The sequence below is a fragment of the Protopterus annectens genome, chromosome 8.part1 (assembly GCF_019279795.1).
Source record: "Protopterus annectens isolate FY-2018-M chromosome 8.part1, PAN1.0, whole genome shotgun sequence".
Classification (NCBI taxonomy): Eukaryota; Metazoa; Chordata; order Ceratodontiformes; family Protopteridae; genus Protopterus; species Protopterus annectens.
The window spans coordinates 406,088,421-406,232,599 of record NC_056742.1 but is presented as its reverse complement, the minus strand read 5'-3'; positions in this window follow the sequence as shown (position 1 = coordinate 406,232,599).

Sequence of the window (144,179 nt, the reverse complement as noted above, 5' to 3'; positions counted from 1 at the left end):
CAGAAAATGAAGCCTTGTTAACAAAGTAGGTAACATGTTGAACTGGCAGTCTAAATGTTGTGAGTTCAGTCCTCACACAGGGCAATTAAATTTTCACTTTTGCAGCTTACTCTTGCACTAAATTTCAGATGTGAAGTTGTTCAATCTCGCCTTTCATTCATCAGTGATGGGTTTGGAGCTGATCCTCGGCAACAACACGGCTGACTAGCAAGCTCAAAGTTCTCCAGTAGCTCAAGACCCCACCCCTTATCCCATGATGCACTGTTGGAATTACCTCAGATCTAGTTTGCCACGGCATGGATCTCTTGGTTTCCAGCTTGGCTCCAGACTTTACTGGGAGTGTTTCAACTTTCAGCATTATGTTTTCACTTTTTTATATACTTTTGTTCTATTCATAGTAGCAGATATACTAGTTAGTAAATACTCTTTTCTTTGTTTTTACCCCTTTCTTCAGTATTTCTATCTTGCCTTCGGCCTTTTGGCCTTAGATTAGTGATTAGTCAGTGATCCCCTTTGGGACTATCGTTTTGGATCTCTAATTACTGTTTGTAGTTATTACTTGTTAATGCACCTTTTTGGGCTGTGTGTATGTTTGTGTGAGTTAATTAGTTTAAAACAGCTCTTAGTTAATCAGTGTGCTTGAGTTGTGTAATGTCTGAAGATAAGGACAAGCATCCAAAGTCTAGGTTTAAAAAGTGCCCAGACTGCGGACAGAAAATGTCAGTCATAGATACCCATGTGCAGTGAGTTTACTGCTTGGGTGAGGTACATCTGCAAGAGTCTTGCAGCATATGTCATTCCTTTTCCACAAGAGTGTTAGCTGAAAGGAAAAAGAAATTGATTGATAGGGGTATCATTAAACACCCCTTTTCTGAGGCATTGTCTGACCAGGATGAAGCCATTAAATCATCCAAATCTTCTAAGTCTTCCACTGATTCTAGATCCAAAAAAGGAAAGAGGTCAGAAATTGTGATGACTTCGGCTCCACTGCCCTTGGAACCAACAGTCTGCTCTTTTTCAGAACCAGGACACAGTCTTGGAACCGGTTACTGAAATAAATACTTCCATATTGCTCCAATTGGCTCCATCTGTCCACTCTTCCAGGTACTCTGTCAGCTTATCTGATCTGGATATGGACCGGCTGGTTCAGAAACTCTTGAAGGCACCAGGACTACTTAAATTGCTGTTGGCTCAGACACAACCATCGGAGCCAAAGACCACTACCCTTGAAGTGTTTGCTCCACCTCTGAGCCATATCGGACCTTTGGAGCCAGAGGAGGGTGGCCTGATGATCATGGATCCCTTGGAGCTGACACCTGCTCCAGTGTCATCGGCTCCATCTGCTCAAACTTTCTTGGTGCCGACCGGGGATTCTAGGAGCCGATACTCTCCATTCCGGGGAGGATAGCTGCACCGACTTGGTGCCGACTTTTCCTCTCGGGGCCTTGGCTGGGGTGAGCTCTGCTCCTACCTTGGGCTCGGCGCTCATGGCTTCGGTGCGGGAGGAGATCACGGCTCTATCGGAGCCATTGACTCCTTCTCATCAGAGCCGAGGTGCTTTCGATGCCATGAGACGAATGTTGTCTCCCAAGACTTCCTCATCTTAAGGTCTGGCTTCTTCTTCCCCTAAAGTGCCTGTGTCTGTTTCTGTTTCCTCCGGTCCTCCCAAGCGTTGAGACCCAGAGCCTCAGTAGCCCCACAGGGCGCTCCCTGCTCTTCTGAGACCTCTCCAGAAGTTCCCCCTGAAGAGGTTCCCAGGAAGAGATTATGCAAGAGGAGGCATTTGGACTCCCCCCAGGAGCCTATCACATCGGACACCGACCTGGATGAATCAGAAGGGTCCCCCAGATCCCCCTCTGAGGACATCTCCTTTGCAGAGATTCTTGAAATCCTTAGGCAGAGGGGTGATTGGCAGTCCAAGAGCCCTACTGAGGATGAGTTGGTTCTCCTGAAGGCGTTTGGGTCTCAACCTTCCACTTCTTGGGTATCTCTGCCCTACGATGAGCTTATGGATCTGGTCTCTTGTAGGGCATGGGAGTCTCCAAAATCTATGGGACATGTTCCTCGGAGGCCTGATAAGTTTATTTCAGCTCCTGTGGGTAAGTCCTTTTTGACCAAGGGAGTCCCTGTTGATGCCATGGTGGTGGCGGCAGCCACCAAAAAGGAAATATCTGAGACTTCCTCATCTATCCATCCTCCTAATAGAGAATCTAGGATCATGGATAGATATGGGAAATACATGTTCAGTTCAGCGACCTTCTCACTCAGATCACTAAACTACTTGACACATTTTACCAGACTGCAGAGAGATCTCCTTAAGGAGTTGGGAGATGCTCTTCAGGGTGCTGTAGCTTCGAGTATATCCGATAAGATTGCCACTCAGCTCTCTACCCTCAATTTGAAAGTCAATCCATCCATGCGTCTCGTATCATACGCAGCTGATGGTTTGAGTAGAGGCGCAGGTACAGGAATCGCTCTCTGTAGGCATGCCTGGATGCGACTGTGTTCCTTTGCAAAACCCTTCAAGTCTTCTTTTACTAATACCCCATTTGATGGCTCATCCTTGTTTGGGCCAAAGGTGAAGGAGACTTTAACCAGGTGTGAGCAAGAAGGAAAGACTCTGTCTGCCATCGGAGTCCACTTTTCCACCCCCACAAGACCCTTTCCCAAAGGTCAGAGGGGAGGAAAGATGTGGTTCCAGAAAGCCCGAGGAGCCTTTCAAGACACACATGGAGAGCCCCCCTCCAGAGACAGAGGAGGGGGTTTCAATGGAAGACGCCGCCCTCATGGCAGAGAGGGTGTGCAACACCAGGGTGACAGAGATCACTTCTCTGGTCAATCCTACCAGCGCTCCTGAAGGGAGGCCCGGCTGTCCTACTCTGGAGGCAGTCAAGAGTCGCTTATCTTTGTACCCCAAAGCCTGGCTAAATATAACAAATGACAGTTGGGCACGAAGTATCATTTCCAGAGGGTATTTCATGCCATTCTCCACCGAGCCTCTTCCCGCCAAAAAAATCCCAGACGTTCCGCCGAGTCATTTGGGACAAGCAGCAATAGAGGTATGCCGATTGCTAGAAATAAAGAGTCATCCAGCCAGTCCCAGCAGACCAGACAGGATTCAGAACTTATTCAAGGTTCTTTTTGGTTCCAAAGAAAACAGGGGACTGGGGACCCATTTTGGATCTCAGCAGACTCAACCAATTTGTGAAAAAATAGAAGTTCCGAATGGTCACGCTACAGTCCATACTCCCCTTGTTGGGGAAGGACAATTGGATGTGCTCGATCTCAAGGATGCGTACTACCACATAAAGATGGCCAGACCATCCAGAGATCACCTGCATTTCTGGCTGGGAACCAATTATCAATTCCGAGGTCTGCCCTTTGGGCTCACTACAGCTCCCAGAGTGTTCACCAAGTGCATGGCAATAGTCATGGCTCACCTGAGGCATCTAGGATTCCAGGTGTTTCCGTATCTAGTTGATTGGCTCCTTACCTCCTCCACCAGGCATCAACTTTTTCAAGTGAGAGAGGCTACTCTGACACTCTGTGATCAGCTAGGCACTACAGTCAACTTCGAAAAGTCTACCTTGTTGCCATCACAGCATATCGTTTTTATAGTGACAGAACTAGACATGTCAACCACCACTCTCCACCTTCCGCCAGAAAGAATCTCTATTCTTTGCCAAAACATCATGTCCCTAATATCAGAGAACAGAGCACCAGCAACAGAGGTATTGAAAGTTCTAGGATTGATGGTGGCAGCTATTCTAGCAATCCCCTTAGCAAGGATGCATATGAGAATCCTTCAATGGCTTCTATTCATGCAGTGGTCTTACCAAGAACTTCCAATGAGTCACATGATCCTGATAAATTCCTGCAAGAAGGAACTTCAGTGGTGGTTGACATCTCTTCATGTCACAATAGGACGTCCTTTCATGCTTCCCCCTCCTGTTGCCACTGTGACCACGGACGCTTCCCTGATGGGGTGGGGGGGGGGGCTATTTCTGGGAAAGACTGCCCAAGGCACATGGACAGATCAAGAATCACATCTGCATATCAATGTCCTGGAGATGAGAGCAGTACTTCTAGCATTGCAATACTTTCAGGACTCTCTTCCTCTAGGGACAATTGCAGTACAGACAGACAGCATGTCAGTGGTCTGGTATCTGAACAAACAAGGCGGGACCAAGTATTATTCCCTTTGCTGAGAAGCCCTCAGAGTATGGCAGTGGGCACTGTCATCCCAGCGCTTTCTGTTGGCAATGCACATCCTGGGCAAATCCAGCGTAATAGCGGACAGACTGAGCAGAGCAATCTTGTTGCCCCACGAATGGTGCCTCAAACAAGAGATTGCGGACAGAATCTTCCTCAAATGGGGCCAGCCTTCCTGCGACCTCTTCGCCAGTCACATCAACAACAAATGCAGAAGCTATTTTGCCCTAATTCCCACACCAGATCACTCCCCAAGGGATGCTGTTGTCCACGATTGGCCCCCGGGTCTCCTCTGTGCATTTCCACCAATTCCCCTGATTTCCAAATTCTTACAGAAAGCAAAGTCACTGGGACAGACAGTCATCCGCATAGTCCCTCATTGGCCTTGGCAGATTTGGTTCCCATTTCTTTATCATCATATTCTGGAAGATCCATGGATCCTGGACCCAGTTCTGGACTTGTTGACACATCCGTCAGGGGATCTTCACTGCTTGGCTGCTCCAATTCCCTGCATAGCCAGGCTCTATAATCTTTCCCATGACACTAGTCAGATTTTGTTAGCTTCCCACAAACCTTCCACCAGAAAATTGTATCGTAGTAAGTGGAAGAGATTTTCCATTTGGGCTTCTTCCCACAACATTAACCCTTATCAAGCACCTTTGTCTTCTATCTTACAATTCTTGACAGAAATCTTCAACAAAGGAGCAGCGGCATCTACGGTACGAGTACAATTAGCTGCTATATCTTATTTCCAGCTAGGAATTGATGGTTTGAATATTATGGCTCACCAATTGTCTAAGGCTTTTCTAAAAGGTTCCTTTCACATAAGATTCTTTACTGAACACTCCTTTCACATAAGGCCTCCAGTGAAGACACCTTATTCCCCTGGAATTTGAATTTTATGTTATCTCATATCATTCTTCCTCCTTTTGAGTCTGCATCATCTTGTGAACTAAAATTCTTGTCATGGAAAACTATCTTCTTAGTAGCCATCACTTCAGCTTGTAGAGTGTCAGAGCTCCAAGCCTTTTCCATCAAACTCCCTTACATGGTCTTCCATACTGACAGAGTATCTCTCAGAACTAATCCATCCTTTCTGCCCAAAATGTTCTGAGGTTAACATTAATCAAGTTATTGAGTTACCCGTTTTCTTCCCTAATCATACCAACAAATTGGAATATATGTTGCATAAACTCGATGTTCATAGACCACTTAGATTTTATTTGGACAGAACCAAAGACATTAGGAAATCAGATCAACTCTTTGTCTCCTTTTCTGAGACCAGGAAAGGTAAACCAGTTGCCAAAACAACCTTAAGTGGCTGTCGGATTGCATCACCTATACATATGCTTCTCATAATATGCCATTGTCTAGTAAGGTAAAGGCTCATTCAACCAGAGCAGTTTCTACCTTGTCAGCCTTTCAAGCCAAATTGCCTTTGGATAACATCTGTGCAGCAACCACCTGGTCTAAACCTCAAACTTTTATAACTCATTAAAAAGTGGATAAGGCCTCCAGGGACAGGGCTTCATTTGGTTCTACGGTTCTGAAGAGTGTACTTCCGTGAGCCACCCAAGATCAGGGTGCTAGGGATGCTACCCATCAGTGATGAATGAACGGCGAGATTGAACAACTTCACATAAAGAAGATATGTACTCACCATAATGTTCCATGTGAGTTGTTCCATCTCGCCTTCATTCTCACATCCGTTCCTCCTTCCCCCTCCTGGCTGACAGTTGACCTGGAGGCTGTCTTCATCCTGTTTTTTCAATGTGTATTCATACTAGGCAGAATTATTATTGTACTTTTATATGGTACGCAGCAAACAAGATCTGAGGTAATTCCAGCAGTGTATCATGGAATAAGGGGTGGGGTCTCGAGCTACTGGAGAACTTTGAGCTTGCTAGTCGGCTATGTCGGCTCCGAACCCATCACTGATGAATGAAGGCAAGATGGAACAACTCACATGGAACGTTATGGTGAGTACATAACTTCTGTTTTCTGTTAGTTTTTTAGTCTGAGTATAAAGATGCTGAGAGCAATACTGATTATTAGGTGACAGGGAATAATGTGCTGCTGTTTCTGAGGGTTGGATATTATTAGAGTTCTAACTGCTTTCTTATTGGTTCTTTCACTTTTCCACCTCAGCTTAACATTGGTTGTAGCTATTTGCCTGTGTCTGTGTGCAAGACTGCAGGAGAGTGAGCTGAAGCATATGTACTAAGATTTTCTTTTTGGCATTTTCAAGCTTATATTGTCCCTGTGATTCTACATGTTTTTGCCACTGTTTTACATTAATTATAGTTTCAGTTAAAAAATTGCTTACAATGTGGATTTTCAGTCGCCTGGATTTTTGTGTATTTAATAAATCTACAGTTTTGTTACACAGAGTGTTCTCCTTTGTTAATTAATTGGACAGCATCTCAGTTTTGCTAACAAAAGTGTTTTCCCTGTGACTTTCCACTCATTTTCACAAGTTTTCAAATTAATCCTAAACTAAAAAACAGTTTTAGTTGATTTTCTAGTCTGGGTGTAAACTTGCCGGTACCAGTAGTGGTTATTTGGTGGCAGGGAGTAATTTGCTAATGTTTTTGAGAGGTAGACATTAGCTGAGGTGGTAATGTTTTCTTACTGGTTCTTTAACACTTCCCCACAGTTTAACAGTGCTGTATTTGACAGATGTGGACAATTTCATTTTCAAACTATCTCTTAGGAACCTTTAACTCCATCTCCCAGTTATACCTGTATAAATAACAGAGTTAAGCAATGATACATTGTTGCAAACCTAAAGTCAGTCTCATAGCCAATCTGGACTAAATTAATTACTGTCTACCTGCTTTTGATGCTTGAACCTTTTTTTTTCTATCTACATTTATCAGTTACCCCAAGTCAATATCTCAACTGGGTCCAGAAATGCTATTATCTTCTCCTATTTTGCCCACCAAACCAACCTTATGGCTAGACTACACTAGACTATTGACTGCATATAGTTAAGCTAGTGCTTAAGACATTAATTAAATTTTCATCTTCTGTTTTTCTTGAACACATACTTTAACCCAGGGACTGAAACATTGTTCTTCCTGGGCACACCACGCGAGTAACTGCCTGGATGCCAGGTAATAAAAAATTAGAATAACCTGAAAGAAATCAACCCAAAAAAAAAGAGAAAACTCTGGCTAAGAAGAATCTTGCAGCTGTTCAGTACAAGCCGTGCAAGTTTTAATTTTAGTACAGGCAAGGGCTTCCAGTAAATTGGAGGAAAAAATAAATCACATGTACTCAGAGATATATAAAATAAAAGAAACAATGAATATATCAACTCAACAAAAGGCTAGAAAAAATAGAAGTTTTAACTAGCTATTAAGATGCACTGATAAAACTGCAAAAACCAGAGGTTGAAAATAAGAAAAGGGTGACAGAATGATGCTCTCCAAGAAGTGCTGTTTCAAAAAAAAATGTAGTTAGAAGACTGTGTGCTGAGAAAATCTGAGATTCTCTGCTGTACTAGATAAACTGGAAGGAAAAGACTGTATTTATTTTATGAAAGTAAAAATGAGCAACTGGACTGGTATTCCACAGCAGGACTCATCATTTGAAAGAGCACGTCATATGTAGCTTCAAACCTGTTCATGAGAAAGCAGCCAATATTAGTAAAGTTGCAATCATACCAGCAGAGTTGATCCTGACAAAACTGCAGAAGAAAGGAAAAGTATTAAAAATTGGAGACAATGGTGGATTTGTGGAAACTGATTATCCACAGTGTAGCAGTGGCAAGTTTATCCCAACAATCAAGGAATTTTGAAAAGCAGGTTGGAGAGTCAAGCTGCTGTTATCCACCTGTCTTCAGAATTTTTTTCCCAGAAGGATCAAACATAGTGTTTCATGTAGAGCAGGCTAAGGAGGAAATAAAAAATATATATCCAACAAAGAATGAGACAGCAATAAGAAGGGGACTCTAATTTTCATTCTTCATACAAAGACTCTCATAGATAGACTTTGCCAGTTAATCCTTTTCTATTGTTCCAAAGGAAAATGCTTGAGAGACATAGAAAAGCACAGGATTTGAATAGAAGAATCAGCCATTCCTTAGACTTGAACAAGAGCATCTAGATGGAGATGACCAAGAGGACCAGCAACACTAAAATTAATGACTAAATGGAGGACTATAAAACATCAGTCACGTTTGTGATATAGACCTTTTCAAGGAAAAGTAACTGAGAAAGTCTGGAATTTTTTGACTTTGTTAAGCTTGTGAGTGAACTGTAAAACATATGCCCCATGTTGTCTTCAATGTTTAGAAAAACACTAAAGGGAAAACTGTAAATAAAATTATTTTTCTTATTAATATTTGCAGAAAACATTTCATGATGTAAATTGCATGTTATAGTGTAAAGCAGTTTTGTATAGTGTGCAGTTGGGTATTTTAATTGATTGGGTGGGGGTGTCTTTTCAGTGAATGATGCATATGTTAAAATATTAAAGAAAACAAGTATTGGAACAAGATAAGGAAAGCTGGACAAAAGCAAGTTGATATGTGATCTTAGGCTGATGAGGTGGGGTATAAAAGTGTACTGATATATGTAGAATTAAGATAATTGCACTTGTATTTACAACAGTGGATGTCTGGGTTGATGTCTTTGGGTTGAGCTGTAGACATTTTTATGCAAAAAGGCATGAAAATGTGACAAATTATAAAACGCATGAGTATACTAAGTTTTTTGAATCTGCAAAGTCATTACCTTGCTATTTTTCAATTACCAAATTCTCTCATCGGGAGTCATGATGTCTGAGGTAGAAGGCAGTTTTCCTAGAGAAGTCTGTACATTGTGTTCTGAATGAAATGTACAAAAATTCTGTTATGCATCTGAAAGGTTGTTAGCCAATTTATTTTTGGATTGCTGACTACTTTTATTTCGAGACAAGCTGTCTGCAGGCACAAGCAATCAGTCTTGAGAGTTTTGAACACTCTTCACTGAGAAAAATACAAAATTTAAAGGTGCATGGCAAGGAGTTCAATGAAAAATAGTCTAAAAATGAGTGGCAGTGAATATGAAATTATAACCTCCAATAGCAGCCTTAATGAATTTAATAGAACCGTGCATAATGTATTTTTAATTGTATTTAAATTAGCCAGTGCATTTTTTTCTTAGGGATAAAAGTTAATGCTTTTTGCAAGTATGCCATCTGTTTTTCACATTTGGTTGAGGAATACAAATAAGAAAAGTAGAAATATCAATCAATGCAAGTGGGACCACAATCTGTAATGTGACTTGGCATGGGTAACATTCATTTTAGATTAGGTAATGCAGTCATTGATTTGGGACACTTGTCAATATCTGAGGGGGTAAAATTCATTTGTTGAAAATGTACATAGTTTTGTGTGGTTCTAAGTTAATAGGGGATCAGGGGTTCTGAAAATGTATTTATTCATTTTTTGTTTATTTGAAGGTTTTAATTACATCAGAACATCTTGGAAAATGTGACATAGGTTCAAATAGAAATGAGAATAACCAACTGTGTAGAAGATCAGCCTGTCAAACAGTATGTGTGTGTAAGGCAAAAGCTGAAAATACACATTCAAAATAACTTATGGATAATAGGTAGAAGCAAGAGGTTTTTATCATAATGTATACACTGTCCATATTATCTTGGAATTTAAATGACTTTACAGGTTTAGGGAAAAAGGAAAGTGTTTTGAATTATATTAAGAAATGTGGGGTGCAAATACATTGCTGCAGGAGATGCGTTTGTATAGGAATGAGCTTGTGAATTTGACAAAGAAATAATTTCAGGATAGCTATACAGCAGAATATCACGGGCAAAGGAAAGGGGGGTAATAATACCAATAGGAAAACAAGAAGGGGAAAAGGACAGTATTGGCGAGCTTTTGGTAGTAAGGGGCTGTTGGCGAGGGAGGGAGATTATGCTGGCAGATAATTATATTGCACCACAAAAATACTGTTATTGAGCTTAAGAAATTTTTGGGAGAAATAATTGCAGTTCATCAGGGAATATTATTTATAGGTGGAGGCTGGAACCTGAGTTGTAATAGTAAGGATGCATCAGCTGGACCTAGAAAAATGTAACAAAAGAGGGTAGTTTTCTGAAGAATTTTCTGAAAATATTTGTTATGGAAGATGTGAATTCAGTAGTAGGAACTCGGAAAGAATTTACATATTATTCCCCAAGAAATTATATTTCACAGGAGCATGTGCATTTAATTGAAAACTTCAACACATCCAATAACTGTTTCAGACCATGCACTGATAAAATGTAAGATGAATTTCACACTAATGAAGCAAAAAATGAGACTGGCATTTTTCTGCTTAGCTGTTAAAAACAGATGAATGTAAGAATGGGTAGTGGAAATTATATGATCTTTATTAGAAAAGATAGACATATCTTCAGAAGAGATTGCTAGTGAGTGGGATAAAGTGAAAATTGTTTTTAAATTAAGATAGAAGTAAAAGGGAAAGTGTTGTTAACTACTAGGAATTATTTAGAGGGGTGACAAAGGTTAAAGTATTGCAGAATAAGGGAAATTTCACAAAAGAAGAGGAGCAACTGCATAGTGCTAAAGACAAACATAAGAAAGTATATGGATAATATGCATGAGTTTAAAAATATATATATTTTAGCAATTTTTATATAACAATTTCAGAGCACAAAAACTTGGGCAACAGAAAGTAAAAAAGGTTGTTACCAAACTTAGGGAGCCCATAACAAGAAAACTAGAGATCTTATAGCAGTATTGGAGATATTTTGGAAATTATATGAACATTTATATAAAGCAGAGGAATGTGGAAACCAAGAAAAAGCACAAATGGAAAAAATTATGAAAGACTTAATATTGCTAAGGCTAGAGGAAAATAAGGCTCAACAACTAATAGTAAAGAAAGGAGGAAATGAGATAAAAATGGTGATGTATAATCAATCAGTTGGGTAGTCCCAAGAACAGATGGCATTCATATGGAAGTTTGGAAGCTAGGAGGGAAGGAAATGACTGTTTAATCATATTTCAAAAGGAGGGAAGCATCAATATTTTGGGAAAAAAATGTGGGGGCTGTATTAACCAAAGAGAGTAAGGATCTGTCAGACCCAACTTCATATAAAACCATTTCAATTTTAAATCATGATTATAAAGTGATTATGTCTATACTAGCTAAGAGAATGGCAAAGGTGTTGCCAAAATTGCTAGATGTTCATCATTACTAAAGTAAAAAAGAAAAAAAGTGTAGTGCTACTGAAAACTACAAAGAAAACTTAATGAAAGTAACGCTTGCAGCTTAATCAGACCAAATTAACCAAATGACCAAACTATCAAATGTAAACATTATTTCCAAAATAGATTAAGTGATTTCATCCTTTTAAACCCAGGACTTCTTCAGAATAAATGGATGAATATCCCAATGTCCCTTAAATAGTCAAGCATAGCAACAATTAAATAATTAAATTATATTGAAACAATTGAAGTTAAAGTGAGTGTTAAAAACATTAATACAAATAGTAAAATCATTTTTAAATAAGAATATTAAACAGATAAAATATACACATGTAATACAATTATATGTTACTAATATTATAACCCATAAAAGTTACAATTATATGTTACTAATATTATAACCCATAAAAGTTTATACTAAAAATAGTTTATAGAAAACCTTTTCATATACATAATGATCTCATGCTCAAAAAGGTTGAATAAAACTCTGTTCATTCAAACCAGGTTTTTGAAAAGCATGCACTCTAAACTGCCACTTAACCTCTTGTGCCTGTGGTTTCACATTCATATTTCCCCCTCATGGGTTATATTTTATTCATTCCAATATTGCAAATTAGAACTTCTTAAAACATTTGCAAACAATAGAATGATTAGAGCATTTTTCTCATTCTTTTTTCCTCTTATTTACTAACTGTATTCAGTTCAACCGTCAATTGTTTTATATTCAACCTTTTTTGAGAATGAGAAAGTGAAAAAATTCGAAACACTCCTCCTGCAGATGGCCCTACCCCTTCTTCCAGACTGCTGTTTCATGGCTACCTTACATCTGAAGGATCCTTATCATCACTTGCTAATTGCTCACAACTTCAAATTAAACCTACAAATGTCCTGTTTCTCATCTGCACAAAGAATTATCTTCCAGGGTGTGTGAAGGGCACAGAAAAAAATATGGCTTTTTTTCCAGAAGACACTGTCTTGATTGTTCAGAACATTTTATAGATCTGTCTCTTCAAGAACCTGCCTCCACAAGACAGTTTCTCAAAATTCTAGGCCTAATGGCATCAGTGATCTTCATGACACCACAAGCCAGACTCCACATGAAAAAGATTCAATGGTACTTAAAAAATAGTTGGACCCAGCACCTGCTTCCCTTGGAGTTCCAGGGACCAGTCATAGATTTTGCAAAATGAGAGTTACAGTGATGGAGGGATCAGATGTCTCTTGATCCAGATCTACCATTTTCCCTCCAGACCCAGTTCAGTCAGTTAAGACGAATTTGTCAGAGTTTGCATGGGGGAACTACCTACAGGGGAGTTCAAGTGCAAGGACAATGGGGCTGTTCAGATGCTACAGAGCACATAAACATCAGTGAAATGTTTAGCAGTGATTCAGACCTTAAAGGTTCTTCACTATTTATGGTCTCCAGATCCCCCTTTTATTGGTCACAAACAACACACCACAGTCATGTGGTAACTGCAGAAACATAGGGGTACAAGCACATAGTGTCTTTACTGGATGGCATTGATGGCTTGGAAGCTAGCCTTACTGCATTTTCTGACACTTCAGGCTTCATACTTCCCATCAGAGCAAAGCATATTGTCAGACAGACTAAGCAAATCTCGGATGAACCATCATGAGTGTAAACTTGGGACAGAGCTCTGCCTGAATTTGGTCTAGATGTGGGGAACACTTCAAATGAATCTGTTCACCTCCTTTCAAAGCAGACATTTGGAAACATTCTGTTTGAGATATCCATGTAACCATGATTGGGGGACAGAAGAATGCTCAATCCCTTGGACGTAAATGTTCCTTTATGCCATCTCCAACCTTTCCACCAATACCCAAGGTACTTTTGAAAATTAAGAAAGAATTACCAAACATCATTTTGGTGACCCTCCCCTTTTTGGCCCAGGCAAAGGGGTTCTCTCTGTTAATATAATTGGCCAAGGGCAATTACTACATGCTTCCTCACAGTGTGGATCTGCTCACACTGTGTCAGAGGTGACTGGTGCACCCATCTTAGCGCAATTGCTACTGACAACCTGGATGATTCTGCCTTCATACCTTTTAGACACTTGTTCAATGAGGATATGTAGCAAATATTAACAAAGGTACAAAAAACTGCAACTAGAAAATCTTATGTTTACCAGAGGGAGAGGTTTTCTAGGTGGTGCCTAACTGACATCAGAGGGCCCAGAGTGGTGCTACCCATCTCGATTTGAAATATTTTTATGAGCTATTCAGTGTGGACTTATTTTATGCATCTATCAAGATGCATCTTGTGGCCATCTCAGCTTGTATGCCCATGGATCCCACTCTTTCATTTCTTTTTGTAGTTCATGAAAGGAATGTTTTATATTAGACGTCCTTGAAAGCAAAATCCTTCTCCTTGAGATCTCAACTTTTTTCTTGAAAATTTCACCTCATCTCCTTTTCAACGTGCATTTTATGCTGATTTTGAGGTTCATCACTTGGGAAATTGTTTGAGATTCATCACTTAGGAAATTGTTTTGCTTATTGCTCTGATATCTGCAAGCTGAGTCTTTGATTTGAAAGCGCTCACGGTGGACCGACCTTATCTAATTTTACTCAAGAACAAGGTTGTTCTACATGCTAATCCTTCTTTCATGCCAAAAATTGTTTCTGAATGTGCCCTGAATCAAGCCATCAATCTCCCAGTTTTCTTTCTGTAATGTAAAAACAAGGGAGCAAAGATTCTGCATACCTTGGATGTGCACAGGCACCTCAAGGTCTAAATTGACAAAACTAAGTATTTTAGGAAAGTCGAACCGCTGTTTATTTCATATTCTGGGGCTAAGAAGGGTCAACCTGTCTCAAAATAAAATAATTGCTTATTGGTTGTCCTCTGCTATTTGTTTTTTTTCTTGCTCCCATCATGGTAAATCCGTTCCAGCCAAGGTTAAGGTACTTTCCATCAGAGCCTTATCCTCTTTTTTTAGTATATTGGAAAGGAGTGGACTCCAGAAGCATTCTAGAGGCAGCAACATAATCCTCTGTTTATACCTTGACAAAGGTCTACAAACTTAATTATTTTTCAAGTTTCAGAACAGGCTTTGTGACAACCATTCTGCAGGAGCTCATGGAGCCTTATCCCTTGCTTCCCAGGTAGGGTAAGCTTTGGGAATCTACCAATGTGCCACTGAGGAAGTGAATAATGAACATAGTGTAGTTGAATAAGTCCTACTTCAAATTTTACACTGTCTGAGTGACAGCACCCACCATCCACCTTATTTTGTATATAGTTCAGTGATATCCAACCTTGTGTTGTTGTTGGCTTTGGTTATTTGTGTCGATGTTTTATTGCTGTGAATTGGTTGATTACAGGAAATTCTTACTTTTGGTCCTTCTTGGTTTGTCATTCTTAGTACTATAAGCCTAAAGAACTGATTTTCTGTGACGGGGTTATGCTTCCCGTAATTTATTTTATTTATTTATTTAACATTTGTTAACCAGGAAAGTCCGACTAGGATAGAGCCAGTTTTTAGTGGAGGCCCAGAGAGAAATGCTCCAGATGCATATTTTTGGAATATGGAAGGAAACCAGAGTACCCAGAAGACACTCACACAAATGCAGGGAGGACATGCAGACTCTGCACACAAGGCACCCCAGCTGAGAATTGAACTGGAGAACCTCTTGCTGTGAGGTGACAATGTTAACTGCTGCATCACTGTGCCTTCCTAATAGGGGGGACTTAGTGAATCCCCTATCAAAGAGAGTCAGAGGAGGAGATTCTGAGCTCTGGGAAGCTGATAGTGTCAGGTTTGTGCAGGCATAGAACCCATACGCCAATAAGATAGTGAGAAATTCTAACATCTACTGTTACAGATAAGCAGGTCTTATTGAACTATATGAATTATTGTACTATATGGATCAGTGCAGTTTTGTGGAGGGCAGGAAAACATTTGGCAACATTAACAGAGAAGTTGTGTTCCAGAGGGAAGCAAAATGTAAGAAAATACTGCAGTTTTTAGTGAGCCTTTATGCAGAGAAAGCAGTCGATAGAGTAAGCTGGGATTTTATGAGTAGGACAATGGAAGTATTTGCATTCCCTGATAATATGATTAATTATGGATATAGGCAAGAATTAAGGTGGGTTGATTCCTCTCTGATAGGTTGTGTTTGAAGAGAGGAGCCAGGGAAAAATGTCCTCTTTTACCTTTGTTATTTGTTTTATATTAAGAGCCATTGGCAAATAAAATAAAGGACTCAAAAAAATTCAAGGATATAATTAGTACAGTAATCAAAAAATATTGCTTTTATGTGTGGATGATATTATTTCTTACTTGCTAAATCCAGAAAATGACATTTCGGTGTTGGTAGAACATTTTTTAAAGAAACATTTTTTAGTGAATTATCACTTATGACATAGGCAATTATACATTTATATAAATAAAAACAACCATATTGACATTTTTATTTGTAAACATTATACATCACATCTAATCTTGTATACAGTCATTTTCAAGTGAACATTACATCCCTTGTTCAGTTCCTGCCTTCTCTTAAACCTCATTTCTCCTCCAAAGCATTATTCTGTATATATTGTTTCCACAATTTCAATTTGTTATGTAATTTGCTGCTGCCCTTTTATACAGACCCCACTTCCAGTTCTTTTATCTCTGTTACTATATTCACTACTTCTAGTATGGTTAGTTTAGACTTCAGTTTCTGTGTTCTAGTATTTGCTTTTTTGGCAGCCACCAGAGTTAAACTCAGCAAGGCCTTTCTATGTCTAGGCAATTCCTGTTCTGTGTCACAACTCAAAAAAATCATTGCCTTAGTTACACTAATTTGCTCACCCAGTATTTCTGACAGAGTAGTCTGCAGGGAGTTTTGTGGAAATTTTTCAGACAGTTCCAAGTCTTTTCAGGATATAAAATTAATGAAGATAAAACAAAGGCTGTATTAGTAAATTATGTACCCACACATTAATTGATTCAGAAATACCCATATTTATTGGGACATAGTACGATTAATTATTTAGGTGTATGGATCAAAAGGGACATGTATCCAATGTATAATGTATGACAAAGATTATTACATTTTGTTTTATTTTCTGTTGATGTATGTATGCCTATGTTTTAAGTGATAATTAAATAATGTGTTTAAAAATGTTAGATATTATAAACAAAAACTCCCTTGACCAAATTGTTAAAGAACCTATTAGAGAACAGAGCATACCTGATGTGGTTTTAATAAACTTGGCATCTGCATGTTCTATAAACTATGTAGTAAAAGGAAGAAACTCCTAAACCAGTATAACAGAACAAATTGCACCCAATTAAGGGGAATATCAAAAAGCTGGATAGGAAATTGGAAAATGACATAAGAAAAACAAAAGCATCCGCTGACCTCAGACTAGTTACACTGGCCAAAGACAACTACAAATCATTCTTTTATGTCTGAAAAATAAGAAACAACATCCAACAGTGCTCTAAAATCACTAACTGCAAAAAGATATGAATCCAAAGGAAGCGTCCCAATGTTCACTCGATACCTTCATCAGATCATAGATTTTAGGGACTCCATTACTCATTAATAAGTAAAACCTTTAACCAATGAGGGCTCAATTCACAGACAACACCTCCACTGACATCAACAGGCATGACTATAGAAAGCCTAAGACGCACCTCCTTACTATGTTGTCTGTGAATTGAGCCCTCATTGGTTAAAGGTTTTACTTATTAATGGAGTCCCTAAAATCTATGATCTGATGAAGGTATTATCGAAAGCGCTTTTCGAGTGAACATTGGGACGCTTCCTTTGGATTCATTTGGATTTATATCTTTTTGCAGCTAGTGATTTTTCTACCTATTTCAAAAGGTAATTACCTTTGTGAACAATGCTGAAAGTTTCAGTGTACAAGAGAAGCGCAAAGAGCATTATTAAGTGACTCACTAGTACCGAAGGGTTTCTGTGAACAGTTGTTTAAGTTCTAGGGCCTTGAGCCCATTATTTACAGAAGTTTTACCACAATAGAAGATTATAAGGAACTACTGGCTCTAAGGCACATTGAATGATTCACTAGTACCAAATGGTTTGTGTGAATAGTCGTCTAAGCTTCAGGACCTTACGCTAATTTTACAGAAGTTTATAAAGGTAGAAAGCCTCTTTATTCTACCAAAACATTTTGAAAGTGTTCTTGGATTGTACATGGTTTTTATACTTCCAAATAAAAATTTCTTTTAGTTTTTAAACAAGTTGTATTGGAGTCGTATTCCGAAACCAGCAGGAAGGCTGCAAATAAAATACATATTATCTAGCCGTGTGGTAGCGGCTTGATTTAAATATTACGTATTTTTTTTAAACAAGGAACATCTTTATTAAACCATCACTTACGACATAAGTAATCATACATTTATATAAATGAAAACAACCCACACTGACACAGTCCTAGTTGCAAACATTTTACATCACAAACCATACTGACACACTTCCAGTTGCAAACATTATACATGTATGATCCACTTCATCAGATCCTATACCCTCGAATCTGAAACAGTTACCTCTAACCACGTATGTGTCTTTCCTTGGATCCAGTCCCTTCGTAAGTGCCATCCCTTTTTTGGAAAGATGTCAACATTCTAAATCCCCTTCAGTGGCCTCATCCTCTCATTCTTCCAGGAGCCTGACAGAAGCTGACGTGGCTAGGATGATGAAGTTTCTCTCAGCACAAATTCAGATGGGAGTTGTCTCAGCTCCTACCCCTTTGGGTCTGGAGGTCCATGTGAAGATAGGTGAAGGCTGCCAGCCTAGACAGAATTTTGTAGATAATTCTGTCATTTGTAAATATTAATATAAGCCACAGGCTTGTTCTCTTAAATAGAAGAAAATTTTGTTAAATGTTGAACTTCAAAAATGTAACAACAGTGCACTCTGCTGTAGGAAAGTTGAGAAGTTAAGCATTATGTAATTGTTTGATGTCAAAACTCAGAGCCAAGATGTCAAGATAAAGGCATTCTGTCTATTGTTTTGAGGCCAGAGTTAATGGCTAGAATTTACATGTATAATTTATTTTATTGCTCCGGCTTGCTGACCAGCTGCAAGATCAAAGGGGCTATTACCCTCTGAGTTTCTGTTAGCTTGGGAAAACCAGAAAATTGTTAAGAAGGATGTAACGTGAAGCAGCACTATGTTATCAATTTAAGGAGAGAGAATCAGAGGGCATTTTAGCATTTGTCTTGAGAACATCCAACATCACCAGCACTGTCTTGCTCTATATGTAAGTTTATTTTAGAACTGTGTTTTCTCTTAGATATAGCTAGGAAATAGGAATATTAGACTAATTATTTTTTCTGTATTGATGCCAGAACTATTCTACTGTATTATTTTATGCAACTCTTGACTAGCACTGTATAGTAAGTTGTATTGTCTTGTGTTTTTATTGTTTATCATTAAATATTTTTAAACCTTTCAACTGTGGCTATTTTGTGTAGAGATAATTTAAGCTATATTGTACATTGCATTTATGTAGTGATACTGTACAAAGTCACTCCAAATAAGCCTTGACTGTTCAGTTACACTTACCATTTGGATAATACTATTGAACAGTATAATTGGACAACCTTTCTTAAGGAACTTTTTAGTAGCCAATAAATATTAGTGGGTGGTGGCAGTGATTTCTACCTCATAGTCTGGGTAAAAGGGGCACAGCTGGAGAATCTGTGCCAGCCTTCCCCAGGAGTGTATGTGTGGTTGTATATAACTCATATCTCAAAGTGTGTGTGTGTGTCAGCTACTTGGGCTGGGACACAAAGCACTGGTTGGACAGAAAGGGTGCTGGAGGTTTTAGCTTGCCCACTAGGCTGAAGTCTGGACCCTATAGCTATGCCAGTGGAGAGTCTTATTGGGGATCTGAAGAGAAAGAGAGAGACCAGCCCAAGACTGACTGTGATCTCTGTGTGCTCTTAAGGGAAATTGTACTTTACTCTGTGTGTATTTGTTATCCTCCCCTATGTGGACACCCCTCCCTGGTGTTAGTGGTGAGGATTGAGGCTCCTTGATTGCTGGGCCAGTGCACAGGTATCACAGTCCATACCAGTACTACACCACCCATTTTGGCTCCTTCTCCAATCCAACCCTTGGCTGCAGTGCTCTTGGATCTGAGTATCCTGGGGCTGTCTGTGTCAGAGCTAAAGATTTGTGTTTTTTTTTCCTATGATATTTTCTCTTGAGTGCACCAGTTCTGTGTGTGTTGGAGCCAGATGACTCTTGGAGCCAGTGTGTCATTGTTGGATCCATGGTGTTGGAGTTTACTCTGAAGTTGTCAGAGCCATCTCTACCCCTTGGAGCCTCAGCATTGGACAGCTTGGCCCCAACCTCTACCTTGGGTGAATTTTCTTGGGGTCAGAGGGAGCTAACAGTCTGGCAGCATGTCGTTCAAGCTCTGTCAGCCTCCTTCTCTCCAGAGCAGTCTGCCTTTGAGGTAGTGGAAAAAGTGTTCTCTGTTTTGGGAGGACTGACAGTTCCACATCCTTCGGATCTTCCCTCTGGATCCCATGTGTCTTTATGCCCTGACCCTCATCACTGTACTCCAGAGGGACAGCCAGTCCAAAGTCTCCAGTCTACCCATCAGGGTATCCTTATTTCTTCTGATGCTTCTCTGAGACATCTCACCGAAGAAGTTGTTAGGAAGAGAAAGTGCAAAAGGAGGCACTTAGACTTTCCTCATGAGTCAGTCACTGAAGATAGGGATTTTGATGAGGGGGAAGTGTCCCCAAGATCACCACTTGATGACGCCTGCTTTGGAGACATCTTGGAAATCCTCAAGAAAATAGGTGGTTAGTCTACTGATAACCCTTCCCAAGAGGAATAAGTATTCCTGGAAGCCTTTGGGTCTGGCCCGTGTACGTCCTGGGTGACTCTGCCTGCCAATGAGTTCATTGATTTGATCTCTAGGTGGGCATGGAAGGAACACAACACTGTTGAGCTGATCCCTAAGAGACCAGACAGGATCCTGGCACCACCAAATAGAAGACAGTTTTGGAGCAAAGGAATACCAGTAGATGCCATGGTCATAGCTAAGAAAGAACTTGTAGAATAGAGTTCATCCATCCATCCCCCTAACTGAGAGTCCATAATGTTGGACAGATTTGGGATGCATGTATATGCTTCAGCGACCTTTACCCTCAGGTCACTGAATTATTTGGCATACTTCATTAGATTGCAGAGAGATTAGATTAAAGAACTCACCAAATCTTTCTCTAGGACCAGTATTTCCATGGCACAAAGCACTATAACTTTTTTTGCTTTTTGTTTTTTCACTGATGAAGGCTTAATTTATAAGCCAAAACTGGTTTGGATTTTGTACTGTATGCTTTTTGCCTTTTGTTATGTGCCTTATGGCATAATTTCGAATAAAATAATATTATTTTCAAAAGGGCACCATTGTCTGCTGGTCTTTGCTGTTTTTTTGAAATGCTTTTTGAGACCTGGCAGTTGCCTTACGTGCAGGGACTGTGCTTTGGTGTTAAAAAGCTCTATTACCTCACAGTTGCCTACCCTACAATCAATCATGAATTTGTCCATGAGGCTCATTTCACATGCAAAAAAACAAAAAGACACAGTGACAACAGAGGAACAACTCAGGAACTAAATCACAATGTTAACTTCCTTTCTTCTAAGAAACATTTAATATTTATACTTTCATTCAGTCCAGGTGGACTGTCAGCACTTATCCTTAATTGCCATAATGTCTCCAATTCAATTCTATTTTTAATGTTTCCCCCTCTCAAGTCTTTACATATATATTCTAAAATAGAAAAAGAGAACTTTTTAAACATGGTGTACACTGAAGCATGCCTATATAACGCATTATTAGTGTCTTTAGATTTAATAGCATAACAATGCTCTTTAATGCGTCTACTAAGCTGTCTAGTGGTCATACCTATATAAAATGCCGTACAACCCGAACATAGAGATATGTATACAACATGAGATGTATTACAGGTAATACATCGCATGAGATGTATCACAGGTAAACCTACGAGGTACGGCAAAAGTACGATCTAAATGTGTATGATTGTTTGGCCCTTCATAGATAAATCTACAAGCAGAGCAATTTAGACATTTATAAGTACCGTTAGGTTTATCAGATCTAGGAAGACAAATAGCAGTGTCATTGTGCTGTAGTAGATCTTTTAAACTACCAGATTTTTTATTAACAAAACCAGGAGCTTTCCCCAAAATACTTAACGAATCACTATTACCACTAATTATTTTCCAATTATTAGTGGTAATATTTTTAATCATGGCACTATCTACAGACATAGCCATGACACATCTAGGTAAATTCAATAGAGGGTCATTCTCTGATTCACCTGTTGTTGTCTTTACTGTTAAACCATAATTTAAAATGAATGGAAAATCCATAGCTCTCCTTCCAGAAATTTCAGATGCTAAATTAGCTAATAGAGCATCTAGATATCCTGTAGCTAAAAATAAACTGGTGATAAATGTTGTTTCTATAAAAAAACCTTCATCATTACTTGTTAACCGAGAGGTTCCAATGTACTGAACTTTTGGGATATTCCATCTCATGAAAGCAGGATAATTGCTCCGGTAATGTAAGTAATTATTTACATAAGTCTCTTTCCTGTTTATCTTGCTAGAAAAACTCTGTTCAGCTATGTGCCAAGTAGGCATTACATCTAGATAATTGACCTGGTGCCCTGAATTACTTAACGTAAATTTCAAAAAATTACTGCTTTTATTAAGCTGTTCTAAAAAAAATATTTGTTTTTTCTACAGGTCCCTTGATAATAAAAAACAAGTCATCAATGAAACGACAATAAAATAAAATATCCTTAGCTAAAAGAATGTTTGGCAAACATTCCATTTCCCACCAGGCCATATCTAAACCTGCGAAAGCAGGAGCAACTGTGGCACCCATAGCAACTCCCCTTTGTTGTTGGTAATATTTCTTATTGAATATAAAAAAATTATTTTCCAGCATAAGTTCTAACAATGAAATACAGGTCTTTACCGAACTTTCAGACCACACTGTATGCTTATTCAAAAAATTCCCAACATATTCCAACCTCAATTCAGTAGGTATGGAAGTATATAGAGAGACCACATCTACATAGGTTCATACTAGGCTATCTGCCCTAGGGCATTTATAAGCCTAGCCAGAGTGTGTTTGGCTTTCGCCACCCATTTTAAATGAATTTTGCTATGCCCCTTTTCGAGGTTAGTATACTGTGCCTCTGTCTAACAGTGACACAGAAGTGATACCTGGGGTAAACCTACTATCTCCCATCCACTCATCAAGATTCCTCTTGAAGAGAGTCAATGAGGGACTCTGCCTAACCTGGACTGGGATTTTATTCCAGAGTGAAGGGAGCCTCGGGTTATGAATCTGTCCCTCCAGCATGTCCTATTTATTTCAGTGCTGAGGTTCAAGTCTCTCGAGCGCGTAGCTCGATGGGATTTGGATTTTCTGAGGTGCAGCATGTCCATTAATTCCGGGTTGGACATGGCTTTATACATCAGGCACAGATCGCCTCTGAGCAGGCGGTATGCCACTGAGTAGAGCTGGAGTTTCTTTAACCGGGCAGCATATGGCATCTGTTTGAGCCCTTTGATCCTCTTGGTGAGGTACTTTTGGCGTCTTTCCAGTTGCTGCAGGTGTCTGGTAAGGTACATCCCAAAAGGGGCATTGTACTCAATTATGGGCCTGATGAGGGATGAATAAAGAGGCATGATGACCTCCCCTGATCTAGATGTGAATCCCTTCATGATTAGGTGGGCTATATAAAATGTTTTTCTAACAACTTTGGCCACGTGGTTGTCAAATAAGAGATTGCTATCAACTTGGGTACCCAGGTCCCTAATTACTTCTTCCGTACTTAATGGATTACCACCTATGTGGTAATTTGTGGGCACTTTGTTTTTGCCAGGCCATGGCTCTGGCACCAGTTGTCTATTTCTACGAGGCCCTTTTGTAGGATGCTTGTGTCGGCTGGAGAGTCGATTATGGCGCCCAGTTTGCAGTCATCTGTGAACTTGGTCAGCCACAGTCCTTCCATGTTAGCCTGTACCTCCGAGAAATATATACCGAACAAGAGAGGTCCCAGGACTGAGCCTTGTGGGACGCCACTTGTAACTGGTTTGGAATCTGACATGGCTCCAGCAATTCTAACAATGTGGGTTCTGTCCTTGAGCCAGTTTGCAACCCATCTAGTGACATAGGGGTTTATAATTAAACTGGTGAGTTTATCTGTAATGCCCGAGTGGGGTATTGTATCGAAGGCTTTTGCAAGGTCCCAGTAGGCTGTGTGGACCACCTTATCCTCGTCAATGGCCTTGGTGACTGTTTCAAAGAAATCAACCAGGTTTAAGAGGCAGGATCTGCCCTTAACAAAGCCGAACTGGGTAGGATCCAGTGTCTCTAGGCCCCCAATATCTTTATTTATGAGGTCCATGATGATCCTTTCCATAGCTTTGCAGACCAAGCTAGTCAGGCTTATGGGGCGATAGTTTCCAGGATCCGTTGAGACACCACCTTTGTGGAGAGGGACCACTGTTGCTGTACGCCACTCTTTGGGTACATATCCTGTAGTAAGGCTGAGATTGAACAGTAGTTTTATGTTTGGGTTTAGTTCTTCTTGGAGTTCATGTAGGACGCAGCCCAGGACACCATCTGGTCCCATTGATGCTGTGTTTTTTGTTTTGGTGAGGGCGGCTCTTACCTTAGCATCTGAGATGTCAGGGGGACAGCACTCTGCTGGGATAGATATTTGCCCTTTTGGTGGGGAAAGGGGGAGAAGTTTGCGCTGAACCTGTCAGCTAGGATGTTGGCAATATCTGTGGGTTCGGTGTATTTTTTGTCATTCTGGACTAATTCTGAGCATATCTGGGAATTCCCACCCAGGTTCCTAACATAACTAAAGAAAGCCTTGTGATTATCCTTAGTGTCCTGTGCAATTTTTCTCTCGAAGCTGGCCTTAGTGCCCATAGTTTTTTGCTAATACTGATCAGAGATGCCTTCCCTTTTTGGGATTTTGCTCTATCATGTAGTAGCTTCCTCCTTCTATTGTATAGTTTGTTTATGGCTGGGGTCCACCAGACAGGACGCCTAACTTTGGAGGACTGGGTCTTGGTTTTATTTGGGATTGCATGATCCATGCATTCCTGAAGGTGTTCATAGAATGCGTTTATAAAGGATTCTGTGGTCTGGGCTGTATTTTCCACAGGCCCGGGGCCTTTGAAGGATTCCACCTCGGTTTTGAGGAGTGTGAAATTTGCTTTAGAGAAGTTTTTCACTGTAGTTTTCTGGGCAGGGGCTGGGGTCGGGATGTGAATATCTAGTGAGATTAGTTTATGGACTGATCTTACCAGTGAGGGATACACTTCTGGTCTGGAGCATAGAGTCACCATGTCGGTGATGATCAGGTCCAGTATGTTTTCCCCTCTTGTGGGAGTGGCAACAAGTTGTTCCATAGCATTTGAGTTTATAAATTCTAGGAACCTTCGGGCTAGGGTGTTGGAGCTAGAGTAATGCTCCCAGTCTATGTTAGGGTAGTTGAAGTTGCCCAATATAATGGTGTTTGGAGAGACCTTCATATTTTCCAGTGTTCTCAGGTAGGCCGAGTGGGGTTCCTGGGTTTGGGAGGGTGGTCTGTAGCAGGCTATAAACTGGAAGGCAGTTTTACCCACTGTTAGTTGCACATGGATAGTCTCTGATGCTTCCTGCTGTGCCACCAACCTGGAGGTGTGGGTATCTTTGACGAATATTGATACTCCCCCTCCTTTTGTGGTTCAGTCCAAGTTTTGGGGCCGAGAAACATGGTATGAGGTATAACCTGGTAGTGCTGGGGTGCTCTCGGGAGCCTTGAACCAGTTTTCTGTTACTGCACAGATATCGATGTTCTCCATGCTAAGGAGAGTTTCGAGTGTGTGCATCTTGAGGTTTAGACTTCTGGCGTTGAGTAGCATTACTCTTAGTTTCTTATCCCTTGTGATACCTATGGAGGTGGGTTTGTCTTTTGAGCCTTGCCTAAAAAAGGCACTATGGGGTGGCAAGAGCCTTTGCCAATATCCGAAAGCCCAGGGGTGACAGGTGCAAGCCGTCCCTAGCGAAGCATCATGGCTTGTCGAGCATGTCATCCCAGGCAGACAGGCATTGGATCCCCTTTGAATGACACCAATACTTAAGCCAGTTGTTGAAATTGATCATCTTGTCTTCATATTGTGGCATCATTTTTGGTGAGGGTAAGATGCTACTCAAGGTCAGGGTCATACCGGCCTGGGCTACATGCTCAGAGAGCTCCTCAATGTCTCTTTTCATGCAGTCCAGGGAGGTACATCTCAGGTCATTCACACCAGCATGGACAATGACTGAGTCATATTTGTACTTGCCTTGGAGTGACCTGAGTGCTTGTGTTATGTGGCGGATCCTAGCACCCGACAGGCAGCTCACCGTGACCGTCTCCTTGTTCAGCCTGGTGAGCGGGACGTCAGTGTGCCTGATGATAGAGTCACCTATTACAAGTGTGTTGTTTAGCCTTAAGGGCTGTGACTGTTCGGCACACTGGCTTTGTGAGCTATGTGTTGCACGCGTTTTGTTTTGGAGTAACGGTTGCTTGGGTGTCTGCTTTGGAGGTCTCTGCTGCTTAGGCAAATTTTTATTTAGAGCCTCCGAGAATGTTTTTGTGTGTTTATGTGTTTGGTTTGCTGTCATGGTAGGTCTATGTGAGACTGGAATTGTAGTGAGTGTGGTTTCCTTCTCCTCCTGACTGGTTATGCCAGTACTGAGTTGAGAGAGCTTAGCCTCCAGTTTGGCTATATGGTTGCATCTCTCACATGTGTTGGAATTTGTTGGGAGGAGGAGAGGGTTGTCTGTGTACATGAGGCAGTTGTAACATTGCCTCAAGATTCCCAGATTCACCAGCTGGACCGGAGAGGAGATTGACATCTGACCTTTGGACATGCTAGAATAGTATTGGGAATTCCTTTATAATTGAAAAAAAGGGCCAATGGGGAACAAAGTACTCAAGGGGAGTTTGTGAGGATGTAGTGCTTTTAATTTTTTAGTGCTGACTTATATAATTGCTTTAGTGAGCAAGTGCCATGCTTTAGAGTGGGAATAGGGTGTTTATTATGAGAACTAGATCAGTTCTAAGGGAAAAAGTGAAGAGCAGACTTTGTGGAGCCGAGAATGGTTTAAACCCAATTAAGCGGCTCTGCCTGATGCTGCGCTATGCGCAAAATCGCACAAAGCCGCGCTAAAGCCGGTTTTATACAGGGGGACCTTGAAAGAGCTAGAAATTGGCCCAAAGCAGCCAATAGACTACCAGATTCTTGTGCTGGGAACACTCCTCCAGGGATAGATAGGCTGCTCCAAGCTCCTCACTGCCACTGGTGAACAAAAAAGCCTCCCTTTATCCAAGAAAGGAAATGGGCAACACAGGAACTTTCCAAAAGTCCAGAATACAACAAAGCCTGTATTTGGACTACTCTAGGTCAGGAAAGACGGGAAACAAGGACATTTTTTTTTCTTTTTTGCAACAAACAGCAGGAAGATGCAATAAATATGTAACACAGGCTAGTGCACCTGAGTGTGTAGCCTCAACAGGTAAATGCAACAAACAGAACAAACTTTAAAAGTGCAGGTGCAAAAACAACTTTAAACAGTTTAAAACAATTCAAGAAGCAGAAATACTTGCAGTTTAGCTAGATCGGACAATCGCCCAGGTAGTAGCAGGAAAAAAACACTTTTATCAGGTTAGCAGTCGCTCTTTTAGCCTCTCTGCTGCTAGCACCACTCTGCAGGACCACGAGGAGCTTGGCTGAGTAGTAACAAGCGCACAAACCGCGCCAAAATGGGTTTTATACAGGGGGACTTGAAAGAGCTAGAAATTGGCCCAAAATGGCCAATAGACTACCAGATTCTTGTGCTGGGAACACTCCTCCAGGGATAGATAGGCTGCTCTAAGCTCCCCACTGCCACTGGTGAACAAAGAAGCCTCCCTTTATCCAAGAAAGGAAATGGGCAACACAGGAACTTTCCAAAAGTCCAGAATACAGCAAAGCCTGTATTTGGACTACTCTAGGTCAGGAAAAATGGGAAACAAGGATAACTTTTTTTTTTCTTTTTTGCAACAAACAGCAGAAAAATGCAATAAATATGTAACACAGGCTAGCGCACTTGAGTGTGTAGCTTCAACAGGTAAATGCAACAAACAGGACAAACTTTAAATTACAAGCGCAAAAGCACACTAAAGCTGGCTTTAAAGCAGAGGGTTAGAAAGAGATAGGAAATGGCCCAAAACGGCCAATAAGCTACAGGTCACTGGGCTGGAACCACTCCTCAAGGGACAGATAGGCTGCTCAGAGCTCCCCACACTCACTGGTGAACAAAGAAGCTTCCTCCTATCCAAATAAGGATATGGGCAACACAGGAACTATGACACAGCCCAGAGATCAGCAATACCTGAAGACTGGACTATTCTTGTTCAGTAAAGCCGGGAAACAAGGATTTTTTTTTTATTTTTTTTTTTTTTTACAAAGTAGCAGAAATTAGGTACAGAAACACAGTAAATGCTTTAATTCGGCTAGCGCACTTGAGTGTGTAGCCTAGCAGTTAAACTAAGCAAAAACAAACTTTAAATGTGCAAAAAACCTCAGAAATACAGCAGGAATGCAGTAAAACAACTTTGCAGAGTTTATTTAGTTAAAGAAACAGAGAAGTCTATATATACAGAAAAGCAGCTAAGACACACAAACACTTCAGATGCAGTGCAACCTAGAGCACTTGAGTTGTAGCAATATTAAGGCAATTACAATTATAATAAATGCCCTGAAATATACTCTATATTTCCAAAATGTTTGAGAAGCACAATCAGAACACAAGGAGGTTCAGGCAAAAAAAAAAAAGTTTTTTTTTTTTTTTCTTTGAAAGGGAAAAAGGAGAAACAGAAGGCCTTATCAAATGTTCTCTCTGTACTAGGTAGAATGAGCTAATGACACTAGACTGGGAGGAGTGTCACAGATCAGATTTACAGTAGGGGCGGGCAACTGCAAAGCCACCAAGTATAAGAGCAAGACACCAACTGGGCGGAAGGGTGGGGCCAATAGCCTACAGCCAGTAGCACTAGAGAAAGCCACAAACAGATAACGATTTGTAAAGATACAGAATGCTTTTAACTGCAGACAAATCAGTTACTTGTGCAGATTAGTTAATAGCAATAAAATACACTCGAAGACTAAAAAGCAGACAATAAAAGTGCTATATATTAATTGTTAAAAACAATAATCTGTATAAATAATCGAAAAAAAACAGGATACTTGTATATCTCAGCTGACAGCTGCGGTCAACAACTCTTATCCACTCTGCTCAGTGTGTATAGACAGAAACCCTATCAAAGTTAGAACAACCAGAAGAACAACTTTTTTTTTTTACAAGAACACAAAAGAACCAGCCCCCACTCAGCAGACCATTGACACAATATAGCCAAGTTAAAAAGAGACGTCAGCTAGAAACAATAGCCTACAGCCAGTAGCACTAGAGAAAGTCACAAACAGATAAAGATTTGTAAGACAAATCAGTTACTTGTGCAGATTAGTTAATAGCAATAAAATACACTTGAAGACTAAAAAGCAGACAATAAAAGTGCTATATATTAATTGTTAAAAACAATAATCTGTATAAATAATCAAAAAAAACTGGATACTTACATATCTCAGCTGACAGCTGCGGTCAACAACTCTTATCCACTCTGCTCAGTGTGTATAGACCTCTGCTCAGTTAATAGAAAAAAAATATCATCTCTGAGAACACCATTACTCTCTTTCAAATGAAACATTCTAATAGAATCTAAAAAAGACCAAGAGTCTTTTATATAAGAGGCTAAACCTTGCACTAAGGGATTTAATAATGTATTCAAATACAAAGAAATGCCTTCAGTGATACTTCCAGCAGAAGGGAAAATGTCAAAAAGGGGGGGTTGGTAACATTTTTATGTACTTTGGGAATCCCAAATAAAACACCAACTCTAGGATAATCAACTGAAAAATAATCATATAAATCGGAAGCCAACTCACCATTCATAAAAAATCACATAAAGCATATTTAACATACTTATAACTTTGATCAATAGCATCAAAGATTGACCTCGTGATATTCTTCAGGATTATTCAAAAGGGCTTCCATAACTTTAACATAATCCTCAGTGTACATCAACACCCCCCCCCCTTGTCGGCCTTCATGAATCTCAAATCAGTTGTGCTGTGTAAGTGCTTACATTCTTCCCTTGACAGATTAAAAAAGGAATGTACAGGTTTATTACCCAATAAAGTTCTAATTTCATTAAAACAAAACATTTCAAAAACTTTTATGGTGTTATGTAATGTAGGGTTGAAAGTAGAAGGTTTTCTAACGTTGCTATTAGTAGTAACATTAAACTGGAAACACGTTGAAATAACAAAGCAAAACACAAGAATAGGAGAAGATGCCACAATAGTATCCTGGCTGGCGGATGCCAAAAAATTCGCAAAAACAGGTGAAGAAATAGCCTTGGCAAAAGTAGTAGAAAACCACGCTGCTCTGAGGTTTTAAAATCCAGTAGTTTAATAGGAACTGCACCACACACCAAAACAGAACAGTATCGTAAAACGCTCAAACGTGCGTTTTTCGTTCAGGTCCCTGCCTGAACTTCATCAGACTTACGGCAATGCTGCAAACACTCTCGCCTTAAGTACCCTTCTCCCTTAAAAGTTAATTTAAATGAACAGTACATCAATGAGTGGGTACAACAAACAAACGACATCCAGCCTAAAATATATACAGCCAAACAAGTACTACATACAAAGACAAGTAAAGAATAATATATAAATAATATAAAATAGAAAATATGGGATATATAAAATAAAAAATGTCATATGTATGTTCATTAGTGATGGATTTAAGCTTGAAAAGTTCAGTCGTTAGTAACATTATAACGAAAGACTATGGTTCACACTAACAATTCCTACCTAACCTACATTTGTACATGACATATATGTATAAAAATTATTAAATTCACAGATTAAATGTATTTAATATGTATAATTAAATATGTTAATTATAATGATTTTTAAAAAGTTTAAGCAAATCAATACCCCTCACAACGTGAATCAAATGGACATGTATATGTGTAGGTATTAAACTAGATCACCTAACTACACTACGCTCAAAAGCATAATGAAACATAAAATTCCAATGGGGTATTGCAAAAAATTACAATAGAGTATTGCAAAAAATTATTATTACAATGAATTAAAGTCTTCAATGCTAAAAACCAACAAAATTGTTATACTAGCATAACATATTCCTATCTGAATAAACTGTTCAGTTTAAGAATACACATAATTGAACAGTGTTCATTAAGACCAGGTTCTTTATGTGCTGCCAAACGTAGCTGCCAACATAACTCTTTCTTTTCTAATTGCAACCTAAGTAAATTTTCATTGGGCAAGTTGGTATTAGTAGGGCATACTTGGTCGATGACCATAAAATCAAAAGCATGGTCCACATTAAGGGTACAGTGCTTTGCAAGGGCATTTTCATCCTTTCTGTTGTTAATCGCATAGCCATGCTCATATACCCTATCTCTCAGACGTCTATCAGTCTTTCCTATGTAAAACGCGGGGCATTGTTTGCACTGTGCTAGATAAACTACACGCCTACTGTTACAATTAAAGCGTTTCCAAACTCTAAAAGTATTGTGACCTACTGAAAATGAGTCTGCAGTATTGATAAACGTGCATTGCCTACATGCCCCGCATTTCAAAGTACCCCCCCTAGTCCTTGTTCCTAAGGGCTTCCTTTCGAGCAGGGACCTGAACGAAAAACGCACGTTTGAGCGTTTTACGATACTGTTCTGTTTTGGTGTGTGGTGCAGTTCCTATTAAACTACTGGATTTTAAAACCTCAGAGCAGCGTGGTTTTCTACTACTTTTGCCAAGGCTATTTCTTCACCTGTTTTTGCGAATTTTTTGGCATCCGCCAGCCAGGATACTATTGTGGCATCTTCTCCTATTCTTGTGTTTTGATTAGTAGTAACATTCACATCTTTAAGAACAAACAACAAATTCAATTCAATTTTCTTGTATAAAGTTTCAAATTCAACAATGTGTTAGCTAAATTAGCACGCTTGCTTGGAATGAACCCCAAACAGAGTTGCAACAAATGTTCTTGTTCAATGGTCAACTGTATATCAGTCAAACTGTATATTTTAACCAAAGAACTCAGTTCAGAGTTAAAAGCAGTACTTATATTTGGAAAAGACTCCTGCCTCGATTCTGGTTCTGCCTTACAACTTTGGAATTGTTCTTCTCATTTTTTTGAACCATTATTATTACTGCTGCTAATGTTCTCTGAAGGCTGAACTAGTTTATTAGGGTCCAAGGCTAATGGTGTCATAACTGCAGTCGCCATACTAGTACCTCCTCTTTGCTGTTGAAGTACAACTTCCGGAGTCTTAGCTCAAGACCAGGATTTATTCCCGTTAAAATTTAAAGAGATATTGCCCTTTCTTACTGCTGAGCTGTAAGAACTAACAGAACCCTTATTAAGACCGCTGTTGTTCCATTGGCAAAAGGATTTGTAGATCGTATTTTTAAAGCTGAAATTGAAAGCTTGACCACTATTATATGCAGTAATGTCTCGATCGATCTTTAATTTTCTTTGGGTAATAATTTGCTTATATTGATCTACAGTCTCTAGCACATACTCATATTCTTTATAGTTTCCATTGCCATGACTACTTAACATGTCAGTGATATTACTATCCAAAGTTTCCAACTCAGCTCTTAATTGGTCAAGCATTTGCTCATTACGTTTAATAAGCAATTTCAAAAAATCAAGCCCAGCTTTATTAAAAAAATCAGTCTGTTCTGCAAAGAAGGGCTCATCGCGATTCACACCATTAGGAATTTTAATAAACCTCAGCCCTTTTAGGCACAATTTTAGATGAAATGGTACAGTCAAAATACTTATTCTCAACAATTAGTGCTCTATACTTCTTTAGACCCCTCTCCAACTCCCCCAGTTGGTCAGACAAATTGTTGTTAAGCATGCCACCATCATCATCCGACTGTTGAGCAGTAGAAGAAGGTTCAGGGACATAACTTAAAGCTGATGCCACATCTTAATATAAAGTAGGTCTGTTCGAAACACTCATCCCTTTGTTCAAAGCTGGTGGTGCACTTCCAGAATTGAAAATGAAGATGTGTTAGAAACCCCAAATTTAGGGTCAAGCTCACTGATGCAAAATTTCTTAGCCAACACTGCTAGGATTTCTGAATGTTACCTAATTCAGAGGTAAAAACAGCTAATGACGGCTGCTGACTGTCCATGACTGAATGTAAAGTCAAATCCAATAGGTTGTCCTCTGGAGCACAAGCCATTCACAAATCAAACAATAAAACCAAAATGGCACTGAGTGTAATAGAACCAAAAAAAAAAAAACACACAGTGACAACAGAGGAACAACTCAGGAACTCCAAACCAAATAGCATAGTAAAGTTTAATCAAAGCTTTTGTTAAAACCTCTTTAGAATGACTGCACAATAAAAACAGACTAATTAAATACATTCCATAAAATACATCACTCATTCAATTAGTAAAAATTAACAAGAACTAAATCACAATGTTAACTTCCTTTCTTCTAAGAAACATTTAATATTTATACTTTCATTCAGTAATATCACTAATATGTTAAGTAGTCATGGCAATGGAAACTATAAAGAATACAAGTATGTGCTAGAGACTGTAGATCAATATGAACAAATTATTACCCAAAGAAAATCAAAGAAGATCGATCGAGACATTGCTGCATATACTAGTGGTCAAGCTTTCAATTTCAGCTTTAAAAATACTGCAAGGATTCTGGGTGTTTCTGTACTTGGACAACTGGTTCATAACTGCTCTGACCAGGCATCTTCTGATAAAAACTCAAGACTATATACTCCAGATTTGCTCTCATCTAGGAATGACCATCAACCACAACAAATCACGTTTAGAACCATCACAGATATTAGAATTTATAGGGGCCTTGCTCAACACTGCATCAGTGATAGCCTGTCTTCCCTTGTCAATGGTACAAACTATCTGATTCCAAGTTAAAAAGATAATTCAGAACTCTTTGCTGTCATCTCAATTGATTTTACAAGCCTTGGGATCAGTGTCCATTGCAATAATCCTAGTTCTGCTAGCAAGATATCATATGAAAATTCTTCAATGGACCTTAGCAACTCAGTGGTTCATTCTGCATCAATCTATGTCCCCCCAGATCAGAATAACTCAAGCATGCAAAAAGTACCTCTTGTGATAGATTCGCTCAGAGCAGTTTTTACAAGGTAGTCCCATCATTCTTTCTCAACCCAAAGTCTTAGTGACAATGGATGCTTCCCAAATTGGGGTGAGGGGTGGAGCACTTCCTGGGAAAGACAGTCCAAAGCACTCTGTCCTCTGAAGAGGCCAACATGCACATCAGTGTCCCAGAAATGACAGCAGTACTCCTAGCATTGCAGGCTTTTCAAGACTGTCTCCCTCCAGGGGTATTGGGATTCAGATGGACAATATGTCAGTAGTCTGGTACATCAACAAATAAGGAGAAACCAGATCTTACCCCTTACGTTGAGAAGATCTGCGAGCATGGCAATGGATGTTATCTCATTCAATTAATTTCTAATAGCAATGCACATTCCGAGGAAATCCAAAGTGATAGCAGACAGTTTGAGCAGGTCTGTCTTATTGCCTCACTGCTGGTTTCTCAGCAAGAAAATTGTTGAGAAGGTATTCCGCCATGCTGCGACCTCTTTGTATCTCCCCTGAACAAGTGCAGCAAGTTCTTTGCCCTGATCCCCCACCAGAGAGTCACCAAGAGATGCTCACCTCCAGAATTGCCCTCCCCCCATTCTTCTCTATGCTTACCCCCCAACTCTTCTAATCCCCAAGTTTCTTCATAAAGAACCTCGATTGAAGAGCACAGTCATCTTCATTGCCACTTATTGGCCTTGTCAGATTTGGTTCCCCTTCCTTTGGCCTAGCTAGTTTATCCTCCATGGATTGTTGATCCAATTCCAGACCTCCAGTCTCATCCGATAGGCATGATTCACTCAGACATTTCAGGCTTAAAGCAGACCACATGCTTTCTCCACTTCCATTGATAGCCAAACAACCTACACTCCTCTCCCCTATCTGTCGTATACTTTTATCTTCCCATAAGGCTTCCACTCAGAAGATTTACAGAACTAAATGGAAAAATTTGTTTGATGGGCACAACAGGAAGTCATTGACCCTTTTTTCAGCACCAATACATAAAGTTCTTGAGTTTCTAGCTACAATCATTATTGAGGGGGCTAGTTCCTCTACTGTTAAAGTACAACTAGCTGCCATTTCTGTTTTCATATAGGAATTAACAATTCTACTTTAGCCTTCTCAAAACTTTGTTAACTTTTTATGAGGGGTACCCTTCTTTTGAGACCACCTTTTAAAGATCCAACTCGACCATGGAATTTAAATTTTGCATTACAAGCTTTGAACTCACTCTGCTTTTGAACCATCAGCAAAATGTGAACCAATGTTTTTATCCTAGAAAACTATCTTTTTGGTAGCGATAACCTCTGCTTGAAGATTTTCTTAAATCCAAGCCTTGTCTTCTAAGCCTCCTTATCTAATATTCCATAGAGATAGGGTAGCACTTCAAGCCAACCCTTCCTTTCTTCCAAAGGTGGTGTCAGGATACAACATCAATCAGTCCATTAACCTTAAAGTTTTCTTTACAAATTTCACAAACAAAGGAGAATACATGTTGCATTTGTTGGACATTCACAGGCAGTTACATTTCTATTTACACAGAACAGAGAATTTCAGGAAAACAGATCAACCATTAGTTTCTTTTGCAGAGTAAAAATTGGGCAAGCCAGTTGCAAAAGTAAATTTAGCCAAATGGTTGACTGATTGTATATCCTTTGTTTATAACAAATCAGGCTTGTTCTTGCAAAACCTTTGGAGCCCATTTAACTGGGTCCATGGCAACATCATCAGTATTTTTAGATAAGTCTTCCATGGACTATGTTTGTGCAGCTGGAACTTGGGCTAATCCTCATACCTTTATTACAAACTACAAATTGGATCTGGTCTTGAGGGGAAGAGCAGCCTTTGGCTCAACAGCGCTCACGAATATCCTTTCTTAGAGGCCTCCCGGGATTCAGGTAGCTGGGGACTCTGTCCCAGTTGTTGAAGATTGAATGAAAATTGACATCAGATAAAGAAGTTATGTACTCATCATAATGTTACATCTGTGTCGTCCATTTTCATTCTTCTTCAATTCCCCTCCTGCCAACCCTCTATCTTTTAGTATATGAGTTCTGAAAGAACAAGAAAGTTATAACAGAACCAGTGTTCCTTCCTTTGAGCTCCAGGGCTTGGTTCCTAATACTACTGTTCTAATATTCCTATAAAGCTACAAGGCCAGCAAACAAGATCTGAAGTATGTTAAGTGAATATAGCATTATGGGTAAGGGAGGAGCTCAAGAGTTTCATGTGGCCATGAGCTGTGAAAAAAGAGGCTGTGTCAGATCCCATGGTCAGATCCAAACCTGAAGAAGTATTATGCCTAGGAGCAGCCACACATGCAGAATATAAACCACAGTACAATGTTCACAATTAGAGCCCATGCCATGCACAAGGCGAGCCAGTATTACTGAAAATACAAAAAAAATATGTCCTCAGAATGATAAACCTCACTTCAGCCACAAAGAACCAATTAAATAAACCATGACTGGTCTATTTCAATTTTATTCTAGAATAAAAGAAAACAAAATGCAGTTAAGTGCTTTTGTCTAAGATACACCCAGGACTTCATCAGAACTGCATTTAAAATACATATCCAGACATATATATCCTCATAAAGGAATTGACAATCATCATCTTCTTTTGGCTGTTCCCGTTAGGGGTTGCCACAGCGGATCACCTGTTTCCATTTCTTCCTGTCCTCTGCATCTTGCTCTGTCACACCAACCACCTGCATGTCCTCTCTCACCACATCCATAAACCTTATCTTAGGCCTTCCTCTTTTCCTGTTACCTGGTATCTTCATCCTTAGCATCTTTTTCCCAATATACTCCGCATCCCTTCTCAGCACATGTCCAAACCAACGTAATCTTGCCTCTCTGGCTTTGTCTCCAAACCTTCCAACCTGGGTTGACCCTCTAATATACTTATTCCTAATCCTGTCCACCCTTGTCACACCCAGTGCAAATCTTAACATCTTTAACTCTGCCACATCCAGCTCAAACTCCTGCCTTTTTGTCAATGCCACTGTCTCCAACCCATATAACATAGCTGGCCTCACTACCCTCTTGTAGACCTTCCCTTTCACTCTTACAGGTACTCGTCTATCACAAATCACTCCGACACTCTTCTCCACCCACTCCATCCTGCCTGTACGCTCTTCTTCACCTCTCTTCCACACTCACTGTTACTCTGAACTATTGACCCCAAGTATTTAAACTCATCCACCTTCGCCACCTCTACTCCTTGCATCCTCACCATTCCTCTAGCCTCCCTCTCTTTCACACACATATATTCTGTCTTAGTCTTGCTGACCTTCATTCATCTTCTCTCTAGAGCATATCTCCATCTCTCCAGGGTCTTCTCCATCTGTTCCCTACTCTCACTACAGATCACAATGTCATCTGCAAACATCATAGTCCATGGGGACTCCTGTCTGATCTCGTCTGTCAACCTGTCCATCACCATTGCAAATAAGAAAGGGCTCAGAGCTGATCCTTGATGTAACCTCATCTCCACCTTAAATGCATCCGTCACTCCCACCGCAGACCTCACCGCTGTCACACTACGCTCGTACATATCCTGTACCACTCTTACATGCTTCTCTGACACTCCTGACTTCCTCATACAATACCAAAACTCCTCTCTAGGCACCCTGTCATATGCTTTCTCCAAGTCTACAAAAACACAATGCAACTCCTTCTCACATTCTCTGTACTTCTCCATCAACACTCTCAGAGCAAACATCGCATCTGTAGTGCTCTTTCCCGACATGAAACCATACTGCTGTTCACTAATCATCAAATCCCTTCTTAACCTAGCTTTCACTACTCTTTCCCATAACTTTATGCTGTGACTGATCAATTTAATCCCTCTGTAGTTACTACAGCTCTGCACATCACCCTTATTCTTAAAAATCGGTACCAAAACACTTTTTCTCCATTCCTCAGGCATCCTCTCACTTTCCAAGATTTCATTAAACAATCTGGTTAAAAACTCCACTGCCATTTCACCTAAACACCTCCATGCTTCCACAGGTATGTCATCTTGGCCAACAGCCTTTCCATTATTCATTCTCTTCATAGCTATCCTTACTTCCTCCTTGCTAATCCATTGTACTTCATGATTCACTATCCCTACATCATCCAACCTTCTCTCCCTCTCATTCTCTTCATTCATCAACCCCTCAAAGTACTCTTTCCATCTCCTCAATGCACTCTCCTCGCTTGTGTGTATGTTTCCCTCATTATCCTTTATCACCTTTACCTGCTGCACATCTTTCCTAGCTCGGTCCCTCTGTCTAGCCAATCGGTATAGGTCCTTTTCTCCCTCGTTAGTGTCCAACCTTTCATACAACTCTTCATATGCCTTATCCTTAGCCTTCACCACCTCTCTCTTTGCCATGCACCTCATCTCCTTATACTCCTGTCTACTTTCTTCATCTCTCTGACAATCCCACTTCTTCTTTGCCAACCTCTTTGCCTGTATACTCTTCTGTACTTCCTCATTCCACCACCATGTCTCCTTGTCGTCCTTCCTCTGTCCCAATGTGATACCAAGCACCTTTCTAGCCGTCTCCCTTACTAGCTCTGCTGTAGTTACCCAGCTATTTGGTAACTCTTCACTGCCACCCAGTGCCTGTCTTAACTCATCCCTGAACTCCACCTCACAATTACCCTTTTTCAATTTCCACCATTTGATCCTTGGTGCTGCCCTCACACTCCTCCTCCTCTTCTTGATCACCAACGTCATCCTACAAACCACCATCCTATGCTGCCTAACTACACTTTCTCCGGTCACCACTTTACAGTCTCCAATCTCCTTCAAACTGGCCCTCCTACATAAGATATAATCCACCTGTGCACATCTTCCTCCACTCTTGTATGTTACCCTATGCTCCTCCCTCTTGTTAAAATATGTATTCACCACAGCCATATCCATCCTTTTCGCAAAATCCACTACCATCTGACTTTCTGCATTCCTTTGTTTAACACCATACCTACCCATCACTTCCTCATCCCTACTGTTCCCTTCACCAACATGCCCATTTAAATCTGCTCCAATCACCACTCTCTCACCCTTGGGTACAGTCATCAACACTTCATCCAATTCACTCCAAAATTTTTCTTTCTCATCCATTGCACACCCAACTTGTGGAGCATATGCACTAACAACATTAATCATTACACCATCAATTTCCAGCTTCATAAACATCACTCTATCCGACACCCTTTTTACCTCCAAAACACTCTTCGCATACTGTTCCTTCAGAATAACTCCTACGCCATTTCTCCTCCCATCCACACCATGATAAAACAATTTGAACCCATCAACGATATGCCTAGCCTTACTCCCCTTCCATCTGGTCTCTTGCACACACAATATACCAACCTTCCTTCTGTCCATCATATCCGCTAGCTCTCTCTCCCTATACCAGTCATACTGCCAACATTCAAAGTTCCGACCCTCACTACCACAGTCCTAGTCTTTCTCCTATCTTCCTGCCTTCAGCCATGCCTTCCGCCTCTTCTCCTCTTTCGGCCAACAGTAGTCCAATTTCCGCCAGCACCCTGTTGGCTAACAGTACTGGTGGCGGTCATTGTTAACCCGGGCCTCGACCAATCCGGTATAGAAATATTAACTGGTGACTGCATGAAAATATTTGGCGAAGTTTTACGCCGGATGCCCTTCCTGACGCAACTCTCCCCATTTATCCGGGCTTGGGACCGGCACAAAGAAACGCACTGGCTTGTGCATCCCCAGTGACTGGGTTATTGACAATAATGTAATAAAATCACCCTAATTAACTGATAACAATTAAGAACATGAGATATATAAAACATATAAAATACAAACATACAACATTTTATAACATTTTAAACTAATGCTTTGCATTATAACTTAGCTGATCCTAACTTCAAAATTGGTAGTAAAAAGATCATTTCATTCAAACCTGGGATATGATTAGCTTCAAGAGCCAATTGCCTAAATACCTCTCCATATTTCAAGGTAACCTCCCAGAAGCCTTCCTATGGTCCTTTTGAACTTGTTCCAACACACAGAATTTGAGCTGACCATTACTACATACAGCAATATGTTTTGCCAGGGCATTAGTCTCCTTATTTTTGCTGATGAATAAAATTGAAAATAGACCAGTCATGGTTTATTTTATTGCTTCTTTGTGTCTGAAGTGGTTTATTGATCTGAGGATGTATTTTCGTTGTATTTTCGGTAATACTGGCTCACCTCGAGCATGGTATTGGCTCGGATTGTGAACATTGTACTGTAGTTTATATTCTGTGTGTGTTGCTACTCCTAGGCATACCATTTTCTTTGTGTTTCTTCTGGATTGCCTTTACTCCATTTTTTCTTTGGATCAGAACCCAATTGTTGAGGAAGAATGAAATTGGACAACACAGACAGCCTACGGTTATTTAAGTTTGTGAATGACTGTAAAGAGGGTGGTGATATTTATTCCTGCAACTAAATATGAGAAAATGTAGTAGAGGTCATGTTGGTAAATAAAATATTTCCACATCATACCATTTAAACGACATACCCTTCTAATCAGATACTGTCATAAGGGATTTAGGTGCTCGTGATGATAATTCAAATCCAATCAGATACTATCTTGTTAAAAGCTCCTTAACTTTTGATCATGTTTTCATAGTAGTTCAGAAATCTTTTTATCTGGCTTAACTATTTCCCAAAGTCATCTTCTCTAGAGCCAAATAAGTCTTAATTCCCTTTACTCATACTTTAATGGACACAGTATTGAACATAATGCCCCTTTTGACATACATTTGTCAAAACATATCACTCTGTAAGACTTTAGAGATTCTTAACTGAAATGATCAATGGTTTAAAAATTCTTAGTTGTCAGAGATTCATAACTAAAAAGATCAATGACAAGACAGATGGTTATCTGGTGTGACTGGCAGCCCTCTCCCTGTGCCAGGTTTCTTACAGATTCCTTAGTTGTGGTCTGTGCCTAGCCTCACAGACCATGAAACACTCTGCACTCTTTGACCTCCTATTCCTTCACAGTACAAATGGATCCTCAAATACCCAGACCTAAGCCTTCCTCAACAAATAAATAAAACACGTTGACATGATAGAGTCTTACTGCAAAGTACCCCCCTGTCTAGAACAAATTTCTACTACATGTCAAACAGAGTAGCACCCTTGCCGCCTTCATGGTAAATCTAGATATTTGAATGGGAAGCCTCATATTCTTCATTGGTCTGGCTTGTGTTCCTGTTTTCAAGTCTGGAAGAAACCTTGAATGTGACTGATTGGTTAAACTTGTAATGGTCTACAGATGTATTGCCTGCTACTTTTTTTAAACCTAATTATTACTTAAAATAAGTTTAGGTACAGGACACAAATGGAAGCTTTGTTTCCTTTCTGTAAGTATCACTTTTACTTGTACAGCTTGTTTGCTAGAGAGGTTGAATATAGAAATATTAAGTGGTAATAAAGCAAAACTTGCTGGCATTTCTAAGTTAAACATCTGCCATAGGTTGCAGCAAGTCTAGTTTTTCTTTTTAACCAGCAAGAATATTATTAAGGGCAAACTGTAATCCTGGGAATGCCTCTGAGGCTTTCTCACAAATTTAAGAATATATATTCATTATTTTGTACCATCACTCTAAAAGACATAGAGGGCTTGTCATGGATGTGAAGGATATTTTTTCCATTATCTTACCTCACAGCTCTCAACCAATCAGGGACAAATCTCAACAGAATCAGGGACAAATCCAGAAAAAAATCAGGGACAATCAGGGACACTTTTAAAATATTAGTTCTATTAACATGAGCCATTAGCATTATTGGAGATTATGAATTAATATACATTTCTTGAAGTAAAATAAGTGTTTAGTTCTTAATTATTGCCATTATTTATTAAGTATAACTCACCACATTTTGTCCAGAGGGTACCAGTGTTAAGATGGATTAAAAGGGACAGAACTAAAATTTAACTCAAAATCAGGGATGCCCCTGAAAATCAGGGACAGTTGAGAGGTCTGCCAGCTTCTCTCTTACCACAAACTCTTCAGCTATTTTCACTGGGCAGTACTACAGGGACATTGAAAAGACTGCATATAAATCCATATCTTTTACTTACTATCAAGTATGCAGTTTCCATTTCCTATTAAATTTTATTAGCAGGAATGATGCAGCATTAATTACATCTTTTTACTACATACAATAAGTCATTCCACCCAAAAACAATGCCCTGTGAGCATGAATGCCACAAAGATAAACCTCAGTAAAACATATCACTTGGGAAGGCATTTCTTGCAATACTCTTAATCTTTGCATTGTGATAATAGGCTGTTAAACCCACATAATATTCCATTTGGCTAAACAAATGACACTACTTAACTGGGTTGTGACTGGGCAGGGCACGTTAAACTATTACATTTCAAAGGTTTGCAGGTTTTTATTCTGTCATTTTGATGAACTCTTAATATGTGCCCCAAGCAACTTGAGATTACTCACACAATTTTATAGTGATGCATTTCTTGACTATTCATAAAGATTTGTATATATATATATATATATATATATATATATATATATAGATATTTTTTTTTTTTTTTTTTTTTTTTTGTACTCAACAATGTTTATTGCTTTCAGGGTGGGTTGATTTATGTGAAAACACATTATGTGGGCAGACGTGGGCTGCTTAAAACAGTATCTGCTGTTGTAAGATCCTACGGTATTCTGAAGAGAGAGACTGTAAAACATACTTGCGATAATGGCATGTTTTTTTTTATTATTGTTTTAATCAAGACCTAAAATATGATAGTAATAATATAATATCTTGCAGTATAGTTTTATTTCTATAAATAATTCAGCCTGACTGTTATGCTCATAAGATGCTGCTGCAGTTTGAAACTTGATTTTCCCTACTGCCTACAGTAAACATAATGATAATTCATCCCTGCTTCTAATACTTTATGGCATAAAAGTACTAGACAGTCATTACTAAAATGGCAGCAAATACTGCAATCATATTAATACTTCAATCCACATTTGTACCCATAGGTTATAAAATGTGGTTTTACGTATTTTTTATGTTTTTATGTTATTACAGTTTGTTAAATGAGTTACTACACGGAGCCCAGGGCTCATTTATAGGAAAGACCACGTCCATAATATAAACCTAGGAATATGCTAATAATTTATTACAATAGCCAAGCAATCTAATGGCATTTTTTTTTTGAGTTTTGGGAATATAGGGGTGTTGATAACTAGAGTGCCTGAAGAGCCACAAAAAAATGAAGAAAAGAAGCAGACTCCACCAAGACATTGAAGATGAAAGGCTATACCCCACAGTGCTGTCCATGAGCAGAGAGGAGTCCCATCAAACTCAAAAATGAAATACATGAAAGAGGAGTGGGGGGGTTCATCAGTCCACAAGAAAATCATACATGTAGAAGAACTTACATAATTTAAAAACACAACGAAAAAAAATAAAATCAAAAATAATGAAATCGGCAAGGACGCCACCGACAAAACTGTAAACTGATTTATTTAAAAAGGAAACTGAGCACTTTTGTCTTTACATTAAAAAAGACTTCATCAGAGTGATTTCTAGTCAAACCTAATGCTTTAAATACCCACACCCCACCAACGAGAGGCGCAGTGATGTAATTAATTGAATCATGTTAAATCAGATTAAATCAGTGCACTCCAAGACCATAGTCAAAGGAAAAAAGATGTGCAAACCCAAACAGCAAGCAGGACAGTTCATTAAGATACTAACCATATTGCAGTATAAAAAATACATGAGATGTATAAATTGTACATTTATGTATACCTGAATAAATATGAATAAAACAATTAAATTATAGCAGCCTTTATCTTTAAAACACTAGAAATGGAAATAGTCATTTAACAGTGGCAAAACTAAATTAACAGTGGCAAAACTAAGGCATTGAGCCTCAATTGCCAAACTAGTTCCTTGAGCTAAAGCAAAATCTCAGTGTCCCCCCCAAGTGGAACAACCATCATCCTGTCAATAGCAAAAAATGTAAACTTTCTTTAACTGGGACAGACAGTAGTATGCCTAAAGAGGGCATTGGTGTTTTTCTTTCTCCTGCTATCATAATAATGCTCACGTATTCTAGCTTTCAGCTTTCTGATAGTTTTAACCACATAATATGCATTACAAGAATCACATGAAGCTAGACTATGTGAGCAGTATTACAATTAACCTTCCCAGGACATGGGTGGTTCTCTCAAAATTGTGGACCACTCTATAGGGACCTACATGACTGTATCTACATCACTTACAAAATCAGAATTTCTGCATATTGCTGTGTGTCAAAAATAACCTCCCTGAACCTGACTCCAAAATGGTTCTGATGTTTCTACCTTTTCAGAAGACAATAGTCGAGGTAGTATCAAAACATTTTTTGACCTCAGATGTAAATACAATGGCCCAATACAACTTAATGGTGCTAGTGTATAGGTGTGTGTTGGTGCTGAAGGGGATAACAAAAAGTGGTGTGATCAGATTCAGTGAAACATTTTATTCTTGTGCAATATCTGTTCATGTGATGGCATTGCTGATACGATGTATTTATTATTTGTTTATTTGACATTTGTTGACCAGGAAAATTCGACTGGGTCAGGAACCCATTTTCAGTAGAGGCCCAGGGAAAAAAGCTTTACAAGGTAAAAACATTTGACAAAAAGAAGGTACAGTGATAATTACATTTACATGTAAGACTGTAGCATACTAAATTACAAGGTAGCTCTATTGACATATTAGCAGTTGGTATTCATTTACAACAGTAATTTTTGCAATCAAGAAATAGGTTTGTGTGTGTGTGTGTGTGTGTATATATATATATATATATATATATGTGTGTGTGTGTGTGTGTATATATATATATATATATATATATATGTGTGTGTGTGTGTGTGTGTATATATATATATATATATATGTGTGTGTGTGTGTGTGTGTGTGTATATATATATATATATATATATATGTGTGTGTGTGTGTATATATATATATATATATATATATATATATATATGTGTGTGTGTGTATATATATATATATATATATATATATATATATATATATATATATATATATATGTGTGTGTGTGTGTGTGTATATATATATATATATATATATATATATATATATATATATGTGTGTGTGTGTGTGTGTGTGTGTATATATATATATATATATATATATATATATATATAGATATATATATTTATATAAGTTGAAGCAGTTAGTTATGTAATTACAATCCATTTTGGGAGACTGATTGTGCACATTATTATGATGGTTTGTGTAGTTTGAAAGACATCTACGAGGATTTTTAGGTAGACTGTAGGCAGACCTTTGGGAAAAAAAGAGGTTAAAAGAAAGCAAAGCTAGTTAATATACATTAGTAAAACTAGCAGCTAATTAACCGAGAGAAATGGGGGAGCTTAGTATTCGTGGTCAGGATTCAATAAATCAGGTTGCTGAGTCCTTTGAGAGGGAGGAGAGGGAAAAAGAGGATGGTGAGGTATAGTAGATTAAGAAAAAAAGGGTCTATATTACCCGAGCGAAACTCCTTTTGAGCGAATACCAAAACACTGACATGAATTGCGTGAACCGCGAGAATACCGAATGCACTAAACTGCAAAATTTTAAATCCCGAACTGTCATAGTCAGCCAACCCCACCACCCAGTACATACTACCTACCCAAACAAAATAAATAAACCACATACATACACTAACCAAACCCTACTTCTAACCCTAAAGTAAAGCACCAAAACCCTACTTCTAACCCTACACTAAACCCCACACTAAACCCCACATACACAACTATCTATGCACTATCCTTAACCCCTCCCTAACCCTAAGGTCTGTAACTACCACACACGTCCCCTATGAAAATATAAACAAATAAAATAAATAATCCACATACATACATTTACCAATACCCTACTCCTAACCCTACACTAAATCTTACATACATTAACTATCTATGCACTTACCTTAACCCGCACCCTAACCCTAAGATCCGTAACTATCGCACACTTACCTTATGGAGCTATACCACAGACAGGCTAACCATGGTAATTCGACATTTCCAAATTTGCGGTTTTGGACATTCGCTGTAATGCCGGTTTGCGCAATACGTGTCGTTTACGGATTTGCTTAAACGGACTTTTGCTCTCTTAATAAGGAACCAGAAAAAAGGGGGGAGAGGCGGGGGAAGGAGGAATGTATAGAATAGTTAAGGCAGTGGTAGTTGGGGGTAGGAAAGGGGAGGGCTAAGTTGATTGGGAGAGGGGTTGTTGGGTCATTTTGGAACAGGAGCAGATGCTTGTATCTTGGAGGGTTTTTTTAGCGTGAGTTTAAAATTTTTGTGGTTTGTAATTGCTCTGAGGCTGGTTGGTAAGGCATTCCAGAATTTTTGCTACAGTGTAGGAATATAGACACTGTCCAGGTTTTTTGTTTGGTCTATGTAGGGTTACTAGTTGCTTGTCTTCAGATCGGAGTGTTCTGGTGGGTATGTAGGTTTGGAGAAGTGATTTGAGTGATGGGCAGTTATTGGGTTTGCTATATAACTTTGTGTGCCAAACTGAGTATTAAGTGGTCTAGGAGGTGTGGAAGTTTAAGCCAGTTGAGGATTAGTGTTTATATTAAGAATCAGGGTAAAACAGTCATGTCAATGCCCCTCCAATTCAGCCCTAATGTCCCTTAATCGTTGGTAGGATAATCCCTGTCTAGAAACAAGCATGTCAAGTAATGCCCTTCTTTATCAAAGGTGGTGTCATCAGATATACGTCAGGACAGTCTAACCATTTGTCTCTTGACAATGGACTTTTTTTTTTATACAGGGGATGAGAACTGTCAAAATGGAGGTAGATGTTAGCAAAGGTCTCTTTTCTATATATTGTTGATGAGTTACAAACCTTGACTATGTTTTTTCCCAATAAAATGTCAAGATAATTAATGTTGTCACTACTAGTGTAATAAGTGAACTTTAAAACAGATGTAGAATCCTGCACAACTCAAAAAATGTTTCCCATTGGCTTAAACTACCTTTCCACGAGATTACGACATCATCAAGGTGCCTGTAGTACCCATGTATCAAGGCCATAACTTGAGGGGTGAAAACAAACTTCTTTCCCCACATAGCCAGTACAGTGTTGGCATATATGGGGGATCAAGCATTGCCCATGGCTACATTGGATGTTTGATGATAATACTCCCCTCAAAAAATAAAAAGTTATTATTCAAGGTTAAACTAAACAGGAAGATGACCACACCTATGTCCTGTGTAGAAAGTGATGTGAACTCAGATAGGAAAGAATGAAACCACTGGAGCCCAATGTCATAGGGGATGACAGAAAAGAAATTGACCACGTCCACAGTGATAAAAGAAATTAACAAAGACTTACATTTAAAATCTACAATTTTGGCCAAGGGCTGCGTTTTGGAACCATTTGCAGAAACAATTGGTCTTAGCAGGGAGTCTAAGGCATTTTTGTGTATTTTAGGAATACTGAAAATCAATGCTATCATGGGCTTAGCTATGTTCAGGTATTCCCATAACACATGGTCTGTTTCCCCTTATAGGACCATATTAAGCAGAAAAAAATCCAGTTTGGCATAAGCAACATTTAGTTTACTCAAAGAGACCCTTTTGTAAGTGGTGTCATTAGAAAACAAAAGGAAAATTTTGGAAGATGAATCAATGATATTCATTATAACCCCCCCCCCCTTGTCCAGTTTCATAATACAAATGCATTTGTCATTTGGAAGGGTATTCAACAACCCCTCTCCTCAACAGATAAATTGTCAAGAGTTACCCATCTCCTTTTAAACTGGTTATAAATATTTCTAAATTGACCCCCACAAATCCTCTCAAACGCTGAAACCAGGGTGTTGGGGGGGTGACATATAAGTACTCTTCCTTCATAAAACACCAGGAGTGGATCTAGTGGAAGCAGCTTTATCAACAAACATCAGTTTTAAATTTATGTATCTCCTAGTGAACAATTTTAACTGTGCAACAAGCTTGAACAATGTCTAGCTTGAAATTGTGAATAAAACTGAAAGCTTTTTTTTTTTAAATAGCCATGCTAGATTCAGTAAACACGACATTAGACAAATTATAAACATGAAAAGAATCAACCATGGTGATGTCAAGAGGTGTGTTACAACTACATTTACAATGTGTTACTGCTTGAATCTGCCCGCCTCAAAAATTCCCAAATGTCTCTCTCCGTTGGGTTCTTGGATCAATTCTCGAGCCATGGTTTGAGCCTTGGTGCCAGTTGGCAAGTCTGTCTGATCACTTAACCTAGAGTTGTTCTAAAAAAAAAAAAAAAACATCAGTGTCATCACTGTCAGTCATCTCATTAACAGACTCCAAATTATCTCTATTAGAAATTGTTCTATTGCCACGTACTGGATGTGGCATGGGATAAGCTTCCCAAGTTCATAGTCAGTTTTGTCCCTCTGTAACTTAAAGGCTTTACATGCTTTGTTTTTTTTTTACAGATGTTATCAACCTTAATGAAAATGTCATTGTACTGTTGTTTAATATTTGCAAAAGACAGGTCATTCCCAATAGTCTCATTTAGTCCTCAGTTCATTGTTCAAAGTAGCTATTCTAAATTCATTTCCCTTTATAAGCATTTTCAATAAAGAAATGCCTGTTTTGTTTCTCAAGGTAAGATGTTGAATCTAGCTCCACACCATGTGGGCATTTCCAAACATGTAATTCTTTTGGTACATGGTTACGATGCTCACACGCAGTTAAATAGGAATTCTCTAACTGCAAATTCCTAATTTTAAACAGTTTTTTTCAAATGCAGACATCTGTACATACAACAACTAGTCTCCTTGCTCTGTACTGCCAATAGAGGAAAAAGAAAAGGTGGAACCATGCAGCCAAACCTCAAGATCAACCTCAGGGAGAATGTTGGAAAGGAACTGGTTAAGAGGCACAGGACCTTGATTGCTAACCAAGCGACTATTCAACACGTCTTGTGCATAGGTCCATGGTGGTTGAGATTGAGTCCTTCACACTTAAACTAGAAGGAATTTGTCCTTCTGAAGTAGCAGGGTTAGGATATCTGGATAATTGCTGAATAAGCAACGTGGGGTCACCTGGCAGCTTCATGTCAGCAGAAAACCAACAATACAAGAAACAAGGTGGAACCCAAGTGATGGACCAGTAACCAAAAACACAATGAAAAAAACTTAAAAACAAAAATAATAAAATCAGTAAGGATGCCAAGAAGGAAACTGTAAAATGGTTTATTCAAAATGAAAACTGAGGGCTTCATCTTTACATTTAGAAAAAGTCTTCATCAGAGTGAATTCTGGTGAAACCCAATGCATTAAATACATACAACCCACCAACAAGAAGCACAGTGATGTAATTAATTGAATCATGTTAAATCAGATTAAATAACTGCACTCCAAGGCCACAGTAAAAACAGGAAAAAAGATGTGCAAACCCAAACAGCAAGCAGGACAGTTCACTAAGATACTAATCATATTGCAGTATAAAAAAGTATAAAAAATATATAAAATATATATAAATAATATGTATAATTTGTACGTTGAATGCGTACATGAATAAATATGAATAAAACAATTACATTATAACAGCCTTCATCCTTAAAACACTAGAAATGGAAATAGAGTAATTTAACCCTGATGAAACTGAGGCATTGACCCTCAACTGCCAAACTAGTTCCTTGATCTCAAGCAAAGTCTCAATGTCTTCCCCAAGTGGAACAGCCACCACCCTGTCAATAGCAAAAAAGTAAACTTTCTATAACTGTGACAGACAGTAGTATGCCTAAAGAGGGCATTGGTGTTTTTCTTTCTCCTGATATCATAATAATGCTCATGTATTCTATCTTTTTGCTTTCTGATAGCTTTACCCACATAATATGCATTACAAGAATCACATGAATCTACATAGGCTATGTGGGCAGTATTACAATTAACCTTCCCAGGACATGGGATGGTTCTCTCAAAATTGTGGACCACTCCCATAGAGACCTACTTGACTGTATCTACACCACTTACAAAATCAGAATTTCTGCATATTGCTGTGTGTCAAAGATACACTCCCTGAATCTGAATCCAAAATGGTTCTGATGTTTCTACCTTTTGAGAAGACAATAGTCAAGGCAGTACCAAGACATTATTATGTGGGTAAAACATAAAGCTGAAAGATGGAATATGTGAGTATTATTATGATATCCGGAAAAATAAAAACATGAATGCCCGGTTTAGGCATACTACTTACTGTCTGTCCCAGTTACAGAAAGTTTTTTTTTTTTTTTTTTGCTGCTGACAGGGTGATGATGGTTGTTCCACTTGAGGGAGACATTGAGACTTTGCTTGAGCTCAAGGAACTAGTTTGGCAATTGAGGCTCAATGGCTCAGTTTCATCAAGGTTAAATTACTCTGTTCCCATTTCTAGTGTTTTAAAGATGAAGGCTGCTATAATTTAATTGTTTTATTCATATTTATTCATGTATACATTAAATGTACCATTTATACATCGTATTTATATATATTTTATACATTTTTATACTGCAATATGGTTAGCATCTTAGTGAGCTGTCATGCTTACTGTGTGGATTTGCACGTTTTTTTCTTGTTTTTCCTGTGGTCTCAAGAGTGCAGCGATTTAATCTGATTTAACATGATTAACCAATTAATTACATCTCTGTGCCTCTCATTGGTGGGCTGTGTGCATTTAATGCATTATGTTTCACTAGAATTCACTCTGATGAATTATTTTTTAAATGTAAAGACAAAGGCTTTCAGTTTTCTTTTTAAATAAACCAATTTACAGTTTAGTTGATGGAGTCCTTGCTGATTTAACTTACATAATGTGGCATAGGCAAACAGAGGCGATGTCACAGAAGAAATAAATAAGTGAAGACCCTTCAGGCAAAGGTAAGAAAACACTTATAAAAGAAATGGGAAGGAGAGAGAATTTCTCTACAATGACTCTGAGAAGTAACATATTCCTTCTTCCCTTTTAAAGCAGAAGGGTCAGTAGGTGAAGTAAATAGCTCTACCACTATTAGTTTTTGTTGTTTGTCTTTCGGCTTTTTTCCCGGTAAGGGGTCACCACAGTGGAACTCCAGTCCGCTAATGATTGGCAGTAGATTTTTACAAAACACCGAGGTGCCAGCTCGATGCCCAACCTTCAACGAAGGCACACCCATTTATGCACACATGTCTTTCGAACGCTACCCAACCGCGGGGAGGACATGCAGACTCCACACAGAAGGCACTCCCAAGCCCAGCTGAGAATCAAACGGGAGAACCTCTTGCTGTGAGGTAACAACGCTACCGCCGTACCACCGTATGTTGCGTATAAACTCAACAGTGAGTTTTTCAACAAACATATAAATAAATAAATATACAAGATAGCCATCTCTCAGTAATAAATGATATGATGGATATGTAAGATTCAAACCATTATTATTTTTAAGTAAGCTGATTTACACAGGATACGCCCCACAAGTTAATAAATGAAAGTGTTTTTGTGTTGGTGGAGAAGGCTGGGAAGAGAGGGGTGTGAGCATGGATTAGTTTGCATTCCCATATGAAGCAGTAGCATGAAGAGAAAGAGTACAAAACACAATGATGTTTGCCACTTCTCAATGTAAATGGATATGTGTTATTAAAGTTAGGGAATCTACTTTATGCACCTGCTCAGATTGCAATAAAATACAGTACAAATGAGCATGCATGTTACAACCTACAGTGTTAAAAGCACTTCATCTTTTCTTCTTCTCTTTTTGTAAGACAAAGTACTTTTTTATTTCATGTGGTTGGATACTGTTGTAAGTATGTTACTATTACATATTTTATAGGTTTGTAAGTAATTACTAGGCTAATGACCCCGGGGGCCTTTATAAGCCTAGCTATGTTCTCCAAAGGTGAAAATCCAACATATGTACCATGTGTCTGTAAGGTAAACACCTTACCTAATATGCCGACTCCCTTCTCTGATCACATAAGACAGAATACATGTTCTGTCTTATGGGATCAGGGAAGACTTTAGTGCATGTGTAGATTTGTTTGACATATGGCTCGATAAGCTTGCAGTGCAGTCTTATAACATTTATGTTACACTCCCATTAAATCCAGGATTTAGAACATGTAGGACTGAAAGAGACATAAATAAACTACAAACTGCAGTGATGAAAATTGGATAAAGTAAGTCATATTATTTCCTGCATCATCTTAAGAGGGGCGGGCCCACACGCCCATTACTGATTTAGTCTAAGTCATACAGCCGCAAACAAAAGAAATGCTAGGTTTCATTGCAAAACCAACTATTTCTATTAATCCAGCATTGATGAGCTGTGGCACTGCATAAGTATGGGGAAGAAGGGATGCCCATTGGGGTTGCAACAAAAATGTATCAACATGTGAGTATCATTTTATCTACTAAAATATTTCTGTCACTAGAGGGAGGTATTACTAAACCCATCTGTGCTTTTGCATTGTGCTTTATGATTTCAGGATTCTCTCTAATTTGTTATTCTCTGTTCTAAATTTAGTGATTCTGTCTCCTGTGATTACAGACCTCAAAGTCAATCTATCACAGACAGGCTAAGCCTAGTAAATGGGTTAACTGTAAGTAAATTCTAGTTAAATAAGACAAAGTTTCAATTTCCATAGACACACAGGAACTGAGGGAAGACAATCTTTAACCATCCACTGAAGAAATGGTTGCCACTATGCCCAGTGCAAAATTCTTTGTACTGCTAGATGCAAATGTGGGATTTTGGAAGATTAACTTAGAAAAGACGGAGGTATTTCAGTGTGCAGTGGCTAACATTACCAAGGGTCTTTAAATTGTGATTATTAATGACATTCTGGCTGGGATGCTACAAAGTAACAACATGACAGTAGGGTGATTATTCTGTTGAGGATAATAAGGTCACAAGGCTTGAGGTTAACCAATGCTAAGTATCAGACTGGTGCTGCATCTCTGCAGTACATGTCAGCATTTTACTTTTGATGGGCTACAGCCACATATTGCTTATATATATATATATATATATATATATATATATATATATATATATATATATATATGGGTCTCCTTCTGTTTGTCAAAAACACAGTTTGTCGAGAAACAGAAGGTCCAACCCACTTAAGCAAAAGTGCTCTACATCGGAATTGCACTTTCGCAAAAGATGATTCGCCGAAGCACATTACAGTGGGTATAAGGAAATATATCCTTTTCCCAACTGTAGTGTGATCTTGAAGTTAGTATATTTAAGTAGGGGGGTGTGGGTGCAGGGGGACTTGCCCCCTGCAAAACAGTGTTTACAGTAGATTTTTTTTTTTTCCGATTCTGTGAATCGGCTTTTGCAAAAGTACACTTTCGATGTAGTGCACTTTCACGGAAGTGGAGCTTTACATTTCTTTTTAGAGATTGTGAAATTTCAATAAAGAAAAGTAGACCCATATATATATATATATATATATATATATACACACACACACACACACACACACACACACACACACACACACACACACACACACACACACACACACATGTACAAACTTCTGCCAAAACACCCTTGTTAATATAATTCCTGTGAATGGTGCAATATTTGTTCGTGTTTGTACCACATTCTTCAGATATAACTGTGCCTCTAAGAAAGCTTAGAGAGCATTTTACAGCCTAGAGCTGTCAGAAGATCAAGCTACGAGCTTTGACCTGTTAAAAAGGCTACTTAGCTATGGCACCATCACTTAGTTTCCCTGAGCAGTTTGGAACTTAACATGTGCGCCATTGCATGTGGTACATACAGTGCCACAAAGTACAGTTGCGTAGTAAAACTTATTATAACAGTAGATGTTTAGATGATCACTGCTGCAATAGCCATGGGTTATATCCTGGCAAGTGTATAGCAGCTGGTCAGCTTCCAAAGCTTCAAGACACCTTCCTCATGCCCAAATTGGCAGGCAGCTCAAGCTGAGCTGACTAAAGGACAAGTTTAGGTGCAAAGCCCTTCACAGCATTCCTGTAGCAGAAAGAGGGAGGCTGAGCCCTGAAAACACAATGCAAGGAACAAAAAAAGAAATAAATAAATGTCCATACCCTGGCTTAAAAACATAACAAATAAAATGGATGGAAAGCAGGAGCAGCTACTGCAGCAGTGATCATTCAAACATCTACTGTTATGTTAAGTTTTGTTTACACAACTGTACTATGTTAATCATATTAATCACTGCTGCAGTAGCTTTAGCTGTATGAACAGAATACCTTAGCTAACTACATTTGAGAGGTGGAAGGAGGAGAGTCCAGGACCCCCTGAAGAATGCTCCTAGCAAAGCTTGATCTGCACCAGCAAAAGGAATCATGCTTATAGTGCTTTGTAAAAGTATGTACAGAGGACCAAGTAGCAGCTTCTAGAATACATCTAGGATCCAACCTTTTCCAAAAAGCCATAGATGAAGCCATTGCCCTGGTAGAGTGGCTCTGGACTCTGCCTGGAAGAGTTTTTTTTTTTTCTATGGTGAATATAACAAATGTAGCTGAGGTGGTACAGCGGTACCGTTGTTGTCTCACAGCAAGAGGTTCTTCTGTTTGATTCACGGCTGGAGTGTCTTCTTTGTGGAGTCCGCATGTCCTCCCCATGGTCGAGTGGCCTCCGAAAGACATGTATGAATGGGCGTGCCTTCGCTGAAGGTTGGGCGTTGGGCTGGCAACTCGGCACCATAAAAAATCTACTACCAATCATTAGCGGACTGGAGTTCCGCTGTGGCGGCCCTTAACCGAGAAAAGCCGAAAAGACAAACAAACAATATAACAAACGTATGTTGTCCCTTCTTACTTTCACAAGAAATAAACAATTGATCCAAAAATCTGAAAGATTTACTTCTGCCAGGATAGTATCTGAGTTGTCTGAGGAGATCTAAGGTATGGAGTATCCTTTCTGTCTCATTTTTAGGTTCAGGAAAGAAAATGGGGAGATGGATAGTTTGGCTTAAAGTAAACTCAGATACCACTTTAGGCATAAAAGAAGGATTAGTTCTCAAATAAACCCTTTCCCTATGGAAAATGAGATATTGTTGACTCACTACAAGAGCTTGCAGGTCAGATACCTTTCTTGCAAAGTTCAAAACAATCTGTAAAACTGTTTTCCATGTTAAGAACCTCAAGTCAGCCAGATTAGCTGGTTCAAATGGAGCAAGTTTTAGCTTCTCTAACACAAAATTAAGATCCCAAAGAGGGGACACAGGTTTACTTGGAAGCCTCTTATACAAAAACACTTTTCAAGAACATTTTGACATGAGAATGCATTGAAAGAGCAAGATCCATGGGCATACATGCTGAAATGGCTGATAAATGAATATCGAAAGAGGAAAAAGAAAGGCTATGGGATAGTAACTAATACAATTATAGAACCCGAGGACAACTAGCCCTGAATAGGTAATAGTTATATTGTTGGTACCAACCAGAAAACCTTTTTCCATTTGCTAATGTATGCTTTTCTAGTAGCAGGTTTTCTTGCCTCCATTAGTACCTGCAGCACATCCTGAATCAACAGGTGCCTAAAAAGAATTAAGGCCCTATCATCCAGGCAATCATTGGAAGTTGACTGATGTCGGAGTGTATCAAATACTGCTATTCTTGTGTAAGTAGATGCAGTCTGTGAGGAAGCTTCTGGTAATTGCCCCTGGCCAATTTAAAAAGAAGGGAGTCACTACAGTGATATTGGGAGATTCCTTCTGAATCTTCAGAAGTACCCTGGATATTAGTAGAAAGGGTGGAAAAGCATATAGAAATATTCCTGTCCAAAGAAAAGGAAATGCATCTGTCTTCCAGGCCTTCTTACATGGAGTCATGGAACAGAATCTTACCAGCTGATGGTTCAGAGAGGAGGCCAATAGGTCTATTAGAGGAACTCCCTACAGATGGATCAAATCTTGGAAGACCCCCCCCCGATCTAGTGTCAATTTCGGAGGGTCTGGCCTGGTCGTGGTCAGCTTATGTACCACACAGGTTTGCTCTGATGGAATGTAGGATACCTGTAGAATGAGATTGTGCTGTGAAGCTATATCCCAAGCTAACATGGCTAGTCTGCAAAGGAAGCATGACTTGGTTACCCCTTATTTGTTGATATACCATATGACTGTGGTATTGTCTTTAACAACTTGATGAAGTTCTAGGGACCAAAGATAGTTAAGAGATCTGGCAAGCATCTCCTTGTTATTTATGTGCTTGTATCTGTCCTTGGTGTCTCACACTCCTTGCAATTTTATCAGTTCTGAAGCTGCTCCCCAAATAAAGTCCAAAGCGTCTGTGGTGACTGACTGCTTTGGAGCAGGGAGGGAAAAGGGGAGATCTGGGTTTAAGAATAATTGTTGTCTCCACCAAAAGATTTATTTTCTGACAAAGCCCAGCACTGGGATTTGAAAAGATAAAGGGTGTTGATGCTGGAACTGAAGGGATTTCAGATACCCCTGTATCTTTCTCATGTGGAGTCTTGCCTGGGTTGTCATGAGAATCACAGATGCCATGAGACCCAAAATCCTGAGGTATCTCCTTGCAGTGACTGAACGCTGATTGGAAAACCTTAGAAATAGATCTAGTTAGAGATCTGTTTTTTTCATGTGAAAGAAAAGGTCCTTTGACCAAGGTGTCTAGCTGACATCCCAGGAACACAATCCTGTGTGAAGGAGTCAAGAAAGACTTTTGAATGTTCTCTTGAAATCCCAGCTTGTGTAAGAGATCTCTCCCCCAAGCGAGAGAGAGAGAGAGATTCCTGACACTTTGAAAAAGATTCTGCAAAAATAAGCAAGTTGTCTAAATATGGAAAATGTGGGTACCCTGTAGCCTTCATTGAGCTATAACTGGAGTTAAGACACTTTGTGAACACTCTTGGTGCAGTGGATAGTCCAAAGGGTAAGGCAGAGAACTGATAATGTGATCCATACATACAAAACCTTAAGAAATGTTGGAAGTCTGACTGAATAGGGATGTGATGATGAGCATCTTTTAAGTCTAGTGTTGCCAGGAAGCTGGAAAGAGGAAGAACAGGTAACAGGTTGTGAAGTTACATTATTTTGGATATGGGGACTATTACAAACAGGTTTAGGAAAGAAAGATCCAGAACTAAACTTCAAGAATTTTCTTTCTTTGGCACTAGGAACATCCTTAAATAAAAAAAATATTCCCCACCTGGGAAGGAGGCACTGGTTCTATCACCCCTTGGGACAGCATGTGATGACAAGCTGGTGGAAACAAAAAAGCCTGATGTGGAGGATAAGGAATTACCCCCTGAAAAGGAAGATTTTCATCTCACTGCCATCTGTTACCTTGATGGATGATTTTCAGAACCCATTTGTCTGAAACTGTTGCCAAAGAGAGAAATGGAAATTCATACTTTCTGGAAGAAAAAAGGGCCCAGGGTGGAAGGGGTTCACAAGGTCTCTTTAATAGTCATTCATACTTGGACTATCCTTGGCATTGGGAGGTTCAAGACTTCTTTTTGGAACCCCTGTGCCATTTCTTCTTTAACGTCTGTTAACCTGTATTTTGTTGAGACTGTTTATTCTGTTTTTTGACCAAAGTATATGAGGATATAGAAAACCCCTTGGAAAATTTGCAAAAAGGAGGGCTGATGGGTCAGGTTTGGGAGTAGTGTATAAAAATTTTAAAAGACTGAGGAACTTTATACATCCTATCTACCTTTTTAGGGGCAGCTGGCTGACTATCAGGAAAATTGCAAGCAGTAACATACACATACACTAAAGCAGACAAAAAGGAAGAATGGATATAGGTTGTGGAAAATCCTTTTGTAACATCTTGTATTGTTTTTTGTGAGACTGAGAAACTGCAGTGTTTTCCAACTGAAAATACTGGCACATTCGAGCAAGAGTCTCAGAAAAAGAGAAACCCCCACAGGCAGAATCATAAACCGAGCATTCCTGAGTCGGAATCAGAAATCTGAGGGAAAAATGTATCTGTCCCTGCATCTTCCTGTTCAGATTCAGAAACTTGAAAATCCCTCTTTCTTTTGCCAGAAACTGCTTTACAAAAAGGATCAATAATCTGAATTAAACCCTGAGCCAGACCTTGTAAACTACTCCTATCCAAATAAAATTGAGGAGGAGTAGATACATGCTTGTTTTTTTTTTTGTTTCTTTTTAGAGGAAAAATTAGATCAACAGTGTTACTAATGGCAGCAGCAGCTTCCCCAGGGATGGGCACAACATTCTGACACAACAGGGAAACCTTCCCCGTTCCCTCTCCCAGAACCAATGAATGGCTCTTTCTTGCCCCACTGAGGAGACCTCAGTGGCATGGAGGATGTGGCTAACCCCCCTGTCCATAGTGGCTGTTGCTACTACACCAAATGGATTCAGGGCAAAACATGAGTGGTCTAAGGTACAACAAATTGCCACAAAAGAGACACTCACCTACGATTGAGGCAAATTGCTAGCCTGTTGTAGTGGTAAAAGCTGTTTGCTTAATTTTCTTTTTGTGTCTGGAAGGACTGGCTGAGGGACCAATAGTTTGTTCCATGGTTAAGTAAAAAAATGGTGCCTGTATCCCAGGAAGATGAGCAGCAATTGAGGTAAACACTACCAGTCTACAAAGGTTACTTTTTTGACAGAAAACATGGTAAAAATCATTTTAAAACACCATGCCAATCCCAAAAAAGTAAAATAAACACAATTTCTCCATAGAAAAAATGTTCGGTTTCTTTATATCACTTTCGAACTGACAGGAAGAAATGAGGGCTCCATTTAAAAGTACATTACAGTATTAAGAAAGTCCATTAAAACACAACACTCCTAGCTTTCAAATAGCATTCCTGAAGAGGAAAGTAATAAAACATCAACAAAATTAAAAAATGGTAGGTGTTTTCCCCAAAAGGAACTTATCTGCCCAGCAAGGAAAGCACAACCTGCCTATCAATCCTTGAAAGCCTCAGGGAAGTGTAATGTTTAGCAGAAGTAAAGCTCTGAAGGACTCTGTGCCCAAACATGTTTTTAAGTCAGCTCAGCACAAGCTGCCTGACAGTTTGGGTGTGTGGAAGGTGCCAGAAAGCTTTGAAAGCTAGACGTCTATTATATCCTTGGCATGATATAACCCATATAGCTAAGGCTACTACAGCAATGATCTACAAGATAAACATTCAGCCTTGCTCCTTTTTCAGACTAGGCACTTTGAAAATAATCCACTCATAAACTGCACACTGTCTGTCCAGTTTATTCTTGAAAATAATCCACTCATAAACTGCACACTGATGTCTGTTCAGTTTATTCCTTAATGTGGGCACTGCAGGGATAGTGTATGCCTTCATCCATAAATGTAATGGATGCATCACTGCACACCTGGGAGGTGCCTTCATTAAAGCTTTGAACACATTCTTATGCAGGCATTGTGCTGATATCTATGAAGCATAAAGTCAGTTTTGTGAAGCTTTTTATTAAAGTACACCACACAAAGACAGAATAGCAGTGGAGAAGGTTCATTGTAGGTTTGTAGTCATCAGATGCCCGCAGTGCATGACACAGCCGTTCAGGAACACTAAACGTTTTGATGTAGCCATAACAACTGCAAGGCAGAAAAGACTGGGAGTAGTGCTAATTCAAGAAAGAGGACCTGTTGTCTGTGCTCTAAGAGCGCTGACAAATGCACATACCAAATATGCACAGATAAAGAAATGATGACCACATCTGAAATTTCATGATTATGTGCATATGAAATATATTAGAGAGAAAAGTTAATGCATGTTGCTGACACAGTGTGGAACCTATATGACTAAGTGGAAAGAAAATGTGCTGGAAGAAAATGCATATGTTCTGTGATTTGTGGCACTGATATGAAAAGTGACACTGAAAAGTATATTTGTTACTTGAAGTCATATTAACATTTTTTCATTTGCACACATTTGTACATTACAACTTCTTTCTTTATAACAACTGTCTTTTTCTCCAGAATTACATAAATCACTCAATTTCTGCCTTCCCTTAAGCCTCACTCCTCCTGCACATTAGTCTGCATGTATTTTTCCCACATATTCCATTTATGTAATTATACCTGGCTTTAGGCACCAGTGAACCCTGCGGTCACTGGGGCCCCCCTCATCCTAAGGGGCTCCCAACCAAAGCAAGTTATCTTTTTTGGTTGTATGCTTTTGTTAAACTATCAAAAGCTAGTGCAACAATTTTGTGTACTTAATAGGTAGATGATAATAATGCACAGGATGAAAAATCCCAAGGACTAGCACCACTATGTGTCTCCTTAACATTCAAAGATATCTCCAGTTGTAGTAACAATGTTTTGTCTAGTAGGGGGTTTATAATTTAATTAAATATTTTACCATTGACAATAGTACCACTGGTTTAGCTAAATTCTTAGGCTAAGCATTTTATTAAAACTGGGTTAATAGCTGGTATTAGGTACCCACAGTACCTTGAGCTGTGGGGGACTCCATGGTTATCTTTGACTGTATGGGGACCCTGTAAAAATTGATACTGGTTGGGGGAAAATGAGGAGAGAAAAAAAGATAATTTATTCTGTTATTATATGCTTTATCCAAAACAGGGTTGTGATAAGTCTCTGTTAGGATAAAGCCAGTAATTTGTGAATGAATGTAATTGAGGTAAGTAGTAGAAATTGGCAGCCCAGAGCAAAGAGTCTCAGTGTTTACCTGGGATTTTAAGAAGAGCAGACATGCCCAATCTTCAGAGATGGTTTTAACTTTCAGGAAGTTTTATTAATACTGGCAGGACACTAGATACTCTAACTTTCAAATTCTTTACTCAAGAATTTTGGCAATTCCAAAATTAATAGAAATAAAAGTTTAGAATTGGGAGCACTTTTTAAAATATTACTCTAATTCACTCAAGAAGTTAATAGAATAACATATAAAACTCTGTCTGGCTTTAATAACTGCCTGCTGTTCTGAACTGATATACCAGGAAATCAGTAATTTTATGGAGGACAGGGCAAAAATATAAGTTAAAATCATGGCCATTCAGTGAAATCAGGGACAGTGACAGGTAGACATGACCCCTCAATGAGATGAATAAAGGTGACCTACCCCTGCTGTGGTCTGACTATTATCAATAATCAGTGACCTGGTGTGGTAATAATAGTGTCATAAAAGGTAGTGCTCATTGTGATGAGCCACCACTGCCAACCAGTAATCAAGGAGCCTCAGTCCTTACCACTGGCAACAGTGGGGGACATTCACTGAGAGGATAACAGGTACACACACAGTATTTCCAGATGCAGCTCTCTCCATCAAGTGCAATTTCCCTTAAGAGCACACAGAGACCACAGTCGGTCCAGGGATGGTTTCTCCCTCTTCCTCCAGATCCCCAGTAGGTATCCCCACTGGCTATAGAGTTGAGATCTCAGCTAAGTGACCAAGCCAAGACCTTCAGTACCTTCAGAACTGTGATCCTTGTCCAACAAGTGCTTTGTGTCCCTGCCCAAGTAGCTGACACACATACTCTTTGAGGTTTGATTTACACACACAAACACACACACACACACACACACACACACACACACACACACACACACACACACACACACACACCTGGGAAAGGCTGGCACAGGTTTACTAGCTATGCCCCCTTCTGCCCAGACTATAAGGTAGATCTGAAGTAGGAGAATTCATTTGTCAGCAACCTGTGGGTATGGATCCGATATCGGATTCAAACCGGCATGGTTTATCCAGCTATGGATCTGAGCTCCTAGCTCCTCCCCTCACCCATAATGCCCTGCTCTCCCTACATGACCTCAGATCTAGTTTGCCGCGTTCATGGTGACAGCTGGATTTTGAGCTCCTGTCAGCTAAGTGCTATTTTTGGTCTTTAACTGAGGAATTTCTGTCAAAAAATAATTTTTTTGTGTGAATGTTTTAGGTTTTCCCTCTCTTAAGCTATTTTTTTGTTAAATTGGTTAACTTTGTAGTACCCTCCCCTCGCTGGTAACGTAGCTTGTGTGCGTGTGGATTCTTTGGGGCCTTCTGTGTGAGTGGTTAATTTAACTTTCTTAACTTTCTTTTTTTTTTGTTGTTAAAAAAAAAAAAAAAAAGATTAGTAAAAATGTCTGAGGCCCCAAAGGCAATCTTTTCAAAATGCTCCGAGTGTGGCCATAAGCTATCCCCTGCTGATGGCCACACTCGGTGCGTTCGATGCCTTGGGGTTGAACACCTCACCTCTGGGTGTTCAATCTGTGCAGGGTTCAACCCCAGGGCATTGAAGGAGCGGAGGTCGAAGCTGGTCTTGGCGGGACTCTTGCCCCCGGACTCGGCTTCGGCCTCCGCCCCGTTGGTAGTTACCGCTTCGGCGGTTCCTGCCTTACCTGCTCCCCCTCCTCCTCCCGGGATTCAAACTCCCTCTATGGGTTCGGAGGAGAGGGAAGCCAGGAAAAAGGACCAGAGAGAGAAGCACCACAAGCGGCGGGCCGAGACCTCCGTCTCGGCCCCGCCGGCTAAGCGGGCTTCTCCTCCGGCCTCTCTGGCTGCTGGCTCTCCTCCTCCTCAGCTCCGGTCCCCATCCTTTTCACCGGGGCCTGAGGAGGAGGAGACCCGACCTCCTTCGAGGCTATCGAGGCGGTACTCAAGGCCTACCTCGGTAGCCTCATCGAGGTCCACCTATAGCCTTTCCGACGCTGATCTGGACCGGATGATGCGAAGGTTCATCCAGGCCCAGATGCAGATGGGAGTGCTCCTGCCTCCCCCCCCCTGGGGGGGAGCTCGACCCCATTTTTCAAGCCCATAGCTCCTTCTCCGACCCGCTACCCGGGCTCAGAGCGCTCGGAGCCGGGCAGCTTCGGAGCCGGGGGTGGGTCGGCGCCGACAGTACTAGGTACTTCAGATCCAACCCTGCCATCGAGTGTTTCGGATCCGACCTCTCGGAGCCTTGGTCCGAGCTTCGGATCCGGGGGACTCAGTGTGCCTTCGGCGCCGTCCGTGTCGGAGCGCACTGGTCCCTCGGATCCGAGGGGCTCGGCGCCGGCTCCGATCCACTCCTCGGATCTGAGGGGGAGCCGACTGTCAGATCCTTTGGTCGAGGCCGGCTCCCCTTCGGCTTTTGATGTAGTGGAGAGGGCTCTGTTGAGGGCATCCGGACCCCCGGCACTTGCTTCGGCTCCATCCCGCACTCCATCTGCTCTGGGTCAGGCTTCCGTCACCCGGCCACTGGGACAGCCCATTTCAATGCCCCAAGCAGTTCCTTTGGAACTAGACACTGCTTGCGAGGGATCCTCGGACAGCCCCCCCGAGGAAGCACCTCGCAAGCACACGTGTAAGAGGAGGCACATAGACTCCCCTGAGTCTTTAACTGAAGACACAGACTTGGAGGAAGGGGAAGGCTCCCCAAGATCACCCCCCGAGGGTGTCTCATTTGGAGACATCATGGAAATGCTTCGTATAAGAGGTGGGTGGTCTGCCCCAAAGTCTTCCTCAGACAAGTCCGTGTTCTTGGAGGCATTTGAAATGGGCCCCGTCTACCTCTTGGGTGTCCCCTCCTGCCGACCCCTGGTGGACCTCATTACCACCAGGGCGTGGAAGGAACCGGACACCGTGGAGCCAATCCCCAAGAGGCCGGACAGGATTCTTAGCCCCCCTGCTGACCGTGCCCACTGGAACAAGGGACCCTCGGTAGATGCCATGTTGACGGCAGCAGCCACTAAGAGGGAACTCGCTCAAGAGAGTCCCTCAGTTCATCCTCCGAGCAAGGAGTCTCGGATGATGGACCGCTTGGGGAAGCGAATGTTTAGTTCAGCGACCTTCTCAGTGAGGGCGCTCAACTATCTGGCACATGTTATTAGGATGCAGAGCGATCTTATCAAAGAATACGCTGCATCCCCCCCAGAGTCCATGTCGGAGGAGGACAAACTTTTGCACTCCACCCGTATGGCCACTCTTCGTTCCATGACCAATACCTCTATGCGGTTACTTTCCCATGATACTGAGGGAGCCACTAGAGCTGCAGGAGTAGGCCTAGTCATGAGACGCCAGGCCTGGCTCCGCCATTGCGATTTCACGGAGCCCTTCAAGGCGTCATTCGCGAATGCCCCCTTTGACGGTTCTGCCCTTTTTGGCAAGACGGTTCGCGACACCTTGGTCCAGAGCGAGAAGGACGGGAAGATGCTGTCTGCCATTGGAGTCCGCTTCTCTGTGCCCCAGAGGTCCTACTCTAGGAACCAAAAGGGCCAGAAGAAGATGTGGTTCCGGAAGTCGCAGCAATCCCAACCCGCTCTGGACAACCAGTCCTTCCGTGGCAGAGGAGGACAGGGAGGACGCCGCCCCAGGGGCAGAGGGGCTCCCAGGAATTTCGGGTCCAGAGAACCTTTCTCTGAATGGCCCATGCAGCAACCCTGAGGGGTTGCCCGACTGCTCCACTCTGGAGGCAGTCGGGGGACGTTTTTCAGAGCATCTAGTGGCATGGGAGTCCATAACATCAGACCGCTGGGTCCTCCGCATTATATCCAGAGGATACAAAATCCCATTTCTTCACGTCCCAAAACTAAAATCCCTCCCCGACGTTCCACCCGATCAGAGGGAGGCCGCTTCAGCAGAAATTGGCTGTCTGCTGAGGAAAAGAGCCATCCAGCCCATCCCCCCAGACCAGATCGGATCAGGGTTCTACTCCAGGTTCTTTTTAGTGCCAGAAAAGACGGGGGACCTAAGAACCATTCTGGACCTGTCCCTATTAAACCTGGCAGTTCCCAAGGAGAAGTTCCGGATGGTCACTTTACAATCCATCCTCCCCCTTCTGGGAGAGAATCACTGGATGCGCTCTATAGACCTCAAGGATGCGTACTACCACATACTAATGGACAGACGGTCCAGGAGGTTTCTTTGCTTCCGGCTGGGAGCCAGTCACTACCAGTTCAGGGATCTTCCCTTTGGTCTCACCACAGCCCCCAGGGTGTTCACCAAAATGTTAGCAGTGGTTGCGGCCCACCTGAGGCTTCAGGGGGTGCAGGTCTTTCCGTACCTGGACGACTGGCTTCTTACCGCTCCAACAAGGCATCTACTATCCTTGGCAAGAGACTCCTTTCTTCATCTAGCTCCCTGGCTAGGCATCACAGTAAACATAGGAAAGTCCAACCTGGCCCCTACTCAGTTGATAGAATTCATAGGAGCCAGGTTAGACACGAGGAAGTTAAGAGCCTTTCTCACAACCGACAGAGTTCGGAATCTGCGACTCCAGGTGCGGGCCATCCTCCACTCCAGCTCGGTTCCGGCGGAATTGGTCCTGAGGGCACTAGGGTCCATGGCGGCAGCGATTTCTCTTTTCCCACTTGCCCGCTTGAACATGTGGGTACTTCAGTGGATGCTTCAAGTACAGTGGTCATATCTTTCTCTCCCCCTGCATCACCCCATTGCAATCAGCAAGGCTTGCAAGCGGTCTCTCTTGTGGTGGCTCCATTCCAAGGATCTCCACGGAGGCCACCCCTTTCGTGCATCTCCCCCTCTCGCCACAGTGACCACGAACGCCTCCCGCCTCGGGTGGGGGGGGCATTTTGCGGGCCGGACGGTCCAAGGCACTTGGAACGACTCAGAGACCTCTCTGCATATCAATGTTCTGGAGATGAGGGCGGTGCTCTTGGCGTTGCAAGCACTTCAAGCCTTTCTTCCCCTTGGAACAATTGCAATTCAGTCAGACAACATGTCGGTGGTCTGGTACATCAACAAACAGGGGGGAACCAGGTCTTACCCTTTATGTCGAGAAGCCATGAGAGTGTGGGAATGGGCGATCTCCACCAACCGCTTTCTCATCGCAACGCATATTCCGGGTTGGTCCAACATCCTTGCGGACAAGCTCAGTCACACCATTCTCTCCCCGTACGAGTGGTCTCTCAATGCTCAAGTAGCGAAACGTATATTTGCACAGTGGGGAACTCCTTGTTGCGATCTCTTTGCTTCTCCCTTAAACACCAAGTGCGACAGTTTTTTCGCTCTAATCCCTCCTCCAGGGGCTTCCCCAAGAGATGCTCTGGTGCATGCTTGGCCTCCCGGTCTTCTTTACGCATACCCCCCTCTGCCTCTGATGCTCCAGGTACTTCAGAAAGCCTCTCGGTTGGGGTGCAGAATGATCCTCATAGCCCCGTTCTGGCCTCGGCAGATCTGGTTCCCTTACCTAAGATGTCACTCAGTGAATCCACCTTGGATTCTAGATCCCATTCCGGATCTGATATCACACCCATCGAACCTACCAACTCCGAACCTGGACAACTTGAAGCTGACTGCTTGGCTGCTCCAGTTCCACTCCTAATCAGGACTCCCGGTATCTCGTCTCCAGTTAAGGCCATTCTGGTAGCGGCTCATAAACCCTCTACCAGAAAAATTCACCGCAGTAAATGGAAGCGATTCTCCATTTGGGCGGAGCGGCAGGGTCTAGATCCCTTCACGGTTCCCCTTCCTTTGTTTCTAGACTTCCTTACCACTCTTTTTAATGATGGCGCCAGTAGTTCCATGGTCAAAGTTCAGCTAGCGGCCATTTCTCATTATCATGTTGGTCATGACTCTGGGCCTCTTATGTCTGCCAAATTATGTAAAATCTTCCTAAAAGGCACCTTTCTGCTTAGACCCCCTGTCAAGCAGGCGGTTCCACCATGGGATCTTTCCTTGGTTCTTCAGGCCTTGACCGCTCCCCCCTTCGAGCCTGCGACCACAGTAGATCTAAAATTCTTATCTCTTAAGACTGCATTTTTAGTAGCCATTACTTCAGCCAAGAGAGTTTCTGAACTTCAAGCCCTGTCCATGAAACCGCCTTACTTGATCTTCCATCCGGACCGCGTGTACCTCAGGATCAATCCCTCCTTTCTTCCTAAGGTAGCTTCGGAAGCAAACATTAATCAGTCCATCAACCTCCTTGTTTTTTTTCCTAAATATCAGAACAAAGGCGAATACAAGCTGCATTCCTTGGATGTTCACAGGCAGCTTTGTTTTTATCTTAACAGGACAGCTGGTCATAGGCAATCCGACCAATTGTTCATTTCCTTTGCCAAATTCAATCTGGGTAAACCAATTTCCAAAGTCTCCTTGTCACGCTGGATTTCCCAGTGTATTCTATTAGCTTACCAAGCTTTCGGGAGGTCCGCACCGGAGGGAGTCCATGCTCATTCGACCCAGTCTGTTTCTACCTCAGCGGCCTTTAAGGCTAGGATTCCTCTGGATGACATTTGTTCAGCAGCCACTTGGGCTTCATCTCATACCTTTATTTCTCATTACAAGCTGGATATCACGTCTAGAGATAGAGCATCCTTTGGCTCCGCGGTGCTCCGGAATATCCTTCCATGATGGCCGCCCAAGACTCGGGTAGCTGGGGACTCTGTCCCACAGGTTGCTGACAAATGAATTCTCCTACTTCAGATTTAGAAGTTATGTACTTACCATAACGTTCCATCTGAGTAGGTGGATTCATTTGTCTGCAACCATCCCGCCCTCCTATCCCCCTGGCCTTGTCAGTTTCCTGCATAGGATGTGTTACCCTTTGGTTAGGGTATTTGATACAGGGCAAACTCGATCTGAGGTCATGTAGGGAGAGCAGGGCATTATGGGTGAGGGGAGGAGCTAGGAGCTCGGATCCATAGCTGGATAAACCATGCCGGTTCGGATCCGATATCGGATCCATACCCACAGGTTGCAGACAAATGAATCCACCTACTCAGATGGAACGTTATGGTAAGTACATAACTTCTAATTATCCCTGCCACCAGCCACGTCCTTATCAGCTACTTTAAGGGCCTTAACAAAGGGTGTCCAATTGTACTGTAATATTAACATTAATGCAAATGGTAGTTTGACCAAGACCAAGGCTATTAGCAATGGCACACTCAGTGTCACCAAATAAATATGCAAGTACTTGCAAAACTTAAATATCTCTACACAAATCAGCCACAATGAAAGGTTTAAATATATTTAATAATAAATAATAAAAGAACAAGAAAGTACTCAGTATATATTCACAGTGACATAAGAGTTCAAACCCACAGGAAATATTTAAAATAACATTGCAGTATAAGCTCACACAAATAAAGAAAAACAAAATCTAAACTAAGCTTTACTATATTCCTGACTGTATCTAAGAGAGTTACTATATTCTAATAGCTTACATAGAGGAAGGCAGATGTGGTGAATGCTTCTTCTTCTTGTTGACAGGTCCACGACAGAATGCAGAATGCTCTTTCTCACTAAGAGACTTCTCAAAATAATATCAAACATATTACGGCTGGGATACTTGCAGAATGACATCACTTCTTGTCACCTGACTTCTAGTTCCCAGGCAAAACCCCCACTTTTCATACCACATAAATAAGGAGCAAGAAAACCACCACCAGGACATATATTCTTTAATTACAACCGTTCTGGTACCTCGGCTTCTCGTCGTCTACTGGAACATTACAGCTTCAAAATTTGTCCCTTTTTATACCATTTATACAAACCTTCAATTAATCAGTTAAACTATTCAAATAACATCAGTTACATAATTATTAAATAACCATACTCATCAGCATTCAGTTCTTTTAACAAACTGCATCCACTAGAAGAATGTTACCAAACCTTATAAAGTCCCCATACAATATAAAAAACATAATAATATTATTATATTGCCAATATGTCTATTTAAAATATATGCTTATCAGCTCAAACTTTTAATTCATTTTAAACACTTCTACATCTGAACTCTAACAATATTAATACATAATTTAAGTGCATATTTTAACTGCAAATACATATTGGTACATACTTACAAAATGTACTTTCCAAATTATTTTAATAAACTTCATTGGCTTCTACCTTAATTGTTTGTGTCTTTCAGCTTTTCCCGGTTAGGGGTCGCCACAGCGGAACTCCAGTCCGCTAATGATTGGCAGTAGAGTTTTACGTGCTGGCTTGCCGGGCCTAACGCAGAACCTTCAACGAAGGAACGCCCATTCATGCATGTCGCCACACAGAAGACGCTCTGAGAATCGAATGGGCAACGTCTAACTGTGAGGCGACAACGCTACCACAGCACCACCACCGCAGTCATCATTGGCTTCTACCTTAATAATATGTTAAATATATTGGAAAACATCTTAAATATTCAAATTATTTTCTAAATTCATACCTTGGGGACATAAAGTGTGATAATTTATAATCATTCTACTTTCTAGTTTATTCAACTGATGTTTAAAATTGCCACTCAAAGTGTATTCTATCACCCTCTAGCACTCCTTTAGGGGTCCACTCTCTATACAGTAAGCCTTTGTCCCAGTAAACAGACTCCTCCTTTCCTTGAGAATCACATGCCTCCCTAGCTACCTCCTTCAAGCCTTGTAATGTAGGGTCTGAGAGCTGAGCCTGTCTCAACTCTTTCTCTTTGTAACCCTCCCCAGCTCCCCTTCCACAGGAAGTCTAGTATCCTCTGACAGCAGTGCCTCACTGTCAGTCTGGGTACTACTACTCACCTCTGCCTTTCAGTCGCTATGTCCAAGGGAACATCGGTGCCCACCAGCAGCTGTGGCTCACCTTCAGTCTCACTGCTACAGGGTACCTCCCTCCCTGAAGTAGCCACCTCACCAGTCCTGGCTTCAAGTGTGCAGTCTGGCTGGCTGCCCACCCCCAGCTACCAGACCCACATGCCTGTCTCTAAGCCTAACTGCATGTAACTGCATGCACACAAGGTACTGCATTATCAAAATGATTCCCTATCAGGGCATCTGCAGGGATATCCTCAAACACATCTTCTTGCTTGCTTCCATTTCTACTCTCCCAGTCAAGATGAACCCTAGCCAAAGGTATTTGGAATGGGGTCCCTCCTAAAGCTCTGACTGGAGTAGACTGCCCAAGCAAGTAGTGCTCCTCTTTAACCATTGCAGGCTTTGCAATGGTTAGGTCAGAGGCTGTGTCTCTCTTAGCAGTGGCCTGTTTTCCATCTACTAAGAACAGGATATAACCTCTTGTGGTAGTTTGGTACCCTTGTTGTCTCCAGACAACTTACTGCTGGTATTCTGTTATTCCCACTTGCTGGCTCCCCCACCTTTTGTTCCCCACCTTGTCTCCATGGACATTTATATTCTACATGGCCCCACTGGTTACATTTAAAACATTTAACCATTGATCCTGGCTATATAACTGAACTAGTGGCTTCCCCTGTTACTGGAAGACTCTGTTGGGGCAGTTTAGGCTGCTCAACATGGGTTCCCTTATACCTGTGTGCAGCACTGGATATCCCTTTCCTGTGCAGTGATGCCCTGCTTGCTAAGTATAGGTCTCTTTTTTTCCCCAATTCATCTGCAGTGTTGCATTCTCTGTCTGCCAACCAGATGTCCTCAGGCAAAGTGCTAGTGGCTTGTTCCCTCACCAAAAGGTCTGCCAGCCCTTCAAAATTGGTGACCTGACACCCACTCACCTACCTATGAAAATAAATGCTTAACTCAGCAGTATAATTACACACACTTTCATCTGCCTTATGTCTGTGCTCACAAAACTTTTTTCTCTAAGCTTCAGGTGTTAACTTAAAACATTCTAATAAACAATTTTTAACTGCATTATAATTTAAGCAATCAGTATCAGACAATTTAGAAACAGTAGTTACAGCTTTACCGTGGAGTAATGGGGACAGGAATTGTACCCAGAGCCCTTGGTCAACATTATACTGGGACCAGACGACATCCCGGACTGTGTACTGCATGAACTACAAAATGAACTGGCACCTCACCTATGTGTCATGTTTAATCATAGCCTCACCTCAGGCGTCATGCCCACAGAGTGGCACACAGCTACAGTCATCCCACTCCACTTTGGATCCTGGGAACTACCGGCCATCAGTCTGATGAGCCTGATCTGCAAGGCCATGGAACATATTATCATGGAACTTATAAACAAAGACATTGGCAACCTTCAAGCACTGGACCCCATCCAGTTTGGCTTTGTGAAGGGCCGATCTTGCCTTCTGAACCTGATCGACTTCTTCGAATCAGTCTCCAGAGCCGTGGACTTGGGTAAGGTGGATCACACAGCCTACATGGACCTCGCCAAGGCTTTCGACACTATCCCCCACTCTGGAATCATAGCTAAACTTACTAAGCTGGGCATTAATCCCTACATCACTCGATGGGTTGCAAACTGGCTTACTGACAGAACACACACTGTAAAAGTAGCAGACTCCAAATCCAGCTCCAGACAAGTGACAAGTGGTGTACCACAGGATTCTGTCCTGGGACCACTCTTGTTTGGCATCTACTTCTCTGAAGTACAGGCCAACACTAAGGGACTCTAGCTTACAAAGTTCGCAGATGACTGTAAGCTGGGAACCATTACTGAATCCCCAAATGATGTGGATATACTACAAAAGGGCCTTACTGAAACAGATGCCTGGTGCCAGAGCCATGGGCTCAAGCTAAATGCCAAAAAATGTATATTTGTCCCCTTTGAGAAAAAACACTTACCTGTGAACTACCACATAGGTGGCAGTACACTAAACACTGAAATTGTGATGAGACCTAGGGACACAGGTGGACAGTGGTCTCACCTTTGATGACCACATAGCCACAACAGTTAGAAAATCCTTTTACGTGGCACACCTCATCACTAAGGGCTTTTCATCCAGGAAAAGGAGGTCATTGTCCCTCTGTACTCATCCCTCATTAGACCCGTTATAGAATACAATGCCCCGTTTGGTATGTACCTCACAAGACATCTACAACAACTAGAAAGGCTGCAGAAATACTTCACAAAAAGAATCACAGGCCTAAAGCAGATGCCTTATCCTGACCATCTAAAGAAACTCCAGATATACTCTGTCTCATATCACCTACTCAGAGGCGAGGTCTGCCTAACATACAAGGCCATGTCAAACCCAGAGTTGTTGGACATGCTACACTTAAAGAAATCCCAATCCCTTCGAGCCACATGCTCCAGGGATCTTAACCTTATCATCACGATGAATAGAACATGCTGGAGGGGTAGGTTCCTGACCCAGAGACTCCCCATACTCTGGAATAGGCTGCCCATACATGTCAGGCAGAACGGCTCAATGGCCCTTTTCAAGAGGAACCTTGATGATTGGATGGTTGATAGGAAATTCACCCCAGGAATCACAACACTAGCCCTGCTAGACAGGGGGTTCAGGAAAGTAAATATTTGTGGGAAGCAATAGCCAGGGAATCATTATGGCTAGGCTTGTATAGGCCCTAGGGCCGATAGCCTAGTACCTAACTATGAACATACCCTTTCAGACATATGAATAAAACTATCAAAATTATTACCCTCTGTAAATTAGGGAAGAAATGTACTGACCTTTATTGCTTCTGGGGTTCGGTTACTCCTTTCCCTATTACCTCCATGACCCTGGCAAAGAGTCAGCATTTCCTTTTCATGTTGCCTCTGCCTCTCATTTTCTTTGGCTTCCAAGCACCACAGTCTCTCTGCTGATTCTGCTTTAACCTCCAAATGCTGCAGTCTGTCTGCTGATTCTGTTTCCAAATGTTTGGCCTCCAGGTCAAGTATCTTTAACTCCAGACTGCATTTTAAGTCCTCTGAGGATAAGTTGAACTGTCCATTTTCTGAGAGCTGTACATCCCCAAGACCAGTCTGGTTGTCTTCCTGGTTGCTGGTCTGTGCTGTGGCTGTGGTTAAGGCTGCAATAATTTCCACTTTAGTCAGGTTGGCACGCACCAGTCCTTTGGCTTGGCACATCTCAGCCAACTGGCTCCTTGTCAGCTTACCATAATTCTCTGCTGACATACTTGCCTGCTCTCCCTGACTAACTAAGCTAACAAAAAATAAATAAAACTACTCTGATAAGAAACTCTGAATGTCTACTGTGTGGCTGATTGAGAGTACAAGCACCTTCTTTAGTGACCACTGTTTACAGGCTATAGGAGTTCAATATCCACATCACTGAATCCCAATATATGATGTGGTAATCCCACCACTGCCTGCCAATTCATATGTGAAGTGGATATCTCACTACTGCTCACCAAATAATATGTGATGAACCACCACTGTGAGCCACTAATCAAGGAGCCTCAATCCTCACCACTGGCAAAAGTGGTGGATGTTCACTGAGAGGATAACAGGTACACAGAGTATTTCCAGATGCAGCTCTCTGCATCAAATGCAGTTTCCCTTAAGAGCACACAGAGACCACAGTCAGTCCGGGGCTGGTTTCTCCCTCTTCCTCCAGATCCCCAATAAGACTCCTCACTGGCACAGCAATATTGTTGAGATCTCAGCTGAGTGATCAAGCCAAGACCTCCAGCACCTTCTCTGTCCAACCAGTGCTTCGTGTCCCTGCCCAAGTAGCTGACACGCACACTCTTTAAGGTTTGATTTACACACACACACACACACACACACACACACACACACACACACACACACACACACACACACACACACACACACACACCTGGGAAAGACCAGCACAGGTTTACTAGCTATGCCCCCTTCTGCCCAGACTATAAGGTAGTTACCACTGCCACCAGTCACTCCTTATCAGCTACTTTAGGGCCCTTAACAAAGGGTGTCCAATTTTAGTTTAATACTAATATAAATGGTAGTTTGACCAAGAGCAAGGCTATTAGGAGTGGCCCACACAGTGTCACCAAATAAATATGCAAGTACTCTCAAAACTTAAATATCTCTACACAGATCAGCCACAGTGAAAGGTTTAACTATATTTAATAATAAATAATAAAAGAACAAGAAAATACTCAGTATATATTCACAGTGACATCAGAGTTCAAACCCACAGGAAATATTTAAAATAACATTGCAGGCTCAAGCAAATAAAGAAAAACAAAATCTAAACTAAGCTTCACTCTATTCCTGACTGTATCTAAGAGAGTTCCTATACCCTAATAACTTACTTAGAGCATGGCAGATGTAGTAAATCATTCTTGTTGTTGTTGTCAGGTCCAAGACAGAATGCAGAATGCTCTGTCTCTTTAAGAGACTTCTCAAAATAATATCTAAAATATTATTGCTGGGATAGCTTGCAGAATGACATCACTTCTTGTCATCTGACTTCTAGATCCCAGGCTAACCACACACTGCTGGAATCTGGCAGTATTTAGCATCTTCCTGTAAAAGTACATAGATAAGGGCTTTTACTCAGATCTTTGGCAGGTGCTGGAAGTCATAAAACAATTGCATTCCTTCATGCTTCCAAAGTAGCAATTAGTTCACCCCAAAGACAATGCAGAAAGCTTCCTTTTACAGACTTTGTTTCTCTAGCCACATTGAAAACTGGAGAGATAGCCTCTTTATGGCATAGCCTATAAAGTGAGTAACCGCGGTGGTGCAATGGTTAGCATTGTTGCCTGACAGCAAGAGGTTCTCCTGTTCAATTCTTGGCTGGGGCGCCTTCTATGTGGAGTCTGCATGTCCTCCCCACAGTCAAGTGATGTCTGAAGACATGCAGGTAGGTGCGTGCATGAATGAGGTGTGCCTTCTTTGAAGGCTGGGTGTCGGGCTGGCAACTCGGCACCATAAAAATCCACTGCCAATCATTAGTGGACCGGAGTTCCGCTGTGGTGACCCTTAACCGGGAAACGCCGAAAGACTTTTTAATTTCAAATATTTTTCTTAAGTTTGCTAGACTGAGGTTAGTCATCATGTTTCCTCTGTTAAAACAGATGGATTTAAACAGTCACAATAGTGCATGTACATTTCTGTTCTCTTCCAGTAGGGCACACTGTGGTTACATTTTAAACACAGGCACTTTAAAATTACCTTTTCAACAGAAACATTTGTACAAAGCAGTTTGATATACACAACATACAGTTTTAATACATTTGTAACACAAGCATTGTGTATAAATTAGTTTGATATTCACAAATGACATATAATTATTTACAAAATTCCAACTAGCTGTGCTGGTCGTACCTCCTTTTGTCACACTCATCACCAAAATGATTGTAAACTAGTATTGCTATAGCTTATGTGGGGAATGTGTCATTTTGGTGGGGGTTGTTAAGTCGAGCACATTAGGTTAAAAGGTTTGGCTGAAAGCACTTTTGTATCAATTGAAAATTCAGTTTTTGCCACAGCTGTGCGACCTCAGAGTAGGTATATTTAAATTTTGGTTATGGAGGGACTTGCCCCTGCAAAAATGACATTTTTAAATTTTTGTCAAAGTGGTTTTGCCTAAACTCATTCTTTAGATTTGCGGTAAATGGAACTACTTTTACTCTGTTGGCATGAATCATTTCCCAGCTAGGAATTTTGTATCATCTCAAATATTTGTCTTGTTAGTTTATTGTGAGCTACTATTTTGTTAGCTTTGAACATTAATCCTCTGTCATGTATGTCCTCCTTGAATAAATAAAATAAGATTAAATGTCTTTTCTTGCCCATGATTCTGTTTATTTTGGGTCACCACTGGAACAAAAGGTTGGGAAAGTGCTATAAATGCATATCAGCGTATTTACAAAACTATGGTTTCTAGTGGCCTCATTGCACCCAAACTCCCCAGCTTAATTCACCTATTTTCTACACAGTTATTACTGTGCTCTCTTTCCAGCTTTAGGATACAAAGAAAGGTAATGTTGAACAGTAACAATAAATCTCTTTTCATGGTCATAATTTTTGTTCGGGTCATCATTGGATGAATGTTTTTATAAACCTTTAAAATGCACTTCATAGCACAAAGAGAGTCATAGCTTCTGGAACAATTAAAGAATAAGGCAGAATGTGAGAAAAGGAAGAAAAAAAAGTAATCTCTGTGGTGTAGGGATGGGAAGCACTGGAGGACTTGAGCAGGGGTGATACAGTAGGCAGTGGGGAGCAACATGGAGTCCTTCACCTCGGGCATCATTAAACATAGGGATAGCTCTGTACAAAGTGTTGTAATGTAACATCATTGCAACTAAATGCCAGTAATTGTGAATGTCACTCTGTGAGATGAGCCAACATGGTGTGGTACGTAGACTTGTCATAATGTAAAACTATTATATACAGTCTATACAGCTGAAACTTTGCAGCATGAACTAAAAGAATGCTTAAGAGAGGTGGCAATGATAGTGTGATACTTAGACTGCAAGTGCCCAGGGGACCCCCAAAATGCTAACATCTGCCTGGTATACAATTTACTCTTTCCCTTTTTATAAAATCCCTCTTCCAGTTCTTTTTTCTATTTTACAATATTTATTACTTCTAATATTGCTGGTTTGGAGTTTAATTTCCATTTTGGGTAATTGCTTTTTTTGTAGCCAACAGAATTAAACTTGATAAGGCCTTACTATGTCTAGGCAATTCAGATCCTGTTTCCCAGCTCAAAACAATCATTTCCTTAGTTACAGCCATTTGCTCCCCCAATAATTCTAACAGAGTACCAAAAAACATATTCCCAGTTACCTCATTCTTCCCCATCACACGTCCAACATTTACAATCTACCTGAGGAATTTTTTTTAAGTTTGCCTGAGGTGTAAAAATACTTGTGCAAACGTTTTCAAGAAAAACCTTCTGGATTTTGTTGCCTACTTGGCAGCCATACATATGCCCTCCCATTCTACCCTTGTAAATTGCTTTTCCAGTCTCTCTTTCCAATCTTTTCAGATCTGATTGATTCTTATAGTTAACATGCAAGATTGTATATGCCCTAATAACTGCCCCCTTTTAACAGTAGCTTCTGTTCTAGATTCTATTAAAAAATCTACCAGAGCAGGTCATTCACTTAAGACTCCCCCATCCCTTTCCCTTTGCCTATACTCTAGTATTAGTCCGTGAAAGGGAAGACAGTCGTTTACTTGCAGTCCAAACTTCTTGGGCTCATCCTACTCTATTACCTTTTCTCTCTGTAGTTATTTGCTCCCAATACCTTGGTTCCTTTATCAGTTTCCTCCAGCAAATTCTAAACCCCTCTTGCCTATATTCTGTATGCTTTTTTGGAGTCATTCCTATTGGAAAAATCTCCTTTCTCCATTCACGTATAGGCTTGCTAATTAGAATACTTTTTGCAACTTTGTGAATGTAATATTCTCTACAGTGGTTATTATTCTCCTTAAGGATCTACATCCAAAACCCCACTCTCTCCTTATTTCTTGACCACCCATGCTTCATTAACATCCCTTTCCACTTTGAATTATAACCTTCTGCTTGTATTACGTATATGAGCCTTAACTGTGTAGCTCTAAAATATAAATATCTCTTCAGTTCAGGTAATCATAAACTGCCTTGTTCTATTGGGAGGATCTTCTTATCCTGCTTAACTCTTGCCCTCTTTCCCTCCCAGATAAATTTCTTCAACTCTTCATTAATTATAGTCCAAAACTCTTCCCCTTGTTGATAAAAATATGTCTGACATGTATATAAAACTAAAGGGACTAAAAACATTTCCACTGCATGCATCTTTCTATCCATATCCATAAATAAGAGCTTCCAGTTTCTCAGTTTTTGTATTATCTTTTGTTTAGTCTCTCCCCACATATCCTAGCTGCCATAACAAAAGCCTTTTTAATCCGTACTCCTAAATACTTTATCTTATCATATCACCCTAAATATGAATATTGTTGAATCAAGTCTTGAGTGGGTAATAATTTAGACCTGTAGCCTTTGTTGTCTTACCAGTGATTTTGATACTGTTCTACATTTTCTGAACTATCTTTAAACTAATGTTACTAATGTTTTATGGTGTCTTTGAACTTGCTTTATGTTTATCACATTGTATTTACATAAACTGAACCTGAAAACATTTTCTGCTGGATTAGTACTCTAAAAGATAAATAAATAAATAACTCGGATTTATTTCACAAAAACACCTATACGAGTGACCTCAATTGTACCGAAAACAAAGCAGGACTTATGGAAGAAATAGGTTTGTAACCCATCATATTCCCAGACTATGGAATGTTACTCCTACAGGTCAAACAAAATACTACTTTTAACTACCTTTCGGGCTAAACTTGATAACAGAAGAAGTGAATGCAGATTTATCCCAGGGTTATCAGGTACAGCCCTGCTTGATTTGGTAGATGAGTATTATTAAGTGCTTGAAAAAATTGGCAAGAACTTTTAAGTATGTTTACTTAAAGGGGTATATGGCTAGGCATCTTGTGGTCCCCATGATCACTTCCCAAGCACTGTTTCTGTGTTCCTGAAATATAAGTAAAATAAGTTATAATTCTATCACAGCTAAGAAATCAAACTCTGCTGAAAGTGATGAATCCTGTCTGGGAATGTTCAAATGTAAAGAGAGAGACAGAGATATCATGTTAGTCCAACATAACAATGCAATAGAACAGATGGTACAAGAGTGTAATCTTTGTTGCATGTATAGGTGCCAAAACCAAAAAGAGGAACCAATACCTCATGAGATTCCAACATTGCCATGGTTAAAGGTGTGAACTGACTTACACCAACACAGTAACCTCAAGTTTCTACTCTCTGCTGATTATTACTCTAAGTATATGGAGGATGTAGAGCTCAGAGATACTAAAACTTTTCCAGGGGTTAATGTGATCAAATCAGTATTTCCAGGGGTGCATTGTGTATCATCAATTCAGGTTTAATTGAGTCCCAGTTTGCTAAGCCCAATCTATCAAAATCCAGCTCAATTGTCCCCCTGAAGGACCCATGTTAAAACCCATAGGTTCATAGGTTCGTAGGTGTGTACTAGGATAATGGCCCTGGGACCTTTACAACCCTAGCCCATAGAAGTGCCCTGGCACTGTGCCGCCCATCGTTAGTTCCCAGTGTCTCTAGCAAGTAGAGCCATTGGAGTGATCCCCGGGGTGAACTTTCTATTTCCCATCCACTCATCAAGGTTTCTCTTGAAGAGGGCTAGTGAGGTGCTCTGTTTGACATGTATAGGAAGTCTATTCCAGAGCATGGGCAGTTTCTGGATTATGAACTTGTCCCTCCAGCATGTTCTGTTGATTGTGGCAATGAGGTTGAGGTCTCTAGAGCATGTGGTGTGGAGGGATTGGGATTTCTTTAGATGTGGCATTTCTAACAGAGCTTGGTCAGACATGGCTTTGTAAGTCAAGCGGAGATTGCCTCTTAGTAGACTATATGAAACAGAGAATAACTGGAGTTTTTTGAGTCTGTCCATGTACGACGTGTTTAAGGCCTAGGATCCTCTTCGTGAGATACTTTTGTGGCCTCTCTAGCTGTTGAAGGTGTCTAGTGAGGTACATGCCAAATGGGGCATTATACTGTTATGATTGGTTTAATGAGGGAAGAGTAGAGAGAAATGATGACTTCTTTCTTCCTGGATGCAAAACCCTTGGTAATGAGATGTGCCACAAAGAAGGACTTTCTGACCACAGTGGCAATGTGGTGGTCGAAGGAGAGGGTTGCTGTCAACCTGTCTCCCCAGATCCCTTATAACGCTTTCAGTGTTCAGTGGGCTCCCACCAATGTGGTAATTAGTGGGAAATTAGTTTTTCCCAAAGGGGATGATGACACATTTTTTGGCATTAAGTTAAGGCCATGGTTTCAACACGGGTCTATATTAGAACACTGAACGTTCAAAATTTCGAGTGTTCTAATATCGACCCGTTTTCAGCGAACGCTGAAAATAGCGAAGAAACAGAAAACCAAATTTATTTCTAGGGAAAGAATTCGGTTGTCCATTTCTGTTGCTTTGGTATCTTCAGCGCTGTGGTGGAAAGTTACGGGTCGGGTTCAGGTAAGTGTGCGATTGTGTGGACGTGAGGGTTAGGGCGGGTTAGGGTTAGGGCGCGGGTCAGGTAAGTGTGTGATTGTGTAAACGTGAGGGTTAGGGCGGGGTAGGTGAGTTAGGGCATGGGTGAGGTGACTGTGCGATAGTGACGGACCTTAGGGTTAGGGTTTGGGTTAAGGTAAATGGATAGTTAGTGGTGTATGTATAGTTTAATGTAGGGTTAGGTGTAAGAGTTTAGGTGTATGTGTGTGGATTGCTGTTTGTTTGGTGTGCTTGTGTTGTGTGCATGTGTTTTGAAACAGTGAATTTTTTTCCCTAGGAAAAAATTCGCTGTTCTGTATGTTCGATGTTTTAAATTTTCGATTAATAGGGTTTGATATTACAACACTCAAAATTTTGAAAGTTCGGTGTTCTAATATAGACCCTTTTAACACCAGTCATTGGTCTCAGTGAGGCCTTTCTGTAGGATGTCAGCATCACTTGGAGAGTTAATAATGGCTCCCAGCTTGCAGTTGTCTGTGAATTTGGTCAGCCAGAGACCCTCCGTGTTGGCCTGGACTTCTGAGAAGTAGATGCCAAACAGGAGATGACCCAGGACCGATCCCTGTTGGACTCCACTCATGACTGGTGGGCAGTCTGACTTGGAGTCCACTACTTTCACACTGTGTGTTCTATCTGTGAGCCAATTTGCAACACACCTAATGATATAGGGGTTGATGTCTAGTTTGGTGAGTTTATCAATAATTCCTGAGTGAGGAATGGTATCAAAGGCCTTGGCCAGATTGAGGTAGGCTGTATGAAATGCCTTACCTTCATCCACCACTCCGGTGACTGACTCAAAGAAGTCAACCAGGTTGAGCAGGCATGATCTACTTTTCACAAAACCAAATTGCGTGGGATCTAGAGTTTGGTGATTCCTTGTATCCTTGTTAATTAGGTCCATCATGATGTGCTCCATAGCCTTACATATCAAACTCATCAGGCTAATGGGGTGATAATTTCCAGGGTCTGTAGTCACTCCTCCTTTATGGAGAGGGATGACTGTAGTAGTGCGCCATTTTGTAGGGACAAAGCTTGAGGTGAGGCTATGAGTGAACAGAGCACACAGATGTGGTGCCAGTTCATTTTGTAATTCATGTAGAACACAGCCAGGGATATTGTGGGGTCCCATGGAAGCTGTATTCTTGGCCTTAGAAAATGCAGTTTTAACCTGTGCTGCAGTAATGCAGGGTGCCTGGCATTCTTCCGGTATTGAGATTGGTCCTTTGGGGGGGGGGGTAGAGGGGTAAAGTTGGCACTGAATCTGTCAGCCAGTATGTTGGTAATATCTGTTGGCTCAGTATAGGAGGTACCATTGTGCAGTAACTCAGAGCAAATCTGGGTATTGCCATGGAGATTCTTGATGTAACTAAAGAAGGCTTTGTGGTTGTTTTCAGTGTCTGCCACAATTCTGCCTTAATAGGTGGCTTTGGAGGTTTTGATGAGGGATCTCAACTTTTGGTTGAGGCTAATAAGGGAATTTTTCTAGTCTTGGACTTCACCTTTTTCTGCAACAGTTTCTTCCTTCTGTTGTAGAGTTTATTTATGGCAGGGGACCACCAGACTGGCTTCCTTTTTTTGGAGAAGAAGATCTTGGTTCTGTTGAGATGAGATGGTTTTCAGTAGATCGTTTTTGAGGATTTGGGACTCAACGAAACCCGACCAAATGAATCCTTACATGCTCATTTGCAAAGCATAGTATACTAGAACAGTCACTTCAGATAATGGTCCACAGTTCAGGTGCTAAGAGTTTAATCCCCCACCCCCTCAAGAATGGGAATTCAGGCATTTTATATCACAGCAAAATATTCACTATCTAATGGGCAAGTTATATGTTTGATTCATGCTATACATCTAAATATAAAAAATAGTCTTAAACTCAACACACCGAATCAAATGGACTGATATGTTGCATAAAGATGTACATTAATACTCCACTTTAAGCTACAGGGCTTTTACAGCCTTAGTTACTGAACAAGAGGTTGAGAACAGAATTCCCATATAAGCAGAATGCAAGCACATGATTCCTATAGAGAAAGAAGATGAAATAGAAAAACAAATCCATGACAGTGGTGCAAACAATTTTCGTTGTTAAAGGAAAAGAGTTAGGATGATATTGTATCAGAATGTCAGTCAAAAGTCACAGATCCAAACAAATATGATAGCTTATCATCATAACCCAAGCATTGATTTGGTTTGAGATATACCATGCAGCAATATAGATGAAATCACAGTAATTTATGGAAACTTCTAGAGCAAGTACTCATGTCTGAGAATCAGAGTAATTGATCCAAGCAGTAGGTATACTGACATTTAAGTAAATTTTCAGTGAATCAGTCTTCTGCTATCAGGGAATGTCAAACCTACCAATGAATTATCAATTGTCCTGTCACTATTTTCCATGTTGCTGCTGCTAGTGAGAGTGGCATAGACTAGAACAAACGAGTCACTACTATAGTTGTTATAGTAGACTGACTAAAAAAAAAACACTCTTATACCAGGAATATACATCCATTCATCTAGAGCTGCCAAGTTACATCTGACTCCTATAGCAACTGTATGAACAACCAACACCATCCATAGAGCTTACTAGGCAAGTAGGGAATGGAAGTATATTGCCAGGCCTTTCTCCATAACATACTCATACCTCTCATACACATGGAGACAATTTAGAGTCACCAGTCCACTTACCACATGTCTCTGAGACGTGGGAGAGGAACCAAAAAACCTGGAGAATACTCATGTGAATACTGAGAGGACATGTAGATTCTGCACAGGAGGCACTCCAGCCAAAAACAGAACCAGGGAAGATTTTGCTGTGAGGTAACAGTGCTACTCATCACACCACTGTGTCACCCAGGACTGTACATAGCAGTAATTAAAGCTTGCTTCTGAATATTTATATAATATGTAATAGTCCCATGATGCAGTATGTGTAGTGTAATGATACTTTTATCAAATCCCTGTATATTGGTATATAATGCGCAGTTACAGAAAGGTATTTTCTTATTTCTACTGAAGGGAGCATCATATACTTGGTATGTGATGCAGTATATCTTTAAAAGTAATAATGGTATACACGAGTCACGTGTCAAGGAGAGGTTAAGTACTTATCAGCAAATATTTAATGAAAAAGCAGATTTGTATGTGTCTTGTGTTTTCTAAAGCCTCCATGCCTCAACCTGACACATTACTTAACAAAGCTTCCTCCATTGTAAATAATTTCTTCATTTAGATCCCAGCTATCCATCAGCCCTTCAAACAGTTCTCCTACTGTGCTACAGCCAGCAATCCCATAATCCCAAGCTTTGGTTTTAGTCTTCTGAGTAGCACTAGCTTATCCCACAACAGATAAAACTGTGGGGTGGTCACTACTGGCTGGAAGTGCTCTTACCTCTGGATCTTGTACCCTTTTCCTTTTGGAGAGTACAGTGTCTAGGATCCTTCCTTTTTTGGCTCCTTCTGTCTGAAGCCAGCTTGTTCAAATGATTTGGTCCATGCATTTTATTTGCAAATTTGGATGCTAGAATGTTCCACTTTATGGATATTGAGATTCTCCCAGAAATACAACCTTTTTACTCCTGCTCTTGTCCAATAGACTTTTCACTTCTCTTCTGAGTCTGATGGCTGATAAACTATATAACCACCTTCATTCCCATTTTCTCTCATAGGTTATAGTTTCATAGGTTGGTACTAGGCTATCGGCCCTAGGGCCAATACAAGCCTAGCCATAACAATTCCCTGGATATTTCTTCCCACAATATTTACTTCCCTGGACCCCTGTCTAGCAGGGCGACTGACATGATCCCCGAGATGAATTTCCTATCTCCCATCCAATCGTCAAGGTTCCTTTTGAAGAGGGCCAAGGAGGCTCTCTGCTTGACATGTATGGGCAGTCTATTCCAGAGTATGGGGAGTCTCTTGGTCAGGAACCTATCCCTCCAGCATGTTTTGTTCATTGTGATGACAAGGTTTAGATCCCTGGAGCATGTGGCTCTGAGGGATTGGGATTTCTTTAAGTGGAGCATGTCCAACAGCTCAGGGTTCAACATGGCCTTGTATGTTAAGCAGAGATGGCCTCTGAGTAGACAATATGCCAACACACTACACCCTAACCGTGACTCCTTTTCTTGGAATTTATAAATTCAATGCCCTGGAATGCCTGGTCATTGTAGTCCCATTGCTCCAATATCAGAAGATATCCCAGACCTGGTCAACATTGACTATAAGCAAATCATCCTTGACATCAAAACACATCTTGCAACATAAGTGTGACTATAGTGACGTGGGAGATCCCCTCCTGCTTTGGCATGCATATAATCATTATGATTATATATATCATGGTTCAGCATGCACCAAGCACTTCCTACATTACTTTGCATTAATAATGGGGCTTTCACAGCACCCACAGCACACAACTCTCAGATGCCCACTTTTGTCCTATTCTTCTAGGCTATTGTTACACGTGTTAGTGTTGTAGGTGTTTTCGGTGTTTTCTTGTGGTGTGTGTAGTAGATCACATACAGGGTTTTTCTCACAAGTTAGGGTGGGGGGTTTCTTGGGTTCTTTCTTGTCAGGAGGCTCTGCAGGCAGCAGCCACTAACTAAGCTAAACTTCCATACTGCCATATGTCCACCTCCAGTTGTCTCACCTGGGGGTGCCTGAACCCCAGAGTATAGCTTGAGTTTTTTTAGATGGTCAGCATAGGGCATCTGCTTTAGGCCTGTGATTCTTTTACTGAGGTATTTCTGCGGCCTTTCCAGCTGTTGCAGATGTCTTGTGAGGTACATACCAAATGGGGTGTTGTATTCTATAATGGGTCTAATGAGGGATGAGTACAGTGGGACAATGACCTCTTTTTTTCTAGATGAAAAGCCCTTAGTGATGAGGTGTGCCACACAGAAGGATTTCCTGACTGTTGTGGCGATGTGGTTATCAAAGGTGAGACAACTGTCCACCTGTGTCCCTGAGTCTCTCATCACACTTTAGGTGTTTAGTGTACTGCCACCTATGTGGTAATTCATGGGTACATGATTTTTCCCAGAGGGGATAACTATACATTTCTTGGCATTAAGCTTGAGCCCATGGCTCTGGCACCAAGCATCTGTTTCTGTAAGGACCTTTTGTAGAATATCCACATCATTTGGGGATTCAGTAATGGCTCCCAGTTTGCAGTCATCTGCGAACTTTGTAAGCCAGAGTCACTTAGTGTTGGCCTGTACTTCAGAGAAGTACATGCCAAACAAGAGCGGTCCCAGGACTGAACCCTGAGGTACTCCACTTGTCACTTGTCTGGAGCTGGATTTGGAGTCGGCTACTTTTATAGTCTGGGTTCTGTCAGTAAGCCAGTTGGCAACCCATTGAGTGACGTAAGGATTTATGCCCAGCTTAGTAAGTTTATCTATGATTCCAGTGTGGGGGATGGTGTTGAAGTCCTTGGCGAGGTCCAGATAGGCTGTGTGGACCGTGTTACCCTCGTCCAAAGCTCTGGAGACTGAGTCGAAGAAGTCAATCAGACTCAGGAGACAAGATCGGCCCTTCACTAACCCAAACTGGGTGGGATCCAGTGTTTGAAGTTTGCCAATGTCTTTGTTTATAAGTTTCATGATAATGCGTTCCATGCCCTTGCAGATCAGGCTCGTCAGACTGATGGGATGGTAGTTCGCAGGATCCAAGGTGGATCCCCCCTTGTGGAGTGGGATAACTGTAGCTGTGCGCCACTCAGTGGGCACCTAGTCTGAGTTGAGGTTATGATTAAACATGACACTTAGGTGAGGTGCCAGTTCATTTTGTAGGTCATGTAGTACACAGCCTGGGATGTCATCTGGTCCCATGGATGCTGTATTCTTAGCTTTGGATAGTGCGGTTTCTAACTGTGTGGCTGTGATTACTGGAATTTGGCAATCTTTTGGTATTGAGATGGGTCCTTATATCAAAATTTGAAACTCATCTTCTGCAGTAGCACCTGGTCCCTTTCTACTTGCACCTGTGCCATTTTCTCTACTACTTCTCCACCAGGTCATACACCCCAGGTAGCTAGTTCATAGGTGTATGCTAGGATAACAGCTCCAGGGGCCTTTTTAAGTGTAGACATACATCCCAAAAATATCTGACAAGTTTTGGTACCTTAAGGTTATTTTGAGGGGTATATGCAGGCTAGGACAAGGGTGGTCAAGTATTTGTAGGCTGCCTCTGTCCAATAGAGACATAACTACCAGACCAGAGGTGAATTTCTGAATAGCCATCCACTGGTTTTGAGCAGTGTTGCAAGTTGAGTATACGCTCTACTTTTCCCTGTGTTTCTGCAGTCTTTGCTTATGGATGGTGAATGGTGATGTGAAAGAAGGAAGGAGGGACAAAAACTGTTCAGGAGTTCTGTCAGTACCAAGTAGGTGATATCCATAGAGGATACATCTCACTTGCCTCTTGATCAGATTTGGTGATATCCATAGAGGATACATCTCACTTGCCTCTTGATCAGATTTGGTGATATTCATAGGATGCTTGCACTCTTGCATCCAGTTTGATTTGGTGATATCCATAGAGGATACATCTCACTTGCCTCTTGATCAGATTTGGTGATATCCATAAAGGATACATCTCACTTGCCTCTTGATCAGATTTGGTGATATCCATAGAGGATACATCTCACTTGCCTCTTGATCAGATTTGGTGATATCCATAGAGGATACATCCCACTTGCCTCTTGATCAGATTTGGAGATATCCATAAAGGATACATCTCACTTGCCTCTTGATCAGATTTGGTGATATCCATAGAGGATACATCTCACTTGCCTCTTGATCAGATTTGGTGATATCCATAGAGGATACATCTCACTTGCCTCTTGATCAGATTTGGTGATATCCATAGAGGATACATCCCACTTTCCTCTTCTGATTTCAGTTATTCTTGCTATGAATACTTAATAATTAACTTTTAATTACTTGGGTGTCTAGCTCTTCTTTTTTCCCCCTTAGGCTACTTTCACTGCACAATATTAACTTCAAACCTTTTGTTGTCTGCTTTCCACATTTTTCTTCTTGCTACTTCTGTCCACTTCTGCATTTGGTATTTTCTGTCATGTTCCCTCCCAGTCTGGGACTCTGGACATATGTTAAGGCTGTTACACCAAATGTTAGATGAATTCTTTAGTAACACTGAATTCATCCCCATGGCATGTCTAAGCCAATTTTTTTATTAGGCCCACACCTTCCTGCCTCCACTAGCCAGGAGTTCATGTGTACTTGCAACATCACCTAGAGCCCAGATCCAAATGACTTGCTAAGTGTAAGTGACCACTGAGAGCAGGTCATTTGGAATCTGGCCCCCCGTGTAAACCTCTTTATAGATATGCCTTCCAGTGAAGTATGCCACTAATTCTGAGAGCAAGTCTTTTTGATTTGGGTCAGATTTACACTGAGTAACTTTTTCAGAATCTGGCCCCTAATTTTATCTAACTGTAAAATAATATTGTGTAATGGCAAAAATTTATAAATTAATATGGACTGTAGCCCTTCTTCTGTGCACTAGATGGGAGGAAAATGCTAATTCTTCTGATAGATTCTCTGAAGCTAAATTTTGTCTCCCTCTCAGTTTATTACCTTGTTTTATCCTTTCCTTGAAATGTTTTTACTTATCTTTTCTGTGACATCATCTCTGTTTACCTATGTCACACAAGGTACGTTCTTGCTTGTATATGGTTTCCTTTTGGATTGATGAAACCCCTTATACAAGCATTTCATTTTTCTTTTTTTAAAATTTAATTGGATTCCTACCTGTTCCCAGACAGAACTGTGGTATTATAGCCTTTCAGCTTTAGAGCCTGGGATTGGTTTATGGGTTCTGGATGGAGTGTGTATGTTTTTCACATGTCTTCTTCAGGTACTTCAGTTCTCCCATTATTCCAACCTCTCAAATAACACCTTTGTATTGATTGGCTACTGTAATAAAATTATAAATTCTACTAGTTTTATATTGTGGACCTGATCTTCCTTGTAACTGAGCCCTGGGCTCAGACTAACCCATTAAAAAAATCAAATAAAATAGAAACACAAATAATATTTAACATCATGCTTTATAACTCAGTCATGCAAATGTGAATTGTACTATTGTTGTTGTGGCTTTAATATTTTCTGGCACTTTTAGTAATGGCTGCCCAGAATTTTTATACCAAAAAGTATTAGAAACAGGGATCAATTCTTAACGTCATTTTTACTGTAGACAGTATGTCAAGTCAAATTCCAGCTGTAGTATTTATGAACACAGTGGTCAGTTTGCATTATTTACAGAATAAAATTGTGCTGTAGAATATTATGTTGGTATGCTGTAATATTGCTGGGTCTCACTTAAAGCAAGAATGTTATTTACCACCACAGCAAATATGTTCCACAGTCCCTCTTCTAGGAGTATCATGGGATCGCACAATAGCAGATATTCTTTTAAGAAGCCTGAGTCTGCCTGTACATCATGTGCTCTCACATATCCCAACCCACCTTGAAAGCAGCAAATATAGTTGGAAAAAAAAAAACATATTTAACCTTATTCCAAACGAAAAAACAATGCTGAGGTATGGCTCCAGTCTCTCCAAATAATTTTATTATAAAAACACAAACACTTTCACCAACAGGCTTCTTCAGGTGTATAAAGCAAGGTACAAACACACCTACTTTTATACCAATAATCATTACATCACACAATTTGAAATTGATTTTCTTAAAGAAGTAAAACAGCAATTAAATAGGCTGTAACATAAAAACAATTTACATAGAACTATCAGTGTAGGATACCGAACACTATGTATATGTGTTTATATATATATATATATATATATATATATATATATATATATATATATATATATATATATATATATCAAAAACAAATATATAAAAAATATATTAAAAAAAAAAATAAAAAAATAATAAAAATATGTATAAACATAAACATAATATCACCTGCGAAGTGGCCTATTCTTAAGAATAGGTCTCAAGTGGTACACAGTCATTTAAACCATGGCCAGTGTTTGCTCTTAATTTCAGAATCCACTTAGTTTCTAAGTTCTCAGTTCGAACTCTAATGTCACCACCCCTCAAGCTAACATGACTTTTACCTAATACCCTAAATGTAAATATGTGTTGTACATCTGTCTCCTTAACATGTTTCGCTAGGGCATTGAACATACTGCCCTTTTTTATATGGTATATATGCTCTTTTATCCTATTTCTCGAATAACTAAAGCACATTTTTAATTTCTGTGTAGTTTTTACTTTCAAAGTAATATCTTCAGTTTGTTCTGAAAAATAGGGTTTGGCTCTACTCTGTCTGAGTTTTCTAACAGTGCCAATGCTTCGATTCACAAGCTTCTGGTCATAGCCTCTTTCTGTTAACTCTATAACTGTCTTATCAAGTTGTGCTATAAAGTCTGACTCTCTGGCATTCAATCTGGATGCCCTATATGCCTGGTTTTGTGCTACGTTCCTAAAAACAAATTGAGGATGCATACTGTCTCTGCTTAATAAGCTGTTGACATGGCACTCCTTCCTATACATTTGAGTGCTTAATTTACCATCCGGCTCCTGTAGGATGGAGACATCCAGAAAGTTGACCTTACTATATGACCAATTCATAGTAAATTTGAGAAAGTGTGTTGAGGTGTTAATGTACTCAAGAAATAGCATCAGTTGTTCTATGGACCCACCACATAACAGAAAGAGGTCATCCACAAATCTACGAAATAACAGGACATCATCCTTAAATTGACTTGTAACTATATTGTCCTGTTCCCATTTCAACAAAACTGCATTAGCATAACTGTTAGCACATGATGTTCCCATGGCTACCCCATTGCATTGCAGATATATTTTATCTCTAAATATAAAAACATTATTTCCTAGGACTAAGTTCACTAGGGATTGTATCAAATTCATTGTATTGTTGTCATATTTTTGTGTATCAGACATTAATTTGATAACACTCTGTGTCCTATATTCATTGGGAATAACCGTGAAGAGTGACACAACATCAAGTGTGACTAATAATAATTTTTTCACTCTGCCCTGTTGTTCTCTTTCACAATTGAAGTTATATAAATCCCTGATGAACTGTTCAGTGTCCTTCAATATTTGGTTTGAATTTTCTAAAAGTTTCCTCAGGAACTTTTCAAGAAAAATGGAAATGGCTTCTGTGCACCAATTGCTGCCAGCTACAATGGGTCTCATGGGGGGATCTACCCTATTTTTGTGTATCTTAGGTGATCCTTGAATTATACGTATTGTAGGTTTAAATATAAGAAAATAATTGAGTAAACTTTCATCAATGAGATTCATTCTGGCCATTTCCCTTACCCTATTATGTACATGTGAAATCATCATGTTAACCTGTGTCATGCTGATAGTCTGGTAAAAAGTACCATCACTTAATAACAGGAACATTCTTCTATCATAGTCTATTCTATCTAAAATAACAATTTGCCCTCCCTTATCTGCAGGTCGTATCATGATAGATGGATTCACTTGTAAATTCTTTAGTGCTACATATTCATCTTTAGACAAGTTATACCACTTACTCCTATGGTGATTCATTTTTGAACAGCAGCAGACATGTAAACCTATTTACCTATGGGCAAACTATGTCTGCATGTTTGTGCAAAATGCCACAATGATTACCAGGGTTATTAATAAAGCAATGTATATATTTCTAACACATTACATGAAAGTGTATACAGTGCAGAGTATTGTGGAAACCTCTTTCACACATATTCAACAAAAGTTGTGTAAATGATCAGTAAAGGTAAATAGACTGCATTATAAATAAACAGTCAGGCAAAGTGTGTGTGTGTATTGAATAGGAACACACAGATGAATTGTAGAAATGAACACAGGGAAAGAAGACAGGTGAAACATGGTAATGTACAGCAGATGATGGCATGTCAATGAAGACGGTTGTAGCAGGAACAATAATTATATATCAACATGATACAGTATTGACTGCACAGTGAATATATATGTAGAATGTATCATCACCCAGGATGATACCACAATATAAACAAAAAATGATCGTCTTCAACAATTGGCTTAGCTTCTGGTGTCAATCCAGGGAGATCCAGTATCTCTTAGCCAGGGATGAGATGGTCGACAAGCCACACTAGTTTGCCAAAGATGGTCTGCACCTGTGTCCTCTAGGCTGTGGGATACTGGTAAAGGCACTTGCCTCCCACATAGTGCCATAGCAACAAAAGTTCTGACGTAAAAAAAATCCACTGGAGGGAAACTCAAGGTTCTGCTGTGTAATGCTAGGAGTCTAAACATGGTGCTGCACTAGAAGAAATTGCCAACCTGCTAGCTGACAGATTTGGTGCAAACTTCACCCCCCCGGCCCCACAAGCCATACCCCAAAGCATACTTGAAAGTCCTCTGTCTAGTATCTTTAGAGATCAGGTCATATCTGCGCACTCCAAGGCTAAAAAAAACGGCCTCAGTGGTACCAGATAACATCTCAGGTTGCATGCTAAGCAATCTAAAAACAGGACCTAGTGTTCCCTTTAACCATAGCCTGAGAACTGTCTTTGTTTCAGTGGAGTGGAAAACAGCAATAGTAATCCCCTTGCACAGAGGGGGGTCATCAACCGATCCTGGTAACTATAAACCCATAATTCTAACCAGTCCCATCTGCAAGGTCATGAAAAGATCATCTAAGACCTTATCAACAAGGACATAGGTGACCTTCAAACTCTAGACCCACCCCAGTTTGGGTTCATTAAGGGTATATTATGCTTATTAAACCTAGTAGACTTCTTCGAGAAAGTCACCAAAGACTTGGATGAAGGTAAGACAGTGCATACCGCTTATCTTGACCTGGCCAAGGCTTTTGGCACAATCTTGCACTCAGGTATCATTGAGAAATTCTCCCAGCTGGGGATTAACCCTTATTTCTCTATATGGGTAGCCAGTTGGATCACTGACGGAACACATACTGTTAAAGTTGGCGACTCAACCTGTACCAGTAGAGTGATCTCCCATCTCCAGTGGTGTACCACAAGGATCTGTTGGAATCTGTTTCTTGGAAATCCAGGCAAAAGTAGATGGCCTTTGGCTTACCAGGTTTGCTGATGATTGCAAATTGGGTGCAACCATTGGGTCCCCAATGATGTTAACATATTACAGGAGGGGCTAACACAGACAACTGATTGGGGTCAAAGCCACAGTCTCCAACTAAATGCAAAAAAGTGCCATTATTATTGCCTTTGATAAAGTGGAATTCCCCGCTAATTACAGTATTGACAACAGCACCCCCCCCCCTCCCCAAGCTCAAAATCAGTGGTGCGAGACATGGGAATACAGGTAGATAGCAATCTGAACTTTGATCTCCAAATTTCCACAGTGGTAAGGAAAGCCTTCTATGTCATGCACCTCATAAGTAAGGGCATCACATTCATCTCTGAGGATGATAACACCACAATACATGACCCTCATCAGACCACTACTAGAGTACAATACTCCATTTTGCATGAACCTCACCAGACACCTGCAGCAGCTGGAGAGACCACAGGGGTATCTCACCAAGAAAATGCAGGGCCACCAAACCATGGATAGACTGAATGCCCTGTCATTGTACACTGTATCATATAGGCTGCTGAGAGGGGAGTGCTGCCTGGCCTACAGGACAAGCGCATCCACAATTCTAATGGCACAAGAGTTACTCACTCACTCTAGGGATCTTAACCTAGCCTGTGACATTAACAGAACATGCTTGACAGACAGATATATCTCCCAGAGATTGCCACTTCTCTGGAATACACTTCTGGATCATGTGAAGCAGAGTTCCTCAATGACCCTATTCAAGCGCAACCTAGACAAATGGATGGAAGACCGCAAATTCACTCCAGTGGTGGTACCCATGTCCCTCATGGGCAGGGGTAGTCAGTGCTAACCAAAGACTCATTCTGTGAATTATGTCCACCTAGTAAGGACAATTGGGGCTACTTGGGGTGAACATAGCTAGGCTTGTAATAGCTGTCGGGCTGCTATCCTAGTAACCTGTATTGAAACTATGAACCTATGTCAACAGTTCTCAGGGGGCATATTACTACAGCTGTTATGGAAGGAGCATGTAATGCAGTGGCAGCAATGGCCATCAATACATTAGCTCATATTACAGATTGTAGTACCTTCTTGTAGCCATACTGTATATCCACACCTCAATATAGCACATCAATGACAGAAATATTGATACGTCAACTGTTCATAGGGTAATAAGACATTATTAGGCTAATGGTCAACATCACATGAACTCCTAGCCATTATTATACCATGTAAAAATAAATCCCTATATCTATATTATAGAAGATAGCAAGACTATTGTGTGTATGTGTATATTTGTTGGATTGCATTACATCCTTCCACTGTCCATATGGGATATGTGCACAACATCATGACAAAATTAGCAATCACACATGCAGTGGTCTGGAGATGGCTTGCAGAGGCTCATGGAGGGACTCTGCTTCATGAAATGTGTATGCATATCTAACATGAGAGCATCCTTCACTCCTCTATTTTAATTTCTCCAAGTCGTTTGGGTTTCTAATACCATGACTGAAATGGACCCCATCCCTAAGTTAAAGTATGACTAAAGTTCATGAAATTAATATTGTTTCAATCTTTGATGTCAGCCAAAACTGCTCTTCACAGCACCTGCAATGTGCCCAGTAATGGCTCCTTCTGCAATTTAGTTGGGGTTATATGTATTGGTAACGTACATATCTAAATACGATTGTAGATTCTTTTTTATAAGACAATCTGCTCCTACTGCTATTGGAACTGTATGGGTATCCTTCTTCCACATTGCTCTCATTTCTGCCAGCAAATCCTGATATTTTATGACTTTGTGTCTCTCTGCATGCAAGACACTGAAGTCAATGGGTGTGGTGATTTCAATGATAAATGCTACTTTTGTTTTCTTTTCATGGACTACTATAGCTGGTTTACTTGCATCTATCTTTTGAACTGTTGGTAATGGGTGCTCCCATGTGCTGTAAACTTAAGTTCGTAGGTAGGTACTAGGCTATTGGCCCTAGGTCCTATATAAGCCTAGCCAAAAAGGTACCCTGGCTTTCGCCACCCAAGAAAATTATTTTCCTATGCCCCTGTCAAACAGAGTCCCAGATGTGATCCCCAGGGTGAATTTCCTATTTCCCATCCAATCATCAAGATTTTTCTTCAAGAGTGCTAATGAGGAACTTTGTTTAATATAGATAGGTAGTTTGTTCCAGAGTATGGGAAGTCTCTGGGACAGGAATATATCCCTCCAGCATGTTCTGTTTATTGTGGTGACAAGGTTTAGGTCCCTAGAGCATGTAGCTCAGAGGGACTGGGATTTCTTTAAGTGGAGCATGTCCAACAGCTCTGGGTTTTACATAGCTTTGTATGCTAGGCAGAGATCACCTCTGAGTAGGCAATATGCGATGGAGTAAAGATGGAGTGTTTTTGAGACTGTCTGCGTAGGGCATCTATTTGAGGCTGGTAATCCTCATTGTGAGGTATTTCTGCGGCCTTTCCAGTTGTTGTAGATGTCTTGTGAGATACATACCAAAAGTGTCACTGTACCTATAATGGGTCTAATGAGTGACGAGTAGAGGGGAACAATGACCTCTTTTTTCCTGGATGAGAAACCTTTTGTGATGAGGTGTGCCACGTAGAAGGATTTCTTGACTACTGTGGCGATGTAATTATCAAAGGAGAGACTACCGTCCATCTGTGTCCCAAGGTCTCTTATCACACTTTCGGTGTTAAGTATACTACCGCCTATGTTGTAGTTCATGGGTACAGAGTTTTTACCAAAGGGAATGACAATGCACTTTTTGGCAATGAGCTTGAGGCCACGTCTTTGACACCAGGCATCTGTCTCAGTGAGGCCCTTTTGTAGGATGCCCACATCATTAGGAGTTTCGATTATGGCTCCTAGTTTGCAGTCATCTACAAACTTCATTAGCCAATGACCTTCTGTGTTAGCCTGTACTTCAGAAAAGTAGATACTAAACAGGAGATGACCCAGGACTGAACCCTGTGATACTCCACTTGTCACTGGTCTGAAGTCAGATTTGGAGTCTGCCACTTTCACAGTGTGGATTCTGTCAGTGAGCCAGTTGGCAACCCATCTTGTGACATAGGGATGTACACCGAGTTTAGTGAGTTTATCTATAATTCCAGAGTGGGGAATGGTGTCAAACGCCTTGGCGAGATCTAGATAGGCTGTGTGAACCCCTTACCCTCGTCTACGGCCTTGGTGACTGCTTCAAGAAGCCTATCAGGTTTAGGAGACATGATCTGCCTTTTGCAAATCCAGACTGGGTAGAGTCCAGAGTTTGGAGATTACCAATGTCTTTGTTTATAAGTTCCATGATGATACGTTCCATGGCCTTGCAGACCAGGCTCATTAGGCTAATGGGGTGGTAGTTCCCGAGGTCCGTGGTGGCTCCCCCTTTGTGGAATGGGATAACCGTTGCTGTGCGCCATTCAGTGGGAACAAAGCCTGAGGTGTGGCTATGATTGAACATGGTGCTTGGGTGGGGTGCCAGTTCATTCTATAGTTCTTGTAGAACGCGGATGTTGTCAGGTCCCATGAATGCTGTGTTCTTGGCTTTGGAGAGTGCGGTTTTTACCTGTACAGCTGTGATTACAGGAACTTTGCATTCTTCCGGTATAGAGATGGGCCCTTTAGGGGGAGAGAGAGGTAAAGTTAGCACTGAACCTATCTGCCAGGATGTTGGCAATATCAGTTGGTTCTATATATTTAGTGCTATTGTGCTGTAACTCAGAGCAGATCTGAGTGTTGCCATTGAGATTCTTGACATAGCTATAAAATGCTTTGTGGTTGTCTTCAGAATCAGTGGCGATTGTGTTTTCATAACTAGCTTTGGAGGATTTTATGAGGGATCTCAGCTTCTTACTGAGGCTGACCAGGAAGTTCCTCCAATCATGGGAATTTACTCTTTTTTTGCAACAGTTTCTTTCTTCTGTTGTAGAGTTTGTTTATGGCAGGGGACCACCAGACTGGCTTCCTTTTTTTGGAGGATAGCATCTTGGTTCTGTTAGGGATAGCACGATCCATGCACTTGTGTAAGTGCTTATAAAGTGCATTTGTGTAGGATTCAGCAGTCGTACCTCTATTGTCCATCTGCATGGGTGTCATGAAGTTTGCCACTTCTGTCTTAAGAAGCGTGAAAGTTGGCTTTGGAGAAATATTTTATGGTGGTTACCCTAATGGGGGGGGGGTGGGGGCAGGATGTGGATGTCTAGGGTGATTAACTTGTGGTCGGATCTGAACAACGAGGAATTGACCTTTGGTGTGGAACACCGGTCGCCCATGTTGGTAATGACCAGGTCTAGGATATTGCTGCCCCTGGTGGGGGTGTGGATAAGTTCATCCAAGGCATTGGAATTTATGAATTCCAGAAAACGTTGAGCAAACAAGTTGGTACATGAGTAGTTTTCCCAGTTAATGGTGGGGTAGTTGAAATCGCCCATTATGAGGGTGTTGGATTGTACCCTAATATTTTCCAATGTATCAAGAACTGAGGAGTGTGAATCCTGGGGCATGGTGGGGGATCTGTAGAAAGTTACAATTTGGATTACAGTCTTGCCCAGAGTTAGTTGCACTTGGATAATCTCGGATGCATTATGCTGAGCAACTAGCCTGGTGGTGTGGATATCCTTAATGAATATGGACATGCCTCCACCTTTAGTGTTTCGGTCCAGGTTAGGTGTCCGAAAGGTGTGGTATGAATTATAGCCTGGTAATGCAGGTGTGCTCTCTGGAGTCTTGAACCAGGTCTCTGTCACTACACAGATGTCGATGTTCTCCATTTTAAGGAGTGCCTCCAGTAAATGCATTTTGAGGTTTAGACTTCTAGCATTGAGTAGCATTACCCTCAGATTTTGCTTGCTTGTACCTGTTACGGTGGTGAATTTGTCATTTGAACCTTGCTTAAAAAAGGCACTATAGGGGTTGGCAAGAGCCTTAGCCAGTATCTGGAATCCCAAGGGCGACAGGTGCAGGCCATCTCTGGCAAACCATTGTGGTCTGTTGATCATGTCATCCCAGGCAGACAGATATCGGATCCCCTTAGAATGACACCAGAAGCTTAGCCAATTGTTGAAGTCAATCATTTTGTCCTTGTACTGTGGTATAATTCTGGGTGATGGCAGGATGCTACTCAGGGCTAGGGTCATACATGCCTGGGCTGCAAGATCAGAGAGCTCCTCCATGTCTCTTTTCATGTAGTCCAGGGAGGTACATCTCAGGTCATTCACACCAACATGGACAATGACTTCATCATTTTCTATGATGTTTTGTGGCTTATTTTACCAGTGTATTTCATCCACTTCAGTACCATAATGTTTGCACAATCCCCAATGCAACAGTCTTGCCACATTATTATGCCTTTCAGTATACAGTCCTTCTGCCATTAGTATGTCACAACCACCAACGAGGTGTAGAACTGTTTCCAATTCAGTTTTACAAAACCTACATTTGTCTGTTTCTCCCACATGTTCAATGGACTTTGTAAACCAGTGTGTACATAGCACAATGTCTTGTGCCACCAATATTAACCTTTCATCTCTTGGTTTAAATTCACCTCTCCTAAACCATTCCTGCATTTGTTCCTGATTAACATGAGGTTTTTCAAGATGTTTTCTATACTTGCAACTATATTTATGCATTTTCCACATTTCTTGCCTTCTTATCTGGTCCTTCACCTTATATTCTTCCTTTTGTTTTATGGCATATTCAGTTGCTACCTGATTTTTATCTACTTCTGGTTTGATTTCCATTCCTGCTTGACACCAATATGCTTCTGGTAGATTAAGCAGAGAAGTCATCTTAGATTTATTCTCCTCATGTTTCAAAACTTTCACTACTTTTAGGTCTTGTAGGGTCAGTAGATATGTGTGGAGCCCCACGATCGCAGATCTAAAGGGTCTATATTAGAAGCCCGAAGATCCATTTGAGCGAATCGGAAAAGAGCGACACATATTGCGCGAACTATGGAAATGGCGAATGTCCAAAACCACAAAATTCGAAATGTGGATTTGTCATGGTTGGCCCATCTGCGGTATAGCTCCGTAAGGTAAGTGTGCGATAGTTACAGACCTTAGGGTTAGGGTGCAGGTTAAGGTAAGTGCATAGATAGGTAACGTATCTAAGGTTTAGTGTAGGGTTAGAGGTAGGGTATTGTCAAGTGTATCTATGTAGATTATTTGTTTTGTTTGGGTATATCTCCGTAGGGTAAGTGTGCAATAGTTACGGACCTTATGGTTAGGGTGTGGGTTAAGGTAAGTGCATAGATAGTAATGTATGTAAGGTTTAGTGTAGGGTTAGATGTAGGGTTTGGTTAGTTTATAGGTTCATAGGTTAATAGGTAGATACTAGGCTATCTGCCCAAGGGCATTTATAAGCCTAGCCAGAGTGTGTCTGCTTTCGCCGCCCCATTGATGAATGAACTGATCCTCTGTCAAGCAGAGCCAATGAAGTGATCCCAGGGGTGTATTTTCTGTTACCCATCCACTCATCGAGGTTTCTCTTGAAGAGTGTTAGTGAAGGGCTCTGCCTGATGTAATTTGAAATTTTGTTCCAAAGCATGGGGAGTCTCTGTGACAGGAATCTATCCCTCCAGCATGTTCTATTTATTGTTGTGGCTGGGTTTAGCTCACTAGAGTGCGTGGCTCCCAGTGACTTGGATTTCTTTAGGTGGAGCATGTCCCTCAATTCTGAGTTGGACATGGCTTTGTAAGTCAGGCAGAAATCACCTCTGAGTAAGCGATATGCCACTGAGTACAGCCGGAGTTTTTCAGTCGGGCTGCATAGGACATATATTTGAGGTCAGTAGTCCTTTTGGTGAGGTACTTTTGTGGTGTTTTCAGCTGTTGGAAGTGTCTTGTGAGGTACATCCCAAATGGGGCATTGTACTCTATGATGGGTCTAATGAGTGATGAGTAGAGGGGCACTGTAACTTCTTTATTTCTAGATATGAACCATTTAGTAATTAGATGGGCCACACAGAAGGATTTCCTAACTACTTTGGCAATATGATTGTCAAAGGAGAGATTACTATCTACCTTGGTCCCCAGATCTCTTATTACCTCTGCTGTATTAAGGGGGCTGCCACCTATGTGGTAATTCGTGGGTGTTTTGTTTTTCCCAAACGGGATGACTATGCATTTTTTGGCATTTAACTTGAGGCCATGACTTTGACACCAGGTGTCCATCTCAGTATTGCCCTTTTGGAGGATGTCCGTGTCAGCCAGAGAGTCAATTATGGCTCCCAGTTTGAAGCCATCAGTGAACTTGGTTAACCATAGTCCTCCTGTGTTTGCCTGTACTTCTGAGAAGTATATGCCGAACAGTAGGGGTCCCAGGACCAAGCCTTGCGGAACACCACTTGTGACTGGTTTAGAGTCGGACCTGGAGCCCGCTATTTTTACGGTGTGAGTTCTGTCTGTAAGCCAGTTGGCAACTCATCTCGTGACATAGTGGTTTATGTTCAGGATGGTGAGTTTTTCTGTAATACCCGAGTGGGGAATGGTGTGGAAAGCCTTGGCAAGGTCAAGGTAGGCTGTGTGAACCACCTTTCCCTCGTCTATGGCCTTGGTGACTGTCTCGAAGAAGTCAACCAGGTTTAGTAGGCATGATCTGCCCTTAACAAAGCCGAACTGGGTCAGGTCACATGTTTGGAGGTTCTCAATGTCTTTGTTAATGAGTTCTACAATGATGCACTTTATAGCCTTGCAGACCAGGCTAGTCAGGCTTATGGGGGGGATAGCTATCAGGGTCAGTTGTGGCCCATCCTTTGTGGAGAGGAATAACCATTGCTGTCCACCATTCTATGGGCATGTAGCCTGTGGAGAGGCTGAGGTTGAACAGAGTGTTTAGGTGGGGGGTTAGTTTGTTCTGTAGTTCATGCAATATACAGGCTGGGACACCATCTGGTCCCATTAACGCTGTGTTTTTGGCTTTTGAAAGGGCTGTTTTCACCTGTGCATCTGTGATTTTTGGGACACCACACTTTTCTGGTATTGTTGTGGGCCCTTTTGCAGGTGAGAGGGGGGTGAAGTTTGCACTAATCTATCTGCCAGGATGTTGGCAGTATCAGTAGGTTCAGTATATTTTGTGCTATTTTGCACTAGTTCAGTGCATATCTGCGAGTTGCCACTTAGCTTCTTAACATAGCTAAAGAAGGCTTTGTGGTTATCTTTTGAATCCTTGGCTATTTTTCTTTTGAAGTTAGCCTTGGATGATTTCATGAGGGACCTTAGTTTCTTACTGATACTGATCAGGGATGTCTTTCCTTCTTGGGATTTGCTTTTTTTCTGAACTAGTTTCCTCTTTCTATTGTATAGCCTGTTTATTGCAGGGGTCCACCAAACTGGTTTCCTTCACTTAGAGGAGTGAGTCTTGGTTTTGCTAGGGATGGCATGATCCATGTGTCCTTGTAGGTGCTCATAGAGTGCATTTGTAAAGGTTTCTGCATCTTGGGCAGCGTTATCCTTTAGCGTGGGGGCTGTGAAACTTACCGCCTCTATCTTAAGTAAGGTGAAGTTTGCTTTAGAAAAGTTTTTTACTGTGGTTTCCTTAGTTGGGGGTGGTGGTGGGGTGTGGACATCCAGAGTGATTAGTTTATGGTCTGATCTAACCAGTGACGGGTTGACCTCCAGTGTGGAACACCTGTCACCCATGTTGGTGATGACCAGGTCCAATATGTTTTTACCTCTGGTAGGGGAGTTTACCAGCTGATCCAGGGCGTTTGAGTTGATGAATTCCAGGAAGCGCTGGGCCTGGAAATTTGTACTCGAGTAGTTTTCCCAGTGAATGGTAGAGTAATTGAAATTGCCCAATATCAGGGTGTTTGGTAGGACCTTCATGTTTTCCAGTGTCTCCAGAAAGGTGGAGTGGTAGTTCTGGGTCATGGAGGGTGATCTGCAGCAGGCCACAAGTTGCATTGCAGATTTGCCCGATGTTAGTTGCACATGGATGATCCCAGAAGTATCATGCTGCGCCACTAACCTGAAAGTGTAGGTATCCATGATGAATATGGATACACCCCCTCCTTTTGTGTTTCGGTCCGTGTTCTGTGGCCGAAACGTGTGGTATGAGTTGTAGCCTAGTAGTGCTGGGGTGCTCTCTGTAGCCTTGAACCAGGTTTCAATTACTGCACAGATGCCGATGTTCTCCATACTGAGGAGTGCTTTGAGTACGTGCATTCTGAGATTTAAACTCCTGGTGTTGAGTAGCATAACCCTCAGTTTTTTGTTAATTGTGCTGTTTACAGAGGTGGGTTTGACTTTTGGGCCTTGCCTAAAAATGGCACTATGGGGTCAGCAAGAGCCTTGGCCAGTATTCGAAAGCCTAGGGGTAACAGGTGCAAGCCATCTCTTGCAAAGCAACGCTGCTTGTCGAGCATGTCGTCCCAGCTGACAGACACTGGATCCCCTGTGAATGACACCAGAAGCTTAGCCAATTCTTGAAATTGATAATTTTTTCTTTATACTGAGGTATCATTCTTGGTGAGGGCAGGATGCTACTCAGGGTCAGGTTCATACCAGCCTGTGCTACATGATGAGAGAGCTCTTCCATGTCTCTTTTTATATAGTCCAGGGAGGTACGTCTCAGATCATTCACACCAACATGAACAATGACAGAGTCACATTTGTACTTGTTCTGGAGTGACCTGAGGGCTTGTGTTATGTGGCAGATTCTGGCTCCCGACAGGCAGCTAACAGTAACCTTCTGCTTGTCCAGCCTAGTGAGTGGGACGTTAGTGTGCCTGACTATAGAGTCACCTATTACTAGTGTGTTAGGTATGTCATTTCACCTTAAAGGAGTACCGCACCCACAGACTCAAAAAAACATGTTTAAAACATCATGGCATGATGTTTCCTACACTTTAACAGCACTCTGGAATTATTTACAGGAGTTTAAATATTTTTATATGTAATTCCAGACTCTGACCAACTGGAGGCTGGCATATTGACGTGGTTTGGATAAGTTAGGTTGCCATCCAGTATCCCAGAAGTCATTGTTTGGCTCAAAAATGTTACATCATGCAGGCCTCCGTTTGCCTAAAGTTCCTGTCATTTCATAGATGTTGCATGTGTACAAAGTACTGAGTAAAATAGTACAGTGTAAGTAACATTCCCTGCTGCTGGATGACTACTTAAAACAAAAACAGTGCAAATGCCACAGAACACACTCAAAGTGCTGTTTACTGCTGCCTTTTTTCTAATTTAGTTTAAATGGCACTAATTTGTGAGACAATGAATTCCAGTCCATTTACTTCTCCCCTCCCCCATAACACTTAGCTTCCCTAGCTGACAAAGTCCTGAGGGTAATTTGACCTGGTAATTCCATTGATTGGCAGATCTCAGCAGGGTGCTTGACTCATGTAATTTAATCTTTGCTCTAGCATTTCCTTTGTTAGAGGGGACATTTTTTGCTGCACTATAGCCATGGCCTTACTTGACTGCAATCACATCCAGTAAGGTCTTGCATCAAGGAGCTAAAGAATAAAACATTTATACTATTAACCCGTTTAGATCTTTATTAATTTAAGTGTTAAGGTATCATTTCATGCTTCCACCTTGTTAAAAATTGAGATTTACATGTGCAAAATGTGTTGGCATGCAGTGTTTGCCTTCATATGTTTTTACTCCACTGGTTGGTTTGCAAAAAAAAAAAACCTTTTGCAGTGTCCCTGGATTTGTCTTTGCACATACAAACCACATTGCTATATTTTCCCCTTCCTTTTTCTTGTGTCCAGAAGTCACTTATAACAAAGTAAATTTTTTATTGATTTTTTTTTTAATAAAGGACATCAAGGTTAACTTACCTTGAATCAGATAATGGATGCCACTGCAAAGAATCACTGTTGAAATATTTGTGCATGGACAAAATCTCTTGCTAAATCTATTTGTCAGCCTCCAGTTCAATTTGGTGCTATGGCTTTAATATACTGGTGTGTTTGCTCATGCCTTCCAAATATCTCCACCATTACATACCAGTTTTGCAGTGTAGTAACCACCCGACATGCCCATACACCTTTAGCCATCAATATGCAGCTACTCCTGTTCATGTGAGTATGTGAATTCATTTTCAGACTTAAGGTGTGGAAGCTGCACTGAATAATTTTAGGTGCTTGTTCAGGTTTCACATGGTGCTTGCTTAGAGCTACTCTCATGTTAAGCCACTATGAATATGTTGCACTGCCATCTCTGATACCAGGGTAATGTTTTAATCTTTCTATTCCCGCACTGCACACTAGCAGTATCTGGTGCAAATACAACAGAGAAGTATGCAAGTAATACACCACCTAAGCATCATTTGCTGTGCAGAATGTACAAGTATGCATACCAAATTTCTGTGTTTCCAAACATCGGTGTTACTACACTACTACTACTGAATAAAATGAACAGCACTCAGGCTGGGGGAAGGACAAGGGAGCCATGACATCACAGAATGGGTGGGTCTTATTATTTTAGTTAGACTCAGATGACGGCTGTGGTGATGTCACTTTGGGGGAGGGAACTGATTAAAAAAAAAAAAAAGTACCTGCACTGCCTGGCCGCCTATGTCAGTAATTGGGCGACTCCAGGAAGCTTTATTCAAATGTGAGAGAATCATTTTGTAAGTGAAACCATCACAGTATAAGGTAGGCTTCTGTTACAGAAGTAAGGGGAATTATAAAAATTGTAAATGCTTTATTGTTGTTGCTTTACAGAGGACAATGTAAATATGAAGGAAAAGGGCCATGAAGTTGAGGAATACATTACAGAAACCTGTTGTACTCCTTTAAGGGCTGTGATTGTGCGGCACACTGATTTTGTGTTTTATGTGTTGTCTGGTTTGTGACGAGAGGTGCAGGTTGTTTGGGTGTCTGCTTTGGAGGTCTCTGATTCTTTTGCAGGTTTCTATTTAGAGCCTCTGAGTATGATTTTGTATATTTATGTGTATTTTTAGCCAGTACTGTTTTAGCAGGTCTGTGTGCGGCTGGAGGTGTGGTGCAAGTGTTAACCTTCTCCTCTTGACTGTCTGTTTCAGTCTTGGGTGGAGACAGCTTAGCTTCCAGTTTGGCTATATAATTGCATCTCTCACATATGCTTGTGCTTTGTGGGAGGAGGAGAGGGTTGTCTGTGTACATGAGGCATTTATAACATTGCCTCAAGATACCCAGATTCACCAGCTGGACTGGAGAGTGCACCTTAAGTTGCACTTTGGTCATGCCTGAATAGTAAGATGAGCTGCTTAGTCGCTTGGTTGGTGAGGGGGTGAATAAAGAGCCTTGCCCTGCTGGGCAATCAGTGTCAGGGTATAATTAGTGCTTGCTATTAGGTCTGAGAAAGTGCGGGGCTGTAAGATGCTTTTTGAATGCTTAGGTTGAGAGTTAGACTAGTTTCAAGGGAAAAACTGAAGAGGAGACGGAAATGGTTTAACCCTAGCTAACTGGCACTGCCCGGTGTGCAAAACCATGCAAACACGGTTTTTATAGTAGGGAAATGAAAGAGATAGAAATTAGCCCAAAATGGCCAATAAACTACTAACTTCTGGGCTGGAACCACTCCTCCAGGGACAGATAGGTTGCTCAAAGCTCCCCTCTCTCACAGGTGAACAGAGAAACACCCTTCTATCCAAGTAAGGTATGGGCAACTCAGAAACTAGTATCACAGCCCTGAATTCAGCACTAGCCTGAAAACTGGACTATACTAGCTTAGAAAGGTGGGAAACATGGAATTTTTTTTTTGAAAAGATAAGGCAAAAACAGTAAAAAAATACACTTTAAACAGCTTTAAATGACTACAAACGATCAGAAAAGGCTATCGCACTTTAGTGTGTAGCCTACAACAGTTAAACAAATTATTTAAACAAAAAACATTTTTAAAATGCAGGCAGTCAAATAAGTACAATATGTGAAAAAAACAACTTTTAAATCACAATAAATGCTGGAAAATCTGCATTTAGGCAGAAAACAGTTAAGTACAGCAAGAAAGTACAGAAAACTGATACTTAATCACTCCAAAGTCTCTCTTCTAAGCTAGAAGGCTTGTATCAGTTTAAGGCTTTCTAGTGCTACCCAGTAGGTTAGTTACAGGAAAGATGGGAAACAAGCGCAGATGTGGTCTTTTAAACCAGAAAGTTGAAAGAGGTGGACAAACTGTCCAAATGGTCAATAAACTACCATTTATGGGCCAAGAACCTCTCTTCTTGTGGTAGACAGGCTACCTAGTGCTTACCACTCCTACTGATAAGCTAGAAGACTTTCCTCTAACACATAAAGACTTGCAGGGCTCAGACGCTTACCAACAGTCCTGGATACAGCAACTCTTTATCTGGACTAGGCTAGTTACAGGAAAGGTGGGAAACAAGCGCAAGTGTGACTTTTAAACAAGAACGTTGAAAGAGATGGAAAAACTGCCCAAACAGCCAATAGCTACAATTTCTGGGCCAGGAACCACTCCTCTTGTGGTAGATAGGCTACCTAATGCTTACCACTCCCACTGATAAGCTAGAAGGCTTCCCTCCAACACAGAAAGGCTTGGGGGGCTCAGAAGCTTACAAAGAGTCCTGGATACAGCAAATCTGTACCTGGACTAGACTAGTTACAGGAAAGGCGGGAAACAAGTACAAATGTAGGCTTTTAAGCCAGCAAGTTGAAAGAGATGGAAAACTGCTGAAACAGCCAAATAAATTACAATTTCTGGGCCAAAACTCACTCTTCCCTTGGAGGATATGCCACCTAGTGCTTACCACTCCCACTGATAAGCAAGAAGGCTTCCCTCCAACACAGAAAGGCTTGGGGGGCTCAGAAGCTTACTAACAGTCCTGGATACAGCAACTCTGTAACCGGACTAGGCTAGTTATAGGAAAGGCGGGAAACAGGCACAAGTGCGGCTTTCAAACTAGAAAGTTGAGAAAGATGGAAAAAAACTGCTCAAACAGCCAATAGCTACAATTTCTGGGCAAGGGACCACTCCTCTTGTGGTAGATAGGCTACCTGATGCTTACCATTCCCACTGATAAGCTAGAAGGCTTTCCTTCCACACAGAAAGGCTTGGGGGGCTCAAAAGATTACAAACAGTCCTGGATACAGCAAATCTGTACCTGGACTAGACTAATAACAGGAAAGGCAGGAAACAAGCACAAACACAGGCTTTTAAATCAGAAGGTTGAAAGAGATGGAAAAGCTTCCCAAATGGCCAATAAACTATAATTTCTGGGCACTCCTCCTGTGGTAGATAGGTTACCTAGGGCTTATCACTCACACTGATAAGCTAGAAGGCTTCTCTCCAACACAGAAGGGCTTGAGAGGCTCAGAAGCTTACCAACAGTCCTGGATACAGCAAGTCTGTATCTGGACTTGACTAGTTACAGGAAAGGCAGGAAACAAGCTTAGAATTTTTTTTTTACATTAAAGCAGCTGAAACAGCAATAAATACAATTCAGATTGTAGTACAGGCCAGCACACCCGAGTGTGTAGCAACACTACGGCAAATACAGTTCAAATAAATGCAATTAAATTAATAAATGACTAAAAAACAAGTGCAGAAGGCAGTAAATTAGAAGGCTACTAACAAGCAGTAATAAGCACGGAGTAAGAGCGACTGAACAGATAGCATGCAGAAGAGCAACTAAGACAGTTACAGTAAAGCAGCTGAATAATATATATATATATATATATATATATATATATATATATATTTTTTTTTTTTTTTTTTTTTTTTTTTTGAGGGAGGGAGGGAACAGAGCAGGATTAAGAGGCTACAGGGGTTGTCCCTCCCAAATGCTCTCTTTGTACATAGTAGGAGTGCCTGAAAACAGAATATGACCTCACTGCACTCATTTGAGTGAGCAAATGAGATGGGCCCAGAAGGAGTATCCAAATACAAATGTACAAGAGGGGCGGGCAGTTTCAAAGCCACCAACATTAACACCAAAACAAGAACAGGGAGGGTGGGTGGGGAACTAGTGTATGTAAGTGGTTTATTTATTATGTTTGGGTAGGTAGTATGTAGTGGGCGGTGGGGTTGTCCAACTATGAAGATTCGAGATTTTAAATTTCGCGGTTTAAGGGGTTCGGCGTATTTGCAGTTCGGGCTATATGTGCCGCTGTTGTCGTATTTGCTCAAAAGAGTTTTGGGTTTTTAATACAGACCCGATCTAAATATGTAATCAATTTCAAGAAGGCCCATCCCTCCTTCAGAACGAGGAATATATAATTTTGGTATGCACTGATTTTTATAAATCATTTGGTGAGCGTGACGCATCCTTCTTGTTTTCCTATCTAATCTATCCAACACGTTTTTGGGGCCAGTCAATCACTCCAAAACTGTAAGTTAGAACAGGAAGAGCAAATTGGTTTATAGACTGGATTTTGTTCCTAGATGTCAATGCTGTTTTCAGTATTAATTTAAGTCTCCTAAAGTATTCCTTACTAAGTTTTATTCGCATTTGATCATGTTTTATTGTAGATCCTTCATCATGCAGTTTTCCTATTTTAAAGGTTACCTTTGCACATTTATCAAGACCAAATGACATTCTTGTATCAGCTGTAAAGGTTTTGACAGCTTGCAGTTGTACTGTCAGTTCCTCATCTGATAAGCTATATAGTTTTAAATCATCAACAAACAGAAGATGAGAAGTCTTTACACTTTGGTGTTTTCTAGGAGCCAAATTGTAGCCATGACCTAAGCGCTTAAGTAGACAGCTTAATGGGTTAAGGGCAAGGCAGAACAGCAGCAGTGGCAGAGAGTCACCCTGGAATATCCCCCTTTGAATTTTTATCCCTGGGATAATAATTTGTCCTTTATCATGGCTTAATTGCAAAGTGGTCTGCCACTGTTTCATGGTCACTGTAATTTAATTGATCAGTGTAAGGTGTATCTTATATATTTTTAAGCACTCTTTTTTCCATGAATGTGGGATACTATCAAATGTTTTTTGTAGCCAATCCATGCCATACTTAGATTCTTCCCCTTTTTACAGTTCTGCAGTATGACTTTATTTAACAACAACTAATCCTTTGTTCCATATGACTTTCTTTTATTGCCCTTTTGTTCTATTGCCATAATTGAGTTTTCTTCTAAATGACTATAAACTCTGTCGGCATCAATTCCCATGTATAGTTTATACATCGTCAGAAAGCAAGTCATTGGTCTATACGTTTTAGGGTATCTTGCATGTTCACTCTTAAGTAGGAGCATTGTTTTTCCTATTGTTAGCCAGGCTGGTGTCTGTTCAGGGTGTGCATGTAAATAGTTCTAACTCACAGCTAAATCTTTTTGCAAAGATGTTAATACTTTTAACCAGAAGTTAGGTACTGCATCTGGGTCTGGGGTTTCCACAGGATCATCATAAATACGTCTCCAAAATGTATCTGTTTCTTCATTTTTCACTGTCTTTCAATCCTTTTACCTTGTTTCCCAATTCTCTGTAAAACTTTTTTTGGGTCCTCAATAAATTGCTGAACTTTTCCTTTATATTTATCTGTGTATCTAAATTTTTCCGCATGTGCTGAGATTTTTAGCTTGTATTTGCGATAGTGCATGATAGATCCTGGTCTGTTCTAATACTGCGCATTGCTTTTATTACATCTATCTTTCTTATTAGTTTTGTTGATCTGTTCCCTCTTCTATATTCTTTTAACAGTAACACTTCTTGTCTTAATTGCTTTATAGTTTTCTCTGTTAGATAATTCCATGATGGTATTCAATTTTTCCCCTTCCTTTCCCTCACTACCCTGTGTTCTTGTGGTAGAACTTTATCAGTTATTAATTTAGCTGCAGAGTAGTATATCCTGTTTTCTTCTGTTATATCGCATGGATTTCTATGGACAGTACTAATTATTGTGTTCATTTGTTTTATCAGACTTCTGACTTTTTTGGGTTTTATTGACCTTCTGCAGTCTATTTCTTTACTTGATCTTAATATGTATATCTGTCTATTAAATCAAGCAACTCTTATCTTAGCTCATTTTCTTCTAAACTGAGGGCACATTTTTTATTTTCCATTTCCTGCGGGCATTCTATAGAAAGTTCTATAGCATCTTCTTGTGGCACGTTCTCTTTAATTTCATCCTGTGCCATCCGTTGCGCTGTCATATGGAAATTCATTGGCCTATCACTCCTCAACATTGACTATGTCAGACTTTCCACAGTTTCCTGTTCCTTCCCTTGCTGTCCAGTTTCAAGTGAACGTTTATGCTGGTTTCCTGTGGAAGGTTCCAAAATATCATCATATGGCACCTGGCCAATTGCTTCCCATTCCACTGGTTTCCCCTTAATTTAGATATCCATTGCTCTATCCTGTTGTGGTGCTTTCTATATTAGATTTTCTACACAGAATCCTTCATTTCGCAGGTCCTCCATAACCTCAGTTTCTATTTCTTTAACTTCTCCATTACTAATTTCCTTTTCTACTTTTCCTCTTTGTCTTCTTATTTTTTGTATTGTAAAATTTCCCATATCCAGATTCCTGTGCCTGCATTTCTCTTCAGATATCTTTGGTGCTGCTCTTTTTGTGTTGGTTAGTTTTGATTTCTCCTTTGCATAACTATTGCACCATATTAAATCTCTTTTTCTTTCCCATGTCCATATTTCTTCATCAGATGTCTGCTGATCTTCCTGCTTCTCACTTTGTGAACTCACTCCATCTTGCTGTGATGTAACCTGTGTTAACCTTCTACACCAAATCCTTCTCTTCCCAGACACTCAATAAGTTCAACTTCTGTTTTTTAACTTCTACTTTACTAATCTTTTCTGCATTCCTTCTTTGTGATATTAGTTTCTTTATTGTGAAATGTTCCATATCTGTATTCCTTTGCCTGTATTTCTCTTTGAATATCTTTGGGGTTACCTTCTTTATAGTGATTAATTTGGCTTTCTCATTTGCATAAATAGTGCAAAATATCAAATCTCTCTTTCTTCTCCATGTCCATATTTTTTTTATACTTTTCAAAAATCTCTAGGTTTTGTTGTTTATATTTTTCCACTTCATCAGATGCTTCTTTTCCAAACAGATCAATGCTTCTTGATCTATATACTGTTTCTGCTGTGCTTCTGACAGTTTTTCTTGAGGAAGTATGTTTCTTTCCTCTTATTTCGCTCTTAATCATTTTAAATATCTTGTTTCTGGAAATTCTGGGTTTTTTGCATAATAGTAACAATACATAATTTCTTTCTTATTCTCAATAGTCCACTTTATTGTCTTTATGGCTCTTCTTTGGCCTATCAGTTTTGTGTGATTTTTTGTGGACTTCTACTTCCTTCTACAACAGGGGGGCCATCATCCCCTGGACCTGGCCTGGCCCTATTGTAGGAATGTTTCTGTATTTTCTGAATTCTACACTGTCATCTTTTCCAGTCCTGGCACCAGTATGCCTACCAGGATTGGGAACGTTTTTATCCTGGGTCTTGTGCACCCAGCTATCTTTTTTCACTTTTAACCTACTTCTGTCCATGATATATGCTGTAGTAATATAGTCTATATATCAATGTTGTCTTGGTGAGATTTTGTTAAAAACAGGGTCCACATCATGAAGGTACTCATGAAGACTTGAGGATGAATTCACTTTCAGCAACACTACTCTCCTTTGCTTGCTGACTTACCATCTCTCCATTTGGACCCCTCCTCCTCTGTAGGAAGGCTGTCATGTGGCAAGAGGAAAAAGGAGGATGCATGGAGCTATGAGCATGTCTGACTTGGAGAGTGCCGGACAACACTTTATAAGTGATGACATCTACAGGGTCTGGTGAGAAGATGGTAAGAGTAGTGCCCCACATGCTGGTGCAAAATGCTCTCTCTAATGTCAAGCAAGTGCACAAACACACACACACAGCAGTTGATTGCATTGAGAACATAACCTCTACCCAAGTACACCAACTAGAGTCTTCAGTACTTAACGCAAGTGCCACAGCACAAGTCTGACTTGGAGAGTGCTGGACAATACTTTATAAGGAATGACATCAGCAGTGTCTGGTGAGGAGAGGATGGTAAGAGCAGTGTCCCACATGCTGGTGTAAAATGCTCTATCTAATGTCAAGCAAGTGTACACACACCAGATGAACACAGTGAGAACATAATCCCTATCTATCTAAGTACACAGACTAGAGACATCAGTACTTAACCCAAGTGCCACAGCACAAGTCTGACTTGTGCAAGGCTGCAGGGCAACTTATAGTGGATAACATCATCATTGGTTGTTTGAGAGAAGATGTTGGGAGGCCTGAAAGAAATGGATGTTTAGGCATGTACAACTGTCAGAATATTGGTATTCCATGGGATTGTAGTGATGACTGCAGGATACACAGTTATGCTTTTCTGACTAGGCAGACAGAGAAACACACACACACACACACACACACACACACACACACACACACACACACACACACACACACGCACCAGTTGACTGGAGTGAGATTAGAACCCCTACTTGAGTATACAGATGAGTACGCTGTACGTAACTCAAGTGCTGCAGCACAAGTCTGACTTTTGCAAGGCTGCAGGACACTTTGTAGTGGATGACATCATCATTGGATGCTTGACAGAAGATGCTGGGAGGCCTGAATGAAATGGATAGCTAGTCATGTACAACTGTCAAGATATTTAAGATCTGCATGTTACCAGATTGATGAGTGTGCAAAGTATAGCATTTGCTATTGTGTTTCCAATGTGCAGGTATACCTTAAATAAACAGCAAACTATATGCAAACAGCTGTCCACATTACTACAAGTACTGGAAAATCTGAATGTGTATTGTAAGTATAAAAATGTCCATGGTATATAATAATGCATTTTTTTATTTATTTCTGTAGTGTAGTTGATATATTTGGGAACAAGTACTGAAAGACCAAGTTTCAAGTGCATGGGTGCAAGCCACACTTGGCTTCTGTGTAAATATGTGTTATTTCCTTAAAAAGTGCTTTGCCTTTGTTTGTGTTTTTACATGTTCTTTCATTGGATGAAGACTAAATGGAAAGTAAACATAAATAATACATGCTGTTGTCCACTTTCCGTGGTGCACTACAGAGCAGCTGGTTTCCATGATCGATGGCAAAGTATTTGCACATGCAAGATACACAGTACTGTTGGTTTGCTTAACTCTGCACAAACATGCTAAGTGGAGAGGCGCAGCAGTCAGCAGTTTGTATAGTACTGAGTGTAATGAACACACCTACTGTCTAGCTGACTCTGTGGCAGCAGGTGTAAATGCATTGACAGATTTCTTTTGGAGCCCAGATGTAAGTTTCTAATCCAGGTGTAATTAATAGTTTAAATATGTATTTATAATGCAATTAATTAATTCTTTATTCTACATTCACTGTGTATTACCTTAGTGCAGTATGTTTAAGTGGCATTGCGCAGAGGTAAACACACCAATGAAGAGCCATTCACCATCACTTGGCATTGGTGCATGACAACAAACTCCGCACAAAACAGAGACTAAAAAGTGACGAGATCCATTGCTTGTTTTATACTTATGTGTGTGATTGTATTCTTAAACAGATTAAAGGTATTAAAATGGGGTACACAGGAAAGTGGTGAACTGGGAGGCAAGGAGGGGGAAGAGTAAAGGGAAAACAATATAGAAATGTGCAGGAGGGAGGTAGGAAAGAATCATAGCTATCCACTTCTTCAACCGTGTAAAATGAAAATATGTACAGAATATTAGCTGAATTTGGACAGTCACCTCAAAACGAGGGGTGACAACAATGCAATCATGTTGTATAATCAATTGGAGTGAATCAGGTGTGTCAAGAAGACAAGTGTGTGGAGTGGAGAGCTATGTATGGAAGGATATTTTTGTGCGACAGGTGCCCATTTTTTTACTTCAGTAAGAGAGGAATGTTGGTTAAGGGACATAGGTATTTCTGGATCAGTTAAGTAGGGTAGGTGTGGAAGCAGATGCAAACAAACAAACAGGACAGACAAGACAAAGGGATGGTGACTGACATGTCAGGTCAGGGGACAACATGATTAGGATTAGTGAGGAGACAACAGATGCCCATGCCTGTCAAACATGGGAACAGTGAGAATCTAGTCCTTGCCCACAGGACGGTCATCACTGTTCCCTTACTCCGGTGGCTGTTGGAGTGCCTGACATCTTCTCCTGTGGACCATAATTGAGAGCAGCCCCTCCATCCAGCATAGGTGTACACCAGTAGTGCCATGCATGAGCCTATGCACAAATCCTGGCATCTCCTCAAGGTGATGAAATCACCACCTCCACCACTACTCCCAAGGGGTACCACAAAATCAGTTGCCAGTGTAGTGCTACCTGATGTGGAGGGCCCAGGTAATGCAGGGGCAGCAGAGGCAGTACTGGCAGGTTGGGTCCCAGATGTGCTGGACATCAGTGCAGGAGCTGGTGGAATGGGGCAGGCTGATCCACAGGGGTTTGCCTACCTCCCTGTGTTGTAAAGCATTTTGTGATTTGTCAGCAATAGATGTCATGGAAACATTTTGACAAAACATAGAAAAAAAGAGAGATAAGGGTTGAGGTAAGAGGAAAAAAAGAGATATCATTAGTGACATCATATGTGACATACAATGTATTATCACAATTCCATACTTTAGCTCTACTTTTGCATTTAACTATACTTTTCAACAACTACAAACTATAAGTAAGGATTGCTTAAAGTAATCCTCGCAATGTGCATATATTGCACATATGCTTTGTCTAATTATATAGATTAAGTTAACAACTTGCTTTGAAATTAAATTATATAAACATTTAAAGGATTTTACTATATATTTGTTACTTGTGGTATTTGAACCCACAATGTCTGCCTACACTATTATACTTGACACCTGCAATTGTCTTGTGCTACAGACTGAATCATGCATACTTGCTTTTTACAGTTAGGATATTCATACTTACTTTGTTACAACTATATAAAAAAGCAATACTTTAGCTAAAATAATAGATGTTCATCGTGCATACAGCTGCAGTCATGACAGATGGGTTTTCCTGCCGTCAGGCGGGTCCTCGGTCGGTCGAATTCTAAAGTCTAGGTCCGGCGTCGGTTGTCGTCGCTTCTTCCCTGACGTCAGTGCAACAGGGGTATAAAAGAACCAGCCGACGCCATTTTCTTCAGTCTTTCTTGCCCCGCGGTGCCCGAAGCAGAAGCAGTTTGCAAGTGCCGGTCGGCCAGCTCCTGAGATTACGAATATTTTTCAATCGAAGTCTTCTTGAAAGCTAAGTACCCCATTGGGGAAACATTTCTTGCCTCAGACCGATGTCAGACAAAGTTAATAATTGCATTTCATGTGGGAAGCAAATACCGCATAAGGATTTTCATTCCTTCTGCATTCCTTGCTTAGGCCCAGACCACAACGTCTCGGCCTGCCGTTTTTGTGCTACATTCAACAGACGCACTATTAAGCGTCGGGCGGAGTTCGCCCAACACTATTTTGGCAAAAAATGTAATTACATTATGTCGTCGGATACTCCGACTCCAGTTTTAAGCAAAAGACGCAAAGATAAGGACCGACATACGAGGTCCGCGACTTCTACCGACACCACGCCAAAGCCGACTATAGGTGGTCCGGTTCTCAGTGAGGCGCCTACGCAGCCCCTGACTACCGACGACACTTCATTGGCGGTGTCTACTGTACCCGAGGTCGCAGGCTCTTCGGCCCACACCCCGACTACAGATACCGAAGCCACTCTTGGCGGTGAGGCTCAGAGTTTAAACAGGTCTGCCTCCTCTCAAGGGATCTTCAGGCCTTCCTCTTCTTTTTCCATCAAGGCTTTCACTAAGTCTAAAGCAGCCATGCGTACTAAAAGACAAGCTCCACAGGGCCCTTCTCAAGGCCCCATGCCTAAAAAGCAGATGCTCAAAATGGCTGAGGACTTGATTACTCTTATCAGGGGTTCTCAACCCCCCCGGACAAAAGGCCCAGAGTGGAGGAGGAATCCCCCTCCTCCGACCAGGCCTCCATTATTTCAGAACATTCTGAAGACCAGGAACATTCATACTCCCCTTTTGAAGATTCTGATGCAGAGGAGTCCATTCCCTCTGTCTCCCCCCCTGAGGATTACTCTTTTGGGGAAACCTTGCATTCCTTGAGGGAACACTTCCCCTGGGAAGGCCAAGAGTACTCAGACTCCAATTAAAGGCTTAGGGATTTTCTCTTGCTCCCTCAGCACAGGCCTCTGGCTATACCTCCTGTCTTAGACATTGTAGATGATGTGTATTCGGAGGCCTGCCTTAACCCAGACTCTTTACCTCCAGCCCCAGTCAAGCCTGACAGGTACTACCGGGTTCCTGATTCACACCAATTCCTATACAAAAGCCATGCGGCTGACCCAGAAACTATTTCACAGGGCCCCAAGGGAATTAAGGCCTCCACTGCTAAAAATCCATTACCGTCAGCGAGAGATTCCAGAGCTTTAGAAAGGTGGGGGAAAAAGGTATACACCTCGGCCACCTTAACCATGAGGGCATTAAACTGTCAGTTCCATATGTTAAAGTGCCAACAGTTTCTGTTATCACAGTTGAGAAGCAAAATGTCACAACCTGAACAACCAGACTTGAAGGAGTTGCAGGATTTGATACATAGTGCAGAACAAGTGGGTAAACATACCTTGCAATGTGGTTTTGATGCTTTAGAGGCCTCATGTAGAGCTGCTGTTACAGGATCAGTCATACGTAGACATGCCTGGCTCAAAGAGCAAACCTTACCAGATCATGTCAAAGCTAAATTACTAGATGCCCCTCTGCAAAAAGATGTATTGTTTGGTGTCAAAGCTGAGGAGGTATTAAAGAAAATGGAGGAAAAGGCAAAATCAATGCAAACAGTGAAAGATTTCCTACAGGTACAACCTCCACGTTTCATTAGAAATTGGCCTTCCAAAAAGTGGTCCTTTCCAGCCACGGACAGACCTCAAAGAGGTAGATACAGGTGCCCGAGGGGCAGAGGGCAATCTCAAGGATCGTTTAGAGGCAGGCAATGGCAAGCACCTACACAAAGAGGTGGTGAGGATAGTTCACAGCCATTCAGAAAGCAGATCCAATGACTTTCCCCTTTGCATGCCAAGCAAGGCTCAAATGGCAACACCTTTAGGTGGAACACTGGCATTATTTTTGAAAAATTGGCATATTGTCACAAAAGACAAATGGATCCTGGACATTATAGACAGAGGCTACAGACAAATGGATCCTGGACATTATAGACAGAGGCTACAGATTCCACTTTCACACCCTTCCAAAGATGAGAGGCATGCCAAACCTGCCACACAATCAAAGGGCAGAGGCACAAAAACAAATTTCAGATCTCATGGACATGAAAGCTATTCAAGAGGTACCTGCACAAGAACAGGGTCAAGGTTTTTATTCCAGACTATTCCTGGTACCAAGGAAGGGAAAATATTGGAGACCTATTTTGGACCTATCCATCCTAAACACATTTTTACTCGTACCAAAATTCAAGATGCTCACATTACAGCAGCTTCTTCCCATGCTGGGCAAGGAGTCTTGGCTGGTAACATTGGACCTCAAGGAGGCATACCTGCATGTCCCAATCAGACAAGATTGTAGAAGATACCTCAGATTTCTTGCAGGTTCAACCCATTATCAATTCTCTGCATTGCCCTTTGGCTTATCTACTGCACCCAGTGTGTTCACGAAATGCCTGGCATCAGTAATTGCCTACTGCAGACTTCAAGGGATACAAATATACCCATATTTGGATGACTGCCTGATCCAAGTGGACAGCAAGCACATACTTCTGAAACATCTGGCTTTTGTAATAATGTTGTTGAATTCTCTGGGATACACAGTCAATAAAAAGAAATCAAGACTAATACCCTCTCAAACAATAATTTTCCTGGGTGCCAGCTTGGATACAAACACCCAGATGGCCTACCTCACGCCAGAGAAACAAGGGCAACTTACTCAATACTTCAGAAAACTGGCAAATTTCACCAGGCTGACTGCAAGGAAAATCCTGCAGGCTCTGGGATTCATGGCATCTTGCATCCTACTAATCCCATGTGAAAAGCTGCATATGAGGAAACTTCAATGGTACCTAAAAAACCTATGGTCTCAACACAGCCACAGTTTGGAAACAATAATACCACTGATTCCATGTCTTCAAAAGGAATTTCTGTGGTGGGCTCAAGCATGCCAAAGAAATGCAGGTCTCCCATTCTGCAAGCCTCAAGCAAATCAAGTCATCACAACAGATGCCTCGGACTACGCCTGGGGGGGGCGCACATGACAGATCGGTGCATTCAGGGCAAATGGTCCCAAAAAGAAAAGCACCTACATATCAATCAAAAGGAAATGCTAGCAGTAATAAATGCTATTATAGCTTTCAAAGACCTACTGCATCCAGGTCAGCTATTGATAAAGACAGACAACACCACAGTAATGTGGTACATAAACAAACAGGGAGGAACACATTCATACCCCTTATGCAGGCTAGCCATGTCTCTTTGGAACATGGCTCTGGAATTACAAATGGAACTTCAAGCACAGTACTTGCCAGGCAAGGAAAACACGTTGGCGGACAACCTAAGCAGAAATATGACAGATCCACACGAATGGAAGTTGCATCCTCAAGTTTTTACAAAGATAATTCAAGCATGGGGAAGGCCGGACATAGATCTCTTTGCCTCCCACAAAAATCACCAATTGCCAAAATTCTGCTCAAGGACCTTTTATCCACAGGCCTGGAAAATGGACGCACTCTCTTTCAGTTGGACAACAATGACAGTTTATGCCTTTCCACCTCTTCCTCTGCTGCCCAAAGTTCTACTAAAAACCAGAGCAGACAGACCAAAGATGATTCTCATTGCTCCAGACTGGCAAAGACAACACTGGTACCCACTCCTGAGGAGCCTGACACATTCCCCACCATGGATCCTGCCTCTAATGCCTCTTCTACTGACTCAGCACAACTTCAAAACTCTTCACAGGCAGCTGAAAACACTCAATCTAGCCGCATGGAAGATTCCTTAAATTCACAGCAGACCCTACTCTCCAAGGAGGTACAGGATGTCATTTTGGAGGCCAGAAGGCCTTCTACTAGAAAAGCCTACTCCGCAAAATGGAAACGGTTTTGTGCCTGGAATGAGAAAAAGGGTCAGAATCCTGGAATACTGAATTTACCTCAAATATTACAGTACCTAGCGGAGATGCTAAGCAGTGGACTTTCATTCTCCTCCATCAAAATCCATGCCTCAGCCATTTCTGCAGAATACAACACTGATCCTCCTTTATTCTCTCACCCCCTTTTAAGACAGTTCCTCAGAGGGGCTAGGAATATAAAACCCCCAAGGAAACAACCAGTGCCTGCTTGGGACCTCAACTTCATTCTAGAAAAACTGACCTTGCCTCCTTTTGAGCCAGCTGCTTCAACAGAACTGCAATATTTGTCCTGGAAAACAGCCTTCCTTCTGGCCATCACCTCAGCTCACAGGGTATCGGAACTACAAGCCCTCATGGCTGTGCAGCCTTTCATCATTTTCCATCAGGACAGAGTTTCCTTATGAACCAATCCGTCCTTTATGCCAAAAGGTAGTATCCAGGGTAGCCTTGAATCAGGCTATCCACCTACCTACCTTTTACCCTAATCCTCAAAACAAAGGGGAGAGACTACTACATTCCTTGGACATTCACAGACAGCTGCGTTACTATTTGGACAGAACAAAGACTTTCAGAAAATCAGAGCAACTCTTTGTGTCCTATGCTACAGGAGCTCAAGGGAAGCCAATTTCCAAACAGACAATCTCAAAATGGATAGCCCACTGCATACGCTTTTGTTACTCTTTTCATGGTAAAACTGTACCTGCAGGCAGCAGATCTCACTCCACAAGGGCTACAGCCACCTCTGCAGCTTTCCTCAGGGGGGTTCCTACCAAAGATATTTTGGAAGCAGCCACTTGGAGTTCTGTACATACCTTCTCCAAGCACTATCACCTACCATTATACTCCAAATCTAGAGCAGGCTTTGCCACTGCAGTCTTGCAGGGCATCCTGGCTCCTCCTAGTTCCACCTAGTGCCTACCACCCTTTTTTAGCTTTGGGATTCTACCCATCCGTTATGACTGCAGCTGTATGCACGATGAACATAGTACAGTTTTGTACCTACCATAAATGTAGATTTTCGAGTGCTAATACAGCTGCAGTCCAGGTTTCTCTCCCTCCCTCCTTCCCCTCTTGGGACAGGCCTAATGGCTAACACCTCCTCATACAACCTGATTGGGGTATTCTTTTATGGTGTATTTGCTTGCAACTACTGTTTTTTTGATTATATTGCATTGCATTATTACATAAATTTATGTATTGCCTTCCTTCTGGGGGCACCTGACATCTGGGGCAAGAAAAACTGAAGAAAATGGCGTCGGCTGGTTCTTTTATACCCCTGTCGCACTGACGTCAGGGAAGAAGCGACGACAACCGACGCCGGACCTAGACTTTGGAATTTAGCCGACCGAGGACCCGCCTGATGGCAGGAAAACCCATCTGTTATGACTGCAGCTGTATTAGCACTCGAACAACTACATTTATGGTAGGTACAAAACTGTACTTTCTGTTGTGTTGCATACATACCCCTTGCTTCCCTCAATCTCTCTAGATGTTCAGCACGGGCATTTCTATTCAATGCATAATCTCTTGGATGGCTGTGGAAGGAAGAGAACAAGTGAAGAGCATTATGCATACCAGCCTTGCCTATATGCAGCTTTCTATCTACTATAAATTCTCTTTATCAGTTCTGAAGTCATCCAGCCACTGTTTGAGTGTATCTCTCTTGTACCTTTCCTGGTCAATAAAGTGATGCCTACCCTGTTCTCCAGTGCATGGAATGACAGTCACACTGGAGACAGCCTTGGCCAGACTATTCCATGCCTCATAGTTGTACTGGGAGCCTGCACAGTCCCCCTGCAAGAGCCTTTATCTGTGGCACTTTACATGGAGTCCAGTGAAGATTATGGACACCTCAACACCCCTCATCTGTGCCTTAAATTGAGCACCTTCCCGTCTATCGCCAGACATATCTGACCAGGGAAAAGAGCAATAGTTAAGAATGATTCCCCCAATGCCTGTTATCTCATTTACTGGTAGTGCACAAACCTGAGCAATGATGCCAACCATGTTTGCACCATATTAAGTGGAGAGCAGCAGTGCCAAACAGAGAAGAAAGCAGTTTTGTTTAAACCAGAAGATTAATCTGACATTTGGCATTAGTTTAAAGGTTATTTGCTGCTGTAACTGTTAGGTGATTTAACTTTGCAAACAGGTAATGGGGTCATAAATTTTATGACCTGATGTATTTTTTACATGGCTTTACACATTGATAAAATTAATTTTTACAATGTAGGATTTAAACCTATGCATAAGAGACAAAATATTTTCTTCCACAACAGTGTTTTTCATCATTGCCATAGAAGATGTGCTTCTCAGACATACTCATGCTTTATATTTAAATACACATAATAGAGTGAGGGTTTAACCATGTATGTGGGTGACTTGACAAGGTCCGGGTTTATACATTCATGTGTGTATGAGTGTTATTGAAGTATGAAGGCCATCCAAGGTTAGAGAACAGAATTATAATTACAGAAACATAACAGGCGGTATACCATCAGTCGCACAAATAATTCATATGAGCTCCATGTCTATACATACTTATTCTTATTTATAATTATGTTTACATTTTTATGTGTTTAATAAAATTGAGTGTACAGCCCTTAATAAAATTGGGAGTGTGTAATATTTTTTATGTGAATTTTAATATAAAGTAAAATGGAACAACAGTAAAATATTTGGAAATTGCTGTATTAGAACCCAGGACCATTTGTATTGCAGCCCTACACTTATACCAGTTGCCACAGGAATAGTTAGAAACAGTCGGATGTTTTCATATTCATTATTAAATTCTGGTTGTTAACCACAGTTCAACTCCATGTAGCATGTTTACACAGTGGCAAACTATTGAGGATACAATGTTTCTGTTTTGAAATTGCCTGCTTCTTCTCTGCGGGTGTTGGGGAAGGTTGCTAACTGCTGCGCAACACCGCTTAGTGAGTTTGTGCAATGGAAAGAAAAATATGCAACAATGTATCCTTTTTGAAATAGAGAATGTCTGCATTCTGTCTGCATGTGTTCTGTCTGCTTTGTGTGTGGGCCATTAGTCCAGGTTTGCACAACGGTGAGTGATGCGCAAATGTGAGAAGCAAAGTTAACCTTGTTTTTTTCCTTGAGAGCAGTGTTTCTTAGGTTTGATCCTTAAAAGATAAATGTGGGACTTGAACGTAATCTACAGATAGTATATCCTGTGTGGATCACAGTGTTTAGCAGATGTGCTACACACAGGTGATTCACTGGTGTAATTTATGAATTGGTTATCATAAAAGTATATTACATGACATTTATTGTATTTATCTGTTTTCCGTGTTTGTGCTAAGCCATGCACCGCACAAGCAGTGGTATTAAAAAAATATGTGAAATGCACGACATTACTAAATAAATGTTTGTGGGATTTGAACTCACACCAGTGAACCAACAAAACACATTAAGGGTGTCTTATCCCTCTTTGCCACAGAAATAGCTTTGCAGCAGGAATGAAAATCATTGTGCATGCAAGCAAGTACAACATTACCCATAGTATTAACAAGACATATGGCACTTGTACACTTCTGAGTTGTTTGTACATGTGTTAATTTCAGATGTAGTACAATGAGTGATCACACAACCATTTACGACTATTCTTTGCAGAAATGCAGTTCTGTCTTATCTTGTATGGTTTCATTCTTCTCTTATCTGAGCAGTAATCTAACACATGTAGTTTGTAAGGCATTTTGTATCATTGTCCTTAAAATGCATGAGAACCTTAAATGGCAATAGTATACAGTTTTCAAGAAATGCAGGGGAGTCTGGATATTACTGAACATAAACTGTGAAATGTGTGTTGCTTACTTACATTTCAAAGCTTTATACAATTACTTCTATATTTTGTAAGTGTAACCTGGCTGACACACTCACTGGATGTAAGGGAGTCTAAATTGTTGTGGTGTTTTCCTTCTCCCTACCAATAATCATTCACTGTTGAAAACCATTAGCAAGAAACACTGTGGGAGTACCTGCACTATGTTTACATTGGCTACACAGAGCCAAGAATTTGGGATTCAGCAATTGCAATGAGTTCACTCCTCATTTGCATATTCACTGTGCTCGTAGGCCTGATTTTACACTATGAAAAGGGAACTGTGTAGTTAGGGAACCTAAAGGCAAGGAGAGTTGTGTTTGTGGATAACACAGAAGAACATTGCTATTACCATGGATTTATCTACACAGAATACTAGTGATGTTGACAATATTTCAATTATGCACTGCATTTGCTCACATGTATTAGGTAATATATATATATATATATATATATATATATATATATATATATATATATATATATATATATATATATACGTTAGCAAATGCAACTTTTATCTGTCTGCACTTTTTAGAAGTTTACTGATGGCATAGGCATTTTTGTTAAGGCATTTTACTTTCACATATGCACAGCCTTTTTAACTTTCATCACAACTATTACTATTACAACTGTTTCTCTTTACAGTCTTCTGTGTTATTTCAGTGAAATGTAAATGCCCTATATTGTCAGTTACACAGGGGTGTTAGGCTTCTGGGATGGCCCACAGACACCTCTAGGGGATTGTTGGGCACAGGATGAGGTGACTGGCATTTGCATAAAAATTAATGTTCTGTGGTAAATTTGTACATGTTTTTGGGACAGTTTGAAAGCACATATAACAATTGAATGATGTTCTATTCCTTGTTTGGCATAACATGTCATTTGCCTATTTTTTTGGGGTGGGGGAGCCAAGTTCCATTTCTGTGTTATCACAATTTAAACATTTTTAACAGAGGTTTGATTTGCTATTGTTAGTCTTGTTTTGGATCAAACCTTGGTTTGTGTATGACTGTGACATCTGACTGTGGGTGTGGACGTCCCAGTGCAACTCCTGGCAGAGCCAATTCTCGGGGTTGGAGACAACGACAATGAACTCTCACCTCTAACATGCACAGCCCACACCTGTCTGACACACCAGGATGTAGAGCTAGCACAGAGCTTGGTTGTGCTCTTGCAGACACTCACACACCAATTTCACCTACAGCATCCATACAGACACACACATAAGAGTTTTAAGAGTCAGTCATGAGGCTTACAGCTCATTCTGTCTCAGTGGCCATTTGATACTTTAGCCAAATGTCTGCCTGTTTCTCTTTCTTACTCACTGACTCACTCACTACCTTTTGTGTCAGCCTAGGCCTCCTGCCCCCCATAACACTCTGTGCAAATGACGATAACTGTGCTGTATCCTTGTTTTCTATCTTTTTGGATTCAGGGATATACAAGTCTTTTGTCTGATGCTCAGGGTGCATAACTGACTTTGTGCTTAGTATATAATTGTTTTTGTGATGTTGTTGTGCAAATTGTAATGCTTTCTTACAGGTTTTTGTAATGTGTACATCCCTCCCACACTCTTACCCCAACAAAGATGGACCAAGCCATGAATAAAAGTGTGACAAAGGCCCACCAATGTGGAGAATTTTTACACATTGTGGTCTTACAGATGTAGACAGTTAATGGAATGACAAGTTTTTTATTACTATTTTTACGTTTGTTCCGAGGGATATGAAGGCTGAAGCTGAAATGTGTGTCATTATTTTCTAACTTCTCTCTTTAATGATTTGCCATTACAAACATATGAGGCCAAACTGTGGATATTTGGTAGAAATCTGTACATTTTAGATGTAAGGCCTATTGGTTGATAGAGGACACATATTCACATAAGTCCCTGCTATCACATCTTGATGTAATTGCTGTAAAAAACACCCATGTTATACTCACTTACAGTACCAAGTAACAGTATGCAAGGGTATGCCATTCATTTGTATGCTTAGACATCTATTTTTCTATTCCAGGTTCAGCACTTACCTTGGAAATCCAGCATTTGCAAGAGCTGTAAGTCAGGGTTGACTCTGGCTGATGCTAGCAGCACACAGCCATTACATTGGTTGGTAAAGGTTGTGAGTGTTGCTTGTACATGCATAGGATGAAGGTTTTAGCCCCTTATGTGGTGATAGTGTGCTCTATCTGTTGCCTCTTGGCCAGTGAGAGGCTATATTGTGCATGTCTACAGCTGCCTACACCCACAGCAGCTGCTGGTTCCCCCTCTAACTACTCACCTGCGTATGGCTGTGGTGAACTTGCCAGTGGTGGTGGGATTGTGGCCCTTCCCCTTGCAGTTACTGCTGAAGCTGTTTTCTCAGGATAATGTTGTGCAGCATAGCACAGGCAATGAATATTTCAGCACATGTATGGGGATTGTACCACAGGGCTCCCTCAAATGTATCTAGGTACTGGAACTGCAACTTCGGCAGCCCAAACACACACTCTATGATATTTCTTGCTTGAGAGTGTGTCTCATTATGGCATTCTTCAGTTAGTGTGTGTGCATTTCTGATGGGCGTCATCAGCCACAGTTCCAGTGCATAACCTGCATCCCCCAGTAAATGACCTTTGAGATATCCCCCCAGTAAACATCTGATACAGTTGATAGTTGTGCCAGATATGCGAGTCATGGTAACTGCCTGGGTTGCCAGCACACACATTCAGGATGATTCCCTTAGCATTAAACACAACCTGGCAGTTAATAGAGTGGTAGCCCTTTGTATTTATGTACACCCCTCCCTGTTCCCAAGGTGGTGCTTTGATTTCTGCATGTGTACAGTCTATGGCACCCAGGACTCCAGGGTAGTGTGCTACAGGGTAGAACTCCTACATAGTTCTGGCTCTGTCCTCAGATGCACGGGGAAAATATATGTAGTCACTGGCATGCTGCAGCATAGCTTTCAGGAATTGATGGAGGATCCTGGATACCGATGCCTGTGACACCCCCAGCATGTGCCCTGTTGGTCTCTGAAAAGTTCCTGTAGCTAAAATTCTGAGCACTGCACATACCTCTGTCTCCACTGGTATTGGTTCCCCTCAGTTTGCCCTTGCTCTCAGTTGAGGACGACAGAGGTTGCAGAGTTACTATATACACCCTATAGCGCACTATAATTTCCATCTCATGCAGATTATGAAAAGTTAAATGGGGTCCAAAAAACCTTCTCCTTCTTGGCCATAGTCTATTAGCATCAGCAGCAGCATAGACATGGCCTGCTGCACAACTACATGAATAAGAGCAACAGCAGCCCCTAACATTCTTTCTGTGTAGCCTAGTCTCCATTGTTATATTTCAATAGGTTTTGGAATTCACAGGGAAAAAAACAGCACTGAGTCTACACAGTTGCTTTATAACTTGTTGAATAGCTCCTCCATCCTGGATTGGTTGATTAGAATACAATTCAGCTGCTTATACTGTAATTAGCATGCCATGATATTTATCATGTTTGCACAGCTCTACACAGCATGCAAAGCCGCTGACTGAATACAAAACTGTGTGCTATCATGTGCGCATTGTGCCACAATGTGCATACGGTTTTAGAGGCCCATGTAGGGTTTATTGAATCTGCACCTTTGATTTCCACTTTCTAGTAACTGCTTTTTGGCAGCCAACAGAATTAAATTTAAAAAGCCATACTATGTCTTTGCAATTCAGATCCTGTATCCCAGCTCAAAAGAATAATTTCCTCGGTTACAGGCACTTGCTGACCCTAGGAATTTTTAAAATCTGCCAACTCATTACACTCCCAAAACATGAATTCCCAGTTACCTCTTTCTTCTACATCACATCTCCAACATTTGATATCTACCCGAGGAAAAAGAAAACGCTGAAGTCTGCTTGGGGTATAAAAATAACTATGCAAACCCTTCCAAGCAAAATATGTCCTCCCATTTTTTTAATTGCTTTTCCTCCTGTCTTCCCAATCTTTTCAAACCTCCTCTGACTGATTCTTACAGTTATCATACAGTATTTTATAAGCCCTACTAATTATCCCTTTTTAACAGCAGTTTCTGTTCTAGATTCAACTAAAACTTTACCACAGCAAGTCTTCTCATATCCCCTTTCTCTGCCTGTACACTGAGATCAATCTCTGGTAGAGTGGGACCAGAAGGTTAAAATTCAAAATGGAAAGTGATTATGATGTGAAGTAGGGGGAAGTTCAAGAAATAAAGAGAGAGTGGGATTTTGGATGCAGATCCTTAAGTAGAATAATAACAACTATACAGAATATTGTATTAGTAAAGTAGCAGAAAGTATTCTAAGAGCATGAGTATCTAGCCTGCATCCCAAATGTCTCCTTAGCATCATCCCACTCTATTACATTTCCCTCTCTAGTTATTTGCTTCCAATACCTTGGTACCTTTGCCAGTTTTCTCCACTAAATTCCAGCCCCCTCTTGCCTATTTTCTATACCCCTACTTGCAGCCATCCCTATTGGCAAAATGTCCTTTCTACATTCTCATGTTGGCTTAGTTCTTGGAATACTTTCTTCTACTTTATGAATATAGTATCCTGTATGCTTGTTATTACCTTTCTAAACTCATGCATATTACCCAGATACTCCCTTATTTTCTCTTGACTACTATGCATATATGCCTGTTCTTGTACTGTGAGATTCTCCCTTATCCTGCAATACCTTAACCTTTGTCAGACCCTCTAAGTAATTCCTATTACTTCTTAACGACATTTCTATTTTATTTATAGCCTATTTTTAAACTCCATTTTCATTTTTCCCCACACCCTACTAAAACTTCTGAAGACATTTCTATCTTCTCTAATAACTCTTGAATAATTTGCACCACCTATTCCTTCTTCTCTTTTTAATAGGTAGGTGGGAAAGTGCTAGTGTGTCATTTTTGCTCCAATACTCTGCATTTTCACTGTATTTGAGCATGATTTTAAATAGTTATTGGATGCATATCAAATATTTCAATTAAATGCACATGTCCAAGTGAAAAATTATTTTTATCTAGTTCTAGCTCAGTTATTGTGCCTTGGGGAATAATATATAAATCATGTCTTAGTTCCTACCACTGAACTCACATCTTCCATACCAAATAATGTTATGTAGTCCTATCTCGCCGTATTCTTGCTGGATGGGTTCAGAGCCGATATTCGGCTACGACTCGGCCAATACTAAAGCTCGAGAGCTTTTACTGGCTCAAGGCTAACCCCTATCCCATGGTGCCTCAAGGCAATTCCCCAGATCTCGTTTGCCACGAATGCTTCGAGGTTGTATCTTACTGGCTCGTTGGCTAAGTAACAGTTTATTTACAAAATTTAGTCTTTTTTTTTTTGTCTTTCACCATCCTTTTTACAGTCTTTAATACTTTATCTCTTGTGTGACTGTTATTGGGAGTTTCTGACCCCTATTCTTCCCCCTAGGATTGTACGGCCCATTTACATTTAAGTTAGAGGGCCTTTCCTCCCTGATTGTGTGTAATAAAAAAAAAAGTTATATAACTTCTCTCTTCTTACTATCCTTTGTCAGTAGTTAGTACTTATTATTGTTGCTGTTTAGCTAGGTTATATTTTTAGTCAGTATGTCTAAAGAAAAGGATAGAGAGCATAAGGATCATTGCCCTTCTGGGTTTAAAAAGTGCGATAGATGCTCACAAAAAAATGTCTCTGACAGACAGTCACACCAGTTGCATGTACTGTTTAGGAGAAGCTCATTTGCAAGAGCCCTGTGCCTTTTGCCATGCGTTTAGCACCAGGGTCTTGAATAAGAGGAAATGTAAACTTATTGATAGGGGTCTTATGACCAGATGTTCTTCGTGTTTCACTGTTGCAGTCATTACATTTGGGTAATCTGCTGGCAGGTTTCCCTCAGTCGGCCTGAATAACAAAGTCCTGGGTCTTGCGTCGGTTGCTGTCCCTTCTTCCATGACGTCAGGTCGTCAGAGGTATAAAACATGCAGTCGATGCCATTTTCATCAGTCTTTCTTGCCTCGCGGTGCCTGAAGCAGAAGCAGTTCGCAAGTGCCGGTCGGCCGACTCCTGAAATTTTCATTTTCGAGTTTCAGAACCAAAGTCTTCAACGTAAAGCTAAGTACCCCATCAGGGAAACTTTTTCTTGCTCCTTACTGATGTCAGTAAAAGTTAATAATTGCATTATTTGTGGGAAGCAAATACCTCATAACTATATTTTCATTTGTACTGTATTCCTTGCCTAGACCCTGACCGCAACATGCCTTGCTGTTGGTTTTGTGCTAAATTTAATCAACGCACTATTAAGCGTCGGTATATTTTTGCATCTAAATATTTTGGCTCAAGATTTAACTATCCAGAAATATTGTCGGTTAGCAATCCAACTACTGGAATACACAAAAAATGCAAAGAAAAAGACAGAGACAGACTGTCGAGGTCCAAAACCAATGACAGAGCTTCTCCTAAGCCAGTCGCTGGTACTCAGTGAGGCGCTTTCACAGCCCCTGATGCCCGCTACTTTTGATTCACAGGCCTCTACCAAGACCCATCTGGAGTCTGGTATGCCTCGAGACACTTTAAGTATTGAACCCGTGGATGTCTCTACCTTAGATGGGTCCAGAGCCCCTGAGCAGGCACCGGCTTCTGAGGGTGTTTTCAGGCCTAAAGATTTGTATATTAAACCAATGCTATCTTCAAAATCTAGGCCAAAATCAGCTTCTATGTCTAAAAAAAAACAATGCTTGGGCCACGTGCACAGGCCCCTATGCCTAAAAAACAAATGATCAAAATGGCTGAGGATTTAATTACCTTGATCAGGGGTTCCCATCCCATCCCTGCTAAGAGGCCTAGGCAAGGCACTGCCTATGAATCTTCAGATCAGGTTTCTATTTCTTCAGATTCCTCTTCAGATCAGGAATTATCTATTCCATCTTATGAGTACTCTGATGCAGAAGACTCCAACCCTTCTGCTTCTCCTCCTGAGGATTTTTCTTTTGGAGAAACTTTGCATACCTTAGGGGAACACTTTCACTGGAAGAGTCAGGATTTCTCAGAATCTAAAAAGAGGCTTAGGGATTTACTTCTTCCTCAGCACAGGCCTTTGGCTATTCCTCCTGTTCTAGACATTGTTGATGTTTTCTCAGAATCCAGCATGGCTCCTGATTCCCTGCCTACAGATATTACAGGGTTCCTTACTCCCACAAATTCCTTTTTAAAAACCCTACTGCTGATCCTGAAACAATTTCTCAGGGTCCCAAGGGCGTTAAGGCTTCTACTGCTAAAAATCCTACCCCTTCTGATAGAGACTCCAGGAAGCTGGCTAGATGGGGTAAGAAGGTTTGCACATCTGCAACCTTGGCAATCAGGGCTTTAAACTGTCAATTTCATATGCTTAAATATCAGCAGCCTGTCATGGACTTACTTAAACAGAAAATGATGTTGATTTCTGACTGTGTGGAAAGTAAAGAGTTACAGGATTTATTGCATTCAGCTGAACAAGTTGGAAAGCATACTTTGCAATGTGGTTTTGATTCCTTGGAGGCCTCTTGCAGGGCTGCTGTAACCGGATCTGTGATAAGAAGGCATGCTTGGCTCAAGGAGCAAAATCTGCCTGATCATGTTAAAGCAAAATTGTTGGATGCTCCTTTACAACAGGACAGTCTATTTGGTAATAAGGCGGAAGACGTTTTGAAAAAGATGGAAGATAAAGCTAAATCTATGTAAACTGTAAAGGATTTCTTACAAGTGCAGCCGCCCAGGTTCAGTAGACACGGGCCTACTAAGAATTGGCTCTTTCCAGTACCCACCAGAGCCGCTCAGGTCAAACCCAGACACTCCAAAGGCTCAAGGTTTCAGTCACAAAGAACTTACAGAACAAAACAATGGGGTGCCTCCACCTCCAAATCTGGAAGTAGCAAGGCACCTCCCTATGGTAAACAGTCTCAGTGACTTTCCTCTTCCATCACCAAGCACTTATCTTTTGGCAGCCCCTTTGGGGGAAAACTGGCACTTCATGCATGAAACTAGCATCTAATTACCCAGGACAAGTGGGTTTAAAATATAGTATCCCAGGGATACAGATTTCATTTCCACACATTACCAATCCCAAACGGATGGCCAGATCTGCCTCCAAATCAGCAGAAAGAGGCCCAGAAACAAGTTATGTCCATCATGAATATGGGGGCTATTCAACCAGTACCAGGAAAGGAAACGGGACAAGGTTTTTACTCAAGACATTTCCTGGTACCCAGAAAAGACAAATCATGGCGTCCAATTCTGGACTTATCCATTCTAAATACATTCCTGGACATTCCAAAATTCAAGATGCTGACTCTACAACAGTTACTGCCTATGCTAGGTAAGGATGCCTGGTTGGTAATTCTAAACTTAAAAGAGGCTTACCTGCATATCCCAATCAGGGAATCTTGCAGAAGATACCTCCGCTTCAAAGCAGGCTATTTGCATTACCAGTTCTCTGCACTGCCCTTTGGCTTATCTACTGCGCCCAGGGTCTTCACAAAGTGCCTGGCACCAGTAATTGTATTTTGCAGACAAAGAAACATTCAAATTTATCCTTATCTGGATGACTGTCTAATTCAGGCAGAAAAAGAAGACACTCTTCTACAGCATTCGGTATTTGTAAAAATACTTCTAACTTGTCTAGGGTACACCATAAACTAAAAGAAATCACAACTGGTACCCTCTCAAATAATTACATTCCTGGGTGCAAGCTTGAATACAACTGCCCAGATGACTTACCTCACACCAGAAAAACAAATTCAGTTGATGACTTACTTCAAACAAGTGGCCACAAAAACCCAGTTATCTGCAAGACAAATTCTGCAGGCCTTGGGGTTCATGGCTTCCTGAATTCTACTAATTCCATATGCAAGACTGCATATGAGGAAACTTCAATGGTACCTAAAAAGCTTATGGAGTCAACATTGTCACAGCCTGGAAACAATGATTCCTATCATTCCTTGCCTGCAGCAGGAGTTCCTATGGTGGGCAGAGGCCTGTCACCAAAACAAGGGACTGTCATTCATTCCACCCCCTGCCACCCAAACCCTGACTACAGACGCATCAGATTATGCTTGGGGGGGCCCATCTGGCAGGGAGATGCATTCAGGGCGAATGGAGCCCAAATCAAATGCACCTACATATCAACCAGAAAGAAATGCTAGCTGTACAGAATGCTCTGACAGCCTTCAAGGACTTTCTACATACAGGACAACTACTGATAAATGCGGACAACACCACAGTTATGTGGTACATAAACAAGCAGGGAGGTACCCATTCCTACCCCCTTTGCAGACTAGCCACAACTTTGTGGAACACAGCCTTGACTTACCAAATACATCTACAAGCTCAATTCCTGCCAGGAAAGCAAAATACTCTGGCAGATGAACTAAGCAGAAATCTTATGGACCTACATGAATGGAAACTGGATCCACAAATCTTCAGTATGTTGACACAAAAATGGGGGAGCCCAGACCTAGATCTTTTTGCCTCTCCCCAAAACTATCAGTTGGACAAATTCTGCATAAGAATCCATCACAAAAAAGCTTGGAAAGTGGATGCTCTATCCTTCAGCTGGAAAAACCTATCATTCTATGCCTTTCCCCCTCTGCCTCTGCTCTCCAAGGTTTTACTAAAAGTCAGACAGGAAAAAATGAAAATGATTCTGATTGCTCAAGACTGGCCTCGCCAACACTGGTACCCACTCCTACGCAATATGTCACACCTTCCTCCTTGGTACCTGCCTCAGACACCTTATCTACTGTCTCAGCAGAACTATCAAATTCTGCACACTCAATTCCAAACTCTGAATCTTGCAGCATGGCTAATCAACTAATTTCACCATTTACATCTCTCAGTAAACCTGTGATGGATGTCATTTTGGAGGCTAGAAGGCCTAGTGCTAAAAAATCATATGCTGATAAATGGAAAAGATTCTGTGCCTGGAATCAAACACAAGGAATAAACACAGCAATGCCCAATATTCCTTAGATTCTGCAATATTTAACCGAGATGCTTCACAAGGGCCTATCTTTTTCTTCTATAAAAATCCATGACTCTGCCATTTCAGCTCATTACAGCACAGAGCCTCCTCTCTTTTCTCATACCCTGCTACAGCAGTACCTCAGAGGGGCCAAAAATTTGAGACCTCCCAGGAGAGCACCAACTCCTGCATGGGACCTCAGTTTTGTGCTGGAAAAACTCACCCTACCTCCTTTTGAACCAGCTGCTACTGCAGACATAACATTTCTCTCTTGTAAGACAGCTTTTCTTTTAGCAGTCACTTCAGCTAGAAGGATTTCAGAACTACAGGCTCTCATGGCAGTGGAACCTTTCATTATCTTTTACCCGGACAGGGTGGCTCTCAGGACCAATCCATCCTTTATGCCTAAGGTGGTATCTAGTGTGGCTCTTAATCATCTGCCAACCTTTTTCACAAATCCAAAGAACAAGGGGGAGCAAATTCTGCATTCATTGGATGTACACAGACAACTAAGATTCTACTTAAACAGGACAAAATCTCTAAGAAAATCTGAGCAATTACTGCTGGCATTTGCTGCAGGGGCAGAAGGAAAGGCTATCTCAAAGCAGACTATTTCAAAATGGATAAGCCATTGTATTCATTTCTGCTACATGCACCATAGTAAACCTGTCCCCAAGGGGATCAGATCCCATTCCACCAGGGCTGCATCTACTTCTGCAGCCTTTCTGAGAGGGGTTCCTACCAGAGACATTCTAGAAGCTGCTACATGGAGCTCAGTTCATGCATTCACCAAACATTACCATTTACCTCTCTTCTCTAAATCCAGAGCAGGCTTTGCCACTGCTGTCCTGCAGGGCCTTATAGCTGCTCCTAATGCTGTATAATTCCATCCTCCCAACCATAGCTTTGAGATTCTACCCAAATGTAATGACTGCAACAGTGAAATATGAAGAACATAGTACAGTTGTGTACACGTACCATAAATGTAGATGTTCAAGTGTATTCACTATTGCAGTCCTGGTTACCCACCCGCCAGCCCCCTATTTCTCTGTTATTATACCTTTTCTTTCTTTTACTATGCTCAAAAGCCTTTTTGGTGTATTTGCTTTTATTTGGAGGTATATGTATTTTTTGTGTTCTAAATTACATGCATATATTTATTTATATATATATATATATATATATATATATATATATATATATATATTTTTTGCTCCCCATTTGGGGGGCACCTGACATCTGGGGCAAGAAAAACTGATGAAAATGGCGTCGGCTGCATATTTTATACCCCTGATGACCTGAAGTCATGGAAGAAGGGACAGCAACCAACGTAGGACCCAAGACTTTGTTATTCAGGCCGACTGAGGGCAACCTGCCAGCAGATTACCCAAATGTAATGACTGCAACAGTGAATACACTCGGACATCTACATTTATGGTAAGTGTACACAACTGTACTTTCCTTCCATGAACAGCTGGAACTCGGTCAGGCAGCTTGTAAGTCTTCAAAGCAAAAATCTTTGGCCCCAGCTTCGGAACCGTTGAAAAAGACCAAAGTGAAGCCAAGGAGTTCTGGCTCTGATTCAACTTCTACCACATCGGTACCGTCGGTGTCCTCGGTGCTGAGGCAACCATCGGTACCAAAACTTTTACCTGATATTGATGTTGTGTCACCCACCTTGAAATCTCCTGTTTTGGAGAGGAGGAGGAGATCTCCTTCTGTCTCCACCAGATCCTCCAGGACACTATCAGATGAGGAAATTGAGCGGATGATGAAGAGGTTGCTTTCAGATCCAGCTCTGGCAAGGAAATTGGCCCCTCCAGACCCAAAGGCTTCAGAGCCGACCCCCTTACCTGCCACTGCTCCTCCTTTGACTGCTTCGCTCTCGGAGCCTATTACTTCAGGTTCTTCAGTCTTGGACCCATTGGCTCCAGGGATCCAACCCGCTTCCTCAGACCTGATTACTCTGTCTTCAGTGGCTCAGTCTGGAGACAAAGGATGTGGGAGCCGATGCTCTCGAGTCGACTCCAAGGGGGACAGTCACCCTCGTTTTTCTTTGGAACTGACCCTCCCTCTAGGTGCCACGGCTCAACTCAGCTCGGCTCCCACTTCTGCTTCAGAGCCATTCCCCCTTGCTAGGAGCCAAACATCCATCTCCTCGGAGTGGAGGTCTTCTTCAGAGCAGGGAGGAAAGGCTTTCGAAGCTATAGAAAAGGCTTTCTCTTCTGCTAAAGCTATACCCTTGGAATCTGTGTCCCACCAGCAGCAGGCAGCAACCGTAGGGAACCAGAGGCCCAAGCAGCCCCCATTGGAGGTGCCCCCTCTTCTGAGACCTCCCCAGATTATCCCACTGGAGAGCTCCCTTGGAAGAGACTATGTAAGAGGAAGCATGTTGACTTACCTGAGTCTGTCACTTCTGACACTGATTTAGAGGAATCAGAAGGGTCCCCTAGATCCCCCTCTGAGGATGTCTCCTTTTCTGACATCCTAGAAATCCTTAGACAGAGGGGTGATTGGAAGACCTCTAACCCTGAGGATGAATCAGTGTATCTTGAGGCCTTTGGTTCCCAATCTTCCACCTCCTGGGTGACATCGCCTTATGATCAACTCTTGGGGATCATATCACGTAAAGCCTGGACCTCCCCAGACTCAGTGGAGCCCATCCCAAGGAGGCCAAATAAATTTATGACAGCGCCGGAGGATAAGACTTTCCTTAGCAAAGGAGTTCCTGTTGAGTAGCAGTGGCCATCAAGAAGGAGTTATCCGAAACATTTTCTAATATCCATCCTCCTAACAAGGAGTCCAGGATGATGGATAGATATGGGAAGCATACCTTCTCTTTAGCGGCATTTACATTAAGCTCGCTGAATTACCTTAACCATTTTACTTGTCTTCAGAGGGATCTCCTGAAGGAGTTAGGAGATACCCTCCAGGGTTCAGTAGCTCCAGGTTCCATGGATAAGGTGTCTGCGCAGCTCTCCACCCATACTTTGATAGTTAACTCCTCCATGAGGCTGATATCGTATGCGGCAGATGGAGTGAGTTGGGCAGCCACAGCAGGAATATCCCTCAGGTGACATTCTTGGATGCATCTTTGTAATTTCACAGAATACTTCAAGTCTTCCTTTACTAATGTCCCCTCTGATGGTTCATCTCTTTTTGGATCCCAGGTGAAAGAGACTTTGACCAGGCGTGAGAAGGAAGGGAAAACCTTATCTGCCAGAGTCCGTTTCTCCCTCCCATCTAGACCCTATCCCAAGGATAATACGGGAGGGAAAATGTGGTTTCATAAATCCCAAAAAGGTTTCCCTCAGGCACAAGGTCAACCCTCCCCTAGAGGCACAAGGGGAGGATATAATGGAAGACGCCACCCTTGTGGCAGAGGAGGTCTGCAACTTCAGGGAGACAGAGAAACCTTCTCTGATCATCCCTTCCATCGCCCCTGAGGGGTTGCCTGACTGTCCATCTCTGGAGGCAGTCGGGGGTCATTATCACAGTACCCAAGCACCTGGCTAAGCATTTCACAAGATCATTGGGTACACCCCATAATATCCAGAGGTTACCTGATGCCCTTTGTTTCCGAACCCCCAACAAACCAGTCTCTACCAGACGTACCACCCATTCAACTAGATCGTGCAATATCAGAGGTCATCTCGTTGCTACAAAAAAAAAAAAGAGTCATCCAAGAAGTCCCCGCAGAGCAAATAGGATCCGGAACTTACTCTCGATTCTTTTTAGTTCCGAAAAAGACAGGGGACTGGAGATCAGTTCTAGATCTCAGCAGACTCAACAAGTCTGTAAAGAAATCAAAGTTCCAAATGATCACTCTGCAGTCGTTATTTCCCTTTATCGGGAAAGACAATTGGATGTGCTCAATAGATCTCCAGGACGCGTACCACCACATCAAAATGGACAGGCGCTCCAGGAGACACTTACGCTTCCGGCTGGGAGCCAGTCATTTTCAGTTCAGAACACTGTTCTTTGGTCTCACTACAGCTCGCAGAGTGTTCACCAAATGCATGGCAGTGGTTACGGCTCATCTGAGATGTCAAGGATTACAGGTGTTTCCGTACCTAGACGACTGGCTCCATACTGCGTTCACCAAGCATCAACTCATCAGAACCAGGGACGAGACTCTATCTTTGTGCGTCAGTCTAGTTATCACAGTCAACCCAAAAAAGTCAGCCTTATCTCCTTCACAGCACATTGTATTCTTAGGCTCAGAAATAGACACAACCACCATGTTAGCAAGACTAACACCACAAAGAGTAGAGTCTCTACGCAGTCAAGTCAGATCCTTGCTAAACAAGCAAAAAGCTCAGACCAGGGTAGTCCTTCAAGTCCTAGGGACTATGGCTTCCTCCATCCTTTTAGTTCCTTTTAGCCCATCTACACATGAGGATACTTCAATGGTTGTTATTTGCCCAATGGTCAATGCAAGACCTTCCATTGTCTCATCAGATTTTTATAACAAACACCTGCAAGAAGGATCTGACATGGTGGTTGCACACAGAACAACTTCTCCTAGGTCGTCCACTTATTCCTCCCCAAGAAAAAGCAGTTTTGACCACGGATGCTTCCCAGATAGGGTGGGGGGCATTATCTGGGAATGACAGTCCAAGGTACTTGGCAGAACCACGAGAAACACTTGCACATCAATATTCTGGAGATGAGAGTGGTGCTGTATGCGTTGCAAGCACTTCACAGCTCTCTTCCCACTGGGACAATTGCGATCCAGTCAGACAACATGTCTGTCATGTGGTAGATAAACAAGCACGGGGGAACCAAATCTTATCCACTTTGCCGAGAGGCCTTAAGAGTTTGGAAATGGGAGATGGACACTCAACGCTTTCTGGTAGCAATGCATATCCCGGGGAAATCCAATGTAATGGCAGACAAACTCAGCCGAGCAATTCTGATGCCTCACGAGTGGTCCCTGAATCCAGAAGTTGTGAAAGAGATCTTTCACAGATGGGGCCAGCCTTGCTGCGACCTATTCGCCACTCACCTGAACACCAAATGCAGCAGCTACTTTACCCTCATTCCCCATCTGGGGATGTCACCCAGGGATGCTCTAGTCCACGATTGGCCCCCGGGACTTCTTTATGCCTTTCTACCTTTTCCTCTCATCCCAAAGGTAATACAGAAAGCAAAACAGTTGAGGAGTTCCGTGATCCTCATTGCTCCTTACTGGCCTTGACAAGTATGTTTTCCTTTCCTGTGGCCCTACCTTTTGGAGGAACCACGGATTCTGGACTCATCTCCAGATCTCCCGATTCATCAAGCGGGGCAGTTCCATCCCACCATCCACACCCTCAAATTGACAGCATGGCTACTCCAGTTCCACGAATAGCCAAGTGTATTCCCCTATCTCCTTCTGTCAAACACATTCTGATTTCATCCCATAAACCTTCCACTCAGAAACTATACTCCAGCAAATGGAAAAGCTTTTCTATTTTGGCTACGAACCAAGGCTTAGATCCTCATATGGCTCCTATATAATCTATTCTTTTCTTTCTAGTGTCAATTTTTCATGAAGGAGCTACAGCCTCTACATTCAGATTTCAGTTAGCTGCCATTTCCAATTTCCATTTTGGCTTCATGGGAAATCCAATCATGTCACACTCCTTGTGCAAAAACCTTCTTAAAAGGAGTTCTTCTTCTCAGGCCTCCAATCAAACAGCCATTAGAACCCTGGGATTTAAACTTAGTCTTCGCATCTTTAATGTCTGCACCCTTTGAGTCCTCCTCTTCATCAGACCTGAAATTGTTGTCGTGGAAAACACTGTTCTTAGTAGCCATAACATCTGCTAGGAGAGTCTCAGAACTGCAAGCTCTTACTATTCGACCTCCTTACATTATTTTTCACAAGGATAGAATCTCACTCAGGACAAACCCTTCCTTTCTTCCCAAGGTATGCTCAGAGCACAATCTGAATACTACTATTGAGCTACCAGTGTTTTTTCTGAACCACTCTAATAAATCTGAGTATAGACTACACCAGTTAGATGTTCACAGAATTCTCAGATTTTATTTACACAGAACTAAAGAATTCAGAAAATCAGATCAATTATTTATTTCCTTTTCTGACAAGAATAAGGGCTTGCCTGTTTCTAAGGTTACTCTTTCAAAATGTCTTTCAGGTTGCATTTCCTTTGCCTATCAAACTGCTGGCAAACAATTACCCATCAAAGTCAAAGGCTATTCTACTAGAGCTGTATCTACTTCATGTGCTTTTAGCTCTAGGCTCCCAATTGATACTATTTGCGCAGCAGCTACTTGGGCAAGACCACATACTTTTGTCACTCATTACAAATTGGATTTGGCCTCCCGGGACAGGTCATCCTTTGGGTACACTGTGCTGAAGAGTCTCTTTGCTTGAGCCACCTGGGATAAAGGTGAAAGGGATGCTGTCCCATCCAGCAAGAATTACGGCAAGATAGGACTACATAATATAAAGACGTTACGTACTTACCATAACATTCCATGTTTGTAGTCCATCTCACCTACATTCTTGCGTCCCTCCCTCCAACCCCCTTCCTGTTTCTGGAGGATCTGGTGGACTATACTGTTGCTGTCTGACCTGGATTTTAGTTGTTGTCCACCTGGCATGGTTTATATTACAAAATGTTTTGTCTGTATGTATACAGCTCTGATATTTCATACCTGTTAGGTACTTTTTGCTTTCTTGAAAACAAGATCTGGGGAATTTTTAAAAAAAACAAACGCAGGAAAGAACTGTCCGCTCACCTCTATGAATCCAAGCACAATAGAGTTAATCCAAGCACAATGAAGTTTATTGCACAGTTCTTTAACAAAGAGTCCACAGCAAGGGTAAAAAAGCTCCAAAATCCCAACAGTAAAGTAAGCGCTTTCATCTGTAACCATACCAGACTTTATCAAACTGTTGTATTTCCCTCCTCTTTACACTTAAATACACTTGTGTTCCTAATTAGTATCCAATTAACATTTAAAAATACAGTTCTCTAAAAATTATTTAAAAAAATCTACTCAGGAAGTGTGTTAACAGAACAACAATTCACCTAAAGTATGTACCTAGAGAAATACTATGCATAACTGATGTTAGTATATGTAACATTATTAAAAGGAACTGGGGCATTTTGAATAATGTAGATGAATTAAGAAATGCCATAGACACTGTTCCATATTTTTCTTTTAAAAATAACAAATCTTTGAAAAGGTATTTGTGCTATAATACTTCTACTTTTAACAAGTTTTTACAGTCAGAGAGGCATGGCACTTTTAAATGCAGGAATTGCACAGCCTGCAAGTTTATACACTCGAATCCTACATACATACACCCTAACATGCACTTTAAAATAGACACAAACTTTTATGCTGATTGCAGGACTAAGAACATTCTTTATTTCAGTTACTGCACTGTTTGTCATGCTTTTTATTTAGGCATGAGTAATAGACAACTCAAAGACAGGGTGTTGGAACATCAAATAAACATTAGAAACAGGAAAGACACCAATGCTCTTGCTAAGCATATTATGTGCCAGGGACAGGAACATCATTTTAAATTTCTTGTGCTAGAGATTATTCCTGGTAGTCTAAGAGAGGGAGACCTTAGGAATCGCACAGAATCTGCAGATCAAAAATGGATTCTGTCTCTTAATGCTGATAAGACACCAGGTCTTAATGAAGTTGTCTCTCTTAAGCCTTTTTTAAAAGCTAGACCTCTCAAACACTAACTATATGACTGTTTTTTTATATATATTTTAATGCTTTCTATATGTTTTATTTGCCTGTTTTCTAGTTGTGACTTTTTTCCTTTTAGATATTTGTTGCTTTGATTAGTGTCTTAATTGACTGATTAACTTATGCTATTTAAGTGTTTTTGTTACTAGTTGAGAACAGTCTGATAAAGCAATGAGAGCACACCGTGAAAGCGCTTACTCTCTTTTGTGTGCATTAAAGTTCTTTGTTTTACCTTCAGCTGTGTTAGTTTCAGTACTTTTTTTGTTTTTTAATATTTAAGTATCGCTGTTATAAAATCACAAAGTTGCTTGATTAATAGGATTTGTGTTAGCAGGCATTTCTGGTGTGTGTGTGTGTGTGTGTGTGTGTAAGCGAAAAGAGTGAGACTGATGGACCACTGGCAGCAGCAAAGAGGCTCAAGAAATATGAATAAAGCCTAAAGTAAAGGGGGAAAAAGGCTCAAAAATAGGAACAGATATCAAATATATCTCTCATAAAATTATAAAGTTGCTTAAATAACAGGATTTGTGTTAGCATGAATTTTTTGAAGGAAATAAAGTCTGAAACTCAAATGTATGTCATTATTTAGTGACTTCAATCCCAAATGACTGGCAACAAACCACACATTTTAGGAGTAAGGAACCAAATAAATTTGTAGAGTATTACTAGGCTAATGACCCAGGGGCCTTTCTAAGTCTAGCCATGTTTTCTTGAAACAATAATGATGTCTTGCATCCAAATACTACATTGAGGAACTTTATAAGCTACCTGTGTCCATAAGGGACATGGGTGCCAGGCCCTGTGTACATTTCCTATTCCCCATTCACTGGTCTAAGTTGCGCTTAACCTGGGTAAAAGAAGAAGTCAGCTTCACATGGATGGGAAGCCTGTTCCATAGGAAGGGGCAGTCTCTGAGACACATATGTGTCTGTAGTATGTTCTGTTTAAGTCACAAAAGTCCCAACTGGGGCTCAGGTGACCCGAGTTTAATCAGCTTATGTGCTTGATGGGGTTGGCAAGAAAGATGAGCGTACCAATCGTGGGGAAGAGGAGCATTGCTGTGTCTGTACAGGCCACTGCCAAATACTTGAGGGGAAACTAATACATTTTATGATGACTTACGCAGATATTCTGAAGTTAGAAACATTTGCTAATGGAAGAAAAGATAATATTTTTACATATACAAGAAACTTGGCATTTCTGTGGCTTTCATCATTTTGTTTTATTTTTCAAGCCTTCTTGCTTACAAATACTTTTATTTATACCTTAAGCCAAGGTCATTAATCTTGGCATTCATTACTGTAAAAACAACAGAAAATATTTTAATTGTACATATAATATAATAAGTCTGATGAAGCGGTGAGAGCACACCGTGAAAGCGCTTACACTTTTTCATGTCACCCCGACACCATCAGCCCAAGATCACAGCATCTTAACATTAAACTTGCTTTTGTCCAGCATTCCTTCTCTTGTTATAATGTAAATCACATATTTCTTACAACTAAAATAGTACTTGTTTACATTAGTAGGTTTAACACGTACAACATTCACTGAAAAGACTCCTGCTTCATTTAAAGTATCTCTGCTTACACACTACATAAACCTGCCTTAACTGTATGAAACATGCAATTTATATAATGAAATGTTTTATATAAATACTAATAAGAACAACAATTATTTTATTTACAGTTACTTTGTTTCCCTTTTAGTGCCCTTCTAAACATTAATGACATAAAGTGTGGTATATGCTTTACTGTCCACCCACAAGTTTGACAAAGTCAACAAAAGTCCAATCTTTCTCAGCCACTTTTTCTTGCTAAGCTGTATTTCATCATTCATTCACTAATTTCAGTGTTGCTGGTCTCCCTGTTCATCTCCATCTCCTAACACCAGTCCCTAATTAAGGTCCAAGGTACTCCTGATTCTTCTGGTCAGCACCTGTGTTTTTTTCCCTGTTTCTCCAGCATTTTCCTTTGGAACACCGGAAAATGTTTCACTGGCAAAGTCACTCTAAGAGCTTAATTGTCAAAATAATGAGAAGCAGAGTCCCCTTTAACTTGCTGGCTCACATTTTTGTTGGATAAACTTTTTTCTTTCCTTCTTAACCTGTTCTGCATTCAAGAATGTCTTCTAATCCCACCATTTTTTGAAATAGCTCTCCTTGAGGAGTTTCATACTCGGCCATCCTTTTCTTCATTTCAACCTCTGTTTTTTTTGCAGTTTAATCACCTCATCTGCATAGCTAGTTAAAGTTTCTTCTATTTTTCCAGCCTTGTGTAATTTGAGTTGATATACTCTGTCAGTGTTTCATTTATTTTAATCATATATAAGCACATTTGATTTATTTTTTCCACTAAATTACTTGATGTTATCTCTTTTCCCAAAGCTTTAGCTTGAACTGCTTTTTGCTAAACAGCTGCAGTATTCTTCCTAGCTAGGGTTTTTACATCACTTTCCTGGTTGATTTTCTTTCGGGTTTTCTAAATTTCTTCTTTGCTGGTATCCTGTCAGTGCTTTTACTAGCTTGTAACTGAATAAGCTGACAATATCACTTATTTCTCGGTTTCTTTTTTTCACATTGGGAGAGCAGCAATGAAGGTGTTGATCAGTGTGTGGCCATCTTGCAAGTCCCCACACAGTCTTGCTTATTCTACTTTATACTTCATGTTACCTTTAAGAGAGAATCTAACAAAAACCTCCACAAAAATCACACCTTCAAAAAATCCCTCAAACGTCTTCTGTCTTTCCGTTATTGCTACTTTTATTGTGTAACTTAACTTTTCCCATGGATAAACAAAATGGTTTTCCATCATTATTTCCCCTATACCATCTTTTCTCCTTTTACATCATGTACTTTTATTTTATATATTCATCTTTCCTTCATATTCCTTCTCCTCATATTTTTTTTGCTTTCCCATTTCTTTTATTCCCCACCTACCTCTTTCCACATTAACCCATATTTCTTATATACTGACATTCCCATTACTTTACATATTTTTCTTGTACCACTTTTAAAATGCAGGACAAATGCATCAAGGCCATAAATACAACTGGATTTATGAAATTCCCTCCTCCAGCTTTTTTTGTTATCCTCTTTCTTGATGTTTAATGTTGAAGCCCCCCCCCCACAAAAAATCCAGTAATTATTTTTTCCACCTTAGTAAGGAACGTAAAACACTCCTCCTAAATATGCTAACTCCCCCAGTATGTATGTATTTAACATATATACTTTCTATTTATGTGATAACTGAAATATTTCACACCCTAATAGTATTCTATTTATCTCCTGCAACATCTCTCTATATTGATCCATCACTATTTCAGCTTATCCAAGTCATATTTCATTAATATTTTCCACCCACTTTTACTATATCCCCAAACTCTTACATTTTTGCTTATTTAACAAAAGCCTTTCTACTTTCACCACTATCTCTTCCATCCGCATCTTAAATAAAGAAATTATTATCTCAATTATGCATATAATGGGATCATTACACTTTTACATATCCTACCCCTGCAGCCCAAGGTCACATTACATTAACTTTAGCTTCCTTCTATCCAGCCTTTCTTACCTTGTTACAGTGTAAATAGAGTCTGGATACCTTACAACTAAGAAAAGGTACTTTCTAGCTTTTATATCTTAAACATATAAAACAGTCACTGATAAGACTATCCTCGCCTCACATTTAAAATACCCGTGATTGCACATTGTACAAAACTGCTTTACAATATAACACACACTTTACATCATAAAATGTTATACAGATATTAGTAAGAACAAAACTACTTCTCCAGTCTCTTCAGTATCTTTTTAAACATTAGTAACAAAGTGGGGTATATGACTTACAGCTCACCCACCAGTTTAACTCATTACATCTTACTAAGCCTGTAGGTGTTTCTGCAGTTACAGTCTACTGATGCCTCTAGGCATCAAATATTGCTTGGTCATATTTTCATTAATAATTCCAGAACCATGCTATATTCAAGATTTTAGAAGGTTTTATCTTAAAGCTTATATGATGACAAGCACACCTGCATTAATATTTGACCTTTGTCTAGTGTAGCTAATGAGCTATTGAATATTATTTGCATAACAATTATTTGTATTGTAATTTTCATATTTCTCTAAATATTTCAACAATCCAGACAAATTTTGACTTGAAAGGTGGGAGATAAGGGTGCATACTGTCACTACTTTTATTTGCAATATATCTGAAGTCTCTTGCAATACAGATAAGGGAAGGGGTGGCTTCTAGAAGCAGCATCATGGTCCCCTGTACATTCTTTTACAAAGCACTGCAAACTAAATTGTCTTCCAGATCAATAGCAGGCTTTCCTAGGACCAATCTCTAGGGGGCTTGTGGACCTTCATCATTCCTCCTTCCTCTCTTTCCAAGCATTATCATCCTACTTATGTGGCTTAGGCTACTGTAGCAGTGATCTAATGATGAGCATAGTACAGCTGCATAAGTAAACTTACTGTAACATTAGATGTTCCAGTAGATCACTGTTGCAATAGCCACTCCCTCCCTGTTCACCCCACCCTCTTATTTTTTTTATGTTTTTTTGTGTACCAAGGTGACAACACTGACTTTTGTGTTATAACATTTACTTCTTTCAGGGTGCCGGCCTCTCTTTTTCAGTTGGCATAAAAGCTATGAAGGGCTTGGTGCCCAGACAGCTGATTTTCTCCCGGCCTAATTCTAGCTTTCAATGGTCTGGGCATGTGAAAGGTGCCCATGAGCCTTGGAAGCTGTCTGGCTGTTATATCCTAGGCAGGTTATAACTCACAGAGCTTTGGCTACTGCAGCAGTGATCTATTTGTATATTCACTGTTAATGGTACATTTACTTACACATCTGTACTTTCCAGTCCCCACCCATAAATAATATCATGATGAAAGCTGATAATTTTTCCCAGAGTACTCTTAAACTATATAATAGTAGTTTTAGGTAAACTACAAATACATGTATGAAGACAAGATTATCAATTTCAACAATTGGCTTAAGTATTGGTGTCCTTCAAAGGGGATCCAATGCCTGTCAGCCTGGGATGACATGCT